Source organism: Notechis scutatus, chromosome 2, assembly GCF_049901735.1.
Source record: "Notechis scutatus isolate UNSWTSFEM ecotype Mainland chromosome 2, rNotScu1.2, whole genome shotgun sequence".
Taxonomy (NCBI): domain Eukaryota; kingdom Metazoa; phylum Chordata; class Lepidosauria; order Squamata; family Elapidae; genus Notechis; species Notechis scutatus.
In genome coordinates, this window is record NC_142010.1 from 142,444,921 (window position 1) to 142,552,131 (window position 107,211).

At 40.0% G+C, this 107,211-nt stretch overlaps 1 protein-coding gene across 2 annotated transcripts; it reads left to right on the forward strand.

The window, feature by feature from the left end:
- Positions 1–21,061: 21,061 nt before the first annotated feature.
- Positions 21,062–99,975, forward strand: COL2A1 (collagen type II alpha 1 chain). Of its 2 annotated transcripts, XM_026673938.2 has the most exons (54): positions 21,062–21,509; positions 25,899–26,105; positions 28,544–28,560; positions 29,147–29,179; positions 29,304–29,336; positions 29,426–29,479; positions 30,955–31,056; positions 32,987–33,070; positions 36,541–36,585; positions 36,712–36,765; positions 41,489–41,542; positions 42,873–42,926; positions 43,525–43,578; positions 43,660–43,713; positions 45,364–45,408; positions 46,471–46,524; positions 49,532–49,576; positions 50,617–50,670; positions 54,043–54,141; positions 55,767–55,811; positions 56,011–56,109; positions 58,106–58,159; positions 60,803–60,910; positions 62,352–62,405; positions 64,218–64,316; positions 67,276–67,329; positions 68,170–68,268; positions 70,042–70,095; positions 71,820–71,873; positions 72,779–72,832; positions 73,616–73,669; positions 74,806–74,850; positions 74,980–75,078; positions 75,690–75,797; positions 76,270–76,323; positions 77,614–77,667; positions 78,140–78,193; positions 78,868–78,921; positions 79,045–79,152; positions 79,818–79,871; positions 82,156–82,209; positions 83,774–83,935; positions 84,035–84,142; positions 85,650–85,757; positions 87,583–87,636; positions 88,848–88,955; positions 89,089–89,142; positions 91,460–91,567; positions 92,529–92,582; positions 93,143–93,250; positions 94,758–95,046; positions 96,569–96,756; positions 97,374–97,616; positions 99,663–99,975. In XM_026673938.2, the coding sequence occupies exons 1-54, from the start codon at positions 21,416–21,418 to the stop codon at positions 99,807–99,809; spliced, it is 4,479 nt and encodes a 1,492-aa protein (XP_026529723.2). In that variant the 5' UTR covers positions 21,062–21,415; the 3' UTR covers positions 99,810–99,975. The 2 variants fall into 2 exon arrangements, with proteins under 2 accessions (XP_026529723.2, XP_087812573.1); XM_087956447.1 differs by lacking the exon at positions 25,899–26,105 and having other exon boundaries at positions 21,065–21,509.
- Positions 99,976–107,211: the final 7,236 nt, after the last annotated feature.

Consider the following 107,211-nt stretch of genomic DNA (forward strand, 5'->3'; position numbering starts at 1 on the left):
CCAGGAGTCTCCAAATTTGGCAACTTTAAGACTCATGGACTTCAACTCCCAGAATTGCCCAAGCCAGCATGACTAGCTGAGGAATTCTGGGAGTTGAAGTCCACAAATCTTAAATTTGCCAAATTTGGAGGCCCCTGGTCTACATGATTGGATAAATTTATTTATTTATATTCTTCCTTTATTATTTTGATAAATAACTCAAGGAAGCAAACATACTTAACACTCCATCTTTCTCCTAGTTTCTCCCACAACAAAACCCCTGTGAAGTGGGTTTGACTGTGAGAGAGTAAATGGTCCAAAGTCACTCAACTGGCTTTCATGGCTAAGTCGGGATAGAACTCACGGTCTCCCACTTTCTAGCCTGGTACCTTAACCACTACATCTACCAAACAGGCACACAAATAAAATAAATCTTTGTGCCCTGATCGCAGACCTTGGCAAGAGGAGCAAACCTCACTCTTATCCCATGCCTGGTTCTTTGACAATGTTACATTTCAAGTTACTATTTGATTTTTTATGAAAAACATATTGGCTGTTTGCATGGCACACTGAACCACAGATTAGGCAAGAAAACCTAACCTCTGAGGTAAGTTTATGAAAAATTGGTTGAGAAAACCATAGTTATGTTACAGCATTTCCCTATTGCCCTATCAGGCAAATAGCAGCTTGTGTGAGTTTTATGTTGAAAATTATTCTACGTTAGATTTCATTTGCCCATCTCTTTTGCCCTGAAACAGTCTGGATCACACTCATTTCCAAAGCTACTCTTTGACAAATTTAATAGAGGCGGGAATTTCAATTACAAATATCCCTTTTTCCTATTTTAAGCCAATTCCCTCACCCATAAATCAGTGTGAGACTAATGATAATGGGGAATTGAAGTGTGCACATTGTCTCCATTGCACTGAGTAGAAGTCCACATATCTTAAAGTTGCCAAAATTGTGAAACATTGGTCTAGGGAGCTGGGTTTTATCATCCTGCATTTCTATAGGCATCTTATTTAATTTTTAAATAAAATTATTCATCTTCGGGTTATGATTAGACTTAGAATAAATAACTTTACTGTCACTTTAAATGTACACTAATTGGCATACATTAGAATGAAATTTTGTTGCATACAGCTCTCAAAGTGTCACCATCTCCAGTATAACTACCATCTTGCGGCGATAAGCACCGTAAGCGACCCCACACCACCACCAGACGCCTCCGAAATCCCGGGCCTGCACGGCGGGGCCGGGAGGACCAGGGGAAAAAAAAGAAGGCTGCGCCTCGGCGGGCGGGCGGCGGGATGAAGTGGGCGGCGCGGGGACCCGGGAAGCCCCCCCCGCACCCCCGCGTCCAACAACCCGGCCCCGGCAGTGGAATCCACGTACCTAAACCCCCCCACTTGGGGCCATGTTTCCCCCCCTTCGGGCAGTTGTCTTATAGCAACTATATAAACATGACCAAATAAATACATAAATAAATACAAAAATTATGCATATACCCACATATATTCTATGACACAGAGAAACAGCACAGTCTAGTTTGCATGTATACATGTACATGGTGGGAAAAACGAATCTTGCGAGTTTACCAGATGGATGGCATAGGGAACAAACCTATTTCAGAATCTGGTAGTCCTGCTAGAAATACTTTGAAACCTCCTCTCAGAGGAGAACAACAGAAACAAACCGTGAAGTGAGTGTGTGGTGTGATTGATACAATATATGTAGATTAAGCCTCTAAAGTTATGCATTTACTTCCGATACATGTGATGACTATCACCCCGTAGAACTGTCTGCCTCCATCTGGGGCCCTCTTATTTTTTACTGAACAGTCACTACTCCTCTTAGTTGAACATACAGTATTTAAATGTCACCAGGCTGGAGAAGTGCTACCACATGAAGTTGCCCATATATTGTAAATCAGTCATAAAAAAACCAGACTCCAAAAAACATTCCACCCATTTCCAATTTAACATAGGCTTCCTAAACAGGTATCACATTTTTCATTTAAGTAGCTCAATATGTAATATAAATGTTTTAATTAAATGTTTTCGGAGCGCTTGCAAGCTGTTTGGCATGCATTATGTTGTCAATAAGCTGATGTATTTGTGAAGAACCGTTCAACCTAAACAAACACTTCAGTTCTGGGTTGCAGTAATGGAGCAACAAGCTACCAGGAAATTGAATTTTTGGTTTTCAGCAATAAGACCCAGAGAAGGAGGTATGTTTCGGGAGAAATGCCAAAGGATATTTCTCATTTTCATTGCCTCATTTCATGCTTCTTGCTCAGAAGTGAGGACACATTGTTAATCCCGAAGCACATTCCATGCTGTTGCTGAAGACGTATTGGAAGGAGATTTCTTGGAGAAACTAGTAGCTCAGAAAAAGTATTTGCAGAAGCTGTGGAATGCTATGGCCCTTTGAGATGCTTTCCTTAAATCCTTACTTTCTCTGACAACCGTCCTTTCTTCCAGACATTTCTCATGCCTGCCCATTAGACCAGAGGAAATATTTTTGGGAAAGTCTGAGGTTAGTTTGCAAAATCATTTTTGGCTTGCATTTCTCAAAAAGACAGCAGGGGAGAGGAGACAGTTTTACACTTGATGAAAAGTTTAATTGCCACCTGAACTCCTTGGTTGGTCCACCTTTCAATCAAATATTATTTGTAGAATTTTTTCCCCCCTTGGGCAGGGAATAGGAGGAGAAGGGCAAGACATTGTGGAGACTTTAAACAAAGATTTGTGTGCTTGTGTGAAAAACAGAGAAAGGAGAATAGGCACTCACACATGCCTGACTCTCCAGTAGAAGTTCAATATTTCCAATAAAGATAGTCCTCAACTTATAACCACAAATGAGATCAGATTTTCCATTGCTAAGCAAGATGGTTGTTAAGAGAGTCGCATTTGATTTTATAAAATTTTTGTTGCCATGGCTATTAAGTATTTAGTATTTATTTGATTTGTCAATCGCTTACAAGATACAGGTATAAGAATAAATATACAGTAGTTTTGAATACATGAGATAGATACTTATAAGAAAAATTTTAAAAAACCTATAGGACAGGGATGGTAGGCACGATTGGTGCGCTTATGCACGCCCCCTACAGGCCTCTTAGGAAGGGGGTGAGGTCAATAGTAGACAGTCTAATGTTAAAGTTTTTGGGGTTTGGGGAAGAAACCACAGAGTCAGGTAGAGTATTCCAAACATTGGCCACTCTGTTGCTGAAGTTGTATTTTCTGCAGTCAAGTTTGGTGCGGTTAATCTTGAGTTTGTATCTATTGTGTGCTCTTGTATTGTTATGATTAAAGCTGAAGTATTCATTTGCAGGTAGGACATTGCAATGTATGATTTTATATGCTATATTTAGATCGGACCGGAGGCGGCGTAGTTCTAGATTTTCTAGGTCTAGAGTTTCAAGTCTGGTGGCATAAGGTATTCTACAATGCAGTTGTTTTGTGAATCATCCAGTTGTCCCATTCTGAATCTGGCTTCCCCATTGACTTTGCTTGTTGAAAGCTGACGGGGAAAGTCACAAATATCACATGATTTCTAGAATGGATGATGTCACCAGTGCCTGCAAGAAAATAACCCAGCTCAGAGAACACCAAGGACCCCCTGAGTTATCACATGACTCTGAGATATGGCAAGTGGCATAAATACGTGCCGGTTGTCAAGCACCTAAATTTTGATCACATGACTGTGGAGATGCTGCAACCTATTGTAAGTGTGGAGGGGGGGGAAGTAAGTCAATTTTTCAGTGCTGTTGTAACTCTGAACAGTTGCTACATAAATTGTTGTAAGTCTACCTGTATAGAAGAAAGGAAGAATGAAAATACTTTGCTTCATTGGTGGCAGAAGAATTGTGAGTAGAGAGCTATACATTTCTTGGTACATCAGTGTTAGGCTTTTCAGCATTCATCCATAAAATGCTAAATATTTATCCCAGTCTTCCACAAATGTAAGTGAGTTCAGATAGCACAAGTGATCTAGCTACATAGGGAAGAAAGTAGAAAGGGAGGTTTAGTTTGGTGTATTATTTATAGCTTTTAAATATTAATAATCTGCATAATTTAAGATTTGAGGAAAATTAATTCGATACATGGAGAAAATGCTGTCCAGTTATGGATAGACCAGAATTTTTTTCTTTCTCACCTTTTTGAAGTTTAGGGCAGGGAGTCCCAATCTGAGGGCTGCAGTCCACTACTGGACATATTCACAACTGGGCCGTATGAGTGGCGGGCCAGTGCATATGTGCGTAGCCCAGTTCACACAAGCGGCAGGCACTTGTGCTCACATCCCCACTCGCGCAAGCGGTGAGTGCCGGCGCTCGCAGCCCGTCACTCCCACAAGTGGTGGATGCTCACACAAATGAAGCTGTGCATGCCTGCCCCTCGCACAAAACCACCCCCCTTTCCCCCCCACCTGTACCGGGCCACCAACCCAGAAAGGTTGGAGAATGCTGGTTTAGGGAAACTAGAGTTAGACTAGAGTCTGACAGCTCTTGGTTGCTAATTTCCCTTGCTATGGTGTTCTTCATGTAAGATAGAGTACCAACGTCCAGCAATTGAAACATACTGCCATAGGCAGAATCTACAGGTGAAACTCGAAAAATTAGAATAGCGTGCAAAAGTTCATTTATTTCAGTGATGCAACTTAAAAGGTGAAACTAATATATGAGATAGACTCATTACATGCAAAGCAAGATAGTTCAAGCTGTGATGTGCATTAATTGAGATGATTATGGCTTACAGCTCATGAAAACCCCAAATCCACAATCTCAGAAAATTAGAATATTACATGCAATCAATAAAACAAGGATTGTACGTAGAACAATATCGGACCTCTGAAAAGTATAAGCATGCATATGTACTCCGTACTTGGTTTGGGCCCCTTTTGTAGGAATTACTGCCTCAATGTGGTGTGGCATGGAAGCTATCAGCCTGTGGCACTGCTGAAGTGTTATGGAAGACCAGGATGCTTCAATAGCGGCCTTCAGCTCTTCTGCATTGTTCGGTCTCATGTCTCTCATCTTTCTCTTGGCAATGCCCCCTAGATTCTCTATGGGATTCAGGTCAGGTGAGTTTGCTGGCCAATCAAGCACAGTAATCCCACAGTCAATTGAACCAGGTTTTGGTGCTTTTGGCAGTTTGGGCAGGTGCCAAGTCCTGCTGGAAAATGAAGTCAGCATCCCCATAAAGCTCATCTGCAGAAGGAAGCATGAAGTGCTCTAAAATCTTCTGGTAGATGGCTGCGTTGACCCTGGGCTTAATGAAGCCCAGTGGACCAACACCAGCAGATGACATGGCTCCCCAAATCAACACAGTCTGTGGAAACTTCACACTGGACTTCAAGCATCTTGCAGTGTGTGCCTCTCCATTCTTCCTCCAGACTCTGGGTCCTTGGTTTCCAAATGAGATGCAAAAGTTGCTCTCATCAGAAAAGAGGACTTTGGACCACTGAGCAACAGACCAGGTCTGTTTTTCTTTAGCCCAGGTAAGATGCTTCTGATGTTGTTTGTTGTTCAGGAGCATCTTAACAAGAGGAATACGACATTTGAAGCCCATGTCCAGGATCCGTCTGTGTGTGGTGGCTCTTGATGCACTGACTCCAGCCTTAGTCCACTCCTTGTGAAAGTCCCCAACACTTTTGAATGGCGTTTTCCTGACAATCCTCTCCAGGCTGTGGTCATCCCTGCTGCTTGTGCACCCTTTTCTTCCATACTTTTCCCTTCCACATAACTTTCTATTAATGTGCTTTGATACAGCACTTTGGGAACATCCAACTTCTTTTGCAATTACCTTTTGAGGCTTTCCCTCCTTATGGAGGGTGTCAATGATGGTTTTCTGCACATCTGTCAGGTCAGCAGTCTTTCCCATGATTGTGATTCCTACTGAAGCAGACTGAGAGGCCATTCAAAGGCTCAGGAACCCTTTGCAGGTTTTATGGCTTAATTAGCTGATTAGAGTGGGACACTTTGAGCCTAGAATATTGAACCTTTTCACAATATTCTAATTTTCTGAGATTGGGGTTTTGGGGGTTTTCATGAGCTGTAAGCCATAATCATCTCAATTATGACACATCACTGCTTGAACTCTCTTGCTTTGCATGTAATGAGTCTATCTCATATATTAGTTTCACCTTTTAAGTTGCATTACTGAAATAAACGAACTTTTGCATGATATTCTAATTTTTCGAGTTTCACCTTTATCTATTTAGCAAAATTAAGTAGCAGAACCTTGAACGCAGGAGAGAAATTATAAGTATCTCCCACACCTAATAGGTTCTTTTACACCTCCAATGTTATTGCATCAGGAGTAGAAATGGCCCATGAAAATTCATTGTGGCTTATGGCTCTTCCTTTGAATCACTAAGATAAGAACTCATTAGGCTAAGGGACGACCATCCGCTACGATTGCTTGCATGTTCTCTCTCCACAGTGCTTTTCTCTTAGACCAGGAGTGTCAACCTCATGCTGTCACGGTGGCGTCATGTAACGTATTGGGACTTTCCCCCACTTTGCTAAACTGGGCGTGGGCGTGGCCAGCACGTGACACATCCGCCCTGAGGGCCAGGTGTTTCACAGCCCTGTCTTAGACCCAGTATCTCATTCTCATCCTACTGACTATGGCCATCTCATAATACCTTGCTTTGAGACCTGTTTAAAAGGGTCCCTGTGGGTTGTAGTCATCAGAGAGGGAAGTGTCTCTAGGTAGCTGCACGCTTTAGTCACAATGAAACTGCTACTCGGAAATGGCAAAGAAACAGGAACGCAGAGGGAAGCGATTTGGCCCAATTTGCCAAACTTGTCTTGATGTACCATGTGAATAATTCTTAATAGTTTCTTGCACATTTTATTTATTTTATTTTTATTTATTTTATTTTGTCAAGCAATGATAAGATAACAGGTATAAGAATAAACATAGTGATGAATCCATGAAATGGATACATATAATAAAAATAAAAAGAAGCAATAGGACAGGGACGGTAGGCACGTTGGTGCGCTTATGCACACCCCCTACATTTTGCCTTTCTTAAAGGGGCAACTACAAGAGGCCAGCTGAAAAGTTGGCAACTTTATTGTTAAATAATAACACACATATAGTAAACACCGCCTGTTTGTTCCAAATATCAGTTTGATCTCCTCTTCCTTTGAATCACTAAGAATTCCATGTCTTGTTTTATGGGGATCCAGCAAGCAACATCAGTATTTTTTGAGACTTTACTCCTTGTTTGAATTTTGAGCCTGCTTTGCACACTTCTCCAAAACAACTTTATCATTCATAAATAGGCTACAGAAATGGTGGCACCTTGCCAGAACACTCAAAGCAGTCAGTCAGCTAAATGTCCGCTTCCTGTTCCTTGTATGAAGGTGAACTCAACAGACGCCTACTATCTCTCTCAGGCCTGGACAGGACTGGGGATGAGAGGAAAGGGAGGTCAAATTTCATTCTGGAAAGGATCCATTGATCGCTTTCAACTCTGGGTTTCCATCTCTGTGTTAATGAATGGCACACACACACACACACACACACCTATATCTATCTGTCTGTCTGTGTTTGTGTATGGGCTGTCCCACTCACTCACTCACGTGTTAACGATTTAGTGGGTTTATTAATATTCCCCAGCAATTCCCTTCATCCAAAACCCAGAACCGTCCCAATTAAGTCCATTCAAAAGCAGGCGAAGGCTAGTCCACAGAGCAATGGCGAATGAGTCCACAAGACACTTAAGTGTTTCCCAAGCAAGACAAATCCACCAGGCAAAATTAAATCCACAACCCAAGCAGATTCTCGAGGGCAAGAAAAGTCCCAAGGCACAATCTGAAGTCGAGGCAGGAATCACAACAACCAGGAAACATGCAGCTAGGAAATGAACACGCTGTTCCCAGGCATTGCCTCATTCTGTCCGCAGTGCTAGATAGCCAGCTTCTGCTGCAGCCCATCAAGAGGGGCAGGGCTGCCTTCTGGTGAATAATTGGGCTGACCTTTTGCTGCTCCTGCCTTTTCTCTGCCCTACGTGTTCTTGGATCAGGGCAGAAGGCAGTTCCTTTTCCTCATCACTTACTAGATGCAACTGCATGCTTTCCCCACCTGAAGCCTCAGGGCTGTCCTGCTGCAACTGGGCTTCAGCCAAATCCCTCTCAGCCAGCTGCTCAGAGGCATTGACCAATTCCCCTCCTGACATGCCTGGAACTGGTTCATTGCCTTCAAGCTGACATCTGGAGAGGTATATGGGGAAGCACCCAGGGGAATCATCACAACACGTCACACAAAGAAGCCTCAACTATCTTCTATTATCACTTTACTTTATGCCAAATCGTTCTCTCTATGCGATACATTGCAATGCATACAAAATGAAGGATTCCTTCCCACGCCCCTGCTACTAAACCTCTTGGGGGAAGATACAACGAAGACCCATTTCAAGCAGCTTCTGTAACCATCAAAAAGGGACCCTTCATTACCTGCAAAGGGACTACAGGTAGACCTCAACTTACAACAGTTAATTTAGTGACCATTCAAAGTTACAACGGCACTGAAAAAAAGTGACTTATGACCATTTTTCACATTTTTGTGACTGCTGTAGCATCCCCATGGTCACATGGTCAAAATTTAGATGCTTGACTGTAATATATATATTTACGTTATCTGTTCAACTTTGTATCTTATCCCAACTTCTCCTTTTCATTCTATTATCCAAATTATATTTCTTACTAATTAAAATTTTATTGCTTTTCAAAAACAATACACAAACAAACAAAACCTAGAACATAAAAATATAAAACATCTTTTCTGAAAGATTTCCCATTTTGGACCTTCTGACAAGCAAAGTCAATGAAGGTACCAAATTCACTTAACAACTGGGTTGCTCACTTAAGAAGTGCAGTGGTTCACTTAACATCTGTGGTAAAATTTATTTTACAAAAGTCTCACTTAGCGACATAAATTTTGGGCTCAATTGTGGTCATAAGTCGAGGACTACCTGTATTAAGTTTGAATGAGTTCATATTACCTACCAGAGCAAGTCCTATTATTAGGCAGAATGAAATGACCCCCCCCCCCGCAATAGGGAGCTGTGACAAGATGGAGAACAAAACTGTACATATCAGAAGGTATGCATTCCCTGGTGTTCTCAGCTGGGGTCAAGGAAAGGAAGGCCGATCCATTCTGATATTTAAATAACCCAGATAAACTGGAAGGGGCGTAGCTTAAAGAAGCAAAATGTTTGGGACTAGGACATCCGTACAGGGGCAACTTTCTCTATCTTGAAGTGTGAAACATATGTTTGAATGCTGCTTACTGGAGGGGAAACTGAAAGTTGTGAAAAGTTTGGAGGAGGTAGAATTATTATTTTTCTGAATATTTAGCATCTTCACAGCCTCACCAAGCTATCGTTGAAGTGGTGTGAAGCATTTTTTCATTACTGTTCTTTTGGCATAACAGTGAGGTTGGATGACACTAGAAAGCTGCACTATATAGGTCACTAACAGGTAGTTGCAAGATCCAATCTAGGTCAGTGATCAGGACCACAGCAGAGGTGGGTATTCAGCAGGTTCTGACCAGTTTTAGAGAACTGGTAGCGGAAAATTTGAGTAGTTCAGAGAACCGGCAAATACCACCTATGACTGGAGATTTTACAGTCTCCTTCCCCTGCCACACCCACCAAGCCACGCCCACAGAACCGGTAGTAAAAAAAAATTGAATCCCACCACTGGACCTGTGATGACCCGTAGTGTCTCAAAAATAACACAAAAACTAAAACATGAATCAAGGTCTTGTAATGCCTTCAGCTTAACTTTGCTGTTTTATTAGTCACATTTTAAATTCAAAAAGTAGATAATGAAGCAAAAGGAAACCCAAAACAAACCGCATTGACGAGAGTTCCAAGGCAAACCAAGATAATTAATCACACATTCCAGGAAGATAAATTGGGGAGAGTCCATGGGAAGAACGGCAACAAAGATAAACCTCATCCGAGGAAAGCACTAATTCGACTCTAGCGTCTGTGAACATGCAGTTCCGAACACTTATACAGAGCTCACAGCTGCAAGCCATGAAGAGGATCATAGTAATCTCCTCCCAAGTAGACCATGCTTTCCCCTGATTCTCTCCTCCCTGCGTGCCCCTAGGATGGATAGGGGATGGGCCTGGGTCCTCCTATGACTGCTCAGCCAGCCTCTGCCCTTCCCCAGCCTCCTCCACCACCTCTGGAGCCACACTCCCATTCCCTGTCGGCTGTTCCTCCTCTTCCTCAGAGTCAGTCTCCACCAGGGGCATGACAGGATCAGTGGTTCACTCTTTTGAACTTTCAGACCGGCGCTGGAGCCCATCTTCAGGGAACTTCTCTACAGGTAGCCCTTGACTCACGGCCACAAGTGAAATTGGAATTTCCATCACTGAGTGCAGTTGTTATGTCAGTTGCGTCTTATTTTATGACCCTTTTTTTTTTGCCATGGACATTAAATGAATCACTGTGATCATTAAGTGAGTCAGATGGTGGTTAAGCAAATCTGGCTTCCCCATTGACTTTGCTTGTTGGAAGCTCCCCTGGGAAGATTGTAAATGGTAGTCATGTCACCCCGGAATGCTGCAATGGTTATAAGCGCAAGCAATTTGTAAACTTTTCAGCACTTTTTTCAGCGCAACTTCAAATGATCTTTAAACGAATGTTCATCAGTTGATCATAGATTATCATTTTCCTACTGATAAGTCAAAGCATTCTCCACATCCCTCAACCCTCACTGAGAAAATATCAAGCTTGTCCTCATTATAGCATTTGTTTAAGCAGCTGTAGACAGGAGTTAACAGTACATGAGCATCCCTATGGTGATTTTTGCCTTCAGATTTGCAGCGCTCCGAGTCCTACTTATTACTTCTACAAATATTTTAATGTGCAGGGAAATCAGCCACTAGAGGGCTCTGAAGGATGTCCTCCTGCATCTACAATATGAGAAAAAATAAATATTAAGTCATAAACTATTAGATTTAATGAACTCAAGGCCCTTTTCTGCTGCTATCATTATGGCAAAAACAAAAAAAAACTGGCTACTCCTTTGACAGATATTGTACTTTAGATGTACAATTTCACATCAATTTCAATTATCTGCAGGGCCTGCACAAGGCTTTGATGTCAAGGCTGAGGAGGCATTTGATGATCTGAGAAGATTTCATATAATGCCATGAACTATTTGTTTTGGGAAGCAAGCCAGATTTCCCCCTCCCCATTTCCAAATAAGCAAGGGAATGAGTGAATGAATGAACACAGACACACAAAGAAAGAGAGACAGAGAGAGAGAAAGACAAAGAGACAGATGCATAACTCCTGACGAATGTATTTTTTCTTTTATGTACACTGAGAGCATTTGCACCAAGACAAATTCCTTGTGTGTCCAATCACACTTGGCCAATAAAGAATTCTATTCTATTCTATTCTATTCTATTCTATTCTATTCTATTCTATTCTATTCTATTCTATTCTATTCTATTCTATTCTATTCTATTCTAAATACACACAGAGAATCGTTTTGGAATTTTCAAACTGTAAGATTCTGAAGAAAGTTTTGTCTCCCTCTATCAAGCAATTGAGACCAACAGCATTAAATTTTAGGAGGAAACAAGACCGATGGCTGACAATCATTTAATGGGGAAAATCCCTTTCAGAAAGAAAAGTTCTGTTGTTATCTAAGATTATTCTTTTCTCTTTTTATACATGAATACATTTTAATTACTTAAAATTAATATTACAATGTAAGGATAACTTACAGACACATGTGCACATATACAATTTATTTATATGTTATCTTATGTTGTAATATAGCCAGAAATGCACTTTATGACATTCTGGCTCCATCAATGTCCAGTTAAGGCAATGCAGACTTTTTTCTGCTGCAAAGACTGGCATTCAGAACCATATTACCCTATTTAACTACCCAGTTAACATTGTTCATCCCATTTTATTTTCCTTCTCTATCAAAAGCCACAATGAGGGAAATACTTTTTCTGGGAGCACTCAAGCATTGTAGAATTGCTAGCAAACTATTTGGACAATGACCCACATTTTAATATTTGAACAAAGGATAGGATTGCTCTTCTCATTCAAATAAACCAGTCCCCTAGAAACTATTTCTATTATATATATGCAATTTTTCTGCATGTCTACTATTACCATGATGTGTAAAGTATGCATTGAGATATGTATTCCATTAAAGGGATGATTGAATATATGCATGTCCATACTTGAATGCACACAAAATTCTACTGTATCTGGCTGTTATCAATAGCACATCAATTCTTTGAAATTAAAATTATCCTCTCCGCTTTCCTTAAACATTCTAAGTAGCCCAATAACTGAATACAAGTAATTCAATAATTTTAAAGCAATGAATATACTTCTAAAAACTAAATTAGTACTTAAAAATATTTCATACTGCAGAAACCAATAAAACAATTTAACAATAGTAATCTAAATCATTGTAAAGAGAAGATAGCTGTTTAGGTACTAACATTTTTCTGCTTTTTTTCTCCCTGTAGTTCCCTAACCCATGGATGGTCATAAAATAAGTGGGAGATGTTCCACAGTGAAAAAGAAAAAGAAAACCTGCATTCAAAGGTAAATGTCATTCCCATTTTCCCATGATGTTGTCTTCTATATCTCAAAACTGGATGGCAAAGAATTTGCTAATACAGGTAGTCCTCAACTTACAACCACAATCGAGCTCAATATTTCTGCTGTTAAGTGAGATATTTATTGAGTTTTGCTGCATTTTACAACCTTTCTTGCACAGTAGTTAAGCCAATCACTGCAGTTGATAAGTTAGTAACACGATTGTTAAGTGAATCACTTTTCCCCATTGACTTTCCCCCATTTTCCCCATTGACTTTTCCCCATTGACTTTTCCCCATTGACTTGTCAGAAAGTTGCAAAAGGTGATTCCATGACCTTGGGACAAAGCAATGGTCATAAGTATGAACCAACCACCTGAATTTTAATCACATGATCATGGAGCTGCTACAAAGGTCATACATGTGAAAATTGGGTCATAAGTCACTTCTTGTAACCTTGAACCATCACTAAATGAACTGTTGTAAGTTGAGGACGACTACCTGCATTGACATTCAGTCAATTGATCAGTTAAATGACAGAAGAGGCATCAACTAACATGTATTTACTTGGTTGACAGTCATACCTTAAATCAAGCAGGTTGAATCTTGCAGTCTCCTGTCAGTGGGGGGTGGGGGAGGCTCTTAAAAAGCCAACAGGTGTGCACCCGGGCCTATATGTCAGTTGTGATATTCTTCCACATCTTTTCCTGACTCTGGGCTTTTAATTATTAGTGATGAGCAGATATTTCTTCTGGCATAACTCAACCCTGTGCACCTGGGCCAAAAATTCCTGTGTTGGAGCTATAATATGTTGGCCAGGGAGGTAGACATTAAATTAACAGCCTGAGTTGACAAATGATAACAAGGGAGGAAATTGGCCTGGTTTGCTTTTGTGCCTTTAGAGCAACATGAAGTCATCAAGTGGAAGCCCCATCTACAACTTATAAAGTACAGGCACGGCCTCAACTCACGGCCACAATTGGGCCCAACATTTTTGTTGCTAAGTGAAACACTTGCTACATGAATGCTGTCCCATTTTACGACCTTTCCTGTGCCATAGTTCATTTAAGCAAATTGCTACAGTTGTTAAAGTTAGTATCATAGTCATGGAGTGAATCTGGCTTCTCCACTGAGTTTGCTTGTCAGAAAGTTTTCAAAAGATGATCACATGAACTTGGGAAACAAGCAATGGTCATAAATATGAGTCAGCCGCGTCAGAATTTTGATCACATGAAGGGGGGGGGGGGGAATGCTGCAATGGTTGTAACCTGTAAGTGTGAAAAATGGTCAGGAGTCACATTTTTAGTGTTGTTGTAACGTTGAATAAATGAACTGTTGTAAGTTGAGGACTGCCTGTAGTCTGTCTGTTTATTAGTCAATCACAGGGTTTCCCAGCTTGGGCTGCCAATGTAAGCTCAAGCATGAACCCCCCTCAAGGCTCCTAACCCACAGACTGTGAATCCAAGTTTATAGATAAGATGGGCATAAAGTATACAGTACATTAAAAAAAATAAATGCTGAGGAATGCAAAATGATAAATCAGAGTTAAAGGCTCTTTAAATCTTTAAAGAGAGGTCTTGACCTATCACAATGAATGGATTTGTAAATTAATTTGATACGTGCACCCTATTTGAATTCTTTCCAGTTTAGATTGTCAATAACGTCTGGTTTAAATGTCCTAGCCTTCCACACACTCTGTACAATATTGCACATGTATATCTTTTTTGATGTTCATGCCTAAATCTGAAACACATCATTTGAAAAGAAAACCAAGCCCAATTCAATTAAATTTTGCTGACTAAAAGGTATTCTGAAATCAAAGCAGCTGAGCTAAAATCAAAGCAGAACATAGTAACAAAGCATAAACATGATGCAGAATCACTTGTGGCTTAGGTGTGAAGTGAGATCTAATATGCTCTCTCAGACTGTTGCTTGTAAAAGATTACACAACCGATTTCAACCACTTTATATTCTGCAAACGGGAAACTTCTGAATTTAGGCATTTTTAATATTTTACTCCACTTGTTTCACACCATGATTCCCACATGGGTACCAACAATCTGAATTGTGTCTTCTCAGAGCAAATTTGGGCGGAATGAAGGAATTATAAAATGAAAGCCTTTCCTTTTGCTTTCATCTGTTTATTTTCTGTAGCAATGAACTGAAACTAGTAAGACTATCAAGAGTTTAGAAAGCTATCTTAATGTGCCCCCATGGCCCCCATTAATGGATTATAATCAGTAATGGTCTCTAGCCAGTCTAAACATTACCAGGCTAAGAAAGGTTGGGCTAGGAGCACTATTGCTATCCGATAATGAAGAGATTAGTTTTCCGACCTGACCTCTAATGGATATCTAGATTTGTGTAATCCAAAATTGACAGCCCTACTTGTGCCTCTGTCTCATTCCATCGTTTAGAATGAGAAGGTAGGAAATCAGTAAAAACTGGAATGTTTTGTGCAACACCATCATGTTTCCTCACAATTAGTCTTACTAACATATTGGTGCTTATATATATATGGCAGAACCTGGGGTGGAGTCAAGAGAAATCCGACTAAAGTATCTACATAGTCACAAATGAACCAAGTCTAACCCCTTTTGAATTCTGTTGACTCTTGTTTAATGCCAAGGTAGTGCTAACCTAGAAATGAGTAGATTCTGAAGTGTAGGCATTCTTAGTAATAAATTTAACTTGAACTTCATATATGATCCTGATCTTTTACATCTCATAATATAGCTAAGATAGCCTTGGCATTGAGATTGTTTTCTTCTGGATCTTTAAGCTGCAAGACACCAGGGACAGCCCAAAGGATACAGATCCCTTCCCCCATCAATATAAGCCTATAATGAGACAGAGGCCAGAATTGTTGATTTTCAACCTCTATTAAAGGCATTCTTCCCCACTTAACATACTAGTTATCGTACCTGATTCTCACTTGGGTCGAGTCTAAAAAGGTCAAGCTTATCTGCAGAAATCAAGGGCATTTTGAGTAAATTTACCATACACCAGATTCTACTGATGTGTATGGTTGAATGCATGCAATGTTGTTGACACACCTAACTTTCTACTCTAATCAACAGCCCTGTTTCCCATTTGACTCTGCTTAGTCTTCTAGAATCTAGATTAGCCAAGATCAACTAGATCAGGGCTGTCAGTCATGGCCCGTGGGCCAGATGTGCCACACGCTGGCCACGCCCACACCCAGTTTAGCGAAGGGGGGGAAAGTCACGATAGGTCACATGATGACACCGTGATGACAAGAGTCTGACACTGCTGAACTAGGTCTTACCGTCAAGCTGGGTAGGATTGTTGCAGACTATTCTATAAAATGTTTGTCTTCTGCTTTTAATATCCTGACTTGTCCCAGACCAAGAAATAGTGAGCACAATCAACTAATTTTAAATGGTTCTTCCAAGATTTCCCTTTGTAAATAAAAATTCTAAAGCAGGGGTCCCCAACCTTTTTTACACCGCGGCCCGGTACCGGCATAAGCTGGCGCCGCGGCCCGGTCCGGCATCAGCTGGGCGCCGCCATCTTTTTGATGAAAAAGTGCTTCCGGTGACTCACGGAAGTTTCATCAAGATGGCGGCGGCTCGGTGAGCTTTTCCGGTAGAAATGGCTTTCTACCCGGAAAAGCTCACCGAAGCGCTGGCGCCATCTTTTTGATGAAAAGCGTGCCTCCGGTGAGCTTTCTACCCGAAAAGCTCACGAGCGCTGCGCCGCCATCTTTTTGATGAAAGCGTGCTTCCGGTGAGCTTTCTACCCGGAAAAGCTCACCGAAGCACTTTTTCATCAAAAAGATGGCGGCGCCAGCAAGCCAGCGGCCTGGTAGGACCTGTTCCGCGGACGGTACCGGTCCGCGGACCGGTGGTTGGGGACCCCTGTTCTAAAGCAATTGACTCTGAACAATATCAAGTAAAACTGAAGTCAAGGCATCCTAACTGCATGAGGAATTTAAACTCAGAATCCAAGGTGTAAAAAGCATTTTATTTCAGCTCCTTTCTTGCAGCAAAGATCAGGCAATGAGCAGGCAACTGATGAAGAAGTTGCTAGTTGGCTGCAAAATGTGGATCTATCACCGCATTGCAAGAAAACACAGAGGGTAAAGTGGGTTTGTCTTAATGACAGGTTGAAAAAAAAGAGATAAAAATAGGATTCACAAACCACACGTGTGTATTATCAAAATCTTCCGTTGCTTTCAGTGAGCAAGAAGTTATTTTCAAGCCTCAGTGGAATAACTTCCCTGTTTAAATTCAGTGGGGTGAGCAGAATTCATCCAGTTCTGAGTTTAAAGATGAGGGATCTCTGCCATTGGTTAATTGATGGGGCACATTTTTAGCATTCACGGCCAAACAAGGGCAGAGCTCACTGGCTCTTTTTACAACCAAGAGTGTGAGTTATTTTTGGGGAAGGTTCATACCATGCTGTGGCCATCTTTGCTACAAGCATACACTGTGGCTTTTCATGAGCATTGAAGAATTAGGAGCCTTCTTCAAAGAAATCCCTGATGCATCAACAAGCATCAAAATTATACCATTGTCTTTTTTGTCTTGTGGCAACAATCATAAGAGATGATTGAAAGTTTTTGATAAGTTTTTGGAAAGTTTTGGTTTTTGGAAATATTAGAGGTGTCAAGTTACTGAAGTTTATTCTTGTCTGGAATCATCTTTTATATATGTTTCTTTTAACTTTTTAATATTTCTTTGTACTCTTTTTCTCTGTATTGTTTATACTTTTCTTAGTTTGTTATTAGTCTTTTATCTTAGTGTTTGTAAACTCTAATAATTGTTATGAAAAATAATATTTATTAATCAAATTTATATGGCTGGCCATCTCATGGAAAATGACACCATACAACATTTCAATAAAATCAAAAATATAAGACAATTGTTACATAAAATCATTACATTTTTAAAATGTTTATTAGTAACATTTGATATGCATTCAAACTACTTTGTGTAAATGAAGAAATTGACATAATTTCTTGAAAATATTTGTCTGCTCCTATAGGTTTCCATTTGCAACTTATTTCTCAGTTTCTTTCATTTTGTTCTTTGCTCTAGGAGCACTTTGTCCAGCTGGGTGACTTTATCTAATATCTCTAATACAGGAAGTTTAACAAAGGAGATAAATGTATCCCGATTTATTTTCTCTTTCTCCTTTCTCTATTCATTCATCTGTCCATACATACACACAAACCTCGAATTTTGCAATTGCTTATGTTTGACTGGGTCTAACTTCAACTGGTATAACTTAAAAATTTATTTATAGAACATTTATACAGCTGTCCGTCTTCTAAGTTACTGTGGGCAGCTCCCAATCAAACATTCAAACAAATAGAAACTCATATAAAACTAAACATATGAAAACATTAAAAACAACAAAGACCTGGCACCAAGTCAAATTTCTAATGTAGAAATATCCAATCTTATCCCAGTGTTTGGCATGGGGGGAAGCCAGGTTTTAAAGCTTTACACAAGGCTAGAAGGGTATAGGTCTACCCAACTTGCCCGTCCTATCTAATCTGATAGGACAGGTAGATGTCCTTAGGGTTAGGCGGACCTGCAGATAACCAGGTCCTGTGCCATTTATGATGACTAGCACCTTATGGCACCCAGAATGAAACTGAAAGCCAGTGCAGTTCCATAACAAAGGTGCTACATGAGCAAACCCATTACTATGCACACTGCTGCATTGTGGACCAGTTGAAATTTGGAGGTGGCTGGGATTTGATAGATTACCTTCTTTGCAGGTTTTTTTTTTTAACCACTGAACGACATTCCCTGTAATACCCTTCCAGGCATATTTTATTTGGGGGAGTGGATGAGCTACTTTAACTGGTAAAAAATGAAACTGCTCAAACTAAGCACAACACCTCTGAGCCAAACTACATTGCAACCAGGTCAGTTATAGAATACTTTTATTGTCATTGCATTTCACAATACAATGAAATTTGAAAGCTACTCCAGCAGTGCCCCAAACACCACATCACAATCACACTACAAAGTACAACATCATCATCATCATCAAGGACTAAATCACAAATGCACTGTTTGATTCAAGACAATTACTGCCTTGGGAAAGAAACTTTCTCAGTCTATTAGTCCTCATTTTAAGACACCTATAACGCCTCCCTGGTGGTAACAGTTCGAAATATGAATGTCCAGGATGAGAACGGTCTGTGGAGATTTTGTGTTCTAGAGGAGTCTGGTCTTCGCAATTTCTTTCCAAAGAAGAAAGAGAGCAACCGATGATTTTTTTGTGCTTCGTTTTCAGACTTGAGACAGAAAGCTTGTATTTAGGACTTATCATTGAGCCTACCGGCTCTGGGCTACAACTTCGGAATGACTATTTCGAAGAAAGTCCAAAGACATAAAACCTTGCTGGCACCTAATTTGGTCGCCCGGATAGCTGGCAAAGCATTAACTAAGTTCTCCGTTGGTTTGTCTAGCCCTGCTTATACCCTATTTCCTTCCCTGTTCGGAAATTCCTCCCCCCCCACGGTTGGAAACTCCCCCCACCCCACCCCACGCGCAATCATCTGCCAAGAAAAACGCGCTTGACAAAACGGCAAACTCTCTTGCCACTTGGCTTCTCTCTGGGCGCCAAGCTTCAATCCACGTGCGCCGCAAAACCAGAGCCAGGCCAGCTCAGCTGCGCGCGCAGGTGGACGCAATCTGTCCGGCCTGAGCCGGTAACTCCGCCCTCTGCAGGCCTGAGCTCTTTTTTGCTACTGTAGTTCGATCTGGGTATTATGTCCCAGGGCGGGAATGGGTCTCTTCATCCGGGACACGACGTCTCCCGGGACATGGGAGAAATACTTAACGCTGGAGTAGGCGGTTCTCCATCAATGGGCTTCTGAGCTGCCGCCTGAACTTAGTTCCTCAAGTTTAAACCTTGCTTACATTTAGTGGGACGTAACTGGGGAGTAAGGCTCACACGCCCGGCCTTCGCAGCCAACTTTTGCTCCCAAGAGATATCTTGGGCACTTACGGTGGCATTTAAGTTTGGTCGTCTTTTCTCTCCCTGGAAATGGCGATGCAGTACCAGGCAGGCCTGGGACAGCGAGTATCGTCGTGTGCGACGGGGACGGAGAGGAGGGGGGATCGCTCTCATTAGCCAGTGCGTTTCTCCTACCTTCCTCCGAAAGGGAAAAAGGGGTCAGGAAGGGAGCAATTGAATGCAATGAGGGGAGGTTTATTCTGCCTGCATGGTCGTTGGCGCCCACTCAGTTCGGGAAACGCCACTCGATCGTCTCGGCCGTCGGGGTGTGAGGTAGTCAAAACTCAAGACGTGCAAGAGGGGGCGTGCATAAGCGCACCAACGTGCCTACCGTCCCTGTCCTATTGTTTCTCTTATTCTTTTATTTTTCTTATATGTACCCATTTCATGTATTCACAACTATGTATACGCTTATACTTATTATCTTGTAAACAATTGGCAAATCAAATAAATAAATAAATAAATAAAATAAATAAATAAATAAATAAGACCACCTCCCCAAGCCATTTTCCCAGCGTTAATTCAGAGTTGATCTGGGTCATTAATGCTCTGTTGCAACCGCTCCCCCTTTCGTTCATGTTAAGCGGTGGAGAGTGTGGCCCTAGGCCGCGGGGGCGGGGGGATAACGGGAAGATACATGGAGATTTTTTGGGCCAAGCTGGGGAAACGATTTGCGGACCGAGGATTTAAACGGGACACACGACTTAAAAGTGGCGGAATATATCTAGTATGCAAGGGAAGCTACAGAGTAGAGTAGAGTAGAGTAGAGTAGAGTAGAATAGAATAGAATAGAATAGAACAGAACAGAACAGCACAGCACAGCACAGAACAGAACAGAACAGAACAGAATAGAATAGAATAGAATAGAATAGAATAGAATACAGAGTTGGAAGGGACCTTGGAGGTCTTCTAGTCCAACCCCCTGCTTAGGCAGGAAATCCTACACCAGACAATGAGGTTGAAGCATTTTGAGAGGGGGGGAGAAAAGGGGATGCGATGGACGGATTTTGGGGAAAAGAAGGCAACAGGTGAGGAGGGCAAAGCGCTCTCCGTCCGGACCTGGCTGATGCTGCGCGTGTAGCGTATAAGGAAGCTTTAAGAATCCGGATAAAGTAAAGGAGCCAGTCTCCATTCCCGATTTGTAGAAAAATCGGATGCAAGAAAGTGGGAGACTCTGGAGACATGGAAGCCACGCCGTCCCCGGGAGCCTTTGCCTTTCTACCTCCAGTTGAGCCGCAGATTTCCCAGCTCGAGGGCTCCGCGCGCTCTTCTCAGAAGCTCTTCTCCTTGGAGAGCGAGAGGTGGATGGGGGCTGATGAATGATGGACATTCGTACGAGGTTTGCCAGCCGCCCAAGCGGGAGAGGGAGATGGTATGAGTGTGCAAGTAATAGAGCGGGGCTGGAGAGGGAAGAGGGCAACAGACCCCTCCCTCTCTCTCGTCTGGTTGCCACCCGTTTTGGCTGCAGGAATTGGCCTTGAGAAGATCGATCAGGAGGAGGGGTCTCTAACTTGGGGACAAGGCTGAAAGCTCAGGTTACAGCTCAGCTGGGGGCCAGGGGAGGACTGAGACCTGGGCATATACACTGGCTGCTGGAAGGCAGAGGGGAGCATCAGCCGCGGTGCTTCAGCCCAGAGCCCTCGGCATTAGCCGAGTTTCCGCTGGGCCTTTGGCTGCTTTGGATTCTCTTGCTATTTTATTAAAGACCACGGAGGATCGGCTGCATGAAGGCTCGGTAGCCACTGGGAAAACTACCACCACTTAGCATCACCTCCTCCTCCTCCTTTCTCATCCACACAAAGGTCTTGCATGTCTAACATTTAGACATGTTCAGCTTTCTGGATTCAAGGACTCTAATGCTCCTGGCAGCTACTCAAGTAATTTTATTAGCAGTTGTCAATTGTCAGAATGAGGATATACGTAAGTTACGCCTTTCTTCCTCTTTTTCTTGTCCAGAAAGCAGGGGAAAAGCAAGTTGATGGGGAACAAATAGGGGAGGGAAGGAAAAAAAAATCAGGAGAACAAGCAAACTTTCTTTTGTTTTTGTTTTGTTTTTTAAATTCACTTGTGGGTTTGTACAATTAAACTTCCTCCTTTGAGTTAATATCTTTCCATCTCGTTCTTGCACTTGGTTTCGCTTCTTTTGGCTCCTCAAATTCTTTCCTGCTGCAGAGAGATGCTGTTCCACATCCTCATAATTAGTCTGAAATCCCAATCTGTTTTTTTTGTAATGCTTGGTTACCCAAAAACAAGAGCTGCACTTAGCACAATCTAATTCAAGTGCTGTACCATTTCTTCTCTGGGCCTTCCAAGCAGTGGGGTGAGCCGGGGATAAGGTGTTTTTTTAAATTATTATTATTATAAGTGTTTAAAGTGTTATATGCCTTCATCTAACAATCTCCAGAAAAGAAAACAGTATAGTAAAAAGTCATATTCTTAACTCACAGAGGATAAATGACCCCTCCCAACCTCTTGTGGGTGGAATGAAAGGGTTAACTGAATGATTTGTATAGGGACTTGGGGAGGGGGGGTGAGATCCAGACAAAAGAACATACCAGGAAGATTCAGGGGGAGAAAAAAAATCACAAAGAAAGTTCTTTATCTATAAGATGCAGTGCCCCTCCCCTAGTTCAGTTAGGGATGTAGAGTAAGGTGCAGATGGGAGTTCCTGGGGAATTTGATAGCAAACAGATTTTTTTTTTTTTTGGTAGCTGAAGGAGCAGAAGAAAAAATTCCCCCAACTCAAAAGAGGCCACCTGAGGGGTACAAAACATTCCAGAGGCACATCAGTCCATTTATTCTACTCTCACCCTTTACCTCCCCTCCCCCAACACACACTTGGAGGCATGGGAATCCTTCCTATTTATTAGGGAATTGTACATAACCATCCCAACCCCCCTTCTTCTCCCCAAACCTTTTATCAACTTTTCTTCCCAATCCTTACAAAATTAGAGCCAAGTTCTCCCTTTTCTACTGCTCACTAAGAGCCTTCGTTGTTCGCAGTGTTTTATTCAAGAGTGGGAAACTTGAATAAAGGTAGGAACAATTTCTCCCTTCCTATATTTTAGCAAGGTTTTCTTCTGTTTGAATCCCATCCTTTCCCCGGTAATGCTCCAGATTGTAAATCAATTGCAGGGATTATATCATGGAAGTAGGGTGGGGTGGAATTTCCTTTTTTGCTCCTGATCTCAGGCCTTGCTTTCTCCCCGGTGCAAAATTCCAGAGAAAGGGAGTCTAGTCCTGTTTACTACCAATGTGCTATATAATCTCTGCAGTTGAGTCTTCTAAGTTGGTAAGAGAAAGAACCTTGCCCCGGTTTGACTCAGGGCGGTTCACGAAAGGGACCTGACATAGGTTCCTAGCCCTGCTGATCAAAAGGTATTGAGGAGTTATTCTTATTCTCTGCTTCTAACAATAATAACAAGCTAGGAAAATACAGGAGGGCTACCAGTGGAAGAGTATAGGAGAATTGTGTTAGTTTATGGTGGCAAAACAAAAAACCCAGGAGTCAGAAGTTGCACTTTTTCTGATTAACACACTTTATTAAGAGGCACAAGCTTTCAGTGAACTAAGCAGGGCAACTGTACGCTGAAAGTTTAGCTTGGAAACCTTCTGAATCTTTGGCAGACAATTTGTAATTCCCAATTGCAATCAGGTGCTCTTTCTCTTATTAATCAGCTGGTCTGCAGAATGGTAAGTGTAGTCTTTCTAAGTTTAGCATCTTTTTTCACATCTTTTGCTGTTATTAAAGCACCATGGCTTAAAGATTCAGAAACATGCAGGAGAAGGGAAGTGTTCATCAGCAAATACTATTTATTTTTTATTTTATTTTTTTAAAAAAACATATTTTTGTATTCTCATCAAGGGGAAAGTTTTTAATCCAGATGCTTATTTGGAGAGTCTCGTTTTTTCTTCTACACACTGGTTCCCCCACCCCCAAGTGTTCTCCCAGGTTAGGGAGTAAGCTGAATCCTTGCTCTATGCAGGTTTATTTGCCTTGAGCAGCAATAGCTTCCAGATGCTGAAAGGCTGCCCATGTTTATTTAAAGTAGTCCCTACCAGAGCAATATGAATTGCACTCTGTGTGCATTTGAGAAAAGGTCCATTCATGAGTGGAGGGTCCCTTGGGCTCCAACTGGCTCTGTCGACTTGTGCACAATAGCCCCCCTGTCATATCGCTGCTGCTGTCGGGCCTTTGCTAAGAAGTTAAAGAAAAGGGGAAGGAGGGAAGAGATGCAAGTGCAAACGAGGTGCATTTTTAATGTACTTTTTCCTGATCTCTTCCCTATGAAGTACAATTTCCATTTCATTAACCTAAGAGGTGTGTGTGTGTGTGTGTGTGTGTGTGTGTGGGAGGGAGGGAGAAAGAGAGGGAGACAGACAGACAGAGAGCACCAAAGTCTTCTTCTGCCTTCTGGTTTAAACTCTCCCACCACTCTCCATCTGCCATATCCTTCACCGATCTGACATTAGTTTGGTCTTCTGTTGTCTAATTAAAAAAAAAAAACCCACTGGATTTTTAATTAGAAAAACAGTTTTTACTCTTCCTTAAGAGTTATCAAGAGTTAATTCAGGTCACTACTGTTTCTTAGATGCAGGCTGAAAGGGACTAGAGCAAATTGGGTGGCCTCTAATATCCTTCCTTCCCCATTATAGCCAAGAATTAGTGTTGGAGATTGCAAAGTGAAAAAGTTATGTGGCCCAATATAACTGCTTTAAGTCCTAAACCTCTTCCGCCAGAAATGCTATCAGTTTGGCCAAGTGGCTCGTCAAACCACCATGAAATGAGACTATGCTTGATTATAAGTGATAGTTTGCTAAATGGCAAGGTCTGCTGAGTGAACTCTAGATCAGCAGTAGAGAGAGGGGGGAGCAACTACTATACCTGAGCTAAGACTTTGAATAAACATAACTTATACACCTGTGATTAAGTCTTAGGCCTGCTGGGTATTTTTTATGAAGTTGGTATCACTATACCGAAGAGATAATATATAGCAAGCAAAATATGTTTGATGTGGCAGGAAGTAATAAAGACAATGCAGGAACAATCTTGGGCAAGCAATTGCTACTTTAGTGGTTACTCTGGAAGTAACTAATACTCTAGCAATATCTTACAGGAATCTTACCCAAATTACCCTCGAACTATCACTGAGTAATACATACTGTTGCGTACAAGTAGGCATTATCCTGCAGACGAGGTAACTAATGCCCTAGCCTTTATCTCACAAATACCTACTACCAGTACCCTAGTTATTACTTTGCAAGTAATTATTCCCCTGGCTCTTACCTTGCAGGTAGCTATTACCCAAGCCATTACTAAGCATTGTTTTGCCTCATGAATGGCTACAGCATCCTAGCACACCTCACATAACTGTTGGTGAGGATAAATGAAAAATGCGAAGTGCTAAGTGTCTTGAGCCCACACACCTGGTAGGAAGGAACCCTAAAAGGTACTATATTTATTCAGTACCGCTAAGATCACAATTGGGGCACTATCTAGGATTTTGAGTAATACATTTCCAGAAGGGGGTTCAGAGGAAGACAAAAATGAGGATACAAGTATTTGTAAGACATTTTCTAAGAAGATATGCCGAAGGAACTTGGGATGTTCAGTCTGGAGAAACGAAGACTGAGGCGAGACACGATAACCATGATCAGGTACATAAAGAGAAGCTGAAGGAAAGTGATCAGGACTGTTTTCCACAGCTATAGAAACCAGAACCAGAAATAATAGCCTATAAATAAACAAAATGCTGCTATCTAGATTTGTTTTAAACATTTCCTGACAGTAAAGTCTTATGAATCAGTGGAACAGTTTACCTGGGGGTGTTCTGCATTCTCCATCTCTGGGATTTTTTTTAAAGGCTGGAAAGCTGCCTATCATGGATGGTTAAATGGTTTTTGCTGAGGATTGGACAGATGGATCCTCATGATCCTTTCCGATCTACCGCTCTTATGATTCTCTAATAATCCCTTCATTGGCACGTGATTTTTGGAGTTTGTATAGACTCCCAAGCCACGAGTGTTATCCTCATTGTCGTGTGGAATCCTGAGATAAATTTACAGGTTCTACTTATTGGGGTGGGATTGGGAGCAGCTAGCCGAAGGCCTTTATCCTCTATTTGTGAAGAGCAAAATGCCCTCGTAACCTTTGGGAAGTTGATGAGATGTTCTTGAAGGGGGCCGGTGGTGACTAATGGAGGCCAATGTTGGAATCAGTGGGACGAATGCTGCTATTTCTTTCACTCTTGGTTTCTGCTGCATTTGTCTCTTAACCTGCTTTCTCCTTTCCCTTTCCTTCTGGCACAGAGGAGGAAGGCAGCTGTGTACAGGATGGGCAGAGATATAGTGATAAAGATGTGTGGAAACCTGAACCGTGCCAGATCTGTGTTTGTGACACTGGCACTGTCCTCTGCGACGATATTCTCTGCGAAGAAATGAGAGACTGTCCCAGGCCTGAGATACCCTTCGGAGAATGTTGCCCTATATGTCCAACTGATCAGCCCACCGCCAGTGGTTGTAATTTATTTATTTCTATTTCATATAAATAAATTACTTGAGAGATGATAGCACCAAAATAGAAAGATGAATAAGAGCCATGGATGTGACTCTCAGATGTTTTCGCATCCATGAAAGGCAATTGCTGCAAAAGGCTACTTCTCACAATTCCTCAAACTGTGTTTATGATGTAGAAGAGATGAATTAATTGAACCATGAACGTATGACAGAAGAAGATGGGCAGCGTTGTTGATCAACTATTAACTTGTCTAAGGCAGCCAACACATTTATTAACAGTGCAGGCATTTAAAGATACACACACTTCTAGAAATTTCAAAAGTTTTTCTTAGCAAGTAGAAAGTTTTTAACAACTATTGCACCAACTTTTTCTTTTGCATTTATTATTGCTTTAAAACATTGATGAAGTGGGAAGAAGCTTCATAAATGGTAAATATGTCTTCCACTGCACAATGTTGAACTGTGATTTCTGTGTCACAGAATTTACAGGGTGACCTAGACAATGGGAGGTTTTTTTTTAAATACTCCTATGGAAATCAAAAAGACTAATTAGGTATTGATTGATATCAGGTATTATCAGATGGCAAAACCTTTTCCATGGGAATTTTGAAGCACAGGGAATTTCATTCTTAATATCTAAATGTAATGATGTGCAGAAATCGCAGCTTGTGGCTACCATTAAAAAACATGATGCTGATGCTAAATGCATATCTATATAGTACTTTATTAAAATACAATATTTGATTAGTGTACCCATGTTCAATAAAATTAAAGAAGTATATAAGCAGCTAATCTTTTATATCCTATTAATGCCAATGTGTAATTGACACATTTTCTAAACAGTACCCATTGGCTTATGCTTTAACTTAATAGCTTTCACTTAGTATGCCAATCAAAGTTGTGTAAAAAAAATTATAAGGGCCAAGTATGAGGAACACAGGTGCCTTTCAGCTTTCCCTCTTTGATCAGCATTCCTACTGAATTTTATTTGGAAGGATGTAAAATCTTCAAGTAATTTTGGAGTTACTGAGCACATCAACAGAGAGATAGATAGCAGTTCTCCTTTTGGTGAATTGTGTTTATGACCACAGCAAAAAAAAACCTGTATGGTTCAGCCTTGAGAAATCTATGAGGGTAAGCTAAAAAAAAAAAAAAAAGACAAGATACTAGTTTTGCCTGGATGGTCACAGCTGCCATTTTTTACTTTATGCACTCAATACCCACACACCTGCCTAGCAGATAGCTCTGGCTCCTCCTATATGTTATATTTGTCTGGAGCTTTAAAGTCCCTTAAGGAATTGCTGGTTCATTAATTCAGGAGTGGGGGAGAGGCCTCAAGCATCAAGAGGTCAACCTTTCCCCTTCTGTGAACTTTACAAGAATGACCTAACTTTCATACCTCAAGTTTGGGAGATGATTTATAATGCTTCCCTGCCTCACCTTGTGCTGCCTTGGGGTCCTGTTTTCCAGAGCAATGTCAGGAAAACACCCACCATTTTTCAGTTTCAAAAATAGCAGGTTTTTTTTTTTAGTCTTAACAGTAGATGAGGAATTGTTGTAACTAGAAGTGGCCTTTTTTAACCCTTTCCCTTCTTCTGGCTGTCTGAGGCTCCTCTAATTAAAAGGGAAGCCTCAGAAGCAAAATAACAGCGAGACTGCCAGGAGGAGTAAAAGAGTTGAGATCTGCAAAAGTTAACCCTGTTTTTTTCTGTGCATTGTTTTTTGCAATTAAGCTGATTGTGGCTTTTAACCTCTGTGTTTTGCCTCATGCATCTGGGTTTTTTTAAGCCCACATTTCTCCCTTAAACCTATTGTTTCCTTACTTAATTGATTTAACCATGTTTAATGGAGGTGAGTTTCACTGATTTTTTTTTAAGTATTTCATTGGGAAGTTGCTTGTAAACAAGTCACAGTTTGGAACTCCAACTTCCTCCAATCAGTGGGATTCTCAGTTCTCTCCTTCTACTCTATGCAAATTTATTTGGAAGAAAGTCCTAAATGGACATAGTTTTAAAACATTGCTTTGATAAAACTGAACTGCAATTCCTGTGGGCAAAGTTAGCCTGCTTTAGCATGGCTTGCAATGAATTATTCAGAACACTATTATTCTCTCTACACTTGCTTGTTTTGTTTGCATTGGCCCTTACATTCCCAGTGTAAAAAAAATCCTATGCCCGTTGTATTCCTGGGACATCAGCATCTCCCACAGAGCAATGATTTGAAACAGGGCAAGCGCTGAAATAAGAAAGCTCTCCCGTCTGTTTCCTTGATCTAGTTACAGGTTACCCTATATTCGTCTCCATGTTGTCACATGCTTCGTGAATGAACACACTGAGGACATTTGTGAAACTCAAATTTTCATATATAGTTTTATTTTCAAAATAGTTCTGATGTTTTTTTCTTTTCTCTCTTTCTTTCTCTCTCTTCATTCTTAACAGGGCAACCTGGTCCCAAGGTGAGACATCAGAACACTATTAATAACCACCATTGTCTGTTAGCACCCCAAAGTTTGTCAACTATGTTAAAGGCACAATAGGGACTTGCCTCATGATCTGCTTAAAAAAGTGTAAAAGTATTACTTATCACCAGGCCCCCCCAAAGCTAATTTCTGCAGAATGAGATGCTATAAAAAGCACTGTTGTGGCTACATGTTCTTTGAGGTTTGACTTCAGCTTGAGGGAGAAGACAGCTCTTCTGAACCAAATGATACAATAGATAGTTATCATGAATTATGACAGAATCTGGCAATGAATATAAATGGCAATCTGACAGCCTCCTACTGAAATTGATGATATAATTGCTTTGCTCTAACCAAATGAATATTTTACTGACTTTACTAAGTCTGTTCATGTTTGCATACCATAGTTGCAAAATTGGAGATTCTCTTAACACTTTGAAACCTACAGTTCCCACAGGCTATCTATTGCTGTAGTGTTAGAAAGTTAAGACTGTAGACTCAGAGTTCAAGATGTGGGAATTGACTTGCTTGGGATGTTTGGTTTGGTTCCCACCCCCACCCCCTAATTTTACATATTTTGCAGGGTCAAAAGGGAGAACCTGGTGATATCAAGGATGTAAGTTTCAAATTTAATGCATCTCTTTCTAATTTTTCTTAAAACCTAGTTGTACAAAATATACCTTTGACTGAACTGATTTTCTGTATGTTTTCTTCTTTTTCTTCTTTCTCTTTTGGTCTAGGTTGTAGGACCGAGAGGCCCTCCTGGACCACAGGTAACGGCGTCTTCTGCTATCTTGTTTACATGTATTGAAAAAGACGTTTTTTAAAAATGGGTTGTGAATGCTCTCATTGCCTTCTGCAGGGACCTTCAGGTGAACAAGGAGCAAGGGGAGAACGTGGAGATAAAGGAGAAAAGGTAAAACCTACTATACCTGTGCAGTGTTTAATGAACTAAACAGGCTGCAAGTTTATTTATACTTACCTCAGAGGAAGTTCTACGCAAAATAGAGTTTGCATCCCATTTGAGGTGTTTAGTGCTGTAATTGTAGAATACCATTGTCTGTCAAATTAATAATCTTTTGCAGAAGTGACTCATCACACCCTCAAGGCAGATCCATCAACATTAAACCTTACAGTTCATATTAAAGTCATGGTCATCACAAGAAGTGTGGAAGAAGATCACTTAAGACAGGGGTGTCAAACTCAAGGCCCGAGGACCGGATCTGGCCCATGGGATGCTTAAATCTGGCCTGCGGGGCTGCCCTGGAAACAGTGAAGAACTGCTCTACAGTGCTTGTGCCAGTGAAATTGGAAACCTGAGCTCCGTTTTTGCTGGCAGAGGGCTGCAGGAGGCCATCGCAGCCAAAAACAGTGATTGAGCTGGCCACGCCCACTGGCCACGCCCCCTCCCCAGCCCCGTGAAGTGAAGCACAACCTTAATGAAATCGAGTTTGATACCCCTGACTTAAGCCATGATTGGGTGTAAGATGCAGGATTAATAACCTGACCAAATGAACTTCTAGACACTTCCCTTACCTGCAAAATGGTTGAATTTACTGAACCAGCCCAAGGCATCTGGCTGTGTGTAGCTGAGACTCTCCCATGCCTACATCGCTGCATTCAGCATCCAAGTTGAACTGACAATTGAATTCTGCTTCAGTGCTCCCAGTGCAATAACATTCTTTAGTGCAAACAGACTACTTTTTGCGGGGCGACAGTATAAGTTACCTTAGGGATTGCAGGGAGCATGATATTGGAATGTTCCTTTTTCTCCAAAACTTATCATTTGAGATAATTACCTATCTCAATAACAGAGTAATGAAATGGGAAAATTTATGGTCATAATTTTATTCCTCTCTGAAACTTAACTGGCTGAATTTGAGCCAGTTGCTATCTATATACAGTACTTTACAGTTTTTTTTATAAAGAGTATGAAAGGCATTTTTAATATTAAGATCAAAATGTTTCCCAATGTTATTAAGAATTAAGAGGCACACTCCAATGGCATGGGATCCTATCCCATGCCAATTAAAATTAGTATACTAAGCAAAGTTACTAATAATATAGGCATAGGATTGGCACACTAAAATTTAATTGAGTTGTAAACAATAAACAACCGTTAATGCAATGGTACTTCCTTTTGAATAGGTTTGAGTTATAAAATACTGTGTTAATATTTATGGGATGAACTGCATTAGAAGTAGTGACTTTTAAAAATGGTATAAGTGAAATGTTAACTGGACATAAGAGTGGACAGTTTGATATTCATGGAAGATCCTTCCTTCCTTCCTTCCTTCCTTCCCTTCCTTCCTTCCTTCCTTCCTTCCTTCCTTCCTTCCTTCCTTCCTTCCTTCCTTCCTTCCATTCATCCATCCATCCATCCATCCATAGGGTGTTCCGGGTCCACGTGGCAGAGATGGTGAACCTGGTACGCCTGGCAATCCAGGGCCCCCTGGACCTCCAGGACCTCCAGGCCCCCCTGGCCTTGGTGGAGTGAGTATTAGGGAAAGTTTTAATCCTACAGCTTCTGCATGTGAATGTTACACAAGTAATGTAAAATGCCTCTTTCACTGGGTTTGCCTCTCGAGGATTCCTAATGGAGAAGCCTTAATTCAGAATAACACGTATAATGTGTTGCCTACATTTCAAATACCCCAAATAGCAAGTAACACTCGTGGTTATTTTTTAATCAATTAACAAGGCCTTTGACCCACTCCTGTTGCTTTGCTCTGTGAGTCTCTCTGCGTGAAAGAATAATGTTCCCTTGTGTTGAAAACTCCCTGCATTGCTTGAAGGGGGGAAAAAAAAGCATCATCATAATCTATAGTAATACGAACAAAATTCCTCGCAGCATAGCTAGCTCATAATTACTAAGTTTATTTTTCTGCAGACCGCCACAAAGAAGCATTGGTTTTATGGAAGAACGCATTCTTAATTTTTGCCAGGTCAACAGAGGGGCACAAAAGGGTGGGCCATTGTTCTTTGTAAATTCAGAGTGTGCCCCATGACCCAGAATCCTTTGTAATACTAGAGTGTTCGATGGGCTTCCTCAGCAGGCTGGCTGAAGTGGGAAGAATTCCCTTAAAAAAGAAAACTTTAGAGGCCAAAGAGACTTTGTCAGTATAGTTTGGACCAATAGCCCAGCAGTGAATTAGATATGCCCCCAAAATGACGAAGGCCCAACTGATAATGCAAATGGCCTCTCGTAACTTTGGGATCTGCTGGCTTTGCTTACATTAACAGAGAAATTATAAAATATTTCTACTTAATCTACTAATTATTATCCTCTAGCTCCTTTACAGGGAAATTTTTAAAAGAGTAGTGTCTAATCCTTGAATAAGAAAGCATAGAAAGATCGAATTGTTTTTAATTTGGGGTAGGTTTTAGAATGGTCAGCTGAGTGATGGCTATGGACAAAAACATTTCCACCATGAGGGTTTCTATAAAACCATTCAATTGAATGACTCACATGCTTTAATTTCTTTCACTGTGAGTCGTGGATTTTTATTTTATTTACAGTGCAAACACAAGACCAGTGATAGAAATGTTGAATAGTATTTCTGTAGAATATGTACCAAGTTCTCACTCCATATTTGCAGTAACTAGTTCATCTTTGGATATACTTTATTACACCACCCATAGGATACATTCACAAGGTCATATTCTTTTAGTCCAATTAATATACTTTAACAACTAACTTCCACTTATCCGTAAACACTAACAATTCAGCACAGAAGATGCATTGAAAAGAACGGAAAACACCTGCTGTAATTGTTTCCAAGCAACTAAGAACTACTCATCCTAATGTTGTCTCTTAGGATGTGAAATTTAGGGTTGCTTTTCTGCTCACCCCCTAAATGGTGACAGATTTTTCTTTGAAAATATACTTAGCAAAATCCATATTTAAGTTACACTTAAATTATTCTAAGTGTCCTTCTATAACTTGAGATTCATTGATTTACTTTACATTACAAACATCATGACTTCAAGAGTAGTTAAAATCTCTTGTATTTATAAATAATTCTTGAAAAGTTGGGTAGTATTACTTTTATTTCTGTCACTACAGAGTTTCAATTCATGTCCAATAAATGTTAAACATATTTGTAGTAGAATAATCAATTGCCAAACAACCCCCCCCCCCACACACACACTTTTTCTCTACCTGAAATTCTTTCCAGAAATGCCTCCCAATAAAATATCTGCATGAATTGCAGGGAGAGAAAAAAATGGTAAAAGAGAGCAAGCTTACCCAATTTCCCCCCCTCTGTAACACAGCAAAGATTGCCCATCAGATATAAAAGAAAGCTCTGTGCTTTTAAAATACCTTCTTATATTTCATATGGTACAAGTGTTCTCCATCTAACCACGTCATATTCTGCATCTCATTGAAACTATGTTTTTTTGTTTGTTTGTTTCTCTGCAGAACTTTGCTGCTCAGATGGCTGGTGGATTTGATGAGAAAGCAGGCGGCGGGGGTGCTCAGATGGGAGTGATGCAAGGACCTATGGTAAAGATTAGGACAGTGTCTACATTCCTTCAATATTTGTATTACTCTACTGGTTTTATATTAATTTGTGGGTCTTGGCTTAATATCCTCCAAAGAAACTAAAGAGTTGATTTTTGTGAGACTATGAAAGTTGAGTCATGATAATGGGCAAGGCAGGTTTGGTAGGCTGTAGCAACCTAATTTGACCTAGATTTCATAACAGTTTTGCACATGCAAATGCATTTGATCCAAAGCTCACATTTTATGTATTTAAAAAAAAATCAAAAATATGTTAATATATGTTTTGGTGAGAAATACGTTATTTCTTGTATGCAAAAATGGAAGAAGCAAAAATAAACTTTCTAAGTGGGAAGTAACCACTACTCTAATAAGGTGATCTAAATTGATTTCAAAATTGATTTTCAAAATGATGACTTTTCTGCAGAAAACAAACCATACGCTTCCTACTGTGCTTAGCATTGTCACTTGAGCCTGTGATTTCATTGGCCAATCACACTGAAAGGGGTGGGAGGTACTTTCTCATAAATTGATTGGGCGTAATGTTGCCTCCATTTTTTTTTCCAATCTGAGGTTCCTTAAGAGCTAAATACCAGTATTTCTTATTTTGGGGGCGGAAATGGGGGAAGAGCTGGGAATTTAATCAAGCATCATCTACCCTAAAAATGTGGCTGCAGCTTTTTAGTTTCATAATTAATTTTAGGCCTGCTCACCTAAAGAACAGTCTCAGTGGCTGTTTTGGAGTTATGTGGATACAGGATTTTGAGGGTCCAAAAATAGATCCAATCTCCTTGGATATTCACTTGAAAGAAATAGGTTCCTTGATGAGCCAGGGGTGTTTTTCCACTTCTCATCTTTACGACCCATGCAAATATTGAGTGTTATGGGGTGATGGTTCTCTACAAAAATTGGAATCTTAACAAATATTTTAATTTGCCATTCTCTTGACAGTGTGAAGCATTTGCTAGGGGATACAGTATATAACAGCCTATTCAAATCTGTAGAGTAGTTTATACTTGGAGCAACTTGGCATACTAAATGCCTATTTTTATATTAGAAATTGTGCATTTTTCACAACCTTAAAAGAGATCAGCAAAATCGGTTGGCTATTGCAGTATCAGCAATGGCTGTGTTGCTCATTTTATATTTCAAATTATTTAATTAATTATTTTAATTTTCACAATGATACAGTGGTTTGGAGATATACAAAGCAGATATATTAATTTCCGTCTTTTAAGAAGACATCAAGAGTACTTAATGCTTATTTTATTATTTAATCTTATTATCCTTTTATTTTGTTTTAAACAAAACTATTTTCAGAAAAATTATAAATATAGATAATGAATGAGGTTGTGCAACTTTTACTCAATTTTACAGTAAAGATTCCAAGCAAAGTATATTAAATTAATTTTATGCTATCAAAAAGAAACAGGTCGTATTGTGATATGAGCTTTAACCTTAAATTTTTACAAGATATTCTTCAGATGGCCTTAATTTGAGGAATTAGGTTATTATTTATACATATATGATTTCTCCATCTTCTCAGTCAGTTTGCTTTACTACACAGGTTGTTTTTCTTTTGAAAATAAGAAATGGCAGACAAATGACTGTGTCACATACTTTATCTAGATTATATCAGCCATTAAGAAATGGTTGATTAACTTTCATGGTGCAACCTAATAAATCAAGAACCTCTTGATTTTGAATCTCTTGATTGAAAATAAGATTATACCCCCTTTCCATTTATTTATTTTTTTAAATCAAAAGGATCCTTCCTACTAATTCAAATATTCAAATGTTAGTACCGGTAGCTCAGGTTGTTAGTTTGGTTGTTATAACTCTTTTGAGTAGCATGTTTTTTAGATACTGGCTAATTTGTGCGATGAGGGAGGGGGTTGTTGGTCTGAGCTCTGAGCTTGGCAATTTGGTTGAAAGTGTTTTGTCACCATTCGAGGAGACATCGTCAGTACACTTTGAATTGTGCTTGTCTGTCTTTTAAAGGCCAGTGTTCGGACAGATGAGCACAATTCAGAGTACACTGATGATGTTTCCTTGAGTGGTGATGAAAGATCCACAACCAAACTGCCAAGCCTGGAGCTCAGACCAACAGCCCCCACCCCCATCCTACAAATTACCCAGCCTTTAAAAAACATGTTACTCAAAAAAAGTTATACTCCTAGTTTAATAACCAGTTAACTAGCCCAGGACCAGGGCAAGTTTTTATGTTTTGAAGTGATTCCATCAAAGTCATAGCAACATCAATTTTCCCAATACCCCCAATCCCAGCAAAAATTGGTTCATAGTCAATGTGATATTCTATGTTGCTTGGAAAGAATTGCATGGGCATAGGATCAATTGGACCTATTGTTTGAAGAGCAAAGACAGAAGGGAGATCTCAGAATCTCACCTCAGTTCCTGTGGAAACCGCATCAGGCCTTCCATTTTGTTCCTTGGGAGCCTTTAGATAAAAGTGCCTTGCTCATTTTAAAAAATATTTTCTTAGTTTGCATTATCAGATTACTCAAGAACCTGAGCAGATTGTTGTAATGTGCAAGTGGTTTTAGAAAATAGCTGTAGGCCTTTGTATTATTATTTTTTTTTTGCCAAAGCTTCTTGAGGGCAGGTGCCAAAATCTTTGAAACAGATGATTATAGATAGGGAAGTAATAGAGAGGGTTGTTTCAGGAACTCCATCGGTGTTTCCCTTGGATCAAGGGCTGAAGTTATGCAGAGACAGACAGCAGCTACTGTTCTTCAGGATCCAGCAGGAAATTTCTGCTATCCAGCATTTCTTGGCAAGCTGTAAATGAAATTCAGTCTTAGTCAACATGGACTGTTTCCAAGACAAGTGTGTGTGTGTGTGTGTGCACGCGCTTGCTTTTTTTTTTTTTTTGCCTCAGCATGCCTTCCCTAAATAAAAACAGTTCTGCGTGATACAGAGGGAGAAAGAGAGAATTAAAGGACATTAACCAACATTATTGTAGGGACGCGGTGGCTCAGTGGCTAAGATGCTGAGCTTGTCGATCAGAAAGGTTGGGAGTTCAGTGGTTTGAATCCCTAACGCCGCATAACGGAGTGAGCTCCCGTTACTTGTCCCAGCTTCTGCCAACCTAGCAGTTCGTGAAAGCAGCATGTAAATATGCAAGTAGAAAAATAGGGACCACTTTGGTGGGAAGGTAACAGCGTTCTGTGCGCCTTCGGCGTTTAGTCATGCCGGCCACATGACCACAGAGACGTCTTCAGACAGCGCTGGCTCTTCGGCTTTGTAATGGAGATGAGCACCTCCCCCCTAGAGCCGGAAACAACTAGCACAAATGTGCAAGGGGAACCTTTACCTTTACCTTTAACTAACATTATAGCAATAGCCATGAGATTAGCCCTACTCTCAGTCAGGCTCAACTCTTCTCTTGTGCTTCAATTATAAAACATAACAATATGGATATAATTGTTTTTGCTTTTTTTATTGTTATATAGGGACCAATGGGGCCACGGGGTCCTCCAGGACCATCAGGATCTCCTGTGAGTATAGAATTTGATACTTTCCTTAGATGACCTTGTATATCCAGAAAATAATATAGTACAAAAACAGAAGGATTGTTCTATCTTGAGATGATCACTGATAGTGCTTCTACCACCATTTTTCAGGGCCCTCAAGGATTTCAAGGCAGCCCCGGAGAACCCGGAGAACCTGGTTCTGTGGTGAGTATCTAGAAAGCGGGGTTGTCTTAACCAAAGACAAAACGTGTGACATTTTCAGCACAAAAAACCGATATATCGCTATATGTTAACTGCCATGTTTGCCTGCAGAGATTTCCTTTCAACTTCAGCCAATAGAACTGATTGAAATACCCAGTCTAAGGATCCTTAAAAGGTGTTAGCGTCAGGAAAGATAAAAGTACTGTGCCTTCTTTGGTGTTACATATAGCACACTGAGAAAGTCTTGTTTAGGAGAAAGAAAAGTTATCCCTGGTTAAATATGATGGATGTGTGGTACAGGTAGTCCTTGACCTAAGACCACAATTGAGTCCAAAACTTCTGTTGCCAAGTGAAATAGTTATTAGTTGAGTTTTGCCCCATTTTACAACCTTCCTTGCCACAGTTGTTAAGTGAATCACTGCAGTTGTTAATAACATGATTGTTAAATGAATCTGGCTTCTCCATTGAATTTACTTGTCAGATGATTACATGACCTGGGACATTGCAACCGTCATAAATATGGATTCATCAAGCAAAGGAAAGATAAGAAGTCTGCCCTTTTTAAACACAGCTCAGCAAAACCCTTTATTACCTTAATAGTAACACAAAGAACAATGTATACTTTCAGGAAAAAAAACGGTTTGTGTTTAACAATTTTTCTCCTTCCTCTCAGTCCTTTCCCTCAGAGCAATCTTCTCTAGTTGCACTAATTTTAATCCTGGGGTCAAAAAGAGAGAAATGGGAACAATAATGGAAAATAGGGTGGATGCATCTTGAGGAGAGAGAATTGGGGATAACTATCCCGACTTCCTAGTTTGTTACTTTTCCTCACTTTAACACTATGAAGCCAACAATTCCATTATATAGGGTTTGGGGATGTGGAAATGCTATTTAAAGAGCAGAGGCTTATTACAGATTTACAGAACCTTTGCCCAATCAGCCAGATAATTATGAGCTTTGGGATTTTTTAATCACATTCTCCACATTGATCTATTTGAATATTATAATAAGCATTCTTGGCCCGTTGTACATTCCTTAAAATTGTTCTTCCTCTATTTCCAAATCTCAACAAAAATGTATACATTGTAGATATTGCGTGTTTATCATTTGTACAGAATTCATTTTCAGATTTATCACATTCTGTTCCTAGTAACTATATATTAAACCTCTCTGAATTGTGTATATGGGAACCATTGAAACTAAAACTATCTGACCCTCTTCATATATTAACCATTTCTCTTTGCCCATGTTTCTTGAGCTGAGGCCAACACAAGTATTTGGGTATAATCTGGGTTTGTACCTGTTCTATATTCGTAGTGTGGCATTCACAATATGATTTTTTTAAAATCCACATGTACCTTAGCTTTGTCATACCATGACTAATCATGCCACCCAAGCTTTAAATAATGATCTGCCACATTTAAACATCTTTTATTTCTTAACAAAAGCCATGCCTGCATCTAAAACAAACAACAGGCAGCAAAATATAGTTTAAAATCAGATAATCCCAGTCCTTCTCTTTCCTTTCCTTCTTGGAGAATCTCTCATTTAATCCTTGTTTTTCCCCCCCTGCATATAAATCTTTTTGTCACTGTTTAAAGGATGCATCAATTCTCAACACAGATATTGTCCTGAAACAAGAACAACTTTCTAGGTAACACATTCATTTTTACCATAAAAATTTGTCCTAACAATGACAATTGTCATTTCCCTCATCTTGTTAAATCTTTCTTAATTTCATTCCATACTTTAAAAGTTATTTTCAAATAATATACAAATCTTGTTAGTTATAATACCAAAATATTTTATTTTTCTCAATCCGAAAACCTGTTTTCACAGGGAATTATTTTTGGATTTCATATTCTCGGTCAACATCTTTGTTTTTTTCCTTATTAATTTTAAATCCGGCCAATGCACCAAATTCTCTTAATTTTCCCATTAATACGTCTATCCCTACTAAAGGGTTTTCCAAAATTAAACCAAATCATTGATGAATACTCAGTTTATAAATTTTATAATCTTTAAAACTTTTACTCCAGCAACACTCTCATCTTCTCTTATATCTGTATTCAAAGTGGGTATCTCTACCTTTTTATATTTCACAAGGCTTGGTCAATTCCTAATTCACAATATTTGTGGTTTGTAATGTATACTGCTACGGTATTTCACCCATGTACTATAATAAAGTTCTCTCTGAAATCTGTATCATCCAAAATTTTAAACAGCAAATTCCAGTTGAAAATATAGAAAGCTTTCTCTGCATCAAGAAATATTAAGACAGTTTGTTTTTCATTGTATTATTGCTCCAAGTTAATACCTTAATATTTTTAATGTTATCTTCTAATTGCCACATTGATCTTTATGGATAATGTAGGACATTTTTCAGTCTTTCAGCTAAAATTATAAATATCTCATAATCATTATTCAGTAAAGATATTATCCTATAATTTTTTTTGGTAAAGTCAAATCCCATCCTTCTTTAGGAATCAGTGTTACATATGTCTTTGTCCAACTGATCCAACTGTCTTTCTAGTATCTAAAATGTGTTCATCATTTTTTGCGAAGGTAATAAAAGCTCATCTTCAAAATAATCATAATAAGCCTTATGATTCGTTTGGACCACAGGTTCTGTCTTTATTTGTTTTTCTTTATAACATCACAAATTTCCCTTATTGTTATTGGTGCGTTCATTGTTCATTTTCAGGCATTTGTTGACTTGATAGATCTTATTTGTTAAGTATTCATTTTTTCTTGCAAATGAAATTTCTTCTCTCTTAGATAGCATTGTATAATACTGTACTGATGAAATTTTCTTTCAGTGTGGGAATGGCCAATCACTATATCAATCACTATAATTTTCTCATTCTGTGATTTTAATATTTTTCCCCCTTTTCCTTTCTCAGGAATTTTGCTGAGTCAAAATTCCGTTGTGTTGCAACATTCCATTTTATTTCCCCCTCTCTCACACAATTAACATAGAAAGCTGACACTGTAGGAGTTTAATTTGGTGCGGGATATTTTTTCTTTCCAGAGATCTCATTAGTTTAGTCTCTTTTATCTTTATATTTAGAACTATGTATATTTTCTTGTCTCTTTTTTGTTCAGTTTATTACTGGGTTGTATAAATTGTCCTTCAATAAATGCTTTGCAGTTTTTGATTTTTTTGATCTGAAAGTTTTATTTCATATACAGTACTTTATTATATTTTTATACCTGGATATTATTTACTGGGTGGCACATTTTAAACTATTACACTTTTTTTATTGCCCCAGTAATTAAAATAGGCACTTATTGCTTTATCGACTAAACTATTGCGCTATGGGGAGGTCATGACAGTATATGATATACAGATTATCTGAAAGGTGTGGGCATTTCCACATAATGTATATGTATCCCTTCTAGATTAGCAATCCTATTAGTTCTAGGCAATCCAATGTCTTTGGCAGGTGAGCCAATTTATGGCTGGTTTCAATTAGACTGTACAAAAGGAACCATTCTAAGGCCAGTTTCCAGATGGAAATGCTTGGTATTGGGGACAGGCCATTCCCACGTTGGAGTGAACACTTGCCATTGCCTCCATTGAGTTCTTGGATTTTCAGCTAGACCAGAATACCCTGTGAAAAGAATGTTGGCTTAACAATTTCCTTGATCTCGTAGCTTGCCCAAAATGAATAGGGGTGAAAATGACAAGACTTGATTCTTTTCTCTTAGGCAGCATTCCAATGGCCTGTAATGACCTTTAGTCTGTTAAGTTCTTCTTTCCTTCCTTTAAAAGAGGGGATGAGTGGATGTTTAATTTTTTATAATTTGCTTATTTAAAAAAAAAAAACCACTGATAACTAATGAATGAAATATCAGTTCAAAGCAGAACTAAGAAAGGTTATGAAAACCATGCAAGCTGTAATCCTATTCCTAAAACGATCCTTATTTATTATTATGGTTGATTGCACAGTCAGCCAGATGTTTAAACTGGATTTGGTATTTTTATGTATCTGTTGAGTCCTTCCCAAGGATCTGGTATAAGCAGATGTTGATGTTTGAGGGTGTTGGTGGTGTAACTGAAGAACCCATTTACTAGTGGGTTCAGGAATATGACTGACCATCCTTAATCTGTTGGTGCACTTCTACAACATCACATCTTTATACCTACCATGTATTAATTGAAAATGTTGCTTTGTCTTCCATGAATTTGGCTATTCCCCTTTTTAAATTACTTTATGGTCGTTACAACCCCTGAGCTATGTGTTGTCTTTATATTAATCTTTATCGGTCTTTATCTGTCTCGAATCTCCCACTGTTTGTTTTCAATGAATAATCCCAGGTCTTGTATTACAGCAAATAATGTTTTTTTTTTCCTTTTCCACACAAAGACTCCTCTATGGTATCCCCCTTACTAAGCAGTTGTACTGTGATAAACTAAATTGCTGGGGATCATAGGAGTTTCCTTGTTAATATGCATGGTAGATATCTGTTCACTTGGTATTGAAAAAGCTGTTTTCAAGGAAATGGGTGCTTAACTCCCTGAGTCAAAATAACATGACTTGGAAAGTCCTCTGCTGAGGCAGAATTTGAACCCAGTTTATGCTGAGTTTAATATTGAAGGAACCAGGTTATGTGTCCCACTGTCTCATTTGTTGTTCAATGTCACACCAAGTCTAGGATGTGTCATTACAACCCCTTGTTTCATATTTCATTCTTCTCAATTATATTTTCCTTTATCTTCTAGGGTGCAATGGGTCCCCGTGGGCCACCTGGACCACCCGGAAAAGCAGGAGATGATGTGAGTATTATTTTCTTAAACATCCCAATATTAGGATCAGCATAGGTGAATCAGCTTAGGTGAAGGAGGAGTTTGCTAGTAACGTTAGGTTAAAATGTTTATTTAAAAATTGTATCTTGATGTGTATATCGATTACCCTACACCAATAAATCTTTTGTTCTCAAAAGGGAGATGTGGATTCTAATATAATTATTCTGAAGAGAAAGATATTTGTAGACTTGACAGAAGCCAAGGTCTACACAGGTATACCATTTAAAAGAAAGAATTAATTGTTGCATAACAACCCACTGAGAATAGAAATGCAGAATAACAGAGCTGGAAGGGACCTTGGCTGTCATCTGGTCCAACTCCCTGCCCAACAAGGAGACCTGATACTATTCTGGATTCCATTTGGACAAATGGTTGGACAATCTCTTCTTAAACAATCTCCAGTGTTGGAGCACCCACAACTTCTGGAACCAAGCTGTTCCACTGATTAATTGTTCTCACTGTCAGGAAATTTCCCCTTCTTTCTATCCATTACCTTTTGTCCTGCCTTCAGATGCTTTGGAGAATAGGTTGGCCCCTTCTTCTCTATGACAGCCTTTCAAATATTGGAAGACTGCTATCATGCTACCCATTGTCCTTCTTTTTGTTAGACTAAATATATCCAGTTCTTCCAACTGTTCATTAACTGAGAATGTTCACTGGCTGATCCACTGTTGAGAAGAAGTGGGGAAAATACCCAGAAAGCTAAAAACTAGGGAAGAATGAAATAGAAAGGGACATGACTGCCCACCCAGCCAGGAACATCCCACATAGCACTATTTTGTTCCAGATTCTGTTTGTCAGTCATATGTACAGTACATACACAGCTATACTCAATGGAATTGACATTTAGAATGTCCCAATTGCCTAACCCTGAAATAGACAATTCCATAGCACTAATCTGCTTCTGGACATATATTTTTTTTAGGAATGAACTGTTAACATTTATAAAGGGAAAATATCCAGCCAAAACACTGAAGTGACGAGGGTCTAAATTTAGTTCTTTTTCATTTAAAATGGTACCTAATCTAATTTGGGGGCTCTTGAGAAGGAGGAAGAAAGTCAAGGGTTGTCTGATTCTTCTGTATTTTTTCTTTGTGCAAGGAAAACCACATCCCGTACTTTTAAAAATAAAGATGTCCTTCTGGATTTGCAATGTTTTGACAATAGAATGCTGGGATTTATCATAGATCAGGCCCATCCAATCAGAGTCTTGATGAGTCTTATCCACTTGTTCGTTGATATATTTTATGTAAATGGGATCCTTCCTAAATAAAATTACATCCATTTTATGTTTTTTCAGGGTGAAGCAGGAAAACCTGGCAAATCAGGAGAGCGTGGATTACCTGGACCTCAGGTATGGCTGTGTCCTCCATATCAGTTTAGAAAGCTAGATTCAGAAACCACAATCCTCCTATGTTATCTTACAGGTTATAAGAGGCACAGTATAAAATTATAGTCTTTGGGGCCAAAGTATCTTTCTTTTCTCTTTCTGGTGAAAATTGCAACCTTCATGATTCTAAGTGGGCAGGAATAACATCCTGCTTTTTGGGGTATCTTTACTGCATCGTTGTAATTCTGTATATCCTAAAGTTTAAGGACTAATGTTAAATCAGGGTGCTGAAAGGAGAAAGTAAATAACAGGGAACAAGCAAAATATTCTTATCTTCCCTTTAATGGTGAAGATAATCAGATTGAGAAGGAAATGAAGGATTATAAAGGCCATTTCTTGACAGACTTTGTTTTCTTCTATTATGATAAACATCTGTGGTTCCGACTGATCTAGGTTCTATGTAAATGATTATCGAATTAGAAACCCAGTTTTGCCTTTAGCTTTTGCAGATATTGTAGTTTTTAATCTGTTGTGAAGTTAGCAGTAATGTAGGAATTATTGCATGTGTGTTTTAGAAAGCGTGTCTATTTTTTTAACCAATTAATTTCTCATTTAAATTTAGGGTGCTCGAGGTTTCCCTGGGACCCCAGGTCTTCCTGGTGTCAAAGGTCATAGAGTAAGTTTGTATTCTGTAGTTGAGATTTTTAAATTTTAATTTAATTCGGAATTGATCCCTATGCTTCTCTCTCTTTCCTAGGGATATCCTGGTTTAGATGGCTCTAAAGGAGAGGCTGGTGCTCCAGGTGCTAAGGTAAGATCGAGAACTCCCATCCTAAGATATGATTGGCGAAAACCCTACTATTCTTTCAGCATATTGTTAAGATTACATTTATTTGTTCATGTTATTCATTTCCCGCCTACTCCCAAATTGTAAATTATAACTTATCAGTTCCTACTTTTTTTTTTAAAGGGAAGCTTCAATAATGTTGAATCCAGTGGTTGCAGGCAGGAAAAGCAATATTAATCATTCCTAGATTGAAATTCATTTGATAGAAAAATAATCTCAGATGCCACTTTGCTAGTCTAGATTTTTTTTCCAAGGAAGTCCCATGAAAGGGAGCAGGTACAGTTATTGTAGTATAGAAGGGAGAAAAACTCCCTGTTAAAAGGATGCTGATTTCTACTGAAATAGAAATCAGTTCACCAGAGATGACAAGTCAGACACTAAAGAATGAGATCAGTAATCAACTTCTGCTTCTATAAAAACATTTAAAAAAAAACCTTTTTACATTTGTTTTCTCTTTTTAAACTACCCAGCAAAAACTGTTACTTGAAAACAATATTAATTATGCCATATTGACACAGCGCTGTGTAATGTATGATTTTATGGCCACCAATTGGCGTTCCTTTTGCTAACCTCTGTGATATCTCTTACCCATTGCATTATGATATCTCTAGCCATCCTATTCATCTTAAAAATAATTGGTATCGTATATTAAAACACCTGCATTGAGAAGGAATATGCATGAGGATTCACAGGACATCCAGGTCCTACTTTTTACTGTGATATACAATCAATCAATCAATCAGAATAGAGCTGGAAGGGACCTTGGAGGTCTTCTAATCCAACCCCCTGCTCAAACAGGAGACCCTATACTATTTCAGACAGGTGGCTGTTCACTCTCTTCTTAGACACCTCCAGTTATGAAGCACCCGCAACTTCTGAAGGCAAGCTGTTCCACTGGTTGATACTTTTGAACAGTTGACCTACAGAAATCTTTCCCAACTAAAAGAAACTATTTGCATCATTAAAAATATACGCTGAGAACTTCAAGAGAGGAGCTATCTTGACCTCTACCTCCCAACCCAACTATCTAAATTTTGCTCTTTTGGAATATAGAATCTCCCTCCAGGGAATCCAGAGCACATTCCACCTCAGTAACGTCCACTTCTAGAAAACTGGAGTTCTTTTGCAGCAAGAGAATTCACCTCAAGTACCCCTTGTTAAGCAACTGCCTGATTTAACTACCATTCATAGTTCTGACTGTGATGAAAAAGTAACTTTGAAGCCAGTGTTCACATTTACGATCTTTGCAAGTCTGTAAAGAAAAGGAAAGCTGAAGTAAGATAAGCACAGTCTTGGTTTCACTTAGCAACTGCTTGGCTGAATGACTGAGTTGCAGGTCCCAATTATGATCGCTACAGAGAACTACCTGTACTCTCTGAACAGAGATTAAGTGTCATAAAAACATGGCTAAGTTGGTACCAAGCTTTAGGTACCAAGCTGGAACTGACTCACCTCTTACAGAATCTAATGAAGATGTGTTGAAATGCTTAGTTAGTAATGATTTTGCAGCTGAGGTCAACCATGATGTCCCAATCTGTTTTGCATTTTCTTGGACGGTTTGATGATAAAATGTCTAATAATAGTTTAGTTACCATTGTTTCTTTTTTTTTCTAGGGTGAAGCTGGATCTTCTGGGGAGAATGGTTCTCCTGGTCCTATGGTGAGGATCTATTGCTTAGTTATTTTTAAATCATTATCGCAACACCAACATTGTAGGTTGGCCATTGTCCATATCTGATTATTCATATAGAGCATACTTTGTCCATCTACATAGGTTCTTTGCGTCCCCATAGGTTAATGCAAACAGACTGCACTTACATTTTGAGTTCAAGGGAATCTAGATGACACAGGTAGAATTCTCATGTAGAGTAGTTTCCTACCTATGCGTTTTTAGTCACAGCATGTATGTGCTCATGCACTGTATCAATCGTGGAAAATGCATACACACAAACAATAGAATCCTACAGTGTTCAGATCTCTCTCATTGTATCTCTTGCTTGTATATCCTAGCAGGCATTCCATTGGAGGAGGATTATTATTATTATTATTATTATTATTATTATTATTATTAATTGCATGGCACATTCACATCACATTAAATAAAAACAAAGGAGATAAAATACAGAATATAAAATACAGAATAGAATAGAATACTTTATTGGCCAAGTGTGATTGGACACACAAGGAATTTGTCTTGGTGCAAATGCTCTCAGTGTACATACAAGAAAAGATACATTTGTCAAGAGTCAAGAATCATCAGGTACAACACTTAATGATAGTCATAGGGTACAATAAGCAATCAAATCATACTAGGAAACAGTCCGTATAAATCGTAAGGATACAAGTGACAAAGTTACAGTCATATAGTCACAAGTGGGAGGGGATGGGTGATAAGGAGTGATATAAATATAAAACATGTCTAGATTACAGATACAATTTTTTCTTCATTTGTCACAGCCAGGAAATCAGCAAAGTCTCCATTATAGGCTCTTTTTTGGCACTCTGTCACTATACGTTGAATAGTTTGTCTTTTGGCCCCACAGTCACAATTTGGCAATGGTATAGAGGGCGCCTGCACATCTACCATGGCCAGTGCAAATTTGGTCCAGTGTTGTTGAACTGGAAGATAAAACACACAGGCTATTAGTTTTCAGAAGGTAGCTCTCTTGAAGGTCAGTAGGGCTGTAATACCTTTTAAACTTTTGCTTCTACTATTCCTTAGGGTCCCCGTGGCCTTCCAGGTGAAAGAGGACGCTCTGGCCCATCTGGTGCTGCTGTAAGTATCAGCATAGTTTGAACGTTAGCAAATCTTGCCCCCTGGACATGTTGCTTGAGTGGTTTTTTTTGCAGCTACAGAATGTATACACGCATCCATGCCTTCAGCAGAAAATCCTTCCCCTCTTGGCAATTGCCATCTCATTCGCTGTGGCCAATTCAATCTCCTGGACTAACGGTGTATCCTCTTAATGTAAAGAATGAAGGAAAATTAAAGCAGTACAATGGTGGCTCTGGACGCAAAGCACATATATTTTTTAATATGCCCTTAGAATAAGGATGGTAGCATTTACTGTGCCATGAATAGTGAAGCTGTACAAAAGCGGTGTTAATTAAAGGGAAGGATTTATGTAGAAAACCGATTTAATTACCTTGTGATCTGGACCTCAAATATAGGATTGAATTTTGTGCTAAACCTGTCTTGGACACCTTCTAGTTGTGTGGGCCTAAATTCCAAGAAATGACTGGGCTATTTAAAAAAGACATCGGAAATTGCCCAGACTGAGGAAGGCTGCAATCAAAGAAAAGGCAATGCACTGAGATCTTCCTTCCTTTCTTCTTCCTACCTGCCTTTCCTTAAGTACCATAGAGCACAAGATTATATAAACAACATGTAGCGAGGGTTGCCTTTCGAAGTACAGCTTTTAGGTTAATGGTTCTAGAAGCAATTTCTGAAAGGCAGGAGAATAAAATAGCATATTAATGTAGCTGTAAATTTGGATGTACCTGCAATGCTTAATCTCAGAGTTTATAGGATTAGTAGAGAGCCTGTTTGTATAGTGGTTAAGGCATCAGGTTAGAAACTGGGAGACCATGAGTTCTAGTTCCACCTTAGGCACAAAACCAGTTGAGTGAAATTGGGCCAGCCACTTTCTTTCAGCTCTAGGAAAGTGACAAGGGCAAACCATTTCCCAAAAGTCTTAGCAAGAAAACTGCAGGGACCTGTCCAGGCAATCAGCAGGAATCAACATTGATTGCCCTGTTCCTTCTGCAAGGAGCATAAGATGACATACATGATCCATTCCATTTAATCTTTTCAAAAACTTTGCATAGCCAATTGGTCTCAGAAATGGTGATTCAGTGGATAAATTCTGCAATTTACTGTGAGTACAGTGCAAAACAAAGCTGAGTTTCAGGTGCAGATATTTTTACAGAGCTGTAACTCAAATAAACTGTCCCCTTGGTCCATTTCACATCTCAAGATGTGATCTCTCATTTGCCACTGTACTAAACATTGCCTGAAGTCTCTTTTGGCTTTTTTTACCACATGGTAAAATTTTTCTAATCGTCATTATAAAACCCAGCAGGCCTGTTTTTGGCCCAGGTTCCAGACTGTTTATTTGTGCAGATTTGAAATGTTGAAGAAATTAAGGAGCTGAAGTAATCAAGTTACTCAACAGTAGTAAGTCAGATTTCCAGAATAAACAGTAGGATTTATTGTTTCCTATGACTAAATTTAAATCCATCATATTGAAGAGATGTAAGAAATTGAGGGAAAGTGAGGGATAAGATACTCGGTTCATCTCAGAATAGGCAAGTCCTGATTCGAGAAATGGGGGGGTGGGGGAATGAAAAGAGATTTTGTTTTTACTGACTGACTATAATATATTTGAGGGTGGGAAATGACTCTTGAAAACCTACCCTGTTTTACTCCAGTATTAAATATAGTTTCCTAAAATCTATGTCATTCTTGTTTCCTTGGTTTTGCCACTGCATGAGTCTTGGCAACAGGACGGTCATCACTGTAGTTTTTGTAAGTTTCTTACCACTCACCAAATATAAACACAGTTTATACCTGTGGTGGAGAAACAATTTTTTTTTAATGGTGATTGTTAAAACAACAACAAGCACACTTTTAAACATAGTGGAATATAAACTTTTGAAGGAGAAAGCAAATAATTTTATTCAAACTATAAAGTTGGGATGTTTACAAATAACTCAATAAGATGTTTTGTTTGCAATTGAACGATCCTCTGGATTTGCTCTTTGAAACCACAGAACGGTCTTATCAAAAGCTATTCTGAGGTATCTGAGTGGTTTGCCCATTAAGGAGTTATGTTTGCACAAACTTAGTTTTTTTATTATAATTGAAGGGAGGCATGTGAAGGAGGCATGCTTTTTGTTTTGCTTTAAGTCCTTTGATGGCATCCTCTTGAGGGCTTTGGATTGTGCAAAGAAGAATCACGTGACCCTTTGGCTGCACCTTTCCATTTGTTTTCCTGGCCTGTTGCCTGAGACAGAAGCAACTAGGCCAAGCAATTAGTCTTTAGTTACAGGAGGGCAGGAATGTCAACCCATTAGCTGCAGAGAAGGACTCCTCACAAGAGGCCCTGCTCAGGCTCCGGGATTGTGTGAGATTAGAACTACAATCCTGTAACATACAATCTTTTCTAAAACCCGTTGTACAAAGAATAGCCATAGATATGACTCAGATGTCCTAAATTGAAGGATGTTGCTGTTGTTTGCCATGATTTTTTCCAAGGCTAGTATGATTTCCCTTTTTCTCTTGTGAACCAAAGACATAAATGATTAAAAACCAGAAACTTTTCTAGAAGAGTTAGAAGAGTTATATAGAACTGTAGCAGATCTAACTTGAAGTTGAAAGAAAGCTCATTTAGACCCTTGTATTCCAGCTGTTGCATGCCTCCAAAGCTGGGAAGTTGTAGGAGCGAGCCTCAAAGATCTTTTCATTGCTTGTATTCTCATGAGCATGTAGCTTCTCACATACTCCATTTTGCCCCATGAGTTAGAGCAGTATGCGAGCAGATTTCTACTCCTGTAACAGATTTCTTCTTCCTTTTTGTCCTCCTTGGCTTCCTTGTATGCCTCCAACTGTCCAGAGCAGATGTTAGTGTACTGATGGAGAACAAGGAAGTACGACTCTAACAGCTATTAGATAGCTAAAGATTTGCTCGGAATTCTAAATTCATGTGGCAGCAAAACTCCAATAAAACAATACTGTTGTATGACGAAGTATATTTTTCTGAGTCGGTATTTTGTTCACACAGGGTGCTCGTGGTAATGATGGTCTCCCTGGTCCAGCTGGTCCACCGGTAAGTAATTAAGTATTTTAATTCTTCCCTTCTGAAAAAAATGGTCATACTATTTAAATTATTGTTATAATAATATGATCTAACTTTTCTAAAAATAAAATCCTCTCCTCTCATCACTTATACCAGTGATGACATGAAAGGCGACAACATTATATTGTAAAACTTAACCTTTGTACCAAGGGTTTTCAAACTTGGCAAATTTAAGACTTGTGAACTTCAACTCCCAGAATTCCTGAGCTGACATGACTGGAGGAGGAATTATGGGAGTTGAAGTCCACAAGTCTTAAAGCTGTCCAGATTGAAGACCCCTGCTCTATATCAAAGACTGCAATCTGATAACAATGCTTTGTTTCAGAATTAAGATGAAAGCTTTGCAAAAAGGGAAAAAAACCATAAGGTGGTATTTAAAAGATGAAAAAAGGTGTTTTCATAATAACAGCAATAACGATAGTAATAGGTGTCTTGGGTACAATCCCAAAACAGATGAAGCAGCACTTGAATCCCATCAAAATTACAAAATTACCACCAGTCAATTGCAAAAGGCAGCTTTAGTCAGTTTATACTGACAATACCTTTAATGCCATCAAATATCAACATCTGCCTACCCCAGATCCTTGGGAAGGTCTTGATGGTTGGATAAAAATGCCAAATCCAGTCTGAACATCTGGCTGATTGTGTAACAAACCATGATGATTTTTTTTCCTGACCAAACTTCTAAATACAAAAAAATAATAATTTGGAACAGGTGGAGAACTGGGACAGTGAAGGGTGTTGAGTGCTCTTTTTATTAAATCTAAGAGTAACTAAAAACATCAGCAACATTATTTCTTGATTCAGTTTGACCAAAGACCTGTTTCAGCCAGGAAGCTCAGTTCAGCTACAACTGTCTACTACCACATTTAGATAATTCAGTTATTATACTTTAGGAGTGACGTGCACAACCATTTAAACGAGCATCAAAATTCTAGATGTTTAAAAGAATCCGGTTCTGCTTTTTCCCAAGCTCACTAAAGCCACTTGTTTTCTTTTCTTTTTTTCAGGGACCTGTTGGCCCTTCTGGTGGCCCAGGGTTTCCAGGAGCTCCAGGTGCAAAGGCAAGTCATGCTTCAAGTTCAAAGCCGAAGTAATGTTTCTGCAATTGTATAGCATAAATTGCATCCGCTTCCCACCGTTCTGCATGCAACTATGCTAACCCGACACTCTGCATCTTTCATTCTTTTTATTAGTTTATCCATCTGAAGAATAGAGAAAAGAAAAAAAAGACTTAATCTCCCTGAATTGTTTTTTTAAAGGAAGAAAGTACATGTAGTCCTCAACTTACAACAGTTCATTTAGTGACCATTCAAAGTTACAATAGCACTGAAAAATGTGACTTATGACTGTTTTTCACAGTTACCACCTTTGCAGCATCCCCACGATCATGTGATCAAAATTCAGATGCTTGGCAAACTGGTTCATACTTATAGCCATAGCTGTGTCCCAAAGTCATGTGGTCCCCTTTTGCTACCTTCTGACAAGCACAGTCAATGGGGAAGCCAGATTCACTTAACAACCAAGCTACTTAACTTATCAACTGCAATGATTCACTTTACAACTGTAGCAAGAAAAGTCACAAAAGGGAGCTAAACTCACTTAACAAATGTCTCATTTAACAACAGAAATTTTGGGCTCAATGGTAGTCATAAGTCGAGGACTCCCTGTATAGGCTGGATCTATATTAATAGATCTCTCAAGGCCCATTTTGTTTATTTTGAGGATTTACTTCTTTTGGGGCCAGACAGGCCTGAGAATTGAAAGGAATATGGATTATACTGAAGAATTTTGTGATTCTATCCTGTCCTGTCTTGTCCTGATTTATCTGCTTCTTTGGGTGCATAATTTGGTGCAGTGAGATGGAAAAGCAATGAGTCTAGCTAAGAAACAGTACAAGGAGAAAGCAGATATGGGGATTTTTCCAGACCTTTAGAAAAATGTCTTGAAATAGTGGCTAATATAAGGCTTGTGAATATTCTATATAGGATATTGTGAAGAACTTTGAGTTGGTGACAGATGAACCGGTTTGGTGTTGTTGTTTTTTTTGTAACGATGATTTTGTTTCTACAGGGAATATCCTTACCAGACTTAAGGCCTATTATTGAATATGTTTAATAGTGTGTTTTAAGACCACAGGCCAAAATAATTTGTTTTAAATCGAGGAAAATTCTCCCATTCACTTCCTCAACTGGAAGGTTTGTTGAAATATCTATATTGCAAAGATTATCAAATCCATAAGTGGAATAATAGTTGAGACTGAAAAATACCTTGGTGGAAAAAAAATCTCATATCCATTTTCTGCTAAATATTTCTTTTGCCACAGGTCATCCCACTCACGCATTCATTCACCATCAGTTTGAGAACAGATGTAGAAATTGCTGACTGTGAACTAGCTCACATACTTAGACACTTCTGTGTTCAGATGGAATCAACTCTTATAAAAGAAGGCTCTGTTTTCTGTCTACTATTGGCTCTTCTATGTGTATCACAATTCTTTCTCAACAGTATCTTCATTCCTCAGTGTATTTCATATTCCTTTCAAATATTCCTAAGTATTTGGCCCAGGCCACCTTTTGCCCTAAGCTTGAACAGAAAGCAGATTTTTACTAAAGGGGGCAAGGCAATCAGAGGATCAATTCCATCCCAACCCCCACCCCAGAGACCTATCATAATGTTATGGGCCTTGGCTCAGCTTCACAAATTTCCTTATTGTAAGGCTAATTAGGGCGAGGGAAAACACAGAGACAGCCAGAGAGGATGGCCTTCCCTTGGGAATTCCCAAAACCACATGGTTTCTGATTTTAGTGTGCTAATCTGCTAGTGGACTGGTTTCTAGGGTTACTAGACAGTGAAGGGGCCATGTGTATATGTGTGAGGGGAGGTAGAGATGGTAGGAAATGAGGCCCCCTTGTGCAGTATCCCACAAGAACTAACAATGGGTCTTCTTCATTAACAAAGTGCCCTTGTTACAAAAGATGAAGAAAAGAATCCTTCTGAAGGGAATGTCACAGATAATAAGATGGGGTGAGGGAGGGGAGGGGAGTGTTTGCATTTTGCATTTTAGGAATGGTGCTTTCTTTGGGAGTTGTGGGAAAAGCAAGAATGAAAAAGCGTAAAAGTTTGGTACGAAATAACACAAGTGTGTGTGTAAGTTTTCGGATTCTCCAGAGCTCTTTATTAATTGATCTAGTCCAAAAAGGAAGGTGGGAAAGAAGTGGGCAAACCAAAATAAAAATAAAAACATGCCTGGCCAAATGTTTTAATTTGAGGTTTTGCAATTTAAGGAGTAAGATTTTAATTGTCCAAGTTACTCATAAAAAATAAGGGTCTCTTCCCTCCTCCCTGGTCTGCCTCTCATTCTAGGCATGTTTTAGAATTCCTTTCCTTAGTCAAAATATCAGAGATCCTTGTCCAGAAGCCATGGTAGCCTCTTATGAGTGCCTGTTTTATCTTATTTTAAATAAAATATTTCACATTGGGAGCATCACGGCTTATTTATTTAGCGTATGGCATATCATATGACTGGGACACGGTGGCTCAGTGGCTAAGACGCTGAGCTTGTTGATCAGAAAGAATCCCTAGCTGATCCCTACATCAGTGTATCCAAATTTGCACCCCAGGTTTAGATCACTTTATTCATCACAGCTTTATACCACTTTGCAGAAAAAAATGTGAGATCTAAGTGTGGTCTCTTTTAAAGAACCAATGTAGGACAATTATGTAACTTCTGAAAATAGTGGAAAATGGAAAGGAAAGTTATTGCCCCAAAGTTGCAGTCACCAAGCTCTTCTTATAAGATACAGCCTGATTATTCGTATAGGTTACAAAGAATCTAGTAGGTGTTTTTTTTCCTGATGATATTTAAACGCTTATTAATAGTATGACCAGGAAAGCCTTTGATTGTCCAGCTGCAGGAAGTGTGTAACTTCTATCAGTTCCAGGGTCTATCAGTTCTATTAGACTATGCAGGCCACATGGAGGATTATACTCTTAATGATTGGTGAGGCCATCGCTCATAGGAGAAAGTTTTTAGGAACTTTAAGAAGTGCCTTAAACTTAAGGCAATCCCAAAAGTGATTTTCCAAAAGGCAACTGGACTCTCCTTGTTTTTCCTTGAATATGTTTTGCTTCTCATCCAAGAAGCTTCATCGGTTCTTGGATTGAGACAACCATGACCTGGATGGCTGAGAATCTCTATAGACTCTTAAGGCGGTCATTCTGCCACTAAAACTCCTCTCAACCACCCAGTGAAAAGAACCTCAAATGTTTGCCTCTGCAACCCCATTGAGAAGTTCTGAGTGGCAAAATAGGAACGGAGGTGGGTTATATGAATTCCATGGTCTGCCCTTTTTGCATCCTTCTCTTCGTGGATATCTTTGCTGTGTCATTTTTGTTTTGTAGTAATTCATGTTCCTTTCTTTATATCTATTCAGGGTGAAGCTGGTCCTACTGGTGCTCGTGGCCCTGAGGGTGCCCAAGGCTCTCGAGGTGAATCTGGATCCCCTGGTTCTCCGGGACCTGCAGGACCTCCAGTAAGTACTCTGGTTCTTAAAATATGTTCAAGATCCAGAATCTTCAGATGACGTGAAGATGGTTTAGTTCACACCTAGGCAATCTACAACCAACAGGTTGCGTACAGTCCTCAGCCTTTTTCTATGTAAGCAGGGAGGAGACCACAGTGTACATTTTTTTCCTGCTTTCTGCTTGATTAGACATTAGCTGATGATTGGGAATAATGGCTGTTCTTGCTGCTATTAATATGTGAATGAACATGCATATAGACTCAGACGTAGTTTGTGGGAGAAATTACCATGGTTTGTAATTGGCAAATTCTCCCACTTTTCACGGACCTTAGTTTAGTGGACTTTGGATGCAACAAAAAAAACCCTGTCCATGTATAGCTTTAGACTTGTGTAAAGTCTCACCTGCCATTTTACATTTGTGCAAGATTGATAAAATGTGCAAAATACATATGCATAAAATCCTATTCCCATTTTAAACTTACATAAAATGTACACAAGATATACATCTAATATTTCTTTTGGATCTAGCAAACATTCTGCTTTAACAGACCCTTCTTTGCTTCTATTAGTCTGCTAAATCTTAGGTTTACTGTATGTATCTAGAAACCTGTCCTACCATTTGGCTTACCATTCTGAATTCTAAATTCATAAGCCACCAGCAATGTGCGCAACATTTCAATGCTAGAATAGGGCCTTGTGTTTTTTTTAATCTGGTCCTTCAAAGCCAAATGTAGTATGCAAAGTATTTCATCCATTCTAGTTTCTGCTAACAGTTACCTCCAAAGGTTTGTACAAAAGCCACATTTTCGTACACTTTTGCCCATTATCTTCTTCATTTGCCCACGATCTGATTATAAGAAAATAAAATATGCCTACAAATGAGAGGAGAAGCATTTGTATCTCTTAATGAGATACAAATCATAGTATTGGCAAGAATTTTGGAGAATTCAAGATAAGAACTGACAAGTCCAGTCTTTTCATACTAGAAACTCCTTGAATCTTTGTAGCTACTGAGGTTTTAAGAATTTTGGAAACAAATTCTATTTTTTTTTTTTTATAAAACCATAACGGCAAGTTAAGCTGTAATTGCAAATTAAATAACTGTTCATTTGATATTGTTTACTCCAAATTACTTGGACATATTTCAAGATCAGAACTATTCTACCCATTGCTGTTTTGGGTTTCTTCACCTTTATCAGACTATTAGTTAATGATGGGGGGGATCCTCATTTGATATAAAGTCCTTCATTTAACACCATATCTGTGAATAACTTGGGAAGGAAAAAATATGGTTGTGAGTGATTTTGTGGTTTATGCCATCTGTTTATAGTTCGTTATTGTAAGAACTATTGCTCTTCTACAATATTAAACATATTCTAATCAAAAGATATGTACAGTATAAGATAATTTTTTGGGTTTCAATTAAATTGCATATTAGGAGTAATTAATGTGTTTAACACATTATTACATTTTATATTTTATAATCTTTTATAACTTTAATTAAAGAGAAAATAGTAGTTTACCAATAACTTGCAATTCAGTAAAGTTAAGTGAACTATTTTCTGAAAATCTCTGAAATGACAATCATTTTTTTTTTAAAGGTATTTTGCTCACAGATTTCTTCTTGTTTTTAGGGAAACCCTGGAAATGACGGGATCCCTGGTGCCAAAGGATCAGCAGTAAGTAGCACATTGGATGGAAATAAAGGCAGAGCTAATTGGAGACTTTGGAAGACTTGAGGAATGTTGACAGAATCTCTGGTCTAAGCTACCTATTGAAATTCTGAACATTAGCAGGGATCTTTCCGAATACCCTGTTGTGTCTCAATCCACCTGCATTTCTCATTCCTAACTCTGGGTTTCTTGATTCGATTAACAGGGTGGTCCTGGCATTGCTGGTGCTCCTGGTTTTCCTGGCCCACGTGGACCACCTGGGCCACAAGGTGCAACAGGACCTTTGGGTCCCAAAGGTCAGGCGGTAAGAAACAGAGATAGGGATACCATGAAACTGTGACGTGCCTGGTGCTCCAGACTGATTGCTCAGGATCTTGCCTCTTGCCTCTGTTCTGGGGTGGTTTCATTCTGGGTGATTCATATCATGGGTGCTTCATTTTGAGCCTGGTTCTGGGTGGCTTGTTTTCATGCTGATCTTAACTGGGATTTGGCCACGGATGGTTAAAGAACAATATCCACCTTTTCATTAACTTTGCCTGCCTACAGTAATGATTACAATGATTGCCACTTGTCCATTATTTCCATAAAGTTCTACGTGTGGACTTAAAAGAAGAGGGTGCAATTTTCCTCTGCTTGATTGTTTCAGAGGCATTTGAAAGTGGTGAAAAATATATTTGTGTTTCTCCAAAACCTGGCAAGGTGTTATAATTGATTTTTTATTTTTATTTTTTGCTATCCTTAGCAAAAAAGAGAGAGGGAGGAGGAGAGAGTGAAATCTCCCTTAATCCTCTGGATCTCTGCAATTAACGGAGAATTTGGGGGAGCAGAGGGATTTTTCACTTGGGCTGGGCACGTGGCCATCAGATAGCGAACAGAAGATTGCTTTGCTTCAGTGATCTAGTATTGCAGTGCCAAAAATGGGTGACAATGTAAAGTATTGCTAAAAGCATCTGGAGACTGCAGAAAATGTAATACTCGCTGTACATGATTTACACTTTGGGAAGATGACAGCTGGAATATTCAATCCTAAACAAACATACTAAAGAGGAAGTCTTCTTGAGCTCAAAGACTTACTTACTTACTTCCAAGTTAACTCCCTTGAGATGGCATTGCTAGTCAATTAGAAGTGATAAGAAATACAGAAATGCTTTTATAAACTAATAAAAAAATGACAAGCTTTGGGGGCCTGAATTGGTCTTCTAGACATGCACTTTATATCTAAAACACACTCTTTACTGAAGAATCATGAAGTTCATGCAATATCCGACATTATGATGGATTTAAGAAGCTGTAAAAGATTGCAGGCATATCTTGGAAAATTCATAAAAAGTATTATCAAAAAATAATTACTGGAGTGTATTATATCCAAATAGGGAAATGAAGTCTATTTAATAATGGGAAAAGTAGCAGTGAGTTACAGGCTGAACTGAACAGGTGCTGTTACAAAACCATGGTTTGAAATTGATTCAAAAAACAGGCAAGCACAGCAACCTTCTGCTCTTCATCAAAGACTTTTCGGCCTTCTACATGAAGCCAAGAAAAAGCTGTTGCTGTTTTGACAAACCCTCACATTGATGTGATTCTGTAAAGTAGCAGCATGCCTTTTTTCAGACTTGCATATAAATCTGGAAAAAGCTGCTCTCCATTAAAAAAAATTGCCAATACATGATAAGTTCCCATTCATGCAAGTTCTGAATCACTTCTGATTTTTTTTTTTTTTTAAAAAGCACATCCCTATTTCAGAGCAGTCCTCCATCATGAAAAAGACTTTATGAGATTTGACCATGTAAGCTTTGCGGACTTTTTAGCCATAGTAATTTTTTTTTAAACTTCCCTATTTAAAAAATGTAGGAGAAGATAAGGAAGGCCAAACTGGTCCAAAACAGGCTCTTACCCATCTTTGGAATAAACCATTTGAAGATTTCCTGTCAGCAGATAATGCCTGTGGAAAATCTGCAGAGGTTTTTTTTTTTTTTGGTGTGGACATAAAAGAGTTATTTTCAGGGGGAATTCTCCCTATTGTTGTTGAAGGAAGATCCTGTTCCTCACAGTTATCTATAGGAATTACAGTGCTCTGCCCAAAGTCTGCTTCTTCTATAGTAGAAAATTCCAGCTTTTCTTCCATACTCTAATCTTTTCCTGCCTCTTTGCCTCTGATTCCCGCCTTTTCGTCTTTATTGTTAAAGCATCCCCTGCATCTGATACTGCTTTAAAAGTTTTTGCTGGTTTGATCAGTAGGTAGCCTAAAGTGATACAGAAATTGTTCTATCCTCTTAACATTTTTCTTTGTATCTCTGAAGGGAGAGCCAGGAATTGCAGGCTTCAAAGGTGAACAAGGCCCCAAGGGTGAACCTGTAAGTAATTGATCGTGTGTATGTTATTTTACACTAGACTTGAATGTATGCTCTTTTTTTTACACTCTTGTTAAAGTTCCTGTTTCTACAGGAACCCTCTGATCTGGATAGGGAATTTTGAGAGTTATAATCCCAGCCCGTTTGAAGGGAAGGAGGGGTGGGGTTGATTCCATTGTTTAACATGGCAGAAATTACTGCAACTCTTCTGATAATTCCAAGGCTCCTTTAATATGTTCAGAGAAGGCATATCCTAAATCATTGGAAATTCAGGCTCCAAACACTACTTGGGAAAAGTTTATTTTCTTCCCCCATCATGCACTTGCAACTGTAATTGCATTATTATTTTCTCAAATCAAGAAGTTTGAGAATGTGTTCAAAACATTTCTTCACAATTTTTTTTTCTGTTATATGGTAATCAGGTATCCGGATGTTCATAAAAATAAATATCTGTATTTTCTCTGAGCTTGCTAGATGTTTATACAAGTATGCCTTGTTTTCACAGTCCCTGTGTAGAGAAAATCAAATAAGCTCAATTAGGACCAAATGTACAATTGAAAGCTTCTACAAAATCTGGAATTAACTGTGCAGCTTAGACTTATAGTTGTTAGATTTTTCATCTGGACGAAAGAAATGTTACTTTTAACATAAAATGGGAGAGATGCCAGCAGCAGGTAGCTGACTGCAATCCCATTTTCTCCACTCAGCCCCAGTGTATGCCCAAGTAGATAGGAACCAGTTTATGCCTTTTTATTAATAAATAATTTTGGGCTGCTAGAACCGTGCTACAAAAATCTAAACGGCCACTACATGGGAGCAAAGAGGTAGCAAGATATTTGCTATCATCTACTGGTCATCCGCATTTTCACAGCCTGGGTCTAATAGTCATAGAATAAGTGCCTGAATGAAAATAATAATTTGTTCCTTTAAAACCACAAGCTGGATGCCCGTAGGAATCTAAAGCTTTAGTAGGAGAGATGTGTTGCATATATAGAATCCCAGGTTCAGTTGTTTTATATACTCAGTTTAATTTCCAATTAAAAAGGGCCTGAAGCTGCTTATAAAGATTACCATTTGGAACCCTTGTAAAATTCTGTGCTTAAGGCACATAATAAAAAGTTTGTTTAGTAGCAGAACTGAAAAAGAACTTTGTTTTAGGAAAGCACTAACAGTCTTGGCAATGGAAGTTTCATGTGCTTCCCCTTCTTTTCTCATTTGCTCACTGTCTGGTTTCAATATATGTCCTTTCCGTGTATCTGAGAGTGGCACGGTGGCTCAGTGGTTAAGACACTGGGCTTATCAGCTGGAAAGCCAGCAGCCCAGGTTCGAGACCTGAGCTCCATGTAACGATGTGAGCTCCTGTCCTCACCCCAGCTCCTGCCAACCTAGCATACAAATGCAAGTAGATAAATAGGTACCATTTGAGTGGAAAGGTTACACTGCTCCATGTCGTAATGCTGGCTACATGACTGCAGACAAGTCACGTGGACAGCGCTGGCTCAATGGCCTTGAAACAGGGATGAGCACCTCCCCCTATAGCCGGCAATGACTAGCGGAGTAAAATCCTCAGGGACTCCTGTGTATCTGAATCTTTCCAGATGAATAGTCTTTCTGGTTTCCAATCTTCTTAATCAGGTAGTCCAGTAGTCCAGGCAGTAGGTAAATGACTACTGTCTCTTTGCAGTTACAATGTGATGAAAAAGTAACTTTGCGACCAGTGCTTGCTTGCATTTACAACTTTTGTAGGTCTCTGTAAAGCAAAGCACAGTTGTAGTTTCACTTATGACCTCTTCCCTTAATGATCCTGTTGCCAGTCCCAATTGTGGTCTCTAAACAAAGATTACCTGTATAGTTTAAACACGGGATGGATCCAGGATGTCTGGATATTGGAAAATATGTTGGAATTAAGTTGCTTTAGGCCCAATCACAGGTATATCTTTGCAAGTCTAGAGTTTCCACACAAAGAGCAGCAAAGTAGGAGTCCTTTGACCAGTAGCTGAGCTAAGAGAAATGACAGACTGGCACTATGTACTTATTTTCTGTGTTTTCAATTGGCCTGCAGATCTTATTCCGCCACTTAAGGTGTCACCCAATCAGTTGCTTAAAAAAGCATCTCTTTCATCCCTCAGCAAACATGCTGTGATATGTACACAGAGAGAGAGGGGGGGGGAGGGATGGAGAGAGAGAGAAGGTTGGTGATGGCCATCAACTATTATTGGAGCTTTGAAACAAAGTTACAATTATTGCCAGTCCTTTATTTAATCTTATGCAGCATAACTTTGGAGTACTTACTATCTGGATGTCTTAACTAAAGTTTTTCACTCAACCAAAGATTTTAGCCCATGATTTAGAGCAAGGAGGAGACCAATTCTTGTCTTGCCCATCCATAACAATTAAAAAAGATTAATCAACCTGGTACTAATGAAAATTGCACTTGAAATAGTGAAGATAAATATGAAAACTCCCTGAAGTTGCCCCTCTGCAGAGTTACCTTGCTACAGAGATTGGATCACCTAAATTCTGGGTGATGTTCAAAATGTTGTTCTAAAGATACAGTAACCGTTGATAGGTTTTTGACATTATTGGATAAAAGATAAAGGAACACGAAAGTTATAACTAAGCCGCTTTACTGTTTCTCGTCCCCAGGGCCCTGGGGGACCACAAGGAGCCCCTGGCCCAGCCGGCGAAGAAGGGAAGAGAGGAGGTCGTGGTGAGCCAGGAGCTGCAGGACCAAGTGGACCACCCGGAGAGAGGGTAAGTGATATCATTTGCAGGGAGTAGTCCTCTATGAGGAATGCCTCTAAGCCAGAGGTGTCAAACTCACGGCGTCATGGTGGCATGGCATCACATGATGTATCAGGACTTTTCCCCCCCTTCATTAAACTGGGTGTGGCCGTGGCCAATGCATGACGCATCCGGCCATGGGCTGTGAGTTTGACAGCCCTGCTCTAAGCCATGTGGTGTCAGGCACGAACAACCAGATCCATATGTGTAGAGTTTAAAGTTGCTACTTTATTGTTTTATGCCTGTTTCACAGGAATCTTCCCAGACTGGTAGCTTGTGCCAGGGAAAGGCCAGGTAAGCCTCAGAGGCATTCAGGGAAGTCGTTCCAATCTGGCCCTCTTGTGTAGCGAGTTTAAGCTTATTCCCTGCTTGAGCCCTTCTCCCAACTGGGGCAGTGGCTCTCCAACATGTGGTGCAAATTTCAAGCAAGGGATTAATTAAACTTAGGTTGGAAGTTGGCTAAGGTAGTGTCTTACAGTTGATCTCCATTTTGATTGAAATTGTTGGAATAAAAGGCAACAGATAATACAAGGTAATGTCATGTTAGTGACACATAATTTTTGAGGCCATTGAGTTCTGGTCCCCAAAATAGCAGCCTCTTGATCTTTTAAAGATTGTAGAGCAATAGCCTCTATAGAGTGAACTCATGTTTTAAGTGCAAAATATTTGGACCGTTATAGCACAGAAGATATAAAGAAAAAATTGTATTTGGTCAGAGCTCTTGGCCAAAGTAGCTATACGACTCTTTGTTGCTGTTACTTGTTACATTCATAGAAATATAGTTAATGTACCTTGCTCTAAGTGGCCATGTTGCAATAGAAAAAAATTCCCCCCTCCACACACACACTCACACACACTTATACTTCCATAAACTCTCTCTTCTATGGGGAATGGTGGTGCGAGAGAAGAATTGTATTGTTTCCATCCTTGTTTGCTTTGCCTGGACCATTGAAAGGGAGAAGTATGGTTGCCAATTCAATCTTGGCTTTATAATACCTGTCGGGATAGCCAAAATGCAGGAATTTGGAAGAGGATAATGCCCAACATCTTTCCAGTGGGAAAATGGCCTGCCTCACATTCTGAAGAGTACGGAGTTTTCCAATTTAAACCCTTTTTCGGTTGGAAAATAAGTTGGCTCTTATGCCAAAGGCAGATGCAAAACTGGCATTGCAGGAATATATATCTGGGAATAGAAGAATCGGAGGCGCCCTACTATGTAAAATGGTCTTAAGAACATTGAGATTCTTCCCTTAGAACAGGTTATATTATTTAGATCCACACAAGGTATTTCTTGTGTATAATAGTTATATTGTTAGCATACTCGCCAGCTATGTCCTTGTTCTGAAAGAGCTAGAAGTGATCCAGGGTTCCAGAGCTGAATCTTTGGTAATGATGTATTTTTTGCTTTCAGGGTTCCCCCGGAAATCGTGGTTTTCCTGGTCAGGATGGATTAGCTGGCCCCAAGGTGAGTGTTGAACTTGCTGCCTTCTCACTGGAATAACATTTTTTTAAAAAAATAGAAGTGTTCTTTGTCTCTTTTTTTCTATCACTATTGACAAATAGCAATCTGAGGTATGAAAATGACATTCTGTGTTTCCTTTAAAAGTCTCCCAGCTCGTGCATTCTTTCACAGAAAATATAATATTAACATTTTGGACATGCTGTAAGATATCTTTAGAATCAATTGATTAACATTTTTCTTTGGAAAAGTTCACCACCTCATCCATTTCACAGATTTATAGTACTTAGGATAGGGGTGAGCAATCCTGTGGAGTTTTACTTCTAAAATTCATAATTTACCAATTACATCCGGGTGCAGAAGACATGCATTTAGAAAGAAGAATTGAGTATAAATTGAGTATAAACTAAAGAATTATCTTCTTTCATTGTCCTATATGGTTCCATAAAGTTCTAATTCTTTCATAAAGTTCTAAGTTCTTTCATAATCATTGTGAGAGAACTAGTGGGGTGTGGTAGCTTAGCTACTAGGATTGAAGACACTTTGGACCAGGCTCAGCCTTAGGGTCATTGAGTAAATTTGGGCTGGTCACTTCCAGCCTATCTCACTATTTTGTTATCTTTGGGGAAATAAATTGGAGGAGATAGTGCTGGATGTACCAAGTTGAGCTCCTAGAAAAAAGGTGGGAGAGAAATTTAATGACTGAATAAATAAATTTAATGACTGAATACATCCATTTGTGGTTACTATTGTCCTTTGTAATTTAGCTTGAGGAGGAATTATTTTACTACAGAGGTAGGTAAATCATTAAGGACTAGGATGCAGATATGCTGCAAACTTAGTTTATCTCCTGCTCACCTCTTCTGGTTTTTTTTTTAGGATGTCAGAATAATTAAATGAGTTTTAAACCTCTTTAATATATATAGGAAGTCCTCGACTTACAATAGTTTACAATAGTGACCATTCAAAGTTACAATATCACTGAAAAAAAGTGACTTATGAATGTTTTTTCAAACTTACAACTGTTGCAGCATCCCTTTGGCCATGTGGTCAAAATTCAGATGCTTGCCAACTGGTTCATATATATGATGGTTTGCTATATATGTATATATAGCATATATAGCATATATAGCATATATATATATATATATATATATATATATATATATATATATATATATATATATATATATATATATATATATATATATATATATATTCTTAAGTTTTTTGCGGGTATTTATATGTATGGTATTCAGCTTTGTTCAGGTATTTTCCCATGTCATTATAGTTGTGCTTTTAAAGTTGTAGCAATGTTTTGGCCGAATCTCATCATCACCTGATGATGGCAGATGAGATTCTGCCGAAACGTAGCTACAACTTTAAAAGTACAACTATAATGACATGGGAAAATACTCGAACAAAGCTGAATACCATACATATATATATGTGTATGTATGTATGTATGTATGTATATATACACACACACACACACACACACAGAGGGGGCCACGTGATCCCCTTTTGCAATCTTCTGACTAGCAAAGTCAATGGGGAAGCCAGATTCACTTAACAACCGTGTTAAGTTAACAAATGCAATGATTCACTTAACAACTTTGGCAAGAAAAGTCATAAAATGGGGCAAAACTTTAGCAACAAATATTTTGGTCTCAATTGTGGTCTTAAATCAAGAACCTACCTGTATAATGTAGGTGTGTCCAGAGTGATGGTAGAACATTGGGCCAAATACAGGTTTTCCTGGTATTCTTCAGAAACTCTTTGACTAATGTCTTTCTTGCTTAAATCTTCTTTAAATAGGGTGCTCCTGGAGAACGTGGCCCTCCTGGCCTTGGGGGACCGAAAGGTGGCCCTGGAGATCCTGGACGACCTGGGGAGCCTGGCCTGCCTGGTGCCCGGGTAAGATCAATGTGGAATTGAATAAGCCACCTAAAGGAGATGCCCCCCAAAGTGAGAAGAACAGCTAGTCTAGGGATTCTCGCATCACTGTGGAAGAATATCACTTAGAAATAGAAATAGAATAGAATAGCAGAGTTGGAAGGGACCTTGGAGGTCTTCTAGTCCAACCCCCTGCCTAGGCAGGAAGTCCTACACCACTCCAGACAAATGGTTATCCAACAACTTTTTAAAAACTTCCAGTGTTGGAGCATTCACAACGTCCAGAGGGCAAGTTGTTCCACTGATTAATTGTTCTAACTGTCAGGAAATTTCTCCTTAGTTCTAAGTTGCTTCTCTCCTTGATGAGTTTCCACCCATCGCTTCTTGTCCTGCCCTCAGTTGCTTTGGAGAATAGCTTGACTCCCTCTTCTTTGTGGCAGCCCCTCAGGTATTGGAACACTGCTATCATGTCTCCCCTAGTCCTTCTGTTCATTAGACTAGACATACCCAGTTCCTGCAACTGTTCTTCATATGTTTTAGCCTCCAGTCCCCTAATAACTGAAAGACCTGACTTCTCAGTATTGCTACTATTTATATACGTGAATCAAGCCTGCTTATAAAGCATGTGCAGTAATATACCTGATGACACAGCTGGTGTCAAGTAGTACAAAACATTCTTTTTGGGTAGAGAAACGAAAGGCATTCACACTGCTGTGGCGTCAGGTTGGATTTATACAGATGGATTAAAGCGTCTCTAAAGAATTGGGTACTTTTTGTGTTGAGTCTCTGTTTTTGTTTTTTAAAGGAAGGGGTTATGCAAATAGTCCTTGTTTTAGCACCTGCCTCGTTTAGCAACCAATCCTCAAACTTATGACCTTTGCAGGTCAGTAAAGCAAAGAAAAGGCTAAGTAACATCACAAGCAAAGATACATTTTCACTTAGCAACTGCTTCACTTAGCAACTAAGTTGCCAGTCTCAATAGTTATTGTTTAATAAGGGCTGTCTGTAAGAGACAGTGCGCAGTTGTTTTGCATTTTGTATCTGGTTAAAAATATACTAGGGTATAATGCCTGGTGAGACTTTATAATGAAATAACATCATGCCAACCTGTATACCTCATCTGTGCTTTATTTCATTGCACGCTACAGTTGATGGACAATGCAGTTATGATCACTACCGTCTGAAGTTATTATTAGAATTAGAGGAGAGGAGAAACATATACATACTTGTACTGTAGTAGAGCAATTTAGATACGAGATGTAAGTAACCACTAGATGGCAACAAGTGCATACAGAAAATTCTTTTAATTTTCCATTTTTTGCAGCTCAAATATGCTAAGCCAGATTTGTGGCGTCCATAATTCTCAGAGCTTCCAGATTAAGTTTTGTGTCCATAAAAGTCCCTGTTTGAACAGTCTTGACTCAGAAAGATTCTGCCCCATTTTCAGTGCCAGGTGTGAGGTAGAATGAGTGAGTTTGGCTGCTTGGCAGACAGAAAAAGCTATGAGCAGTTTGACTGCAGCAATTGCAGCTTTATCTGTATTTACAGCGGTAAAAGGATCTATTTGGGTCATTTTTATTTGTGATGGGTGACTAGATAGATAGATAGATAGATAGATAGATAGATAGATAGATAGATAGATAGATAGATAGACAGATAGACAGATAGACAGACAGATAGATAGATAGATAGTAGATAGATATTTTTATTTATTTTTTATTTATTTATTTGATTTGCCAATTATTTACAAGATAATAAGTATAAGTGTATACATAGTTGTGAATACATGAAATGGGTACATATAAGAAAAATAAAAGAAGAATAAGAGAAACAATAGGACAGGGATGGTAGGCACGTTGGTGCGCTTATGCACGCCCCCTACAGACCTCTTAGGAAAGGGGTGAGGTCAATAGTAGACAGTCTAAGGTTAAAGTTTTTGGGGTTTGGGGAAGAAACTACAGAGTCGGGTAGAGTATTCCAGACATTGACCACTCTATTGCTGAAGTCGTATTTCCTGCAATCAAGTTTGGTGCGGTTAACTTTGAGTTTGTATCTATTGTGTGCTCTTGTGTTGTTATGGTTGAAGCTGAAGTATTCATTGACAGGTAGGACATTGCAATGTATGATTTTATATACCATGCTTAAATCAGACCGAAGACGGCGTAATTCAAGGTTTTCTAGTTCTAGAATTTCAAGTCTGGTGGCATAAGGTATTCTACAACGAGTAGAGGAGTGGAGAACTCTTCTTGTGAAATATTTCTGGACTTTCTCAATTGTGCTAATATCAGATACGTAATGTGGGTTCCAGACTGATGAACTGTATTCGAGTATTGGTCTAGCAAATGTTTTGTATGCTCTGGTTAGTAGTGTGATATTACCAGAGAAAACGCTACGTAGGATTAGGTTAACAACTCTTAATGCCTTTTTGGCTATGTAGTTGCAGTGGGCTCTAGCACTTAGATCATTAGAGGTGAGTATTCCAAGGTCCTTTACAGAGCTTGGGTCATCAACAAGATCTTGACTATTCAGCTTGTATTTTATTTTCTGATTTTTTTTGCCAATATGTAAGACAGAGCATTGATAGATAGATAGATAGATAGATAGATAGATAGATAGATAGATAGATAGATAGATAGATAGATAGATAGATAGATATGGGTGGATGGATGGAAAAGAGAAAGAAAGAAAGAAAGAAAGAAAGAAAGAAAGAAAGAAAGAAAGAAAGAAAGAAAGAAAGAAAGAAAGAAAGAAAGAAAGAAAGAAAGAAAGAAAGAAAGAAAGAAAGAAAGAAAGAAACAGGCTCTGCAATCTTTCAGCCAGTTATCTTGGGCATATTGCTTCAGCTACTGTTCCTAAAGTTTGAGACAATGAAAGCACTGGGTAAATTAAATCAGAATTAATTTTCTTGGCAACACTTGAAGAAATCCGAAACTATCTTAATTTCCTTTTTATATATATATATAAAACCTCTTGTTACTAGGGCCTCACTGGTCGTCCTGGAGATGCTGGTGCTCAAGGCAAAGTTGGTCCATCTGTAAGTGAAATTCTGTACTTTTCCTCTTGTGGCATGCAGAATATTTGAGGACATGGTTAAGATAGAGGACTTTGATGATAAAATGAGGTAGAATTGCAAACATTTCCTTTGTGTTAACTTGTGTGGAGAATTTTAAAAAATACCAAAGTTGGATTTAAAGCTGTGACCTGTTTCACATATTGCACGAAGCCATTGTTTGCTTACACATAGTTCATTGACTAAACCACACACATCCATGTTTCCACAACGTACTAAGTCAGCCTGATTTATAAACCACATTGGAGGCTTTAAGCCACTATATTAAGCCAATGAGCCATATTAGCATAGCACATGAACCTGCAGAAAAATATATTTATATGAGAATATATATTTATATACTTGGTGAGTCAATTGTGGCTATTCTTAATAGTGTTATTAGTCAGATTTGTATTCCATCTTTCTTCCAGATCTCAGTGTAGTTTATAGGGAAATCTCTTATTAGTTTTATCCCCACAATAGCAGATTTGTGGATAGGTTGGGCTAAGAAAAAGTACTGTTATCCAATTCCATAGCTAATGGTGGCCTAGAACTTGTGACTTCCCACTCCTAATCCAACATTTTTACTTCTAGACCACAATAACACTTTAAATACTTTCATAGGGGACATGATCCCATCACTGTACAACAAAAAAGGCATGAAGGGTGAATGAATATCATTATATAGATCAATTTTACACTGACCTATTAAAAACAGGTTAATAAAACAAGCAGCCTCTTTTCCAGGTCAAGTTAGCATTTCTACCCAGCTAGGTCTGTAGTGGCTTGCCATTTACTGGTCTTTGCCTTTCTCCCTCTCTCTAGGGTGCTCCGGGTGAAGATGGACGACCAGGCCCACCTGGTCCTCAAGGGGCTCGTGGTCAGCCTGGGGTCATGGGTTTCCCAGGCCCCAAAGGTGCTAATGTAAGTGAAGCTGTATTTGACTCTTAGAAGCAGGACCCGGGCAATTTTTGAAGGGAAATAGGGAGCAAGTATGACATTTGGGCAGCTAACAGAAAGATCTCTTGACTTCTCCAACTTAGCCAACATTTCCACTTATTTACCATACTTTTTCTGCTCTCCCCAATTTGGGTAGCTACTGTAGTCCTTTTTTAAAAATACGATTTTATTACATGATTAAAAAGTAAAGAAGCAAGAAAAAAAAAGAATCATACCAAGAGCAAGATAAAAGTTGTGGAAAAAGTAAAGGAAAAAAATGGCTTCCCGCTCTCTTTGATACAGCTATAGATAAGAAATACATCCAATTCTTACTCTAAAATTAACAATATCCTACATTATTTCCGTTGGTCCATCTAATCATCAAATCCCAAAATCAAAATTACATTTCTTTTAGTTTCTTGCAAACCACCCTCCTCAGAAGTACTTTAATTAACAACTCATCACTGTGCCTTAAAATATAACCAGATAACTCTTTATTCCATACCTCATCCTATTTTCTATAAACTCAGTTTTAAATCTTCAGCTCTCTTATTATTAATCAGCAAATATTTAATATAAATTAACAAAAATATCTAATATAAATATATAGCCCTTTCCCATTTAGTCTGTTTTCTTTCTCTCTCTTTTAACAATTAAATGTTACAAAAAAGAAATAAAAAAGTATCAAACATTATCAAAATTAATAACTCATTATTTGCCTAACAAGAACTATTATCCCATTAGACATTTTTTTTTAAAAAAAACAACCACTATTCAGTCCAGATAACTATTCAAAATCACCGGAAATAAGAATGCATTATTTAACCATAATAAGATAAATCAATTCTATATATTTTTTCCTCCCAACCATCCTTAAGTCCCATAAATAAAAAATTAACTCCTGTTTTCTTCTCGTATCATTTCGTCTTCTCTCAGGCAGTTACTGCAATCCTATAAAACAGGGATCGCCAACCTCCTGGACCTCGGGCCACCAAACTCATAATTTTAAATCCCAGGGACCACTAACCGGTTCTGTGGGCGTGGTCTAATTTGTGGGTGTGGCTTGGTGGTCATGTGACTGGTTGGGCATGGCTTGTATGTAAATATTACAAATATGTATATAAATATTGAATTTTTTATAAAAAAAAGAGCAACTTTTACCCAAAATCAGGCAGGCAGGCAGATTGAGTTGCTCACAGAATCATTCAGTGATCTATCTATCTGCCATTGTCTGTCACATAAAATTTGCTTGCCGTGAGTTTGCACTGAATAATAGAACCTTCAGTGCTAAGGGAGGTTCGACTGTGCTTAAAAGCAGAGCCGAAGATCTAAAGACTAGCTAGAAAGCAAGAAATGCAACCATTTCCTGCTTCCTAGCTAATCTAAATCTCCCAGCACAGCAGAACAGCTGATGGTCAGAAAAGTTGCAATTTAGCAGGCAAATTTGCCAGGTAAAGAGTGAGTGGGTGGGGAGGATTCCCGCGGGCCATGTGGGCGGTGCAGCCTTGTGTTTCTGTGCAGCCTGGATTAATTGCTTTGTGGGGGTGCTCTGGGGGTGAGATTTCTCTGCAGCCCACCAAAATTTTCTCATGGCCACCGTTTGGCGACCGCTGCTATAAAACACTATATCTCATTATAACAGTGGAGAAAGAGTAAGAAGGGGGGACACCGAGTTTAAAAATTAGAGGTTCTCCCAACGGGACCTTTTATCTTTATTAAAATATGCTTATAAGTTATTTTGTTCCTCTTTCTATTTAGGGTGAAGCTGGTAAAGCTGGTGAGAAGGGGCTACCTGGTGCTCCTGGATTACGAGTAAGTTTATTCTGCATCTTCTACTGTTAAAAAGCCCTTTTCTGTTTATTTACGTACTGTACTTCCTTTAAAAAGTTAAAAAGCCCAGCTGCACCTGAGATGTAAAAACATCTCAGTTTCGTCATGTCTTCTCAGAGAAGAGACTATCTTCTTCTTCCCTTCTTTTCCACATTTGTGTAAATCAGATGTTAGCTGAGAACCTATGTCAGAGGTGGGATTCAAATTTTTTAACAACCGGTTCTGTGGGTGTGTCTTAGCTGGTGGGCGTGGGTTGGTGGTCATGTTATTGGCTGGGCGTGGCCAACTCAATATCACTCACATCGAGGCACGCATCTCCTCACCTGGCCTCTCATGACTGGTGATGCTGCAACAGTCATAAGTGTGAAAAATGGTCATAAGTCACTTTTTTCAGTGCCATTGTAACTTTGAATGGTCAATCCACACAAGCAAAGTACCAGCAAAGGAGAGGGAAAAAAACTCCAGAGACGTTCCTGAGACAAGAAGTCTAGTCCTGCCAAGAATGTAATAAGGGTTAATGGAGAGGCAGTTTCTGTAAGCAACACCAGAATGTTTCCTTCCTGCCTTCCTTACAGGATTAGGCCAGTAATTTCTTCTAACAACTGGTTCTCCGAACTGCTTAGAATGTTAACAACCAGTTCTAGTGAATAGGTGCGAACTGGTAGAATCCCACCCCTGACTTAGGTGCTGAATTGCAAAGATGAGAGATTTTGGGGAATAATTCTCACGAACAACTGTGCAAAAAAAATCGGTGCTGGTACAGAAGCACATTTAAACTATTTATACAATTCAGTGTTCCATTTTTCTCAGTGGTGGGATTCAAATTTTTTTACTACCGGTTCTATGGGCATGGCTTGATGGGTGTGGCAGGGGAAGGATACTGTAAAATCTCCAGTCAGAGGCGGTATTTGCCGGTTCTCCAGTAACTGCTCAAAATTTCCACTACCGGTTCTCCAGTAACTGGTCGGAACCTGCTGAATACCCACCTCTGATTTTTCTCCATGTAAGTAAAACTGTTCTTTGTTCTTTTTAAGTTTCCTACAAGTGTATTTACAAGGAAACTCATCAACCCAATTTCTAACAATGAAACATAAAGTTTTCTAGAACGATCTGGAAAGATATGCAGAACCTTGAACTATTTGAAAAGCCATTTTGTTTGTTCAGAGTTGCAGTATTGGAAGATTTTAATAATTATGCACATGCTTTAGAAGCCTCAACATATAGGTGGCATGTCTCCGGGTCTCCTTCCTCTCTTAAACATTTTACTTACGCACAGAGCAACTAATGCCAACGAGTACAATGGTGAAGTGCATTTGTGCCACACTTTTATTATCACTAGCTGCACACTTTGGAGTTCCTACTACTCTCAGCAAGGAGGAGCAAGAAGCAGCAATCCTAGATTTTTCCAAAAGTTACAAAATTTTGTAGCATTTTGGCAAATCTTGACATATATGTCTGAACGAACATTTTCATCTTTGAGAATTATTAAAAGAACAGAAGGCAGAGATTCCAGAAATATGCATTAAACCCCCCCCAAAGAAGGGTTAAATTTTTTTCTCCTCCTCCTCCCCCTCCCCCTCTCCCTCCTCCCTCTCCCTCCTCCCTCTTCCTTGAGCAAGGATTATTAGCTGCTTATAGCTAAGGGATAACGGAAGGGGAGTTGATGTGATCAATGAAGGCTTTTTGTCTGCACTTGTTTCTCTCAGGGTCTTCCTGGCAAAGATGGTGAGACGGGAGCAGCTGGACCACCAGGACCTGCTGTGAGTATTTGCTTTTTTTATATTTTTTGGAGGGTGCCTGGGTACAATCATTACAGAAAGGAGGCAAAATCAAAATCCTATCTTTTCCTAAGTTTAGAGAGCTTTTATGAGGATCAGCAGGATTTTCTTTTGGCTTGTTATGATCAGAAAGCGATCACTCAGCAGATTAGATTAGCAGATTACAAAATTAGTTTTTCGTTCATTCTCTTTTATTTGCAGGGAGCGTATTCTTCATGAGTAACGTTTATTTCTTTATTATATTTATATCTGGTTTTTTCCTGTAAACGTCTCAAAGGGTCACATCTGGTTTTCTTCATAATCCACTTTATCCTTGCAAAAGTCTTGTGGGATAGATTAGGCTGAGATTGGCCCATGTTCTCCCAATAAACGGATGAATTTTAACCCAGTCTCCATAGTTCAAACGCTATATCACACTTAAGTGTTGAGTCCTCAGCAGTAGAACATCAGTTTCTATTACTCGTGTGCGAATTCTGTGGTTTCACTATGAAAAATATGGGAAGAGCTCTAGCTTATGGATCGAAAGTGAACTTTGCAGCAAAGTAGGAAACGAAGCTATGGAAGAAGATGGTGATGATCACAGCAGGACCATAGAATTCATTAGTAATGAGTAATAGAACTTGGTGTTGTATTGCTGAGGGCTCAATACAACGCCTATACAAAGAACATATTGAAATTCAGGGATTTCCATTAGCGTAGGAGATGCATTGGTGGTGGGGGGTCTATTATGGAAGACAATATGAATCCATTTAATAAGACATAACTGTAAGTAATATTTAGGTAATCTCTGACTTTGGCTTACATGAGTTATCTCTTTCCACTTCTTGTTAGGCTCACAGTGTTGTTGTTGTTTTTGATGATGATGATGATGATGATGATATTTGCAGGGGGCTGTTGGAGAGAGAGGTGAACAGGGTGCGCCTGGACCATCTGGATTCCAAGTAAGTACAGCAATTTATTTATTTTATTTATTTATTTTGTCAAGCGATTATAATAGTTATAAGTATAAACATAGTTATGAATACATGAAATGGATAAATATGGATACACATAAGAAAAATTATATTCCAAGCCTTCACTACCATGCTGGAGGACATTCCCTCACACACACACACACCAGTCCTAGCAATTAAATCTGCTTGTCCAGGGGAGTATAAATAGACACAGGCCTAAGGAAAAGACTACCCAATTCCTGCTGAAAGCACCTGCAACCTGTCTATAATTTTAAATTTTATCTGGTTCCTCAAAGATGTATATATGTTTTCAGGGTTGCATTTGTTGACGATAACTTCCTGCCAAATAATTTTAACAGGTACTAGGGAGGCAACAAGGAAAGCACTATTTTTATTTAGTCTGTCTATCACCTCTTTTCCTGGACTCAGCTGGATTCCTGGCATATCCCAAAGGCTTATATTCCTCACGGTTTGCACAGAAAAAAAAACTCTGGAAGAGAGAGAATTAATCAGAGGTGCTCAGGTAGGCAGGTGTAGATTTTGTTGCAGATGTTTGAGAACCACAACAGGAATGTATCCATAGTTGTCCCATCATCTAGATAGGGGGATACTATTGTCCAAGTCCAGTAGTAGACTCACTTCATGTTTGATAATAAATTAATGCCTGTTCCTTTGGATCTAAAAGTCCTCTTTCTTCACTGGATCAGAGTGTTACTTCGTGAAGAGAATGAAGCGAGACTTCTTAATACCAAAATAACTTCTTGCTTTCAGGGACTCCCAGGCCCACCAGGCCCTCCAGGTGAAGGTGGAAAACCAGGTGACCAAGTAAGTAATAAATATTAATACCCATTTAGTACATACAACATAGATACTTACCAGTATGACGTGCAGTCTTTCCTACGTCTTTTCTATAGGTTCAAAATAGCTTCTAGATGTGGAAGTAGGTTGAACTGCCATTGAGTTGGGGATAATACATGTACTGTACATCTTTCAGAACACACTAGTTAAATAGTCTCTAAGGGTAGTGGTCAGGTGCAACAAAAGAATTCTTCTGGAAAAGCAACTTTTTGATGGGTGGGGTGGTAACTTGATCTCTCCTGATCTCGATGGATTATAAATCATTCAGTAGCAGCTAAGCAAAACAATAGAATTGCAGAATTCTGCAGTGACACTGAGATGAGTTTCTTATGAAATCATTTTTTTCCGATGAAAAAATACACTTCAAGAAGTATATTAGTTTGCCCTGGGCATTCTGTGTTTGCATGCTGAATATCCCCAGGCTGATAAACTTGTGTCTGTACAGGATAATATTACAGAGGTTGCAATGGACTCTAGATAGCATTTTGTTCAATCACCTGCTCAGTGCAGGGTCTACTAGGAAATCTCTGCTAGATAACCATCCAACTTATGTTTGAAGACCTATAGAGATTGAGTCTGAATGAAGTCGCAGACCTATTCATTGAGTCTGAATGAAGTCGCAGTGCGAGTTTTATCTGGCAGAAGTAAAAAAAAACTTGTGGGTGTTGTATCAGAAACTAAGATGTAGAGGTTACATTACTGATATATAATGCTTCCAATCTTGAGTGTGGTGATGGAGGAAGAGTAATAATAATAGAGTAATAAACATCATCCTCATAACGACATCAGCAGCAGAAGAATTAAGGAGAATGTTGACTAAAATACCCCCCGAAAAGCTGCTTATATTCAACCAGCAGGTTTTCAGTATGAAAAGTAAATTAGATATTTCAAGGTAGCCAAGGAACCGCCTGCTACTGTTAATAGGAATACTGAATCACTAATGAGAAATTCAGTAGGTATCCAGTGCAGAATCTATGGATTTTGTTTTTTTTTTAGCTTGCTATATTTCTTAATGGCTAATAGGGAGTGCTAAGTTTTAGGAAGGTACATTGGTAGCTTCTTTCCATCTCCTTCTGTTTTTAACTCTTTTGTTTTGGTTTCAGGGTGTTCCTGGAGAAGCTGGTACTCCTGGTCTTGTTGGTCCCCGAGTAAGTCACCTACAGTTAAATTTGAGCCTCTGAACATACTCATAAGTGGAGCTGCTGAAATGGCCGCTTGGCTCACTACTTCTCTGTGTAGAATCTCAGTGGCACTAAAGGAAAATCTCTCCCTTCTAGGGTGAACGCGGCTTCCCAGGAGAACGTGGACCTGCAGGTGCCCAAGGCTTGGGTGGTGCTCGAGGGCTTCCCGGCACCCCTGGTACTGATGGACCCAAGGTAGGCTGCTTCTTTGCCTTCTTTTCTTACTCTGTAATGAAGCTGACACGTTTTGCCACCTAGTGGCTGCCAAACCCCACCCCCACCCTCCAAAAAAGTGGTATTCGACTCTTCTAGAAGAGCTTTCCCCAGCTGGTACCCAGCAGAAGTGTTTAATCAAGTCCCACGATTCTTTCGTCAGTGTGAATTGGACGTTGAAATCTAGCCCGTCTGGAAAGCACCAGGTTGGAGAAGACCACTTCAGTTCCCTGCAATTTTTTTTTGGGGGGGGGCAAGTTTGCCATTGCCTCCCTTCTTGAGCTGAGAGAGAAAGACTTGCCCAGGATAACCTAGCTGGCTTTGTGCCTTAAGGCAGGACTAGAACTCCCAGGTTCTAGCTTGTTGCTTTAACCCAGGGGTGTCAACCTCAGCCACTTTAAGACTTGTGGACTTCAACTCCCAGAATTCCTCAGCCAGCTTTGCTGGCTGAGAATTCTGGGAGTTGAAGTCCACAAGTCTTAAAGTGGCCAAGGTTGGACACCCCTGCTTTAACCACTACATCCAGCTGGCTCTCCTCTGACTATTACCTAATGCAGTTCCGTATTGTGACCCGTATTGTTTTTCTTGCCTAGGGTGCAGCTGGTCCCGCTGGGCCTCCTGGAGCTCAAGGCCCCCCAGGTCTGCAGGGAATGCCCGGTGAGAGAGGAGCGGGAGGTATTCCTGGACCAAAGGGAGACAGGGTAAGTATGGTAGCGATGTTCCGTAAAAGTTCGTAGCACCTTATTGTCAGGAATTGGACGTGCTGTTATTTTTTTTAACCTGTTGGGTTTTGTTGATTACCTGTAATGTTTTTTAAAATTTCCCCCAGTTTCCTATGTTGTTTTTTTCCTCTTTGTTTTTTTTGTTTAAATTCTCTGTACAGTTTAGTAAAACGTTTTAAAATGTTATCTTCATTTTATAAAAAGGTTAGGTTTTTTTTTAATTATGGGTTTTTATTTACAGCGGCATTATAGTGAAAAAGTTATATTGCTGTTTCATTTATATGTTTTTTTTTAAATAATAACACTAATTTTTTTAAAATAAAGTTTTCTTAAAGTTTCATAAAATTAAAAACAATAGACAACAGCAGAAACATCACAATCTTAAGCAATCAGAGTTCCAAGTTGAGATGGACTACTTACTGTCGTTATTTCTTTGGCCTTTTCCCAACAGGGTGATGCTGGTGAGAAAGGCCCAGAAGGTGCTCCTGGCAAAGATGGCAGCCGAGTATGTCCATGGCAGAAATCAATTTCTCTCCTCTTAAGGCAGCAAAAACTTTATTTAATGAAATAAGCGGACGGCTGGTGGGGAGAGGGAATATGTAACGTATTGGTCTATAATGCTAGACTTTCCTTAGTGCCAAAGTCCAGAAGCCTGGACAATACCTATTTATCTAACAGAGAGCTTAACTAAAATAGATTAAACTGCAGGATATTCTAATACCGTTAAAACTGGTGCATGCGTGCATGTGTGTATATGTGTGTGATGAAGCTTCTCTTACTGAGTGACATGTTCTTACTGAACAAGTCTTCTTGCCCTTTTCAGAGTCAACCCTCCTTACCATCCAACCACTCTTAGATAATTTACTCCGGAGTTGTCCTGTGTTTTCTCTAAGCAAGAGGATACCCTCTGTGATGGTAGCATCTTGTTTTCTCCAATAGAGAGAAGACCCAAATCCCCAATAAAGGATCAATGAAAAAATAAAGGCTTAGTTAAGGTTTAAAGTTTTAGAATTAAGTCACAAGTGCTTAGCGTGCTAAACAACGGTTGGTTGCCCAGTATGTTCAATTCCAAATGAAGGCACATTGGCAGTGTTGAAATGGGATAATACTCCAGGAGGATACAGGCTGTGATGGTAGCATCTCATCTTCTCCTTTATGGAGGAATGGCATCAGGAGATGGGAGCTTTTATGGACAACATCCTGGCCTCCCAATCTAAGCCTTTTATTCTCATGTTTTCCAACATGCTGAACTAGATGGAGGACTGGAGTTGGCCATGAACAGGATTTAGTTCCCAAATCTTGTTCAGTATTTTACTGCCATGCTTGGTGTTGCACAGCTGCACTGCCTCTGTTCATTCCTTAACCGTATTAGATGACATGATATGGAAGGACACAGAGGCAACCGTGGTGAACTGAGACCGAGATCCAAACCCACATGCTGCGGTTGATATGCCAACAGTATTAAATTAGAAAAAAGCTGGGAATAACTAGCTAAGAAAAATGTTTACCATTCTAGTGGGCCATTAGATCAGGCGGAAGAAGACTGACAACGCTAAAGAAAATTCAATATAACTTAATTCAAGCATTGTGTTTTGTGCAGTTTTTGTGTGTAGAATGGCTTTGAATTGTAAGGTAAATGGACAGATTCAAGGGAAAAGGGTGATATGAATGAAGGAAGTCACTAGTTTGATTTGCACATATTTTAGTAACAGGTGAGGATATGAACACAAGGTTGGGATACCTTTGATCTTGCTTTCTATTAGCCCATCTAACTCTTTATTTTCTCCATTGTCAGGGCTTGAGTGGTCCCATTGGTCCTACCGGTCCTGCTGGCCCTAGCGGAGAGAAGGTAAGAGGTCCTGTCTCGTGTTAGGTCATTGTGGCAGGTAGACAGCCAGAGGCCGCATGTAAGTTCTCTGAATAATTCTGCTTCGATAGTAATATTGCCTATCACCTGACACTAAGAATTTGGGGTGTGACTGTGGATTAGCAATAGCACTTAGACTGACATACAGCTTCAGAGTGCTTTTCAGCCTGCTCTAAGCAGTTTACAGAGTCAGCCTATTGCCCCCAACAACCTGGGTCCTCATTTTACTGACCTTGGAGGGATGGAAGGCGGAGTCAACCTTGAGCCAGTCAGAATTGAGCTTTGCTGGCTGGGGAATTCTGGGAGTTGAAGTCCGCCAGGCTTAAAGTCGCCAAGGTTGGAGACCCCCGCCATATTGTGTTCTGAGCTACCGCCTTTGCCAGTGACGGAAGAGATTCTCTTCCAGCAACAAACACTCCATGGTCTTACTTTTATCTCCTTTCTGTCCATGCAGGGTGAAACAGGCCCCGCTGGCCCAAGTGGAGCAGCCGGTACTCGTGGTGCCCCTGTAAGTTTGCTGTCGTCGTGAAACCTTCCAGTGAAGTTTTGTTGGGAGTAAACGGGGGAAGAGATTCAAGTAGGCCCACATCATTGTAGAAATCCTAATAGGAAAACTACTGAAACTCTGACGGGCAGCATAGGAACAAATGTAGATGTACTTTTATGGGATTGTTTTCATATGAAGAGAAAATGGCCTCCCCTATCATACTATGTAGAGATCAACTCGGAAGGCTCTGGCTGTTTTGATTAGCATTTGGAAAAGCCAGTTGGAGACTAGCTGATAACTCATGAATTTCTCCAAGTTGTAGAAAGGAGAAGCCGCTCACTCTTGCATTAATGCAGAATAGCAGCAGCATCTTAAAAAGAACACACAGTGCTACCGAGCTACCCTGTGGGGCTGTTCGGAAAAGATAATTTGCAAGATCCCTGAGAACATCTTAGGAAACAGTGTGTTCCTAAACAATTGCTATATAATGCCTGAGCCGTAGGAAGCGTAGCTGTTGGGTCCCACAACCTTATTACAGACCCTATTATCTGTGGAACAGCTGGAGAGATCCTGTCCCTGGACTTGCCTCTAGAAAACAGAACTGCCTCTGTGGCTACAGAAATTGGCCAACTGTGGCCAGTTTGAGGTGTGCGACCTTGGCTCCTTTCCATTTCCGACTGCTCTTTCTGTTTCAGGGTGAGCGTGGAGAAACCGGGCCTCCTGGCCCTGCTGGGTTCGCTGGCCCCCCTGTGAGTATCACATGACAGTCACACGTCTAATATTTAAATGCTCCAATCGCTCCTGATGTCTCATCATTGTGGATTTCTTCCGCCCCGCCCCCCCGGCCTCTCCCACTTTTCTCCCCGATGCAGGGTGCTGATGGCCAGCCTGGTGCTAAAGGCGAGCAAGGTGAATCTGGCCAGAAAGGAGATGCTGGATCCCCTGGTCCACAAGGGCCATCTGGTGCTCCCGGTCCACAGGTCAGTGAAACCACTTTCTGAATTGAAAGCATGCACACACACACACATCAGTGGTAGGATTCAAAAATTTTTTACTACCAGTTCTGTGGGCATGACTTGGTGGGCGTGGCTTGGTGGGCGTGGCAGGGGAAGGATACTGCAAAATCTCCATTCCCTCCTCACTCCTGGGGGAAGGTTACTGCAAAATCCCTATTCCTTCCCCACCCCACTAACCTGCTTTCCAGCTCCATTCTCCTGTGCAGGACAACAAAAGAAGACCCAGCCAATCAGCTGGGACTCGGGAGGCAGAGAATAGATGGGGGCGGGGCCAGTCAAAGATGATATTTGCCGGTTCTCCGAACTACTCAAAATTTCCGGTACTGGTTCTCCAGAACTGGCCAGAACCTGCTGAATGCCACCTCTGACACGCAAACAGAGTTTGTAAAGCATGGATTTTCCAGCTGCTAACCCAAAAGTACACACAGGTTTAGAACATTGTCCATGAAGTTAGTACTATGCCCAATAGTGCCAGAGGCATAGCTTCTGAACGCTGGGAGGTCCACCAGAGGGAGTGAAAGAACTAGGGACGGCTAGTTGCTGCTGGTTAGAGCGATGCTACGTAGACCAGTGATGAAAGGTGCATGAAAAACATCCCGATTTCCTGTTTTCATTTTGTTTTTCAATAGGGTCCAACTGGCGTGACGGGTCCAAAAGGAGCTCGTGGTGCACAAGGACCCTCAGTGAGTATTTGGTGAATCGATTGCTTTTTTTCCCCCATGCAGGCCAAAAGCGTAGTATTAATGTTCATTGTTCAAAGCTTTTCTTTATGGCATCTCTACTACTAATGTGAATGAGGTGTGCTGGGACACCACACTTTCAAATAATGTGGGTAACGATAAGGGGAATTATCAGCTACTTGGCTTTGTAGCTGGTATCTGAAGAATAACCTCAGGGGACACCCTTTCCACTTTTATTCTAACCTATGTCAAAACTGAAGATTAATGAAAAGACAAAAGGGATTCCACATCTTTTATGTAGACTCTTTTATGTGCACAAAAATAATGGTGGCACAAAAAGATGCTTTACCAATGTCATGTCACAGTTGCCCTCTAGATGGCAGTACTGCTCAATCTGGACTGATCTAAAAAAAAAAAAAAATCTAAGCAGTGTTGGACTTGATTAAATACTTAGAAGGAAGCTACAGGCCTGTTAAAAACCATCCCAGAAGACGAAAATCACAAACCACCTGTATTGTGATTTAAAAAAACACCCTACCTTAATATACCATCAAATGAGAGCTTTATCTTTAATCCTGCCTTTGGATTTTAGGTTACGGCAAGTTAATGAAAATCAGCCACCCCACCCTAATCTTCGTATTCCCAGCAGGTTGAATCATAAATTCCATCATAGTTCGGATGGCTGGAATGGGAGTAATCGTTGTTTTATTTTTATTTTTTCCTGGAGACAGTTGCATTGGGGAAGGCTTCTTTTGGTGGCATTACGTTCAGCATTTCATAGTGCATGTCTTTACAGGACATGTCTTCATTATATTTTTTCTTAAGAGAATAACGTCACTGTTCTCGCTGATCTCCAGGATCACCTTAGAAGATGCAAATGACTCAAATCAATAGGAGGTGTTTCCATTAACCACTCTTTCTTGGGAAGCAGCAAGTTATACATTTACCTTGTAGAAAAGAGGAGATTGCAACTCAGTCTGTTCCCATCTGTGAACCAATTGTCTTGCCTGATGCTTTTAGGGAATGTGGATGTTCTGATGGGCTGCAAATTAGAGCAAAAACAAAAAAAGGCAATTTAATATCTATATGCAGTACAGCATCTATGCATTTTGCCTCAGGTTCTCTGCCTCATCTGCCTTCCAAATGTTCTTTTTTTAATTAAAAATGAAATGGGAAGCAGTCATGCTGCAAAGCAAACTGTCAACATAATATTTATTTCCAAGAGTATTTGGAAATATACATCCCCATTAGCATTCTTAGGAAATAAAAATGTCTGGTAGCCAAAGCCTAGTGCTTCTTTGGAAGTACGCCCACCTCCCCCATTCCTTCATGACAAAGAAGACCATGTACCATGTCCCTTCAAGAGAAACACAGAAGGTAGATACTGATAGTTTCCCTTCTCATTAAAAACTTATTTTGTAACAAGTCCCATCTAGCAGGGCAACCTTTGGGTGAGAACACCTATGACCTTCACAGGTTGTCCAGCAAGCCAAAAAAAAATAAATCAAAATCTACCTGCTTCAGAATTAGGAAAATATTGGTTGGAGATTTGGGATTAAGATGATTTAAATCTATTAGGAAATGGGCTTAGTGGATTTAGTCTGTTAGTGGAATTAACACAAACAAGCAATCTGCCATTAATGACTCCTGAAAGTGCTGGTCCCCTCCATCCAAATTTGGAAGGAGCACATCCTTTTTTTTCTTATGGTAAATGCCAGCAGGGTTTTTAACTCCACATAGGTCTTCCTTAGAATATCTGCCCTCTGTTTTACCTTCAGAATCCAGAGGGATTTTTCCTTTTGAAAAGAAAAATAAGAATAAATGTATTGCATGTCCTTATATATGAATGCCTTGCATCCTGCAGTTCCTACAAGGACTCAAAGGCAGCCTTGTTTGGGATGACCCCTCATAACAGCAGTGAGGACAGGTTAGTCTGAGATAATACGATTGGTTTAGAGCAGAGGTCTCCAAACTTGGCAACTTTAAGACTTGTGGACTTCACCTCCCCAGAATTCTGGGAGTTGAAGTCCACAAGTCTTAAAGTTGCCAAGTTTGGGGGCCCCTGGCTTAGAGTCACCCAGTGAACTCCATGGCTGTGTGGAGATCTTCCCATCTCCATCCCAACAGGATACGTATTCCGCCACATTTCTGAGACATATTACTGAAATCAAACCTTATTTCTCGAGAAATGGGCAGAAAGAGGAAGGATTCTTTACCACTTGCTCGTCGGTGTGTCAAATGCTGCCACTGAGGTGTTCTGCTTTATGATATCTTCTTTCTTTTCTAGGGAGCCACTGGATTCCCCGGTGCAGCAGGACGGGTTGGACCACCAGGTCCCAATGTGAGTTCTTCGTTGTCTGCCATTGGGTTTTTTTTTTCCTTCCTGTTTTAATATCAGCAGTGTAGGAAGAAGAAGCCCAAGCCTCTCTTTCCCAGCTTCAACAACTTTACAGTACTGGAATGGTGGCGCAAGATTTCAGAGTTTTCCAACAGGAAACAAAATAAAACATAATTTAACTTGCTTACGAGGATAAAATTAGAATCCCATTTTTTTTTAAAAAAAAAAGCTTGCCACCTTGCATAGGGTGCTTCAGATTAATACAATAAAGCACAAAACAGAATATTGAAGGAGGAGAAATTATATATTCATATATTTAAATATGAGTTTAAACGTTCCAACTGACTGATGAGTTTTTTCTTCGCTGGCTTTCCTTCGGAGGAAAAAAAAACTAACATTGTATAGGCTATGTATCAGCAGAGGGATCTATAGCACGGAAAAAGAGTGCCAATGCCATTGCTTCTCCAGATCTATTACAAAAGATGCGTCTGCTAATTTTTGATCTCCCCAACTTTCCAATCACATGAGTTCTGTTTGCACAGTGGCAATGAAAGCTACAGAATGCAATTCAGAATCAATTGTCACTGACTTTTAGATGAGCCAATCGTAGAGAAGAAAAATCAATGCCTCTTAATGAAGTAACACTTGCTGAATTAGCAGGATGGAAGAAGTATGGTGCAAGGTCGTGTTATAAAAGAGAAACTGTAGGCTGAATAGCTTTTGTGATTCTGGCTATACCTATAAGCTTCCGGCAAGAAAATGGCATTTCCGGGAATCCATCCTTATTTCTAGGTTCTGATGGATTTTAGACAAATAGAGAAATACTGAACAATTTTAAGAGAGTATTGTTCCTTCCCTTTGAAAAATCCCAACTTTCATTATAAGCCATCTCAAACTATAATGTCCCATAACCAAACAGCTGCTCCTTCTTTTCTACACAAGATAGACTTGTGTTTTCCCTGAAAGGCATTCTTTTTTAAAATAAGATATCAATCTTTGGGGTGGTTGCTTGATTCCTCAAACTACTCAACTCAAATATTTTTTTTTTTCAAAAAAATTTTTTATATTTAAAAAGGGGGAATACTGCTTATCATGGCCCCTACCCTCAGCCTATTTTCCCCCCCCCCCCCCCCCCCCCCCCCCCCTTTTCTCTAGATTAGCCAAACCCAAATCCTGCAGTTGTTCTTCATATGTTTTGGTCTCCCAGGCCTTTGATCATCTTAGTTGCTCTTCTCTGAACTTTTTCCAAAATCTCAACATCTTTTTTTGTAGCATGGTGACCAAAATTGGTTGCAGTATTCCAGGTGGGGTTTTCTAAAGCAACAGGAGTACTTCATGTGATCTTGATTCTATGTCTCTGTTTAACAGGTAAAAGATAGATAACAGATAATCAGAGTTGGAAGGGACCTTATAGCTCATCTAGTCCAGCCCCCCACCCAAGCAGGAGGCCCTACACCATTTCTGACAAATGGCAGTCCAATCTCTTCTTGAAAGTCTGAAGTGATGATGCTCCCACAACTTCTGAGGGCAACCCAGGATTGTATTAGCTTTTTTCTTTTCTTTCTAGGGTAACCCTGGTCCCCCAGGCCTACCTGGTCCTTCTGGAAAAGACGGTCCCAAGGGTGCCCGTGGTGACGCAGGGCCAGTTGGACGTACTGGTGATGCCGGTTTGCAAGGCCCTCCTGGTCCTTCAGGCGAGAAGGGAGAATCTGGAGAAGATGGCCCCCCTGTATGTATTCAGCTGGTCTTCTTGTGTAAGTTACTGACTTGGCCCGTTTCCATTTCTGGTGCGTATTTATTCCCTTCTGTTTTTCTTTCCTTTTCCTAGGGTGCAGATGGCCCACCTGGACCTCAGGGTTTGGCAGGTCAGAGAGGAATAGTTGGTCTTCCCGGTCAGCGAGGTGAAAGAGGCTTTCCTGGCCTGCCTGGGCCTTCTGTAAGTATCTTGGGGGGGGGTTGACAACTTTGAAAAACATACATTGAAAAGTGTGCAGTGTACGCTTAGTTCGAGGACAGCCCATTTCCCAGCTTCTGAATTTGTGAGATGTCCAAAGTTTTTGTCATTGTTTTTTTTTACTAAATCGATATTAGGTTAATAGTCAATAATAATTTTTAATGTTTTGACTGTTAAGCTAAAGGGGCTGTGGTGGTTCACGTGGTTGGATGCAGAGGTGGGATTCAAATTTTTTTTACTACTGGTTCTGTGGGTGTGGCTTGGTGGGCGTGGTGTGTGGTTTGTGGGTGTGGTGTGGTTTGATGGGCATGGCTTGGTGGGCGTGGCAGGGGAAGGTTACTGCAAAATCTCCATTCCCTCCCCACCCCACTAACCTGCTTTCCAGCTCCGTTCTCCTGCGCAGGGCAACAAAAGAAGACCCAGCTGGGACTCGGGAGGCAGAGAATAGATGCGGTGGGGCCAGTCAGAGGTGGTATTTGCCGGTTCTCCAAACTACTCAAAATTTCCACTACCGGTTTTTCCAGAACTGGTCAGAACCTGCTGAATACCACCTTTGGTTGGATGTTAAGTCGAAAGACCATTGAGAGGTCAGCAGTTCAGCAGTTTGAAACCCAAGAGCAAGCCACATGACAGAATAAGTTCCCGTTACTTTGTCCATCCAACGGTTCAAAAGCATGCAATGCAAGTAGATATATAGGTACTACTTCAGTAGGAAGATCCTGGGGAGACGAAAGGATCCCCCTCAGCCATCCCCTGGGCAACGATGATGTCACTGGCTATAATCCTTTCAATCCAGAAGTGCCTTGGTAGGTGCTTCCAACACGAATGTAGTGGTAGTATTAAGCTGCTACTTGTCAAATGTTCTGTTGATTTTCCATAGCCTAGCTTGTATCCCTTCAACATGGTACCACAGCATCTGTGAGAACTAGTGCATTCTCATCTGTGAGATAAGCATCTCTCATCCCCTGTCTGAAAATTACTGTCCTAAAGGATATTGGAATCAGGTTTTTTTTTCCATTAGTAGGTTTGATTCTGTCCGCAGAATCAGGAAGAGGCTTTGTTTTTTTCAGATTTGCTTAACCGCGCAAATCTATTCAATCTCTTGGAGTAAACGGTTCTAACCCAAACATTATGTAGAAAAGGGGAAAAAAAACTGGCTATGTGAGAGAATGATTTATTGCATGAAATAAATGGTGAGGGAATAGTATTTTATTGGGATATTAAAGATAGCTCAAATAATAACTGTTATCAGTTGCTCACACAGTTCTGCCAGATTTCTCTGGGAATTTTCAGTCCATACAAGTTTTAAAACTCACAAAATGACCTTGCACTAAATAGGTTTCTCATCATCATGATTACGGAGTAAAACATTGCAAACGATTTTTGGCTTAACTTTTGAGGAAAAAATCAGCGGAGGTTTTTCACTTTACCTTGTCCAGGTTACTGTCAAAATGATCTTCTGCTCACTTAAATTGGTTTTCTTCCCCAGGGTGAGCCTGGTAAACAAGGATCTCCTGGAGGTCCAGGAGATAGAGGCCCACCTGGCCCAGTTGGTCCACCCGGTTTGACTGGTCCCTCTGGTGAACCAGGCCGCGAGGTGAGTCTTAACTATCCTAGGCATGTTTGTCATCTGGAATACAAAAGATGCATTTCTGGTTTTTCACCCTGATGGACACTTCCTCTCAAGAGGATGTATATTTAAATAAATATCCCTCCCCATTATGCTGAGTTATTTAATGACTTAGTCTGGTGGTGGTGGCCCATAATGTGGCAACAGCACGACACTAAATGCAATCTTTCAGAATTTCAAGGAGTATCTGATATAGTCACCCCCAAGTTCTTGATGAATATATGTACTGTTTCCAAACATATTTATTCCTTGAGTCTTGACTTTTATTGAAAGTTCCTTCTGGTGAATGGGGTTAATACAGAATCAAACGTAATTTAAAAACCTATGGCTCCCCTCTGAAAGAGGGCAGATGCCCTTTCCCCATATTAACAACCATAGACTAGAGGACAAGGAAGCTCATGACAAAACAGTGTGGAGGTTGGCATGATCTGACACCTGGCTTTGGTTCGTACCTTTTCCTGTTCATATGGTCCACCCAGACACTAATTTAAAGCAATTGCTCTTATTGCCACATTTAAGAAAAAAATTATAATCCACAGTCTTCCCAATGGAAACATTTTTGTTTTCTGATAGAATATTTTTAGAAATGGTATAACAGCATCGAAGAAGCAGACGCTCAGACGGATAGACAGAGCTTTTCCATTTATTCCTTTGTCCATCCCTATCAGTGAATAAATAAGATGACAAAGGCAATAAAAGCTGCAATTATGAATAGAGTTTATGAATTGACTTGGCCTCCTTCAGTCTCAAGAGACTATGGTATCATGCTATGAAACCGGTAACTGCCCACTTCCCATGTTGTTTCAATGCTGTATGCAAAGCTGGGGTGTCCTCTCCAGAGCACGAGGCCTGGGTAATTTAATATGGAGGATAAACTGTTACCCAAGCAGCAGATCCCCCCCTCTCCACATCACAGAAACAGTCTAATGGAACGGCAGAGCCAATACGATTAGTTCCAGCTGCGTCGCAGGAGTTACCAGAACGTGATTGTACACAGTCACGAACTGCTTCTGGGACTCCAGCTCTGGATTTTGCCTCGAGGTTGACTCCTGAAGCCTTTTCTAGTAATAGATATAGCCGCACGGCAGTGGAGGTTTGAAATCAGAGTTTCCCTTCTCCTAGAAGATGGCTCTACCATTTTATCAGCCATTGGGGCATAAAGCCCTCTTCCGCCTTCAAAACTGTTGACCGTTTTCTCCTGTAACCCTGGAAAGGGGCCCTTACGAGGTGCTACCAGCCGGGCCAGCTGGACCAAGGTTTTTTAAGGAGGTATTACTCCTCTGGCACTCCTCCTCACTCCAGGATGCCCGGCTTAGCTCCATTTGCAGTGTCCATTATCTTCCAATAGTAGAGTTTATACAAAAAATTTAAAAGGGTGATTTTGGGAAGCGGATTGCAAAAAGCTAGAAGATTGTGAGGGTTTGGGTTTCAGTAGCAAATGGGAAATAGTTCTGGGTCTATGCCTTGTTTGCTATTTCTAGTTAGCTTAGGCTAAAGCCTGGTAACTGCAGCATGGAGCCGAGGAGTTTTTTAATAGTATAACAAATTTATTTCAGATGAGCATTTACCAAACCAGAGTTTGCTCTAGTTGGACCTCCAAAAGATAGAGGACAACTTCTCTTTAAGATGAGGAGGTGGTACGAGACAATTCAAGGATCAGGTTATCACAGAACATACCTACTTCTGCATTAGTAGAAACTGCTGCTACCAACTCCTAATCAATTGCCAGACTCCTGCTGCACAAACACCTACCTGGCTTTCTCAGAAATAACTATCCTCTTCTTGTTCTCAGGGTAATCCTGGTTCAGATGGTCCTCCAGGCAGAGATGGTTCCCCGGGACCGAAGGTAAGTGTATTGGAGGAATTGATTCTCTCTAAGCATCTATTTTAACTCTCCCCTTTTATTTGGTTAGGGTTTCATCACTCCTTTTGACTAGGAAGTTGTAAGAGATAGTAATTTACTCATACAATCTTAGACAGGTTGCCTGCCCTCTATATGGCTTGTTTTCTCCAAACATATTCTCAGCCCCCATCTTCTGACTCTTAAATGTCCCATTTTGTCCCCTAGGGCAGCATAGTTTTCATGATAGAGTGCAGTACTAGACAACCCAAAATGTTTCCTCCTGTTAGGATGGAGTGTATAAGAGAAGAGCAGGCAGAAATGAAGGGTGGAGTTAAGCATGTCATCAGCTTAGAATCATTATGTCCCCACAAACAGTTCAAGTCCTCTTTTTTTGTTGATCCTTATCTGGTGGCAATTTAATATTGAACTTCAGTTTACTAGATTCTTGTATATAGGCTTCAGGAATAAAATTTCTGAACTGCAAATTAACATGTGGTCTTGATCCTTTGTGCCTGGCAAGGGAGGACAGCATGGATAGAATAGGTGATAGTTTTAATCTCACCTATTCTATCCATGCTGCTCTCCCTGCCATGCACAAAGGATCAAGATCACATGTTTATTTCATGTTACATTTTTACTTTTACTGTAATCCATTAAACTGCCCAGAATGATTTAAGAATAATTGGCTTTGGACAGTTAAATAATAAATATAAATAAATAAATAAAAGGAGGAATTTCTGCAAGGGAATTTCTAGAGTCTCATAACTGTGTCCTTGTCACATCGGGACGGATTCTATAGCTGGCTAGTCTTCCCAGTTCTCTAGCATTGACTATGGTATGCTGTGTCTCCTAATAGCAGAGACCTGAACTGGGAATAATAATAATAATAATAATAATAATAATAATAATAATAATAATAATAATAATAATAATAATAATAATAATAATAATAATCCGCCGATACATCACGCAGTCCTAAATGCTTGGGAAGTGTTCGACTAGTGATTTGTGTTACGAAACCCAGCATAATCATCTCATTTGCTGTGTACACTGTCATTTTTTGTGTATAATAATAATAATAATAACAACAACAATAAAAACAATAATGGTTACAAAGGAAAAGGCAGTTTCTACTGGGTAGTTGTCTCTTACTCCATCCTTTATGTATGCGGCATTAAATATTTGAACTATGTGTCTTTCCTCTCTCCCAACAGGGTGAACGTGGTGAGACCGGTGCTGTTGGAAGTCATGGTGCTCCTGGCTCACCTGGTGCTCCAGGTCCTGTTGGTCCAACTGGCAAACAAGGAGACAGAGGTGAAACAGTTAAGTGTTCAGTAACAAGGAAGAAGCCAGAATGAAACCAGCTCTTCAAATCTATTCTGAGAACCACAGTCTTCAATCTTCTCCTTGAATGGAGACTAGGTCAACATATCATTGTTTTGTTTTGTTTTCCAGGGTCCTCAAGGTCCTATTGGCCCTACTGGTCTTGCGGGAGCAAGGGGCTTACCTGTGAGTACTTTTTCCTTTGGTCTGGCTTCATCTTCTCCTGACTTCCTGTAAACATTGTAGAATTCCCCCAGAGCCAAAAGCAATCAGTCAAATTGCAGCTCTACCATTGCTATCCGTAGCCAGGAGGATTTGTTTTCAATTTGTGTGATTAGCACAATGCCGCAAGGAACACTTCGTGTTTTGCAAAGTCAATTGGTAAAGGAGGTCTGGCTTTTAAAAATGTGAACCCTGCCATCTGAACAAAAATATATTACAGGAACAGAGGCCAAGTGCAGCACAGACAAGTCTGTTTATGGGATACTTGAATAGATTCTTCTTGGGTATAATAACTACATGTTCCTTGTACAGGAGCACTTTGCACATTTCTCTAAGAGGGGGTAGTCTTTCTTTGCCTCAGCTTTCTAAATGGAACAACAGTCATCCTAACAATCATTTAAATATGTCTCAGACCCCCAAAGTGGATTCCTTCTTCTCCCAGAGAAAATTGAGAAGCAACACGGATTCTCCCAAAACAAGAGCTTTTATCTCAAATGTTCATTTTCTTGAAATGATATGTGTCACAAATGAATAAGTTGTTTCTAAAATTGAAATAACATTTTACCAGATAGCCACAAAACACATTAAAGATCTACTAATGATGTCATCCGGAAGAGCGAGTAAATGGACATCTTTCTCATTTATCGCTTGAGGTCACCATGAGTGAGTGATGGACAGCATCCCTTTCCTAAGAGGCCTGTAGGGGGCGTGCATAAGCGCAACAATCGTGCCTACCGTCCCTGTCCTATTGGTTTTTTCTTTCTTTCTTATAAGTATCTATCTCATGTATTCAAAACTATATTTATTCTTATACCTGTATCTTGTAAGCGATTGACAAATCAAATAAATACTAAATTCTAGCAATATCAGCCTGTGGCTAGAATGCACTAAAAAAAGTTGAGTGCGTGCCATAGTTTGTCTTATCATAAAATGTCTGCCAGGGCACATATGGCCAAATGGAACATCTTTTTTAGCTCCCAAGATACTTTCTACTTGTTCACCACCACCCCATCCCAGTTTTCCTTTATTCTTGTTTGTTTGTTCCTCAGAAAGTGGGTACAATTTCAAACAAATAACTACAGCTATCGTTTTCCCATTAAGTATGCTCACAAGGCTCTCTTTTGGCCCTGGAGGCATTTTTTGTAGCTAAAAATAAAGCTGGAGGCTTTTTTTTTTGGTGACATACTAGTTTCCATGTTTATTTTATTTTATTTTATTTTTAAATTGAAAAGAGATGTCTGTGGACATATTGAGACACAGGCACATTTAACTACTTGCTTCTGCTATAAGCATTTACTGCTAAAGAAAGACCAAACCACTATAGTCTTCTACTTAACTTATACATATCAAGCAAACCTGTCTGTTTCTGCACAGAAGGTCCAGATCTAATGTTCATAGAAATTAATACTAAATTCAGCGGCATAAACATGTTTCAGTACACTCAAATTAAGCTCAAAGTAACCAACGTTTTTCTAGTTTAATTGCTATAATTAGCACTGTATCTATCAAGAGAGATGATTGGAATCTTAGGGCAAGGGTTGATGTCATAACATCCTAGCATAACATAGGAATCAGAACTACGAAACATCATTTGCCAACCTTGAGGCAGAGCTACACTCAAAATGAATGTTAATTATACATGTTTTAACAGTGGCTAGAATTGTATTTGCCCAAAATTGTAAGAGTGATAAGTAAGATACCAATAGAGGGGGAAATAATTGAAAAAATATTTGAATGTGAAGAAATGAATAGACTGACACTAGAAATTAAAGAAAAAGAAGAATCTGAATACTATATGGTATGGGATTTGTTTTACCGACGGATAGAAAATAGAATACATTAAAAGGGATTAAATGTATTTAATAAGAGTAATAAGAGGAATTAATGTAATAGGTATATTGGATTTTATTTATATATATGGGAATGTGATTATTATGTTGTTAAGTTGACTAAGAAGAATATTATTTATGATGGTTAAGTAATTTGTAATATGTATCTAATCAATACACAATTGAAATGGAATGGATTTTTTGTATATAAAAAAGAAATAAAAAAAATTACAAAAAAAAAAAAAGATAGATGATAGATACTGTAGGTTGTGTACCAAATAAATCCAAGAAAATGTGGAGGGAAAATGAATGTTAATTATTCACATTTTCTGCTGGGCGAATATATAAAGCATTGTGGAATAACACACCCCAGTCTCCTGTATTCTGTAGCAAGCAAGCTTTCCTGTGATTTTCTAGTCCTACTGAAGGTGGATTGTGTTTTATGCTTCTAGGGTATACAAGGTCCTCGTGGCGACAAAGGTGAAGCTGGAGAGGCAGGAGAACGAGGTCTGAAGGGTCACCGAGGATTCACTGGCCTGCAGGGTCTCCCAGGGCCTCCTGTAAGTTTTGATTTCAGCACGTCCTTGATAGGGTTCAGCCCCAGAGGCTCCATTCTAGGCTTGCCATAGATTGGGAATAGTCATGTGGGTATGGTATGGCCAGTCTAGAGAAAAAGACTAAGGGTCACATGATAGCAGCATTCCAATATTTGAGGGGCTGCCACAAAGAGGAGAGGGGTCAACTTATTTTGCAAAGCACCAGAGGGCAGGACAAGAAACAATGGATGGAAAGTGATCCAGGGGAGAAGCAACCTGGAATGTCCTAACAGCGAGGACAATTAATGAGTGGAACAGCTTGCCTTCAGAAGTTGTGGGTGCTTCTTCCCTGGAGGTTTTTAAGAAAAGACTGGACAGCCACCCGTCTGAAATGATAAGAGGGCCTTCCTGCTTGAGCAGGAAGTTGGGCTAGACGACCTCCAAGATCCCTTCCAGCTCTATTCTGATTGCTGAACTGTTCCTCTGTTCTAACAAGGATAAGAATCAGTTCGTACGAATCCATGCACTGTATGCATTCCTCTCTACAAAGATTTCACAAATACAGTAACTCTTAGTAAGACTTGTGAACTGAAATTCTGTCACCCTTTACTGAGTCTTGGGAATTTATCTCCCAGACCCAGACAACACAAAGGATCTTTGAAAGCTGATTGAAGGATCTTCAGTGCAGGAGATAGTTATTATTTGACAATTTTGTCCCCTACTAATTGCTTCCTCCAAAAGATACAGTTGCAAGATACCTATACTATAGGATGAGTTTATACTTTGTAATAAATTTCAGACTCTCCTTCCACATGAAGGTGCACAGAGGATCACTGGCATCTTAGTTCATGCATAAAGGTCAATGAATCAAAGGTCATAAGGAGGAAGGCTCCATGTTGTAGAGACCACTTGGGCTCTTCTGCGGAGAAACCATAATGCTCAGAATTCAGATTTAACTATGCAGCTGTTTTCCTTTCTACCTTAGGGTCCTTCTGGAGATCTAGGTACACCTGGTCCTGCCGGTCCCTCTGGTCCCAGGGTAAGTACAATCAACAGGGTACTTCAGAAAAGCTAATTTCGTGAACCCTTAAGTTACCAGTCGTTCGATGAGAATTCAATCTGCTGCACGAATTCTTGAGTCATCAGGCACGATGATGCTAGGATTTGCAGAATTTCATTCCCCCCGCCCCCCAAGAGTGTCAAAATTTGATCTAAGCATAAAATTACAGGCTCTGAATTTTTGATGTTGATTAGTTTTTAGGGAGAGGACGGAAGCAATTCCTACTGAGTCAAAGAGGAGCAGTAGAATATCTCTTTGTTTCCCAATCCCTTTCTGGCTTACATCATAAGGGCTGGGAAGTTTCCACTGTATGTGGAGCAGGTCAGATTGGGGGAAAGGCTCTCATACTGCCATTTTGTTGTAGGAGAAACTTGGAAGCATCCGCGTGCCTGATTGATTGGTTGATTGGACAATTTTATGTAGCAGCCCCAAAGTTCTTTCTCTTCTACATTTCTTATATAGGCAGCATTTGTGAGCAGCTAATTCTCACTTGTATTATTATTATTTTTTTGGTTTGTTTTTTTTTGGCTTTCTCCTAGGGTCCCCCAGGCCCTGTTGGTCCTTCCGGCAAAGATGGCTCTAATGGAATTCCTGGGCCTATTGGTCCTCCTGGCCCTCGTGGTCGCAGTGGAGAAACTGGTCCATCTGTAAGTAATTTTTTTTTAAAAAAAAAGCTATAAATACTGATAGTCCTTGATTTAATGACCATAATTGAGCCCCAAATTTCTGTTGCTTAGCGAGACAAGTATTAATTTTGCCCCCATTTTACGACCTTTCTTGCCATAGTTCTTCAGTGAATCACTGTAATTGTTAAGTTAGTAACAGTGAACCTGGCTTCCCCATTGGCCTGTCAGAAGGTCTCAAAAGGTGATCACATGACCCCAGGTCACTGCCACCATCATAAATAGGAGTCAGTTGCCGATGTCCAAATTTTGATTGCAATTTTTGATTATAGGGGCAGTTGTAAGTGTGAAAAACGGTCATCAGTCACTTCTTTCAGTGCCCTTGTAACTTTGAACCATTACTAAATGAATGGTTGTAAGTTGGGTCTACCTGTAATGGAAATAAAAAAGTACAAGACATTACATAAAGGATGTTGGCTTTTTTTTTTCCTTGGGGAATTAATTGAAGGACACGGTATTTTGTATGAATGTTATTATTCTATGAATAAAAAATAACGTGGGACTGTAATATGTTGAAATATTTATATTTATTTGCTCGTTACTTATTTTAAATATAAACTATCTTATTCCAAAAAGCATTTCTAATTAGAGACTAGCAATTATATGCCATGTTCACATAGCACACCAAGCTCTGTTTTAATCATGATTTTTTTGGAGAAAAAAAAACCTAGAAAAATGTCTTGCATATAAGCAGAATAACCATGGGGGTCAATTTATTTTCCAAAGCACCAGAAGGCAAGACAAGAAACAATGGATGGAAGCTAATTAAGGAGAGAAGCAACCTAGAATTAAGGAGAAACTTCCTAACAGTGAGGACAATTAATCAGTAGAACAGCTTTGCATCCAGAAATTGTGGGTGGAAGTTTTCACTGGAAGTTTTTAAGGAGAGACTGGAGACCTGTCTGAAATATTATGGAGTCTCCTGCTGGAGCAGAGGACTAGACTAGAAGACTTCCAGGGTCCCTTCCAGCTCTATTCTGGTAGAGATAGATAGATAGGTAGATAGATAGATAGATAGATAGATAGATAGATAGATAGATAGATAGATAGATAGATAGATAGATAGATAGACAGATAGCGATAGACATGATAGATAGATAGATAGATAGATGATAGATAGATAGATAGATAGATAGATAGATAGATAGATAGATAGATAGATCGATAGATAGATAGATGATAGATAGATAGATAGATAGATAGATAGATAGATAGATAGATAGATAGATAGATAGATAGATAGATAGATAGATAGATCAATCGATAGATAGATAGATAGATAGATAGATAGATAGATAGATAGATCAATCGATAGATAGATGATAGATAGATAGATAGATCAATTGATAGATAGATAGATCGATAGATGATGATAGATAGATCGATAGATCGATAGATAGACAGACAGACAGATAGATTTCTGTTCCAAGGCAAATCTGTTAGAACAGTCTCCTTTCCTCTTCTCTGACAGGGTCCTCCTGGCAACCCCGGCCCCCCTGGCCCTCCTGGCCCACCTGGAGCTGGGATTGATATGTCCGCCTTTGCTGGCCTCGGCCAGACTGAGAAAGGCCCTGATCCAATGCGCTACATGCGATCCGATCAGGCTTTCAGCAACCTGCAGCAGCATGACGTTGAGGTCGATGCCACCCTGAAGAATCTCAACAACCAGATTGAAAGCATCCGAAACCCTGAGGGCAGTAAGAAGAACCCAGCTCGAACCTGTCGGGATCTGAAACTATGCCATCCTGACTGGAAGAGCGGTGAGTGTCCAGGTGGAGCGCCCCTGCCTGATTTGGGGTGGACCACCCATCCCAGCTCCACGAATGGGGAAAGCATAATGGAACGTCACGTGACAGCAATGTGATGCCACGAGTTTGACACCCGTGTTGTAAACTATTTAAAGAGGGCTATAAAGCACTATGGAGTGTTATATATGTCTTAAGTGCTATAGGTCATATTGATCTACATTACTGAAGATATGAGAGATACTGTGGCTTGCTGGGCACGTTCCTTTCCTTGAATGTCACTGGAAACCATATGTACTAGAGAGAATGATAGATAAAACCTAGCTCTCCTTCCCTATGCTCAGATGCCCAATCTTAGAGGCACAATTATCAGAGTAAATCAAGCAACATAACCTAAAAATGATAGGCTACAGTTCAAAATATTAACATGTAATTTGGAATCTTTAATCACTGAATATTCTAATGGTGATATTCATACTATTTTCTTCCATAGGTAGTAAGTAAACATTAGAGATATGTTTATAAATTAGTATATTGGGTGAAGCTAAACCTTTCAAAAACCTTTTAAGATCTACCTTTCAGAATTCCCAGTTGAAATTGATATTTCAGCCTTTATCTTTCCATTTTTTTTACATTCATATCCTGATTACTAATATATTTCATTCCACTATGGAAATTATAATTCAATTCGTTAGACATCTGGTACATTAGACATCTGAGGCTACCCCTTGGATGGGAAAATGGCCAGTGCAGTGCAGGAAAAAATAAATTATGACCAAGTGTGACCAAAAAAATGGAATATATATATGTACGAGGACCCAGACTGTTGGGGGGGCAATATGCTGACACTGTAAACTGCTTAGAAAGCACTGTGAAGTGGTATATAAGTCTAAGTGCTATTGCCAGGGGTGGGCTGCGACCGGTTTTCACCAGTTCAGATGAACCGGATGTTAATTTTACATCTGGTTCGCCGAACCAGTAGTTGCAACTAACTGACTGGCCCTCCCTACCCCTGCCCTTCCCAGGAGTCTCCACACAACCAGTTTTGGATCCCAAGTAAGTGCAGGGCCCTCACGGAGGCTCGGAGAGGGCAAAAAACAGGCCTCCTGAGGGCTCTGGAAGGCCAGAAACAGGCCCCTTTGCTGCACTGGCCCTTTTGTCAGAGAGCTTCCAGAGCCCAGAAAGGGAGGAAACGAGCCTCCCGGAGACCTGAGGAAAGCCTCCGGAGTCTGGGGAGGGGGAAAACGGGTCTTTTCCAAGCTTGTTTCCAGCCTCCAGAACCCGGAGAGGCCGTTTTTGCCCTCCTGGAGGCTCTAGGAAAACCTCTGGAGCCCGGGGGGTAAGGCGAAAAACGCTCCCCCACCACCATGGTGCGGGTGGCCGACTAGGCCGCCCCCACCATGGCCACGCCCCACCAGTCACCAGGCAGAGAACCAGTTGCTAAAATTTTTGAAGCCCACCCAGCTCTTGTTATGCATGTAAAAACAGAGGAGAGAGACATAACATGCACTTGTAAGTAACTGTTTCCCTTTTATAGGTGATTATTGGATTGACCCCAACCAGGGCTGCACTTTGGATGCCATAAAGGTTTTCTGCAACATGGAGACTGGCGAGTCCTGTGTCTATCCGAAGCCAAAGAGCATTCCCAGGAAGAACTGGTGGACAAGCAAAAACAAGGAGAAAAAGCACATCTGGTTTGGAGAAAGCATCAATGGAGGTTTTCACGTGAGTAATCATAATCAATAACTGCCTTTTGCATTGATTAGACAGATTTGGAGAGAGAGAGATAATGACCTGGGAGCATTCCAGTTCCCTTTTCTCAGCTTTTCTGGGTTAACGAACACAACTTCGTTTAGTAACTGCAGTTTCTCTGTAACACCGTGTGAAGGAAGAGTCCGGAATCACATAGCCTTGATTCCATGTGTCAATCCTGAATGATGCCACACAACGGTGGGGGGAGGGAGATAGTTAGATGGGTTTAGTAGCCAAAACGATAAAACTTTCCTGTGGGAACCCAAGGACATTCCCACAGGTGGTTGGCCAGAGGAGGGGTGAAGTAACCAAGCAACCAGCCAGCTCCTGGATTGGACAGCGTGACCAGTCACTTGGGGGGAAAGGGGGAAACTTATTTTTAATTAGGTGAAAGCCATGGGAGCTTTTAGATTCGTCTTTCACCAGTTGTGCCAATATGATCTACCCAATAAAACTGTTTTTTGAGGAATCTGCCTGCCTCGGAGCTCTATTTTCCTTGGGTGAATTACTTGGAAGTCTGACCCCATGCTTTCGTCCTCTTGGCCATCGCTTTCCATGTCCTAATGGCTTTTTGCCTTGTCCTTTTCCAGTTTAGCTACGGGGATGACAGCTTGGCTCCTAACACTGCCAACATCCAGATGACTTTCCTGCGGCTCTTGTCTTCTGAAGGCTCACAAAACCTTACCTACCACTGCAAGAACAGTGTTGCCTACATGGAGGCAGCATCCGGCAACCTTAAGAAAGCTCTCCTGATACAGGGATCTAATGATGTGGAGATGAGAGCTGAGGGCAATAGCAGGTTTACCTACACTGCCTTGCAGGATGGATGTACTGTAAGTAGAAAGAAAGCAATTGTGATTTATTGGGGGTTATTGATAGAAGCACCGTTAGATAGAAAGAAAGCAGCCATGACTGAAATGGTACAGGGCTTCCTGCCATAGCAGGATTTTGGAACTAGAAGATCTCCCAGATCCCCTCCTTGGTCTCTTTTATTCTAAATTATTTATTGGGGATTAGAGTCCTGCCTAATTGGGTGGCTTAATGCCCTCATTTTGGAGAGCATAAAATGGGAAGAAATTGCAGCATTATGTAGAGCAAATTTCTAATCATAGTTTTACACACTTCTAAAATAATAATTTTTGAACTCTGATCTCGATGATGGGTTATTTTATTTACTTAACATGGGGCTAATTGCTACCAAGAAAGTAAATACAAATACTACACAATTGTTTGATTCAAGGGCAAAGAGATCACAGTGATAGTACCAGGCTTAGCCTGTTGATCAAAGAGAGTAGCAGAGATTCCCATTTCAGCCAAGTAGCCAGTTATATTTTTTTCTGCAGCTGGATCATTCTGGGTAAATCTGAGCAGGATTTTTTTTTTAAGTGATGCAAGCTTTATAGCTAAAACAGAATGACGGTTTTAGTCATCCTAGGAACTGGGAAAGCCTCGCAGCCAGCAAGCCCATCAGGAGGAGGTGAAATTCGAACACGTGTGCTCTGTATATGTGTAGAGGGGAAAAAGTCAGAAGGCGGTGATCTCCGATTAGAAGTTTCTTCGATAGAGTGACAGACATGGAAATGACACAGAGTAAATCTTAAATCTAGGTCTGTGCTCTATTGCCTGCTTGTGGTCAGGTGGGCTGAGGTATCAGTGCCCCCGAGTTCACACTTCCAACATAAAAAGTTGCATCTCAAAGAGATGAAATTTAAACTGCATGCATGGTCTGCTCTTATGGGCTATACTGCCGGGTTAATATTTGAAATGTACTACACGTAGCCCTTGCTTAATGACTAGCTTTTGACAGAAAGCCCCCCAAAAGATATTTACAACCTGGTTCCAGGGTTCCAACTGCTGTGTACACCCTCCGCAGTCACATGATCAGAGTTTGGTTGCTTGGCAACTGCCTTGCCTTTGCAGCCAGTTGCAGCATTCTGAAGAAACGTGACACAATTTATGACGTTTTTTTTGCCAGAAACTGGCCTTCTCAGCAGGTACCTGGCAAACAAACACCCATAGGAATGCATTGGCGTGTTTAATGACCGCAGTGTTCTTCACTTAACAACCGCCATAAAAAGGTTGTAGATTTTAGTAAGTTACGTGGGTGCCTTGACTTAGGCCTATCATGACTTACGGGATGGCTCCCATTATGATCATGTTGGAAGATTACCTGTATTGGGCAAGTTATAGTAGATTATATCCGATTGAAAGGAAGAAGAGACAATTCTGAATCCAGTTCTGTAGGGAGGTCTTCTCTGGATCATATTACATCCTCTGTCTTGCCCAAGTTACCAAAAAGGAGTCAAAAGTATATAAAGCCAGAGAGATTTGTTCTAGTATTTGAAATCTGCCACGACATTATTTTATTCATCAGAGCAGACAGGGTATTCATCAACCTACCCTGTCTGAAAATATAAGTATTCAAGAGAACATTTAGAACCTAATCTTCCAGAATGCCATAACCTTCTAGAATGCCATAATCTTCTAGAACACCACACCAAATCCATGAGCAGGTGATGTGATGTCACCCTTCAGAAATACATTGCAAGCAAAACAGGACATCATATTTCCCCACTCGGATTTTTGAAATATTGATGCTACCATAAAATTCCAGTGATTTGAAATTAGATATGGCCAGTCTAGGCATGCCATGCCTATCCAGGGGGCAAAGCAAAACAGGACATCATAATTCCCCACTCGGATTTTTGAAATATTGATGCTACCATAAAATCCCAGTGATTTGAAATTAGATATGGCCAGTCTAGGCATGCCATGCCTATCCAGGGGCATCGTATCATTATCCAAGTACCTCATTGAAACTGGAGTATAAAGCTCTTAAGTAATGCATCCTTTGTATGTGTCTATTTTCACCATTCCAGAAACACACTGGCAAGTGGGGGAAGACAATCATCGAGTATCGATCTCAGAAGACTTCGCGCCTGCCCATCATTGACATTGCGCCTATGGACATTGGTGGCGCCGATCAGGAATTTGGTGTTGACATTGGCCCCGTGTGCTTTTTGTAAAAGGAGAAAAAAGCCTAAAATCAATATTTTTTTACCGACCCAAGTACTTCCCAATCACTTTTAGGACTTCTGCACTGAATGGCTGAACCAAACTCCTCCCTCCCCACCCCCCAAAAAAACCTTTTTTGCTTACATTTTTGGACTCTCTTATCAGTTTCTGTGGCCCACCATTGCTTGAGTAGATCACAAAGCCAGCATAAGAAAGAAAGAAGGAAGGAACAACTAATAATGCTATTATTTATTTATTGTCTTCCTAGAGGGCCTTTCTTGGGTCAGGTGGTGATAGGAAGCTCACAAGCATATATGAAGGGTCCTCCCCTCCAAGTTGCTGATGTCCCCAATCCTGGTTGTAGCCAAATCTTCTCCCCACTCCATTCCAAGTGCGTATCAAAGCAAGATTACTGTGTACAATACTAAAGATGGTGCTATTATTGTTAAAACAAGTCTGTATTTTTTAACATCAATTGATATAAAAACCTTCGTTGGAAAGTAACAAGTTGGTCTGATTATTCTCGTTTTTGGTCTATGAGTCCGAATTCTATCGGCCAGTGCCTCAACTTTATATTTTCCTTTTTGTAAAATCAAATCAGCCATAGGGTCAGCGTTTAAACTTCTCCGGTATTCATGTTAACTTGCCCCAGAAAACGAAAGCAACCCCTCCCCCTCCCCCAGTGATATACCTTATATACCAGAGAGGAGATCTGCATTTTGGAAGAAAGAATACTGCTTTTCCACTCCCAACAGATAAGTGACAGTGCTAAATTTTTCTCCTAATGTCAGCTCCCTTGTTTGGTAAGACTTAGTTGAGCACCAACATTTTCTTAAAAGTATTGCTGACATTAGTTTGTAAAGCGATACTACCAGTTCTAGCTGACTGTAAGCATAAACTAAACTTGTTTTCAATTATATAGTCCTCAATTGGCCTACCCCTACCCCCCTAAAATTAAGAAAAACAGAATGAGTCATACACTCACCCTTCCTACATGAATAATATCTGTATAGCACAGACTGTGAGGGCAGACAGAGCACTGTTGTATGACCAGAAGAAAATAGGTGACTGTTGAATTTTATAGCATTGAAATGCATAGCAAAGGGCACTGTGAATATTTACCTACCTCCTAAAAGTGAATATTTACCTACCTCCTAAAAGTGAACATGCCAGTTTGGATAACAATGTCTGGAAATGCACTCAAAAGGTTAGTGCCAAATCGAGTGTTGACCCATTGAAACAAACAGGATTTTAGTTCCATTTGACCAACATCTTTATTTATTTCAATATCCAAAAATGGCTAGTTTTAATTCCAACCTGTATTTAATAACAGATACTGTACGCACACCCCTCCCCCACAACCTTATACAAAACAATAGAATATATTGTGACACATCATACCAAAAAGGGTTAAAAGGGAGTAGGACAATCCATCAACATCTCTTAAGAAACTTTCAGAGTTATTAAATCCTAACAGTCTGGCCCACCACCTCATTTTATGAATTCGAAACTCACAGCTTTGGCAATATATGGTCATGGGGTGGAGTGGGATAGGGGGTTTCATCAGCTGCCTACTCTAACTTCAGACTTCATGAAGAGACTCACATGCTGGATACCTCTGAGTCTCCATATCTCCATATGGGCCTTTTCAGCACATTACAGGGAGGACTGATAAGTGCTTTAGTCATCTCTGTCTTCTAGAAGGAAGTAGGATGAAAAGCAGTAGTTGTTATATTTTCCAGAAGCTTCTTTTTGGCTACATCCTTGTTTTGGATATAGGTGAAAGTGTACATACTTTCCATTCTTCTTGAACTTCTGAAAACACAAATCAATTTATCAAAAATAGAACTCCCGACTATTATAATTGCCACTGGGGATGCTTGGAAGTATCAAATGTTTCCCAGTTAGAAAACTGGAAAGAACTTGGTTATTTTTGCAGATTGATCACAGTATCAGGGATGAGTAATACTCTCACAAGGCCGAGCATCTGCTGGTCTTCCTGTCTCCAGAACTGTTATTGGCATAAACAGACTCTCCTAGTGTGAGATTAACTATACTGCAGAAGCTTCACACAGATGGGGATTCATAGAAAGTTAGGATGGAGTTAACCTTCAATAGCAGGTGTGGGAGTACAGACAATAAGGAATTGAAGACATACCAACTGCAGGATTGGCTGCTGCCTGCATGCCAGTCAGCTGATGGGCAGTCAGCGGTGATGTAGGGGGAAAAATTGTCCCTTAAAGTCAATTTTGATTCTTGACAAATGCCCCCTGCAGTCTTTTTGGCAGCATTTTTCAGAAGCAGCTTGCCAATGCCTTGCCAATTATCTTCCTTTTAAACAATAATCCTTGTCATTGCGATACATCCTGGATCATGAAGACATCCGTCTGCGAAGTGTCTAAATTATAGGCTGGACTGAAACTGCTGATGTTGCATTTGTGTGACCCCGTAGACTTAATGCCCTATTTCTATCTTGTCTCTCAGTGCCCAGACAGGATTCTTACTTGTTCCCAACAGCCAAACGTTGGCTATTGTATGATACCACTTTGCTCACAATGCGATCATGTTTGGAAAGGGAGGACATGAAACTCTCCCACTTTCCAAGACGTTCCTTCCATGCACTCTTATAAACTTCTTCCCCATTACTGAAGAACAGAAAATTCTGCCCCATTGCTTAAAAAGCACATTTTAAGGCCAAATCCTCAGCTTTTTGATCCAGCACACATTGTGTAGAAAGCCATGGGATCGATTGTTTTCCATCGGAAACAAGGGCAAAGAAGGAATGGATAAAATTTGTCAGAAATGGTTTAGGGTCTCCTGCTTGGGTGGGGGGATTGGACTAGATGACCTACAAGGTCTCTTCCAACTCTGATTATCTGTTAAATCTGTTAAAAGCAGCATTGTTTTGGCCAAATTTTGCCTTCTTCTCGTGCCCTTTCAGGAACGAGAACAAGAACAAAAAGGCTTCTTTGATAGCATCCTTCCTTTTGGCTAGTGGGCCTATACAGAGATTTGGGAATGAGAAAATTACCTGAGCTCTAGGCATATTCATTTCGCTCCTTTCCAGGAAGAAGGCACTTACTTTAAAACAGAGGTCTTCAAACTTGGTGTCACTACTCCAATAAAGAACGGACTGGAGCCGAGACAGCTAGGATGTGATACGACCATATTCTTTCACTTGCCTAGTGTTACCACGTGGATGCTATAATGAATATTCGTCAAATAACTATCATCGGCTTCCTGACAAGGAGTGGTGTAATAATAATGATTCATGGCTGGATGTCAAGGGGGTGATGATGTAATAATGATAAGAAATAAAAGAGAATATATGGACTCATCGAATAGGGGAAAGGTGCAGTTACCATATTTCTTTAATTTAAGGATGCCGGATGTTAGGCAGTGAAGCCAGACGGAAGGTGGTTATAGTAATTATGTTGTTATACAAAGTATAACATGTATAAATACAGCTCTGGGTTGGAACGAAACCCAGAATTGATTTTAAACATAATTTGATCGCTGTTACCTGTTGTTGTGGTGTGGAAGACGAATAAAAAGCTTCACTGAAGCTACAGGAGTTAGTTGATCTTATCGTTCACCGCCTCAATCTTGGACGAACAGCTGACAAAGAAAGTCAGCTCTCCCCCTTCACAAAGTCTAATCCCTCCAGAGGCTTCCGTTCCTTTGGAATCCTAGGGGTAACAAACTATGGCTGAAGGTCAAGATGGGAAGGATGAATTGCAGTTGGAGACCAGGAAGGAGGAGGAGGAGAGCCAGCTGGGAGCCAACGGCACTAGTGTTGTTGCAGGTAATATTCCACCCAGTGAAGGAACGGGAGGTTCGGACAGAGGAACCGATGACAATTTGCAAAAGGTGGTGCGACCAAAGATGCGGCCAGGAAGGAGGAATGGGTTTGACTTAACAGAGGACATGGGGTTTCTTCGGGGTAAACCTCCTACCCAGGTTCCTGCACACTCTGACACCTTTGAGAAGTGGAGAGAAAAGAGAATAGGCGAGGGAGACGAATGGAGCACATCCCCATCCAGCCTTGGAGCTAATACTCTTGAACTTCTTCATGTAAAATATGGGGAATTGAGTATCAGCAGCTGTGATACCAAACATCATTGGGGAAGCAGCACAGAGAACACTTCTTTCTTTAGTTCTCTGCCCCGGGATGAAAGAGACCATACCCATAGAAGAACAACACACGACTTTTCAGCCGGGTTTGATTCCTTGCTTGCTGAGGTGGTGGGAGGTTCAGAGCCCAGAAGAAGAGGAGCCACACACATGATGTTTAGTGGTGAACGTTCAGAGTCCTTACCTCGACGTGAACCACAAGAAGAGACTTGGGGATTCCCCAGAAGGACTGGCTGCTGGGAACAGTACATGGTATGGGATCCACCCCCACTGCAAACTTCTTTTGATGAAAATCCCGATCGTATAGCTTTATTTCTCAGCCAAGTAGTAAATCATTTGGAATTATATGCAACATATTACCCCTCCCAATGGTCAGTGATAGTAGCAATTACTGTGGTGTTAACCGGAGACGCAGCAGACTGGGTGGCAGAGTTGCATAGTGCCCATGCTAGAGAATTGATTGATGTAGGGTTATTCTTGGATTCTCTTCGTAATCAATTCGAGGATAAGTCTAGAGTACACCAGACTGAGGAAGCAATAATGACATTAAAACAGAATGGAAGACCAGCTATTTAATAGGTCAGGGAGTTCAGACGATTGGCTGGGAAACTGAGAACTAGGCCAGAACATCTATTGATTAGGGAATTCAGGGCCGGTTTAGACAGAGGATTATGACAGGCTTGTCTCTACAGGGGTGTGCCCCAATGAATAACAGACTGGTATAAAACTGTTGTTGAACTAGACATAGGGTTGAAGGAATTTAGAGAGAAATCTGAAGGTCCAAGAAGGACTGGTCCGGTTGGAACTAATGTGGGAATAGGAAGGGGTGTACAAGGAATTGTGACCAACAATAACAGGGGTCATTTAAACCTAAGGTGTTTTCGTTGTAACATATTAGGACATAGGGCGTTTGAATGCCCTACGATAGATACAGGACGTATGAAGCAAACAGCAAGGGGTCCTTCCAAAAATGTTTCACAAATTGGATAGAGTGGCAGGGGAGTTAGTAGTCGTGAAAAATCACAGGGTGTCACACAACAAGAACCATCCGTAGCTCTGGCCACATGAGAGATGAAACAATACAATGAACTGCGGCAGCCGAGAGTTGTGTCGGGACTGTATGATAGTGGTGATGACAGCCAAGAAGACACCATGGCAAGCTCTCCTGTTAGACCATTTATAATACCCATAGTATTAGATAATGTAGGGATTAGAGGCCGATGTGGAGCATTGATAGATACCGGATGTACCAGATGTCTGATTAGTCAACGTGTGGTAGATGAACTGCATGTACCATTAGAACCCCTTCCTACCACCATGAAGTTCAAGCAGGTTGATGGGTCATTGTTAGGGGGAGTGCCACCTCTGATGATGACCATTTCTATTCAATTAGAAATTGGAACCCATTGGGAACGATTAAGATTCATTGTGGTATCGGAAATGCGAGAGGCAGTTATTTTAGGTTTAGCATGGTTGGATCGTTGGAAACCCACCATTTGGTGGGAAGGTGGTTTTAGACGGCTGAGTCTTACTATAGGACCAGAACCAGCACAACAAGAACCAGAAGTACAACAGCAGAGTTTAAGGGTGGGGCCCATTAGTTTACTAGATGAACATAGTAGTTCCTCTTTTCCATCAGTTTATCAGGATTTGGCAGAAGTATTGAGAAAAAGTGTGAGATTCTACCACCGCATCGCCCAACAGATTGTGCTGTCAAACTGATTCCAGGGGCAAAATTGCCAAAACCCCGAATGTATGCAATGACACCGAAAGAAATGACAGAAATGAGGAACTTTCTGGACAAGAATTTAGCGTGGGGATTTATTAAAGCCAGACGATTGCAAATAGCTGCCCCTGTACTATTCCAAGAAAAAAAAGATGGTGGCCTACATTTGTATGTTGATTTTAGAGGACTTAACGTGGTCTGCGTCAATAACCTGTACCCGTTACCATTAATCAGTGAGTTGTTGGCTACCCTATCAACTGGACATTTCTTTACTAAATTAGACTTGCGCGAGGCATATTATCAAGTGAGAGTAAGACCTGAAGATGAATGGAAAACAACATTCAATTGTCCCCTTCGGAAGCTATCAATTCCGAGTAATGCCTTTTGGATTACAAGGGGCCCCCGCGGTGTTCATGCAACTTATTAATGGTGTACTACAGGAACATTTATACCGTGGAGTGCTAGAATATTTGGATGATATACTTATTTACACAAAAACTATGGAAGAACACATCCAATTGATGAGGAGTGTATTAATTAAATTATTGAATGCCAAATTATATATCAAATTATCTAAGTGTGAGTTCCATTGTGTGAAACTAGATTACCTGGGATACTGAATCTCTAATGCAGGATTGGAGATGGATCCCATGGATCCCAAAACTGTAATGGATGGATCCATCTGTAATGGATGGATCCCATGGATCCCCAAACTGTAATGGAATGAAAAAGCCCACAAACAAGAAGACAGGTACAAGTTTTTTGGGCTTTTATTAAAGTTTTTTGGGCTTTTATTGACAATGTATACCTAAATTTGCCCACATTCCACTGCCATTAACCGAGTTGCTAAAAACAAAGAAACAAACAGAAAAACCAAAGCCAAATCAACCAGTTAAATAGTTGGACCAATGTCAACAGGCCTTTGAAACATTGAAATCGTTATTCTCTCAAGCACCCATTTTGCGACATCCTGATTCAGCGAAGAAATACATCGTGCAGGCGGACGTGAGTGATGTAGCCATAGGGGCTGTCCTGTTGCAGGAGAATGAAAATGGAGTGCTACAGCCATGTTCATATATATCACGGAAGTTTACTACTACAGAGAGAGGCTGGGCGATATGGGAGAAGGAGTCCTTTGCCATAAAATGGGCACTGAGTACTTGGAGGCATTTCCTGGAAGGAGCACAGGAGGTTTGTGAAGTGTGGACAGATCACCGAAATTTGGAAGCATTACAAAAACCAAGACGATTGTCTCCTAAGCAGGTCAGGTGGGCTCTGTACTTTAATCCATTTAATTTCAAATTAAAGTATGAACCGAAAGGACAAAATTTCATGGCGGATGCCTTGTCCCGGTTGCCCCAATATCAATCAACACGAGATATTATTATTCAACCCCTAATTGTTGATAACTCGTCTAAAAATGTTGGTCAAGTGACTCGTTTAAAGGAAACAACCTATGACACAATATGAAACGCTACTACACAAGATGCTTGGCTGAAAAAAAAAATCCCATTTGTGTTCATTTAAAGATGGCATAGCTTGGAGAGGGAATA

Coding starts and splice junctions, on each gene's coding strand:
- COL2A1 (XM_026673938.2), top strand. CDS start 21,416: ATGTTCAGCTTTCTGGATTCAAGGACTCTAATGCTCCTGGCAGCTACT. Junction 54,142..55,766: donor CGGGACCTGCAGGACCTCCA/GTAAGTACTCTG, acceptor TCTTGTTTTTAG/GGAAACCCTGGAAATGACGG. Junction 79,153..79,817: donor CTGGTGCTCCCGGTCCACAG/GTCAGTGAAACC, acceptor GTTTTTCAATAG/GGTCCAACTGGCGTGACGGG.